The sequence below is a fragment of the Schistocerca cancellata genome, chromosome 2, assembly GCF_023864275.1.
Source record: "Schistocerca cancellata isolate TAMUIC-IGC-003103 chromosome 2, iqSchCanc2.1, whole genome shotgun sequence".
NCBI lineage: Eukaryota > Metazoa > Arthropoda > Insecta > Orthoptera > Acrididae > Schistocerca > Schistocerca cancellata.
In genome coordinates this window covers 1,152,441,311-1,152,585,489 of record NC_064627.1, presented here as the reverse complement: position 1 = coordinate 1,152,585,489, position 144,179 = coordinate 1,152,441,311, and the positions used below count along the sequence as shown (strand labels likewise).

The 144,179-nt window shown below is 40.2% G+C and overlaps 1 protein-coding gene across 1 annotated transcript; it reads left to right on the top strand.

Moving 5' to 3' along the window:
• Positions 1 to 57,462: 57,462 nt before the first annotated feature.
• On the top strand, positions 57,463 to 124,859 carry LOC126161290 (centromere protein I-like). The gene is made up of 7 exons (XM_049917028.1): positions 57,463 to 57,535; positions 64,892 to 65,017; positions 72,745 to 72,894; positions 110,159 to 110,244; positions 114,153 to 114,280; positions 118,794 to 118,966; positions 124,108 to 124,859. Exons 1-6 carry the CDS (start codon positions 57,463 to 57,465, stop codon positions 118,933 to 118,935), a joined length of 705 nt encoding a protein of 234 aa, XP_049772985.1. The 3' UTR covers positions 118,936 to 118,966; positions 124,108 to 124,859.
• Positions 124,860 to 144,179: the final 19,320 nt, after the last annotated feature.

Sequence of the window (144,179 nt, the reverse complement as noted above, 5' to 3'; positions counted from 1 at the left end):
CCTCCTTGATGACCATCCCTTTCCTGACAACCTCAGTAAGGCCAACCGCTTTGCCTCCCAACTATCCGATGTATTTTCCATTCCAAATGATCCCCAATTTGATTATTCCCTCTTCCCCAACGTCATCCAACGTACGGATACCTCCACTCCTCCCCTTACTCCTAGTTTCCAGGACAACGGTTCAATCACGTGTCCGGCCATCCTGATTTAGGTTTTCCGTGATATCCCTAAATCGCTTCAGGCAAATGCCGGGATGCTTCCTTAGAAAGGGCACGGCCGATTTCCTTCCCCATCCTTCCCTAATCCTAACTTGTGCTCCATCTCTAATGACCTTGTTGTCGACGGGACGTTAAACAGTAATCTCCTCCTCCTCCTCCTCCTAGCTTCCAGTACTTGGGCGACACACCACCATCAGGACTTAACACTCCCATAACTACACAGGACATCAGCCTCACAATCTGCACTAAACGCAACACTGCACCCAGCCACGACAGCGTTACCATCTCAAACACATCCTTCCCTGTAGTCCTTGCTGCCCTCTACAACATAATCGCTGCCACTGGTTTCTACCCCAAACTGTGGAAAACTTCCTGTATCCTGATGTTCTCCAAACCCAACAAGCCTCCATCTGATGCCTCTTCCTATCGCCCTACACGTCTCATCTCAGTAATCAGCAAGCTCTTGTAATCCATCCTTACCCGGTGCATCCATCACCCCCTTCACCAACACCACCTCCTCCTCAACACCCAGTGAGGCTTTTGACCATCCTTCACTGCTGATGACCAACTCCTACACCTCACTCGTCACCTCTCTCTCCAGCTTAACTCCCGTTGCTCCACCATTTTTGTCTCCCTAGACCTTGAAAAGGCCTACGAACATGTATGACATCCCAGTCTCCTGTGTAAACTCTAGACCTATGCCCTTCCTATCAACTATGTCCCTCTGATTGCCTTCCTCTCCCACTGCTTTTTCTACATTACCATTCATAATGCCAATTCCCACACCTTCTACCCCTCTGCAGGTGTGCCCCAGGGCTCTGTCCCCTCCCCTCGCTTCTATTTCTTGTACCTGCAGATATGCCCCAACCCCCCCCCCCGCCTCCGGTCCACCTCCTGCAGTATGCCGATAGCACCACCTTCCTTGCCCTCGCTCCTACCCTTAGATGGTCCTAACTCCCTATCCAGACTCACCTTGACCATTTCGCCACATGCTGTAACCAGTGGTGACTCCCAAAAATCAATCCTTCCAAGACCCAGGCAATCATCGTAGGTTGTACCACTCACTCCTTCCTTGATTTTCCCCTTACCATCTGCACTCATCCTGTCCGCCTCTCCCCCACCCTCATCTACCTTGGACTCACCATTGACCGTCATCTCACCTGGATCCCTCATCTCTCCTCTGTCCAATCCAAAGCCCACAACTGCCTCTGTCTCCTTAAACTCCTCTCTGTCCGGACATGAGGGTTGAACTCCTCTACCATCCTCCACACCTACAAATCCTTAATCTGTCCAATCCTCTGTTACGCCACTCCTGCCTGGATATTCGCCCTCCCCCAAATTATATAAGTCTCTCCAGATCCTCGAGTGCCATGCACTCCGCATCGCCCTCCATATATGCCTCCCGTCCAACACGCAGATCCTCTATGACCTGATTCCTTTCCCCCATCTGCTCCTTTTCCATGAATATGTCCGCGTCCTCTACACCTCCCGCCGACTTGATGTGCCCACCCCTGGTTGCTCCTCTCCTCTAACTCCCACCCACGGCTGCACCTTCACTATTGTGTCCCCCCTACCCTCCACCTCTGCACCCTTCATCTCCTTTCCTGAGGTGGCTTCCATCAACTCCCCCTCCTGGATGATGCCCTCTCTCCCTCCATTTATCCCTCCTATCAACTATGATCCTAACTTCCCCCTCTCTCCCTCTGTTCTTTTCCTGGGCTCCCTCTTCCCCCTTACATCCTCTTTTCTCTCCACCATACCCACTCCTTGACTCCATTCTCTTCCCCCCCCCCCCCGAGTCCTTTTTCTTTTCCCTCCATTGTCTTCCCCACTCCTTTCTCACATCCACCCCGCTTCCCCCCCTTTTTCTGTGCCCTCTCACTCTATCAGCTCCCCCCTTGCCCACCCTCATCTGTCCGGGTCCTCCCCCCCCCCCTCATACCCATATGCTGTCATACTCTATAGTACAGTGTTTTCTGTGAGTGTTCAGTGTTGTGCATCCCCTTAAGGGGAGCCGGAATGATGAAAATGACAAAATTAACGTTTTTTGTTTTTTTCATTATAAAATTATTTGGAGTTTTGCGAATAAAACAAATCTAGTTTCACCTTTCTAAGTGAATTCTAAGTGTGTTTTTTATCGCTGCAAAGTTGACGTGACACGTAAACAGTTGTAGCGACTTGGTGTGTCACCTCTGATAGCGGTGCTCGCTGGTTGCAAACAGGGTATCTTTGCAGAATTAGACAGTGTTTTGTTTTCCAACGTTGTATGGCTTTATCTCTGTGACAAGTGACTGTTCATGTCAGTAAACATAAACGCTATACCGTGTGTGCTGCCTTGTTGAGTTTGCTTTGTGTTGTTTAGCTGTTCAATTTTGCATATTTGATGAATTTTGCTTGTACCTGTTTTATGTATTTGGTTTGTGGATATCAATATGCCCCATTTCACCAATCAAGTATTCAAGAAAGGACAACATGAGTGGAAGAAGAAATCTTTTGTTGTTTCGAAGCGAGATGCTGCTCAGACTGCTACGCTGACTACTCCAAATGAATGTAATAGAACTTCTTCCAGCAAGAAACTTTGTGACAGCAAAGAGAAATTTGGAAACTATGAAAGTTACAGTAATGATGTGAATGGAATAATTAACATTTCCTTGCTCTCTTATATTTTGAAACAAAACATATTACGCCAAGTTTGCAAAGAGAGAGGACTGGAATTGAAAATAACTTCACACATTGGTTTGGCATGTAAAATGTTATTGAAATGTAACAAATGTGCTGCAAAAGTTTCTTTTTCTAATTCTAACAGTAGTGGTAATAGTGGAAAGAAGGTGTATGATATAAATGTTAGGCTAGTGTATGGCTTGCGTTGCATTGGCAAGGGCAGTGCTGCAGGGACAGTGTTATGTGGAATTATGAACTTGCCAAAACCACAAACCAAGTTTGGATTTTACAATGAATTGGTGGGATCTTCTGCTGAAGATATTGCTCAAGCAACAATGAAGAAAGTAGCAGAAGAAGCTGTGACAGATAATGGGAACTGTACAGATTTAACTGTTACTTTAGATGGATCATGGTAATGTAGAGGTCATAAATCTTTAAATGGAGTTGTGACGGTTACCAGTGGAGACAGTTGCAAAGTAATTGATGTTGTTATTCTCTCAAAACATTGTAGATGTAAGGGCAGTACCAAGGACGAACATAGTGAAAGTTGTGAAGCAAATTTTCACGGCACGAGTGGAGCGATGGAAGTAGAGGGCGTGAAAGTAATTCTTGCCCGATCACAGGAGTGGTATAATGTACAATACACTAACTATGTAGAAGATGGTGATTCTAAAGGATATAAAGCTGTAGAGGAACTCAACCTTGATGATGATGAGGTCCCATACTCTGAGGAGTGTTGGTGTCAATGTGAGAGACCTGCACTGCCGACTAGGCAAGGTCCTAACGGAGGTGGTTTGCCATTGCCTTCCTCTGACCGTAATGGAGATGAATGATGATGATGAACACAACAACACCCAGTCATCTCGAGGCAGGGAAAATCCCTGACCCTGCCGGGAATCGAAACTGGGACCCCGTGCGCTGGAAGCGAGAACACTACCGCAAAACCACGAGCTGCGTACTTTATGGAAATGAAATTCACATTAAATAACAGGAGTGCATTGGACATGTGCAGAAGTGCATGGGCACTCGCTTGCACAAACTAAAGCAGACATTAGGATCCCAGAACCTTAGTGATGGTAAGAGCCTTGGAGGAAGAGGAAGATTGACAGATGAAGCAATTGAGAGATTGCAGACCTAATATGGGTGTGCAATTAGGTAAAATACAAGAAGCATTGAGCATATGAGGAGAGCAGTATCGGCGTTATTTTTTCTTACTGCATCAAAAACTGAGCACCCACAACATACACTGTGCACCACAGGTGATGACTCGTGGTGTAAGTACCAGTCAGGAAAAGAATATGCCCATAAAAACAGTTTGCCAAATGCTGTAATTGATGTAAATTAGCCCATATATAGAGATTTATCACATCAAAGTTCATTGGAAAAGTGTTTACATGGGAAAACACAAAATCCAAATGAAAGTGTAAATAATTTAATTTGGATTAGGATTCCCAAAAGAGTGTTTGTACACGTAAAAATATTGTATTTTGCAGTGGCAACATACAATGAAGGAAACATTATCAAATGTGATGTGCTGAAACGTTTAGGTTTCCAACCAGGGCACAACACCATTTCCACAATGTGCCTAATTGATGAAGAAAGACTAAGAGGTGTAGGAAGAAGAGACAAAAGCCTACAACATGCAGCAAAAGGGAAGAAAAGACCAGTGAAAAGGAAACTAACACTGGAGAAAGAAGAGGATGCTGATAATCCATCATATTTAGCAGGAATGTATTAAAAAAACTTTGGAAGCCCTTTCCTGTAACTTTAAAATTTTCATCTTTGAGGAACATTTTCTCAAAAACATTATATCAATGAAATTTATACACAATATTTTTTACTTCTTTTCCTTCATTTTTTACAACAAATTGTAAAAAATATTGTATAATTCAAGAGTTATAGAAGAAAAAGTGCAAAATTTTAGAGAAAATATAAGCATCTGTTTAAAAAAATTGTAAAACAAAAACCAATAAATATTTCTTAACATGGCATTATAACTTTGTAGAGAAATATTCACTGGACCTGTAGTCCAAGTTACAGAGCAATATGTTTAATGGATTTAGAAAATATGTTCCTTCTATTTGCTAAAATTAACATGGAGAAGATGGATCCTTCCAGCTCCCCTTAAAGTGTTGCAAACAGAAACCAGACTGTCACCATATTTTTTAATTGTGCCTATTTCCTAAGTGTTTTTATTCAGCATCACTGACCCCTTTGTTTTTCGTTTTCTTCACAACTTTTCGCCATGTACCAGTTTTAAACAGTCACCGTTTTATGACCTGTTTTTATTGTCATACACACCTGGAAATTGAAATAAGAACACCGTGAATTCATTGTCCCAGGAAGGGGAAACTTTATTGACACATTCCTGGGGTCAGATACATCACATGATCACACTGACAGAACCACAGGCACATAGACACAGGCAACAGAGCATGCACAATGTCGGCACTAGTACAGTGTATATCCACCTTTTGCAGCAATGCAGGCTGCTATTCTCCCATGGAGACGATCGTAGAGATGCTGGATGTAGTCCTGTGGAACGGCTTGCCATGCCATTTCCACCTGGCGCCTCAGTTGGACCAGCGTTCGTGCTGGACGTGCAGACCGCGTGAGACAACGCTTCATCCAGTCCCAAACATGCTCAATGGGGGACAGATCCGGAGATCTTGCTGGCCAGGGTAGTTGACTTACACCTTCTAGAGCACGTTGGGTGGCACGGGATACATGCGGACGTGCATTGTCCTGTTGGAACAGCAAGTTCCCTTGCCGGTCTAGGAATGGTAGAACGATGGGTTCGATGACGGTTTGGATGTACCGTGCACTATTCAGTGTCCCCTCGACGATCACCAGTGGTGTACGGCCAGTGTAGGAGATCGCTCCCCACACCATGATGCCGGGTGTTGGCCCTGTGTGCCTCGGTCGTATGCAGTCCTGATTGTGGCGCTCACCTGCACGGCGCCAAACACGCATACGACCATCATTGGCACCAAGGCAGAAGCGACTCTCATCGCTGAAGACGACACGTCTCCATTCGTCCCTCCATTCACGCCTGTCGCGACACCACTGGAGGCGGGCTGCACGATGTTGGGGCGTGAGCGGAAGACGGCCTAACGGTGTGCGGGACCGTAGCCCAGCTTCATGGAGACGGTTGCTAATGGTCCTCGCCGATACCCCAGGAGCAACAGTGTCCCTAATTTGCTGGGATGTGGCGGTGCGGTCTCCTACGGCACTGCGTACGATCCTACGGTCTTGGCGTGCATCCGTGCGTCGCTGCGGTCCGGTCCCAGGTCGACGGGCACGTGCACCTTCCGCCGACCAATGGCGACAACATCGATGTACTGTGGAGACCTCACGCCCCACGTGTTGAGCAATTCAGCGGTACGTCCACCCGGCCTCCCGCATGCCCACTATACGCCCTCGTTCAAAGTCCGTCAACTGCACATACGGTTCACGTCCACGCTGTCGCGGCATGCTGCCGGTGTTAAAGACTGCGATGGAGCTCCGTATGCCACGGCAAACTGGCTGACACTGACGGCGGCGGTGCACAAATGCTGCGCAGCTAGCGCCATTCGACGGCCAACACCGCGGTTCCTGGTGTGTCCGCTGTGCCGTGCGTGTGATTATTGCTTGTACAGCCCTCTCGCAGTGTCCGGAGCAAGTATGGTGGGTCTGACACACCGGTGTCAATGTGTTCTTTTTCCATTTCCAGGAGTGTATTTTCTCATTATGTATTTTTTAACTTTATCTGTAGGTTGCAGAGCGGCGTATTACTCAGCTGGCAAAAAAACGTGGGAACACCAGGTGGCAAAAGTTGAAAAAAGAATAACATTTTTGGCGTTGCTTGTGCGAGGCATGAGACAATGATAGCACAGTCTGTAATTAGGGAATGGCTCCTCAGTAGAAAGAAAACGGAAGGATAAATCAAGAATCGTAATTACGAGTCCGTCTGTACAAACTATTTCATCATTCATATTTTAAATTTTTACGTCGTTTACACTACAAAATAAACAGAAGTAATGTTTAATGTATTGTATTTATTAATACTTTCATAAAAGGCATGCAAATGGAAAGGCAAAAAAATTTGTGATTGCATACAATTTTTCAGTAAGCGATTTTAAACTGTATATGAGAGCTTTGTATATAAAATTAGATACTTTCATTATTTTGCAATGGATCATTAACAACTGTTGGGGAGATATTTACTGTAAAAACTGGGAAAGTAGTAATTTTCTCGGCTTGTAGCACGCTTTATAAATGTCGTTTTTATACCATTACATGGTTGTTTTAACATTTCTATAAATACACAAACTTCAATTACATTCGTAAAAGTCCCTTTCTCATTGTATTGCTTAGCAGCAAACCACACAGGGTCGATTCTAGAAGTCGGTCAAGGGTAACGGCTAAGGGCGAGGAAGGGGGGGTGGTTTGGGGGAATGGAATGTCGCTTACAAAAGGAGAGCTGGGTTCCTTCACCGACAAATTGGTAAAATTTGGTGTTGCTTAAAGTAGTTTTTGGTAACTGTTTTGGAGTTCAGGGTAAAAGCGTGTCTACAGAACATGTGTGCCCAGGAAAATAATACAATTTGACCCAAACGTCCTGCGATTTCGAAGTTTTTGACTGGGGTCAGCAATTTAAGTGTTGGTAGGCATCCCCGGCATATTTAGCTTTCTTAATTATCGTAAGTGGTACTCGTACATTAACATACATCCAATGTATATTAATAAATAATATGACGCCCATTTTAAGTTTAATGAAATTTAATGGTTTAGGTAGTAAGCTTTTTGCCGCTCTTATCCTTTTGTTAAAATGTATTTGAAATACATTGATACCTATATTGCTACATAATTATTTAAAAAATGATTAAATCTGTTGAAGTAATATATTCGCTAATTTCTGAAGTCATTTTATCCAGTGTAATATGATACTCCATTTGGGGGGGGGGGGGGGCCTATAGCCCCCCCTCCCCCCATTGCCACCGCCCCTGAAACCGCATGAATGCATCACGTCACCAAACATTGGCAGTGATGTACAGTAGAGAGTATTGTGCTGTAGTGTACTCGGGATGGGATTTCCCATTTTTTATCGATGACAAGAGCAGTTTTCGAGGTTCCTAATCAACTTATACACCTGGCAATAAAAAAGGAACTCGCACATTTGCACTAGTGTGGTGCCTTTGGTAGAATCACTTTAACACTGCACGATCTTGAAAAATTTCGTCGTATAAGTGTAGATTTGTTTGTCCTTCCCACGTATGCAGGACTTCGATACATCAGTCAAAATTTTTATATGTAGGGCTGATATGAGAGTCCCAAATTTTGATGTAATGACAACATCTCTGAATTTTGCTTTCATCTTTCCTTTTCACGCCTTTTATGAAAATATTAATGTATTCAACATATTGAGCATGATTCTGGTTTATTTTCAATGTAAGTAATGTAAAAATTGAAAAGAAAAAAAGTGAAATAGTTTCCCCATGGCGTTTCGACGCCGCCACCGTCGGAATTCCGTCCCGCACTCTTTCTGTTGCGCCAACCGCAACCTAGAAACTGCCTCATCCGACCCGCGCCATAAATGCTATTTTTTCTAAACGCTAGGCCATCTGGACTCCCCCTTCTGTTATTTTCATTTGTACGCAAGCCCTGCGTATACCATAAACTGGGAGGAAATCGGTAGAGACGGTCCACTTGTTAGTTGTGAAAAGTTCGCTGAACTAAATGCACGTTTCTCAAACTAGTGCTGGCGATTTATTGTAGCACTTAACGCTAGAAGAAAATTATGAAGAAGACGACATTCTTCGCTAACTGTTACATAATGGAAAACGTGAACACATCTCATGTTTAGGCCAACATTAGACAAAGTTTCTAAGGGACACTTACCAATTGTCATTTATTTAACGAATATGATTCATATTACGTAATATATTAGAGTGAACTTTTTAAAGCTAGGACTAATTCAATACATTTGTGTAAATTCATTTAAAGTAATAATATATTCTACTGGCCTTTAAAATTACTACACCACGAAGATGACGTGCTACAGACGCGAAATTTAACCGACAGGAAGAAGGTGCTGTGATATGCAAATCATTAGCTTTTCAGAGCATTCATACAAGGTTGGCGTCGGTGGCGACACCTACAACGTGGTGACATGAGGAAAGTTTCCAACCGATTTCTCATACACAAACAGCAGTTGACCGGTGTTGCCTGATGAAACGTTGTTGCGATGTCTCGTGTAAGGAGGAGAAATGAGTACCATAACGTTTCCGACTTCGATAAAGGTCGGATTGTAGACTATCGCGATTGCGGTTTGTAGTATCGCGACATTGCTGCTCTCGTTGGTCGAGATCCAATGACTGTTAGCAGAATATGGAATCGGTGTGTTCAGGAGGATAATACAGAACGCCGTGCTGGATCCCAACGGCCTCGTGTCACTAGCAGTCGAGATAACAGGCATCTTATCCGCATGGCTGTAACGGATCGTGCAGCCACGTCTCGATCCCTCAGTCAACAGATGGGGACGTTTACAAGACAACAACCACCTGCACGAACAGTTCGACGATGTTTGCAGCGGCATGGACTATCGGCTCGGAGAGCATGGCTGCGGTTACCACCGACGCTGCATCACAGACAGGAGCGCCTGCGATGGTGTACTCAATGACGAACCTGGGTGCACGAATGGCAAAACATCATTTTTTCGGGAAAATCCAAGTTCTGTTTGCAGCATCATGATGGTCGCATCCGTGTTTGGCGACATCGCCGTGAATGCACATTGGAGCCGGTCGAGGTGGCCGAGCGGTTCTAGGCACTACAGTCTGGAACCACGCGACCGCTACGGTCGCAGGTTCGAATCCTGAATCGGGCATGGATGTGTGTGATGTCCTTAGGTTAGTTAGGTTTAAGTTGTTCTAAGTTCTAGGGGACTGATGACCTTAGAAGTTAAGTCCCACAGTGCTTAGAGCCATTTGAACCATTTGAGCCATTGCACATTGGAAGCTTGTATTCGTCATCGCCATACCGGCGTATCACCTGGCGTGATGGTATGGGGTGCCACCTCTTATTCACAATGTTGGCACTTTGAACAGTGGAAGTTACATTTCAGATGTGTTTCGACCCGTGGCTCTATCCTTCATTCCTCCCTGCGAAACCCTACATTTCAGCAGGATAATGCACTACCGAATGTTGCAGGTCCTATACGGGCCTTTCTGGATACTGAAAATGTTCGACTGCTGTCCTGGCCAGCACATTCTCCAGATCTCTCACCAATTGAAAACGTCTGGTCAATGGTGGCCGAGCAACTGACTCGTCCAAATAAGCCAGTCACTACTCTTGATGAACTGTGGTTTCGTGTTGAAGCTGCATGGGCAGCCATCCAAGCTCTGAAAATCTTTTCGGGTTTGCTGCCGGATCCTAAAATCAACTTGACTCGATATTTCGGCGATCCAACTGTTCGCCATCTTCAGGAATGCTGCTTCTGCTGTGAGTCCCGCTGAGAACTGACGCAAGATTGCAATTCAACGTCCTATATAGGCCACCGTTCAGTACACGGCCCATGCGCCGCCCATCACGGTTTCTACCTTTCAAAACAGGGAGGTGGCGCCGCCCTTGGTGAAACATTGCTGGCAGCGATATATCGCAATCCATGCCGAACCGAAGAACGTTCAGTTTTGATGCGAGATAATACGGGATTCCACGTTTTGCTAAGAGGAAACCCATTGTCTCTGTTGATTAAATTATCAGCTAACCTAATTTCAATCGCCTCTTTATAGACACTATCCCAAAATCCGGAAATGTTGGCAATCACAACAGTTTCCTCAAATTTCATTTTGTGTCCCTCATTTAGGCAGTGTTCTGCTACGGCCGATTTTTCCGGCTGTTGTAGCCTCGTGTGACGGCGATGTTCCACACACCTGTCATGCACTGTGCGAATAGAACGGCCAACGTAAGCTTTCCCACATTGACACGGGATTTTATACACTCCGCGTTTCCTAAGTCCCAAATCATCCTTCACAGAGCCGAGAAGAGCCCTAATCTTAGAAGGTGGACGAAACACACTCTTAATGTTAAAATTCCTTAAAATTCGTCCAATCTTAAACGATAAGCCTCCAGCATAAGGAAGAAAGGCCACAGACCTATGTTCCTCTTCGTACGCCTCCGGAGATGGTCCAAATTCCATAGCCCGACGAATCTGTTTCTCTGTATATCCATTTTCCTTAAAAACAGTCATCAAATGCTCAAGTTCTTGGGTTAAGCTGTCTGTGTCGGAAATGGCATAGGCTCTCCGTACCAAAGTCCTAAGGACGCCACTACGTTGGTGTGGTGGATGAAAACTCTTAGGGTGCAGATACCAATCTGTATGTGTCGGCTTTCGGTGAACACTGTGTCCCAAAGTTCCATCTGGTTTTTTATAAACCATTACGTCTAAAAATGGAAGCATCCCATCATTTTCAATCTCCATAGTAAATTTGATATGGGGATGAAGACAATTGAAGTGGTCCAAAAATCTGTTAAGAGCATCACGTCCATGCGGCCAGACGAAGAATGTATCGTCCACGTATCTCCAAAAGCACGTTGGTTGCAAAGCTGAAGTCCTCAGTGCCATGGCCTCGAAGTCCTCCATAAATAAATTGGCGACTATGGGTGACAAAGGACTACCCATAGCCACTCCGTCATTCTGTTCAAAAATGTTACCGTTAAATAAAAAATACGTGGAGGTCAGCACATGACGACAAAGCTTCACCAGCTCTTCATCCAGTCTTTCACTAATCAAGCTAAGGGACTCTTCCAGAGGAACTCGTGTAAATAGAGAGACCACATCGAAACTCACTAACAGATCTGAAGGACTCAACTTCAAAGATCCCAATCGTCGAATAAAATCCACGGAACTAGATATATGGTGCTCACACTTGCCAACAAATGGTCTGAGGACAGATGATAAGTACTTTGCCAGGTTATAAGTTGGTGCACCCAAATTACTAACAATAGGGCGTAGAGGAACCCCTTCCTTATGCAACTTAGGCAGGCCATACAACCTAGGTGGAACGGCAGCACCAGGATGAAGTTTTTTACGTAAATCATCTGACAACGAACTCTTTTTCAACAGTGAAAGTGTCTTACGTTTGATCCTTTCTGTGGGGTCATTAGATAGTCTTCTGTACGCCGTGTCGTTGAGAAGTGAATCCATTTTTAGGACATAATCATCCCGCGTCATTACGACTGTGGCATTCCCCTTGTCAGCTGGTGCTCTTAACAGATTTTTGGACCACTTCAATTGTCTTCATCCCCATATCAAATTTACTATGGAGATTGAAAATGATGGGATGCTTCCATTTTTAGACGTAATGGTTTATAAAAAACCAGATGGAACTTTGGGACACAGTGTTCACCGAAAGCCGACACATACAGATTGGTATCTGCACCCTAAGAGTTTTCATCCACCACACCAACGTAGTGGCGTCCTTAGGACTTTGGTACGGAGAGCCTATGCCATTTCCGACACAGACAGCTTAACCCAAGAACTTGAGCATTTGATGACTGTTTTTAAGGAAAATGGATATACAGAGAAACAGATTCGTCGGGCTACGGAATTTGGACCATCTCCGGAGGCGTACGAAGAGGAACATAGGTCTGTGGCCTTTCTTCCTTATGCTGGAGGCTTATCGTTTAAGATTGGACGAATTTTAAGGAATTTTAACATTAAGAGTGTGTTTCGTCCACCTTCTAAGATTAGGGCTCTTCTCGGCTCTGTGAAGGATGATTTGGGACTTAGGAAACGCGGAGTGTATAAAATCCCGTGTCAATGTGGGAAAGCTTACGTTGTCCGTTCTATTCGCACAGTGCATGACAGGTGTGTGGAACATCGCCGTCACACGAGGCTACAACAGCCGGAAAAATCGGCCGTAGCAGAACACTGCCTAAATGAGGGACACAAAATGAAATTTGAGGAAACTGTTGTGATTGCCAACATTTCCGGATTTTGGGATAGTGTCTATAAAGAGGCGATTGAAGTTAGGTTAGCTGATAATTTAATCAACAGAGACAATGGGTTTCCTCTTAGCAAAACGTGGAATCCCGTATTATCTCGCATCAAAACTGAACGTTCTTCGGTTCGGCATGGATTGCGATATATCGCTGCCAGCAATGTTTCACCAAGGGCGGCGCCACCTCCCTGTTTTGAAAGGTAGAAACCGTGATGGGCGGCGCATGCGCCGTGTACTGAACGGTGGCCTATATAGGACGTTGAATTGCAATCTTGCGTCAGTTCTCAGCGGGACTCATCAGCAGAAGCAGCATTCCTGAAGATGGCGAACAGTTGGATCGCCGAAATATCGAGTCAAGTTGATTTTAGGATCCGGCAGCAAACCCGAAAAGATTTTCAAGACTTATTACGCCGGGAAAGCTTACGTAATCACATCCAAGCTCTGTCTGATTCAATGCCCAGGCATATCAAGGCCGTTATTACGAGCAGAGGTGGTTGTTCTGGCTACTGATTTCTCAGGATCTATGCACCCAAATTGCGTGAAAATGTTATGACATGTCAGTTCTAGTATAATATATTTGTCGAATGAATACCCGTTTATCATCTGCATTTCTTCTTGGTGCAGCAATTTTAATGGCCAGTAGTGTGACTTAGATTGAAAACATGAATGAAAAATTAAGCAATGATACAAACACTGATACGCCAGCGGAGTGTTCAATAACAACGATTTCTCTTGGAAGTGAAGTTGATTTATCAGTTCACAGTCTCAGAAAAGAAAAATTAAGGAGTAAAATAAAACTGCTGCAAAGAAAGAAAAAAAACGATATTTACAAAACAAAGTAGCTCCATTGTCATCTGAAGCTACGAGGGTTGCCCACAAAGTAACACCGCATTTTTACTTCGACAGTTTTGTATTGAACATAATGATAATTACGCACACGAAAGAATGGTGTTTTAGATACACACCCTGCTTTTCCACGTAATCTACATCTCGTTCTATGGCCTTCCTCCAGCGCGAAACAAGGGCGTGTATGCCATATCGGCACCAATCGTTGTCCTAGTGGCGAAGCCAGTGCTTCGTGTGAATCTCCTCCTCATCGTCCTCAAATTGGCTTCCACGAATGGCATATGTCCTCGGGAATGACATCATCAGCTCGCTGCAACATGTCAGGTGATACAGCCGTGAATGGTCTCCCCGACCGCTGCAAATCGTGGAGCTTTGCCGAACCACCTTCTGGTGACCTCAGCCACCGTGCCCGGCGACTGAATGTTGTTCTGTCGCCAGAATTTGCTTCGTAGACTTTGCACAAGCGTTTGTGAATATTTCCCACAGTTTCTTTCTCTTCAGTGAGAAATTCAATGTCGGCACTTTACTTGTAACCTACATCACTTACAGACGCCGTTTTGAAATGTATTGCAGCTACGCTATCTGTCGAAAGTGACGGAAACTTGGCGCGCTCACTCAGAAGACTTCAAATAGTAGACACGTAACGTTTGGCACTCCTAGCATTGTTTATGGATGAGAAAAAAAATTTGGTGCAGTACTTTCTGGGCAACCCTCGTAAAGGCAGTGGCAGTTCGCAGATTGCACACGTGAACAGAAATCAATTTAAAGCTCATGTGATAAGCTTTTAACTAAAAAATTATTACACCTTGTTTCATTACCGTTTCCTTTCGTAAAAGTATTCATTTAGTCGGTTACATTAGTTCTGCTTCGTTAGAAAGTCCATTTCGAGCCGTAGTAGTAAGCAGCTATCGATTCGCGTTTACTCGGTTTCAGTATGCCGACGACGAGCACAACGCTTGGCTTCATACAAATCAAAGGAGCCACCCTCTACTTTCCTTTCTGTATACTGTCTGCTCTTTGACCCGGGAAAGTATGAGCACTGCATCTGCAGTAAGGCGAGCTGTGGAGGCTCGGTATAAGTCGACGAAACAGCCTGAAGTTGGCTTCTTGTGACTGGAGATGGACAAACTCGTTCATGCTTGGTAACTAGTCCACCGGTGATCGCTCTTTTTTGGGAACCGTTCATTTTCACACGTTCACCGTTCATTTGTGCATAGTATAGGGTTCTTATAAAAAATTGAAAATTAGTAGCATAGATGACTGAAGATGGAAGGCGCCAAAAGCGAGGGGGCACTTGCCTCCCCCCTGGAGTTTTTATTAATTACAGAATTCTCACACACTTGTAGAAGTAATTTTTGTGATCCTGAAAAACCTCTCGTTTAGCCATTTGTAGCGATATGTGGCCTATCGCAGTGAAGTAAAATAAGGCGGCTCACAAAAAACCGGCCACGAGTACAGATTGCTCGCCAATTACGCACGATTTGGTGACCGCTAGGAGCAGAGTAGATAAACATGTAATAATTAGCCAGTAAAGAAATAACAAATAGCCTAATGCAAACAACAACTTCGAAACAATAGATGACGATTGGCGGGCGGCAATGGGCAGTCTAGTACTTGGGCCGATTTTTCGTGCGCCACCCTGTACCACTGAAATTATATTGTAGAAGTTATCATATTCTCATTACAAAATGGGACACCAGACACTCTAATCCGGAGCGCAGGCTTCATTCGGTTGTAAGTCGGACTGCCTTCCACAACAATGAACACGCTGTTTTACTTTGGATCAAAAAAAGACGGAAAATGGCCACTCGTGTGTGCCGTGCCGACTTCTTTTGTATGTGTAATAACAAAAAAAAGCTTGCCTATTTTATAAATATGTCTTCTGCTTTTTATCGAAATAATGAAGTAAGCTGATGTGCCCTTTTGTTACCTGAAAAGATGTACGTATTACATACCACGTAATTTTATGTAATTTACAGAATACATTTTAATTACCGGTAGTGGACGCTGAATAGAATACGAAAAGAACCAGAAGTCCAGAGTTCAAGAAAGGTTTAAAATAGATTTAGAATGGGCGTGCGCAGCGAACGAAACGAACAACTCGGTACCGAGCTAACAAGGAGCAGTCGGCAGTGAACATGCGATGAATGGCCACGCGAAGGAGGACGAGTCCGGCCGAGGGAGAGCCGAACAGAGGCGGGAACGCGACCGAGGCTGGAACGAGGCCGGGCGACGTGCCGCTGGGGAAACGAGAACGACTGTTTCCCGTTCCCGGGAACTATAAGTAGAAAGCCGCGACCGGGGTGAACTGTGAAAGACCTTTCCTTAGAATTCGTTCTTTGCTCCTCCCGTTCATTTTGGTGAACCGTTCCTTTGGATCCGTTAGTTCGCTCTACTTGTGACGTATATAGAGTGGGAAATCACCTGCTCGATTGTCGGTTTGCAAGCGCATGAAAGTTGAAAGTAGATGCACACAGTCCGGCGACCTACCTTCCCTTGTGCTTCTACTTTGACTTGGTACATACACTTAATATTTGTTTTTTTACATGCTTCATTTAAATATAAATATTAATTTTATACCGTTAAAACAATATTTTTAATAATTTGCGATTTTTTTCATCACTTTCAAAGCTTGAACTATTAGCCAAGAAAAAAAATTTAATAGGACCATTTTTGTAGCAAACTAAATGTAATTTTTATATTTTGACTAAAGTTCAGTCTTGATCACTCATGTATGTTTTAATGATATAGGTAACCGGTTTCGGTTCTTTCTACAGAACCATCATCAGACCTGTGGATAAATTTTAAGAAATACTAGATACCAATCTTTAAATAAAATGAAAGTGTCTAATGATGCCAAAATTTAACAAGATAAGATAAAATTAATTATACCCATGGCTCCCTTAGGATTGTAGGCAGAGCTCTCCTCGCTGCTACGCAGTCAACTGATGGTTTGAGTGCTGAGCGCGAGCTTAAATATGCAGAGGCTCCGCCTACTTCCTGTCACACTACTTCACAACTGCCAATCAGCGTTCATAATATGACGCCATCGTCAAAGTATAAAAGTAGGAAATACACTAATAACATAAAATTGATTCATTTAAATATCTGATTAAAAGATAGTTAGTATGTCTACAGCTTATTTATATTTTGGATAAAAATAGTGAACTACGATGTGTGATAGTTGTGCCCTCTATGGGCAACCTTAGTACTATTACAGTGCCGGTTACATCAAAGATGTGAAAGTCTTTGGCATTGTGGTATATATCGATTATACCGAGTCGCCTGCATCATAATTGCATCTTTGTTGGATGCTGCATAATCGTCTTACTTTAACTGCAGTTTTTATTGCAATATTCTTTATAGTTGTAGGGTAGCAGCCAAGAGTACGTTCCACATTATGTATATCTGAATAACTGATGAGACTGCTGATTAAATTTTTTTAATCATCGATCTAAAAGTTCTTGTAATAATCAATGTCAATTTAATATTTTTTTTATGTTGTGCTGTATATTTTACATACATTGCTTTTGCCATGGGTATAACTAGTCTTATATTTTATAAAAAACAAAAGAGTAGATGCTTTTACTATAAAATTTCGTCAAAAAGATCGTAATAATATTTTTCGCGAAAATCTAATTGTTCATTGTGCAGCACTGATGATTTGGTTTTCAAATGAGCATATATCTCGATTTCTTCTAGGATATTCATAAGTAAGCCTTTATTTGCATAATGCAGAACTTGTAAATTCTGTTCTACTGTCCCCTCAGCATGATTATTGAATGCTATATGATGGCCAAATACAGACTTTGTTCGTGAGGTACCCGACGTATGTTCTTTGTACCTTACTGCAAAATTTCGACCTGTTTGGCCGATATATATTTTCTCACAGTCTCTACATTGGATCTTGTACACTCCTGATCTGGTAGATTTTCCATTGTCTTTACTTACTGTATGTCTTAATTTTTGTTGTAAAGTATTGTCAGTTGTAAATGCTATTGTTATTCCAGAATTTTTGAATAAATTAGTAATTCTATCTGATATGTTTCCCATATATGTCATCTTCATATATTTTGGATTACCTATTAGTGGAGTGCTTTGTGATTGTTGTACTTTATTAAAAATGATATCTACCTGTCGTGTGTCGAAAGAGTTGGTTTTTGCAATTTGTTTTAAGATGGTCATTTCCTTTTTGATTTCATTAGCTTCTAGCGGTAATTTTAGTATTCGGTGTATCATAGACTTAAAAAATGCTTTTTTATACTTGTCAGGATGACATGATGTGGTATTAATAATAACATCAGTGGTTGTAGGTTTCCTGTATATGGCAAATAAATGTTTCCCATTGTTATTAGTTATAGTGAGATCTAGGTAGTTGATAGATTTTCGATTTTCATGCTCAACTGTAAATTGTAACTTTGGATGCGTAGAGTTTAATTTTATAGTAAGTTTCTCAATTTCATCTTTTGAGCCATTATAAAGCAATAATGTATCGTCTACATATCGCTTGTAATATATGATTTTATTTGCGATATCAGGGTTATTTTTCAGGAATTGCATCTCAATGTGGTTCACGAAAATGTCTGCAACTGTCCCAGCCAAAGAATTTCCCATTGCTAAGCCATCTTTCTGACAATAGATTTTAGTATTAAAAGAGAAATAATTGTAATCTAAAGTGCATTCAAGCAGTTCTATAAATTCGATTATTTCGTCTTTAGTCATATTTTTGTATTGTATTAAGTTATCCCTAATTATATTAATTGTCTCATTAATGGGTATATTTGTATATAAATTTTTAATATCTAATGAGGCGAAACTTGCACTAGTTGGAATGTCTATATTGTGGATTTGTTGTGCTAGTTCATAACCGTTTTTGATACTGAAATTGCTGTCATATGTATAGAATGCTTTCAAAATCTTATTGTTTCATATTTAGTTTATATGAAGGACTGCTTTTGTAGTTGACAATAGGTCGTATAGATTTCTCTTTTTTATGCAGTTTAATCTGTGATCTTAATTTAGGTATTTGGGGATTCATATTTTTCATCATATTCTTTTCTTCAGGGGTCAAGAGGTGATTATTTTCATCGACTAATTTCTTGATCTTTAACTGGAACTTTGGAGTGGGGTCTTTAGTTACTTCAACAATCCCATTTTCATTAAAAAATGAGAGTGTTTTAAATATATAATCGTCTTCTTTAATAATAACAAGGGTATTTCCTTTATCGGCCTTTACCACAATTGCTTTCTCTGCTAGTAGTTTATTATTGATATTTTTAAGTGTTTTATCTTCAGTTTTTCTATGCAGTTTATTTTTCTCTTTTAAAATTAAATCCTTCGTTTTTAGGGCTATCTTACATGCTTCGGGTTTATTTATTTTCGATATTTTGCTTGTTGCTATAACATCAGCAATTATGTGTTTAACATTCGTATTATTTAGTGGGGGAGTTAAGTTATATTTTAAGCCTTTGTCAAGTAGCGACATTTCGGACTTTGTGAACTGAATATCTGTAAGATTCATTGTCCTTGGATAAAATTGATGTATATTGTTGACCTTTTCTAAACGCTTATTTCGTTGTTTAGCTACGAGTAAATCGATTTTTCTCTGATGTCTTTGGGTAATCGCTTTACGTAAAAAGTATTTTCTCATCAATGCTGCTTAGTAAAATAGAAAAAAATCAAAGCTGAGAGTTCATTACTTAGCAATAAATGCAGACTATACATTTCGACATTTAAAAGATCTTTTATCTTAAAAGCTTCTCTAATTTCAGATTTAATCCATAAAATACTACTCTTTTGTTGTACATATGTTACATTACTAGATTTGGATTGGATATTGATTAAGCATATTTTGGTATGATATGTTCCATGAGGCAAGTTTTATTAAATTTAATTTTCATACCAAGTTTCATAATTTTGGTTCTAATATTTCTAAACCTTTTGTAATTTCCAATTGCCTGACTAGACAAACTTTGCACAATTTTGGTAAACATTTTTGGAAAGCAGTGATCAATTAATTGTTATATTTTGACTAAAGTTCAGTCTTGATCACTTTTTACGTAAAGCGATTACCCAAAGACATCAGAGAAAAATCGATTTACTCGTAGCTAAACAACGAAATAAGCGTTTAGAAAAGGTCAACAATATACATCAATTTTATCCAAGGACAATGAATCTTACAGATATTCAGTTCACAAAGTCCGAAATGTCGCTACTTGACAAAGGCTTAAAATATAACTTAACTCCCCCACTAAATAATACGAATGTTAAACACATAATTGCTGATGTTATAGCAACAAGCAAAATATCGAAAATAAATAAACCCGAAGCATGTAAGATAGCCCTAAAAACGAAGGATTTAATTTTAAAAGAGAAAAATAAACTGCATAGAAAAACTGAAGATAAAACACTTAAAAATATCAATAATAAACTACTAGCAGAGAAAGCAATTGTGGTAAAGGCCGATAAAGGAAATACCCTTGTTATTATTAAAGAAGACGATTATATATTTAAAACACTCTCATTTTTTAATGAAAATGGGATTGTTGAAGTAACTAAAGACCCCACTCCAAAGTTCCAGTTAAAGATCAAGAAATTAGTCGATGAAAATAATCACCTCTTGACCCCTGAAGAAAAGAATATGATGAAAAATATGAATCCCCAAATACCTAAATTAAGATCACAGATTAAACTGCATAAAAAAGAGAAATCTATACGACCTATTGTCAACTACAAAAGCAGTCCTTCATATAAACTAAATATGAAACAATAAGATTTTGAAAGCATTCTATACATATGACAGCAATTTCAGTATCAAAAACGGTTATGAACTAGCACAACAAATCCACAATATAGACATTCCAACTAGTGCAAGTTTCGCCTCATTAGATATTAAAAATTTATATACAAATATACCCATTAATGAGACAATTAATATAATTAGGGATAACTTAATACAATACAAAAATATGACTAAAGACGAAATAATCGAATTTATAGAACTGCTTGAATGCACTTTAGATTACAATTATTTCTCTTTTAATACTAAAATCTATTGTCAGAAAGATGGCTTAGCAATGGGAAATTCTTTGGCTGGGACAGTTGCAGACATTTTCGTGAACCACATTGAGATGCAATTCCTGAAAAATAACCCTGATATCGCAAATAAAATCATATATTACAAGCGATATGTAGACGATACATTATTGCTTTATAATGGCTCAAAAGATGAAATTGAGAAACTTACTATAAAATTAAACTCTACGCATCCAAAGTTACAATTTACAGTTGAGCATGAAAATCGAAAATCTATCAACTACCTAGATCTCACTATAACTAATAACAATGGGAAACATTTATTTGCCATATACAGGAAACCTACAACCACTGATGTTATTATTAATACCACATCATGTCATCCTGACAAGTATAAAAAAGCATTTTTTAAGTCTATGATACACCGAATACTAAAATTACCGCTAGAAGCTAATGAAATCAAAAAGGAAATGACCATCTTAAAACAAATTGCAAAAACCAACTCTTTCGACACACGACAGGTAGATATCATTTTTAATAAAGTACAACAATCACAAAGCACTCCACTAATAGGTAATCCAAAATATATGAAGATGACATATATGGGAAACATATCAGATAGAATTACTAATTTATTCAAAAATTCTGGAATAACAATAGCATTTACAACTGACAATACTTTACAACAAAAATTAAGACATACAGTAAGTAAAGACAATGGAAAATCTACCAGATCAGGAGTGTACAAGATCCAATGTAGAGACTGTGAGAAAATATATATCGGCCAAACAGGTCGAAATTTTGCAGTAAGGTACAAAGAACATACGTCGGGTACCTCACGAACAAAGTCTGTATTTGGCCATCATATAGCATTCAATAATCATGCTGAGGGGACAGTAGAACAGAATTTATAAGTTCTGCATTATGCAAATAAAGGCTTACTTATGAATATCCTAGAAGAAATCGAGATATATGCTCATTTGAAAACCAAATCATCAGTGCTGTACAATGAACAATTAGATTTTCGCGAAAAATATTATTACGACCTTTTTGACGAAATTTTATAGTAAAAGCATCTATTCTTTTGTTTTTTATAAAATATAAGACTAGTTATACCCATGGCAAAAGCAATGTATGTAAAATATACAGCACAACATAAAAAAAATATTAAATTGACATTGATTATTACAAGAACTTTTAGATCGATGATTAAAAAAATTTAATCAGCAGTCTCATCAGTTATTCAGATATACATAATGTGGAACGTACTCTTGGCTGCTACCCTACAACTATAAAGAATATTGCTATAAAAACTGCAGTTAAAGTAAGACGATTATGCAGCATCCAACAAAGATGCAATTATGATGCAGGCGACTCGGTATAATCGATATATACCACAATGCCAAAGACTTTCACATCTTTGATGTAACCGGCACTGTAATAGTACTAAGGTTGCCCATAGAGGGCACAACTATCACACATCGTAGTTCACTGTTTTTATCCAAAATATAAATAAGCTGTAGACATACTAACTATCTTTTAATCAGACATTTAAATGAATCAATTTTATGTTATTAGTGTATTTCCTACTTTTATACTTTGACGATGGCGTCATATTATGAACGCTGATTGGCAGTTGTGAAGTAGTGTGACAGGAAGTAGGCGGAGCCTCTGCATATTTAAACTCGCGCTCAGCACTCAAACCATCAGTTGACTGCGTAGCAGCGAGGAGAGCTCCGCCTACAATCCTAAGGGAGCTATGGGTATAATTAATTTTATCTTATCTTGTTAAATTTTGGCATCATTAGACACTTTCATTTTATTTAAAGATTGGTATCTAGTATTTCTTAAAATTTATCCACAGGTCTGATGATGGTTCTGTAGAAAGAACCGAAACTGGTTACCTATATCATTAAAACATACATGAGTGATCAAGACTGAACTTTAGTCAAAATATAACAATTAATTGATCATTGCTTTCCAAAAATGTTTACCAAATAAATGTAATTTAATTTTGTACTGGCACACATTTCCGCCAGAATCCGCAGTTGTCGTTTTATTCAAGAAAAACCTAAAATTGACCTTTAAGCTCACTCCCCCCCCCCCCCCCCCCCCCCCCCCCCCCCCCTAGGGACAATGTTCACATCCCATCGGTCAGGATTTTTAGTATGTCGCTCATGACACTTCGTCGTACCGTAGTACAAAAGCTTGCGACTCGAATTTTTTCCACCTTTTTTTTTTTTTGTTTTTTTTTTTTTTTTTTTTTTGTTTGTTGACAATAAGCTAGTACACCTCGCCGGTAGAACAACATTTGCGATAACGTCTTACGCGTTAACCAATAGCAATATGACACCCTGCCCCCCCCCCCCCCCCCCCCCCCTTTCCAACGGAATGACACCCAATTGTTTATAGTTGTCATGGTAGACACCTTTGATAAAGTTCTTACTGTCGGGTCACTCATACCGCCTAATGACGGAGTCCTTTGTATAATAGAAAAGACTGTTAATATGAAAGAATTTATTTTCACGCCGCAAGAAATTTTTCAGGTAATAAGGAACAGTGACAAAAAAATAGAATTTCTTATGTACAGAAATCAAGCATTCTGATTTCTTAGCACTGAATGAGTGGCAAAATAGGACAAATGTGGGCAGTAGTGAATGTGAATGAGGATGAGATGTGAAAGACAGATGGTGTGCAAAATGCTGGACAGAGAAACACTGAATGCGGATATTAAATCCCAAGTGCTAAACTTTACCCGAAAACCATATTGTATGATTGTTCCTCTTCGGTACCCTATTCTATGGCTGTATCCGCAAACAAGAAGTGCAAACGAAGAAGAATGATAGTATGTTTGGTTTGCTCGCTTTCAATTCTGCTGTCAATAATAGTTATTTCTACGGCCTACAAACAGTAGGAAACGTCCAAGGAGATAAATAACATTAATGATTGATGGGCATTAGTTAAGTGTTGTACAGATTGATACCATAATGTCTTCTAAATAAACTACTCTACCAGTAACGTGTATTCCACAGATTTAATAATTTAAAAGAATAATCATGTTTATCTCCAATGTTACATTTATTTTATTTGATTGACGGTACACCTTCTTTGCATCACTTTTGGATCTACAGCCCGTGAAAGTAAATGAACTAAACACATTGCGATAAACGGTAATTCATTGCAAGATGCGATGGATTGTAATATTTCAGTTATTATTAATACAGAATTGACGTCACTCAATTACGTTTCAGCCTCAGTATCTCGAAATGAACGAAACTGGAAGTGTACCACAGTTGAAATACGACCTGCAACAAAAGCAAACTACCAGGAATACGCCCCCAAAACAAAGCTAAGGCTGGTATTACACTATCAAATTTGTTTGTCCAATATCTTTGTCAAAGATATTTGATAGTGTAATAGGGACTTTGTCAAATGTCGTCCAATATTTCATCAAATCTACGGCCTCACTGTATATTTGATCAAAGAAACCGCTTGTCTTCTGTTCACTGCAACGTGACATGTTACCTACCACATGGAGCGCTAGCATCGCTGCACCGTTCTGTCGTCTGTAGTGTTTTTATATCCATTGCCGGTAAATACAATTGGTGTGTGCCGACAACTACAAAATTAATAGAGATGTCTGAAGCTGACGAGGTGCTTTACAATGTGAGGCACCCTGAATACAAAAATAGATTAAGAAGATTGGAGACCTGACCTAACCTAACATGACCGTCTCCTGTAGCAAGGAATCGGAGTGTTACAGTGAGCCTGTGTTTTGAAGATGTAGCAGTTCTTAAGTGAATATTGTGCTTTGTGATATGAGGATACACTTCATTGAGCACATACACAAATGTATGCTCATCCATTCTTAAGTAATTGATGTACAACTTGACGTCTTCCACTGTAAGCTCACGTAACAAGTTTTGTTGAATGCTTTTATCGTGTCATCGTAAAACCCACAGCTTCACCCAGATTAGATTAGTTTTTTGTTCCATAGATCCGTGCTGAGGAGATCCTCGTGGATGTGGAACATGTCAGTTTTTTTAAGCTGAAATAACAATACTAATAGTATGAATAAATACATCATTTGTTTCTATTAAAAATTTCGCCAATGGAGTAGAAAGAGTTGGCCAGTAGTAAGTCTTTCAGGCTCCTTTTAAACTGATTTTTATTTCTAACTAAATTTTTTGTTTCCTGGCAAATTATTGAAGATGAGTGTTCCTGAGTAGTGGACCCCTTTTTGAACTAAAGTAAGTGCTTCTAAGTCCTTGTGCAGATCATTTTTGTTCCTGGTATTGTATGTATGAACTGAGTTGTTTGTTGGAAAAAGAGATATATTATTTACGACAAAATTACATTAAGAAGTAAATATACTGAGGCAGTAGCTAGTACATCCCATTTCTTTGAAGAGGTTTCTGCAGGACGTCTGTGAATTTACTCCACAAATAATATGTATTACACGCTTTTGGACTCTGAAAACTTTTGTTTGACTTCAAGATTTACCCCAAAATATTATCCCTTATGACATTATGGGATGAAAGTATGCAAGCTTTTTCATTTTTATGTTCCCTATGTCTGCTAACACTCTAATTGCAAATACAGATTTGTGAAGACCTTTCTGCAGTTCTGTGGTGTGCTCCTCCCAACTGAATTTATTATCAAGTTGTGATCCCAGGACTTTTAAGACTGTCAACCTTGTACATATGGTTTCATTTTTTTCCCCCACTTCTTTCCGCATGTGCACACAATGCAATTGGGGTACGTACAACTGCTGTGGTTTATAACAAGTTGTTGTCAGCCATCTTGAGCTTTGACGAAAAATTTAATGACAGTGTAATACCCAACGAGTTAAAATTTCATAGAGTGGCTATAGGTCCGCCATGTTTGAAGCAAATTTAAGTTCTGTCCGCCATGTTTCCTTTAGTCAAGGCATTCGTCTGCTGTGTCCCGCCCCCTTGTAAGCCGTTTGACTTACTTGAAATAGCCCATACTAGCTTTATTTTTTCTAAAACAAGCAATAGACAGCAGTGATTTCAGTGTACACTGACAGCAAAAAGGGATGTTTTTGTCGAAATATGGCTCTACTTTTCGATGTAGATAACACTACAAGACAACTCAAATAAGTCTGTCCATCCACTATAAAGTTACTTGTTGCCCACAAATTAATGCAATTAGAGCAGGTACCACCAGAATATTACAGTGAAACTTCTAAACATGCTGTGGTTAACTATTAGAAACAGTAACAGGCGCAGAAATGCGATATTTTTGTCGCTATTTCAAAGTAAACACTCAAAGCCTCAAAAACCAGTACACTGTGAACGAGAATGAGGCCCGGGAAAAGAATAGGCCTCCGGTATGTTCTGCCAGTCGTAAAAGGCGACGAAAAGAACAAACCACTGATAGGGCTAAACCCCCCCTTTTAGTGTGATTAGTTGGTTCAGGACAGAACTAAAGAAGCCTCGGACAAGTGCCGTCATGGTCGGGGACGACGCTTGAACCCTATGCCCGCCCACAATGGTAACGACACTGCTAGCCAACTGGAAAAGGATTTATATCCGAATAGAGGTGTTTTGCAGGGTATGCTTCCTGCAACCACCCTAGAAGGAAAACAAATACAGAGGATGAGATGGTCAAATGAAGTTAATCGACACCTCATATTCTGTTATTACCAAGCAACAAACCTAGGAACCAACACAACTGGATACAGATCACAAGTATACACAACATTTATTACCAGATACCCGGAATTAAAATTTTTAACAGAACAACGACTAGCTGATCAGATCCGTGTAATAATAAAAGATAACAGGATACCCCAGTCAGAATTAGAAAACATCAAACAAGTACAACAAATACTGGAACAAAATAATGTGCAATCACAAGAGGAAGAAAACACAGTAATGGACTCAAACATCCCACAGCAAACAAACAAAGACCAACACGCATCAATTAAACAATAAGAGGAAAACGAAATCTTAAGACAGCCACCAGAACAAGCACAAATAGAACACGAAGAGAGACACGTGTTAGATATAGAAGAGAAATTTCAGCTGACATATATAGAATACAAAGACACAAATACAGACATTAGACCATTCTTGCATAGACCGCCAAATAACCCACAAGTCGAAACAACAATAAAAACTATCAACACAATCATACACAACAAAATAAATGAAAACACAACTATGGAAGAGTTACAACTACTGGTTTATATAGGAGCACTCACTACACTAAATATACACACTAGGCAAAGATCAGAACAAACCAACACACAGAAGAAACCCACAAAACCGGCATGGCAACACAGGTTACAGATCAGAATAGGAAAAACTGAGAAAAGACATCGGACAGTTAACACAATTTATAAGAAATGAAATATCAGACAAAAAACGAAAAAGGTTAGGTAAAATCTCACAAGAAGCAATAGAGCAATTAGATGAAAAAAAGCAGAAATTGCAAGCATTGGCCAAACGACTTAGAAGATACAAAAAAAGTGAAAATAGAAGGAAACAAAACCAAACATTCAACACAAACCAAGAGATTTTACCAAACAATGGATAACACACACATTAAAATAGACAATCCACCAAACATAACAGACATGGAACACTTCTGGAGCAGCATATGGTCAAACCCGGTACAACATAACAGGCATGCACGGTGGATACAAGCAGAAACAGACACATACAAGATGATACCACAAATGCCTGAAGTGATAATTTTGCAACATGAAGTCACCCGAGCAACTAATTCTACACACAATTGGAAAGCCCCTGGAAATGATAAAATAGCAAGTTACTGGCTAAAGTAGTTCACCTCAACACATTCACATCTAACTAAATTATTTAACAGTTACATTGCAGACCCATACACATTCCCTGATACACTTGCACATGGAATAACATATCTGAAACCTAAAGATCAAGCAGACACAGCAAACCAGCTAAATATCACCCCATAACATGCCTACCAACAATATACAAAATATTAACTTCAGTCATCACACAGAAATTAATGACACATAAAACACAGAACAAAATTATAAATGAAGAACAAAAAGGCTGCTGCAAAGGAGCGCGAGGATGTAAAGAGCAACTGATAATAGATACAGAGGTGACATATCAAGCTAAAACTAAACAAAGGTCCCTACACTACGCATACATTGATTACCAAAAAGCCTTTGATAGTGTACCCCACTCATGGTTACTACAGATTTTGGAAATATACAAAGTAGATCCTAAATTGATACAGTTTCTAAACACAGTAATGAAAAATTGGAAAACCACACTTAATATCCAAACAAATTCAGATAACATCACATCACAGCCAATACAGATTAAGCGTGGAATATACCAAGGAGACTCATTAAGTCCTTTCTGGTTCTGTCTTGCTCTGAACCCACTATCCAACATGCTAAATAATACAAATTATGGATACAATATTACTGGAACATACCCACACAAAATCACACATTTGCTATACATGGATGATCTAAAACTACTGGCAGCAACAAATCAACAACTCAACCAATTACTAAAGATAACAGAAGTATTCAGCAATGATATAAATATGGCTTTTGGAACAGACAAATGTAAGAAAAATAGCATAGTCAAGGGCAAACACACTAAACAAGAAGATTACATATTGGATAACCACAGCGACTGCATAGAAGCGATGGAAAAAACAGATGCCTATAAATACCTAGGATACAGACAAAAAATAGGAATAGATAATACAAATATTAAAGAAGAACTAAAAGAAAAATATAGACGAAGACTAACAAAAATACTGAAAACAGAATTGACAGCAAGAAACAAGACAAAAGCTATAAATACTTACGCTATACCAGTATTGACCTACTCATTTGGAGTAGTGAAATGGAGTGACACAGACCTAGAAGCACTCAATACACTTACACGATCACAATGCCACAAATATAGAATACATCACATACATTCAGCAACAGAAAGATTCACATTAAGCAGAAAGGAAGGTGGAAGGGGATTTATAGATATAAAAAACCTACATTATGGACAGGTAGACAATTTAAGAAAATTCTTTCTAGAACGAGCAGAAACTAGCAAAATACACAAAGCAATCGCTCATATAAATACATCAGCTACACCATTGCAATTTCATAACCACTTCTACAACCCTTTAGATCACGTAACATCAACAGATACAAAGAAAGTAAATTGGAAAAAGAAAACACTACACGGCAAGCACCCGTATCATCTAACACAGCCACACATAGATCAAGACGCATCCAACACATGGCTAAGAAACGGCAATATATACAGTGAGACGGAAGGATTCATGATCGCAATACAGGATCAAACAATAAACACCAGATATTACAGCAAGCATATTATTAAAGATCCCAATACCACAACAGATAAATGCAGACTTTGCAAACAACAAATAGAAACAGTAGATCACATCACAAGCGGGTGTACAATACTAGCAAATACAGAATACCCCAGAAGACATGACAATGTAGCAAAAATAATACATCAACAACTTGCCATAAAACATAAACTAATAAAACAACACGTTCCCACATACAAGTACACACCACAAAATACTGGAGAATGATGAATACAAATTATACTGGAACAGAACGATTATAACAGATAAAACAACACCACATAACAAACCTGACATCATACTCACCAATAAAAAGAAGAAATTAACACAACTAATTGAAATATCCATACCCAACACAACAAATATACAGAAGAAAACAGGGGAAAAAATTGAAAAATACATCCAACTGGCTGAGGAAGTCAAGGACATGTGGCATCAGGATAAAGTCGACATTATCCCAATTATACTATCAACTACAGGAGTCATACCTCACAATATTCACCAGTACATCAATGCAATACAGCTACATCCAAACATATATATACAATTACAAAAATCTGTAATTATTGATACTTGTTCAATTACCCGAAAGTTCCTAAATGCAATATAACATATACCATACAGTTACAAGGAAGTCATGCTTGACCGAGGTCCGCGTCACGTTCCATTTTTAACCAGACTTAAGTCTGAGAAAAAAAAGTCAATAATAATCTACAAAAAAAGTAAAATAATTTATTTACATTTAATTTTTACACTGTTTTAACTGACATTCGTATTTTTTCAGTCTTTTCACTCACCTTTAAATAAAATAAGCTTCGTGTATAGTTGTCTCACAACTTTACCTCTCTGCTCAGATGATTTTGATTTGCATAAGTGATTTATTTGACATACAAAATAATGTTTGAGCAGCAGTTTTATCAGTGTAACATAATGGGTTTCTTCACCAAATTCAGTTTCTGTAAAAAGATGTTCATTGTTTATAAATGAGCCTCTCACCAATTGCAACACTTCTGTCTGGAACCTCAACAAAATGTTTTTCTGACATTTCAGGATTATGTCCTCATTATTTCTGAAAACCTTCTCAGCAACATTACAAAGTTTAACAACATCATTAGCTGGATTGATTAAACTGGTTTTCACAATTTTCACTGCAATCAATCCAGTTCTTTTAGCCTCAATACAAGCAAAAATAACTTCTAAGCAGTCAGTACAGTTAATTTTGTTTGTCACCTGTCTCACTATACTTCCCGCTATGTAGTCAATGACATATTCAGAGTACATACTCAGTGAGGCATAATCTGGCACATAATCATGGTCTACAGCTGCAGGGCTTACCTTAGCAAAAGGAAGTGATGGAATGGTAGCAGGAGGTAGCATACTAGTATTTGATTCTTGGCAATTGCCATTTTGAGAACCTTTTATCTGTGCAATTAAGCATTTCCTGTATGCTGATCTAAACTGCACAGCATTTGGGTTATTTCTGTTTCCTCCTCTACTGCGAATGCTGGAGAAAAGTAATTCCAAGTTATCTTGACTTGTTCTATGGGTCAAAATATAATTGAGCTCTGCATTTTCTTTCCAAATATACAATTCTGCAATTTGCCTTATGCTCATTAAATTCAGCATAAGTCCATACAACGGCATTTTTCTGTTGGACAGAATAACAGGACTTCCATCAGAAAGCTTTAAAGACTTGAAATACTTGATGTATTCATTGATCCTTTTACAGACTGTGTCTCTGTTCCCTCTGAAAATTGGTGCCTTAGTGCCCTTGCTCATTGTGCGACAAGAATTTAATAAATCAAAGGCACTGTCTAACATTTTGATATATTTAACTGTTGCCTCACACCCATAAAATTCTTTAATGCCTAAATCTTTGCAGAACAACATGGCATTTGCAACAGAATTGCTAAGGGTTTGTGTTGCCAAAGCCACTTTCATTTTTTGAGTACGGTACAGAATGTGCTGCCTCCTAAGTTTGTTTGCAGCATGCAAACCTTACCTTTCATGCAAGTCCACAAACTTATTAAAATATTCCCATTTAATTATTTTATCACTGCCTGAAATGGTACCATCTAACAAATTCTTTTCTGCAAGTAAATTACGTGCCAGCTTTAGCATGTGAGCTGTGTCAAACATGCAAAATACCCTCATATCATTATTTGAAGGGTGGGGAAACCAACACTGTGCTCCCTGTTCATCACATCTGATCCCTAAATTTGCCATTAAAGATCTATTTGTGGCAGTACCATCGCAGACCACAGCTACTATAGTAACACCAGTGCCTTCAAGTTTTCGGAGATACTGTTGTACCAAATTTAGCTTTACAGTAGAAGATAGGGAGTGAACTAAACAATAACCCACAGGAATTTTCCAATTTCTGTTTAGCGCTGTGACCATGAACACAAGAGGCTCTTTAGCTGCCTCGCTATCATCACTTTCTATGCCACCCTCCCCAAAATCAACATAGCCTCTTATTTTTTCCCCATCCCAAACAATGTCCTTCTTAATAGCCATCTCATCAAACATCAATGTTGCAAAAATTTGGGTTGTGCTACTCTCAACTTCAGAGGCAATTTTAGTGAAACCCTCCTCAGTAAAACATGGATGGCCACCCACTGACATTGCCCAACGGCGAAGCGTTCTTGGATGGGGTAACTTCACAAATTTTCGTAAGTAGCTGTATGCCTTGGCAGAATAAAAGTGTAGGGTCAGGAAAAATTTCCTTATTTGCTGAGAATAATCGCATACTTTAGCACTGCACTGAAGTTCCAATAGCTCCTTCAACAAACCAATTACATGTTCACTGTTTAACATATCAGAAACTGAACTACATACTTCTTCTCAAACCAGCAACTAAAGTCTGTAACTGCACTATTCTTTCTTTTGTGTCGTACACTAAGTTGCTTCATTTGCTTTATCCGCTTCTTTAGTCGCACATTCTCTGCTTGTAATCTGTTATATTGTGTTTCCAACTTCTTAGGGCTTGGTAGACAGTAATTGCGGTCAGCAGAACCAGATGTGGATCCGACAGGCTCTGAAAGAATGCAGTTACATCATAAGTTTATAACAGTTACACCATAAGATTATAATAGAAAGTATGTAATTCAAAGTAATAGGAACACGGAGTAAAATTAAATTATTGACTTACTTTGTGCTAATGATGTCACTGTAACAGCACTATCTTGCAAATTGTCGAAAGATCGCTTTCTGGGTTGTCGTCGTAATACTTTATCTTGCTTTTGTAAATGTGGTGGAAAGTTAGATAGTAGGTACTGCTTTTGACAAAAGGTGCCTCTGGACATTTGTGTGGTACAATATTTCTCTTCAAGATGAGCTGAACAGAGGTAACGGGCTGTAGTAGGAAACCAGTTTTCTCGCTTCGTATTTATAACCCATCTCTTTTGTAATTTCCTTATCTTTTAAAGGAAATCTGTAATCAACGATAAAAAAATCACTTTCCTGCATTTGTCTTAAGCATAATTACAGTTCCAATGCAAATGACTCTTTAATAAACATTTAAAAACGTGTGTCGTATTTTGGTACTAATATACTTACTTATATTATGAAATATTGTTTTATCGCTGCGATTTGTGCAGTTGAGCGCTGAACACACTGCAGGCATGTTGACTTTATATTTTGTAACAAAAAAGTCAACTAGGAAAGTTAAATATTGCAGTAATATCACAACAGCTGACACTTCCAACACAAACAACAGTAACGCTATCCTAATGTTTTGACTAAGGAGAACATGGCGGCCGAGTTAGCGTTGGTTGCCGCTACGAGCGCTGTAACCAGTATCTCAGCCACTCTATGAAATTTTAACTCGTTGGACGGAATATTGGATCACATCTTTGATCAAATCTTTGACAAAGAAATTCGATAGTGTAATACCGGCCTAACCTATATAAGGTTGGCCGCGCTGCGGTGATTTCATTTCCCTTGACCTCCAAAAATGCCTATGACCGTGTATGGCATCCCGGTCTCCTCTTTAAACTCCAAAACTACGCCCTGCCTATCACTTTTGTCCGTCTGGTCGCTTCCTTCCTCTCGCACCTTCCTTCCTATGTCACCCTCCACAACACCAATTCCTGTATCTTTTATCCCACGGCTGGCGTCGCCCAGGGTTCTGTCCTCTCCCCTCTCCTTTATCTCTTGTATACAGCTGATATGCCCAAGCCACCCCCACCAGTCCACCTTCTCCAGTATGCTGATGACACCACCTTCCTTGCTCTCTATCCTACCCTTCAACGGTCTCAACGTACCCTCCAAACCCACCTTAACCAGTTCACCACTTGGTGTAACCAGTGGTTCCTCCGTCTCAACGCCTCCAAAACCCAGGCAATCGTCATAGGCTGCACCACTCGCTCCTTTCGCCTCCATGATTTCTACCTCACCCTTTATGGTCGTCCTATCCAACTCACCCCCACCCTGAAATACCTTGGCCTCACCCTTGACCGACACCTCACCTGGACCCCTCATCTCCTGACCATCCAGCAGAAAGCCCATTCCCGCCTCCGCCTTCTGAAACTCCTGTCTGGCCGGACCTGGGGATTGCATCCTTCTACCATCCTCCACACCTACAAATCCCTCATCCGTCCTATCCTCTGTTATGCCAGCGTTGCCTGGATCTCCGCCCCCACCCGCTTTTACAAGGCCCTCCAAATCCTTGAACGCCATGCGCTCCGCCTTGCCTTCCGTATCTGCCTTCCTTCCCCCACACGGCTCCTGTATGAACTGATCCCCTTCCCCCACCTCCTCCTGTTCCTCCAACATCTCCGCATCCTTTACATTGTTCGCAGGCTTGATCCCCCCCCACCCTCTGGTTTCCTCCTTCCTCTCCACCCCCCGCCCGTTGCCGCGCCTCTATCGCTGTATCCCTCCCTCTCTCCACCTCCACACCCTCCATCTCCTTCATCAGGGCAATTTCCAACGCCTCCCCCTCCCAGATGACGAACTTTGCCGTGACATCTACCCTTCCTTCCAACTATAACCTGGCCTTGTCCCCCCCCCCCTTCCCCAGGGCCCCCTTTCCTCTTTCCTCCTTCTCCCAGAGCGGATTTCCCTCCGTCCCCCCTCCCCTGAGACCCTGCACCCCATACTTGCCTCTCTCCTTCCCACCCTACCTGGCCCTCTCCTGTGCGCCCCCTGCTCACCTCCCCCATCTCTTCCACTCCCTCCCTTCTTCAGGTCTCCCTCATCTCCTAGCGCCTGGCAGATCCTCTGTATTGCTCATCATCAGTGTGCCACATCAGTGTTGTGTTTAGTGCTGTTACTCGTGTGCGTCAAGAGATGTGATTTTAATTGTGTCCTGTCTTGAGGTTCGCCGTCAGTGTTAAGTTATGTGCTATGCCATCCGTCGCTACTTTTATGCTCCAGTCATACTGTGCCTTGTGTTCTTTTAACCGTCGCAGTGTGTGGCTTTTTATGTGTGCTACTTTTAAACAGTTTTTTATCTCCATTTTACAGTCACCCCGTTTTTGTTTTGTCTTCCATGCTGTTCCCCCTTTTTTATATCTAAGTTCACCTTATTCTCTCCTTTGCTGTTTTTAAATGTCTTCTATTGTTTTGTTCTGTCTTTCGGCTGAAGAGCAGCGCCTATGCTGCTGCCAGCCCGCCCCGATGGGGAATTGAAACACAATAAAGGAAAAAAAAAAAAGCGGTGATTTCAGTAAACATTTTTTCAATCAACATTAAACGAACCGAATGCGATTAACCAGTGCGTTAATTGCGTTCGGTTCGTTTAATGTCAACATGGAAACTGTATGCTCTGCAGCTAAGTATTTTTCAGGACTTTCAGGTAAACTCTGTTACTGCTTGCAGTGATTTTTTTACGTTGATACAGTAAGCTCAGCAGTTGCGTTGTGTTGTTGCCTTTTGTCTATCAAGTCGCCCAGCCGAATGGGAATGCCTGTCTGATAGTGACATTGGATCTGCTGTGTTCATGGGTGCCTGCAGAAATTTATCCGGGGCCATTTGAGATAGAAAAGAGTTGTTCAAATTATTTGCGTACGGTGTGCCAGTTTGTTGCTATACCTACATTCTTTAACAACATTTGTGAAAATGGGACTTGCAGGGAATCACGTATCTTGCGTTTAAGAACAACCAATGTCACGGATTATAAGGCAATTTTCATCGGCGTTTAAGAGATCGATGATGGTAATTCATATTAAGTTTGGATTAAATCGAAGTTAATGTTCTTCGCTCTCGTGATTGTCATCATGTTTACACTAATTCCAAACTTTTACAACCATTCGTTTTGGTATACCGTGCACGATTTTGTTGCCGAGTCATGTTAAAAAGAATGACACTCATTAGGGCTTATGTGGAATATTTAAACCGTTCAAAGTATACGCTAATGATACTCTGCTTCAAACAAAACTATCAAAAGAAGCTTTGTTTTGTGTCGAAGTTAATGATTTTTATTTGGGTATTACAAAAGTAGAATGTGTACTGAGTATAGCGAAAGTTCCGAGGGTACCAAGGCCTACATCGTATAAATAGCAGCTATAGTTTCATTTGTTATAAACTATTTTCATAAGGAACCCCCCTCCCCCAAGCACATAAATTATCAACATGGAAAAGCAATGCGTACATAAGAACATGAGAACTAATACTCAGTACCAAAATATTAAATTGTACAGATATGACCAAAAGTGTATGAACACCATTTTACACCTAAGCTGTACTACAGTAACACTAGAAGAAGCTTTTGTGTCAACAAACAGGTGCATTAAATCAGCACCAAATACAAGACCCTTCTTTTCTCAAACTATGTTGTTAAACAAATTGACTCTTATGAGAGGTTTTCTGTCTGTTCTGAATTGGTTCACAATATTAGGACTGGAAAAAAGAGAACCAGAAGAAAAATCCTTAGATAGAAACACTGTATGAAGAGTAACTTTTATTTGTGAACTGAACTTTTGCAACCTTGTATTGTGGAGGTATTTGTTAATAGTAATCGGACAAAATGTACAGAAATTACATTTCAAATTACTTCAGCAGAGTGAAGTCTTTTCTATAGTTTTTATGCTGCATAAAGGTCTTGTGTAAAATCCAACTAGCATTTATATAGAGATCTGATCAGTTAAAGGAAGCTATTTTCTGTGTACATGAGAAACTTTCTTAGAGCTTGCTTTATATTTATGTTGGCTATGTTCCTGTTCAGCTAAGCAGCACCATTAATTTTTACATGCGATATTATTTCATACAGGTATAGTGAGGAAACTAGTTCTGTGTTTCAACTTCTGAGGGTTGAGATAGTCATATGTTGCATAAATGGTGTAAAGTTGTTTTGGTGTGTACATTTGTTTTTTAGACCTCTGTTTGTTGCAATTATGATACTTTGTGTATTTCTCATGGGCAGTGGCTTATATCAAATTGTTTACTAGACATATGTAGGTCTAGTGGAGATGCTGCTGGAGTACTGTTTGTTCTGTGTTTTACTGTTACTGTTCATACATATTGATAAAATGATTTTCGCACTATTTGGGGGTGCTGTATTGAATGGGCATGGAAAATTCTGCTTTAAAATAATATTCTTTGCAGTGTGGAAATAAATTGACTCACTCCATCAGTACTGGTTGTTGTATGAGAGACTTGATGAGCTGTATTTTTTGTTTGGGCTGACTCCAGCTACACATTGGAGGAGGGGGGGGGGGGGGGGGTCAGAATTGCAGATTTTTACTGAAACATCACCTGCTGAGTCTTGGGAGGGACACCCAGTGTAGTTTAATGTCCTGAAGTTGGGTCAAGGCCCCACTTACGCCCACTATGATGTAATTTATGTACTTTTAATCTTCCTTTGAGTACCTGCCAATCTTTTTATTTGTTTTGATCCTCTGAATCATACATTGTACAGAAATGCACATCATGATATAGGACATGTCATTTGATACATATTAGGCATTTATAAGATGAGTTACATGTCTATGAATCTATAAAATGATTACATACTTTTAAAAATGGTTCAAATGGCTCTGAGCGCTATGGGACTTAACATCTGTGGTCATCAATCCCCTAGAACTTAGAACTACTTAAACCTAACTAACCTAAGGACATCACACACATCCATGCCCAAGGCAGGATTCGAACCTGTGACCGTAGCAGTCGCGCAGTTCCGGACCGAGCGCCTAGAACCGCTAGACCATCACAGCCGGCTTACATACTTATATCACATGTGTAATGTACTTAGGTCTTATATTTATTCTGTACTGGTACTTAGCATTTACAACAATAAAACTTACTTTCAGTTATGTTACATGATGTCAATAGTTTAGGATCAATTAGCCTATGTCTATGAATCTATAAAATTATTACATATTTATATCACATGTGTAATGTACTTAGGTCTTATATTAATTCTGTAGCAGAATTTAGCATTTATACCAATAAAACTTACATTCAGGTATGTTACGTAAGGTCAATAGTTTGTGATCCATTATCTGATGGTTTTTGTTGAGCAGCTCCTCATAGTAGTTCCTTGTAGCAGGTTGTTTTCATGGAATTCCTGTATGCTGTAGAGGCAGTGTTTAATTAGGAGTGACAGTAGTTTTACTTTAAAATCATTCACTTGTGTAATGTTCTTCACTGCTATTGGGAGATTATTGTAGAGTTTTATTCCCATATATTTGACACCTTTACTGTATAGTTTTGTTGAATCGGGAATTACTCGTAGAGTGTTCTTTGACCTTGTATCATGTTGGTGCTAGTTTGAGTTTATATCTAAGTTGTTATTATTTTTCTTGGTGGAAACATAGTAGGTCCAGTATGTGCGGAAATGGGAGGGGTAATATCTTCAGATTCTGGAACAGTGGTTTACAAGATTCTTTCTTCTGTTAGAATAATATTATTCTAACTACTTTTTTGAACAGCCTCACTGCCTCTGCACTGTGGCCCCAAAAGATAATTGTGTAGCGTAATATAGAGTGGAAAAGAGCATAGTACATTGATGTGAGGGTGCTGGTATTAACAATATTCCTTATTTGTCTAATCATGAAACATACTTTACTCAATTTGGTGCAGGTTATATCAATATGACTTTGAAGAGCCCTCTTTTTCTTTTTGCCGAGGCGATAATACCTGAGGATATCCACTTGGGGGATTTACTGTTACTGAAAATATTTTTTGTTTTTAAGTGGAGATGGTAATTGAAATAATAACTAAAAGTATTTAGAATAGTCTCAAATTTGTCATCTACATTTTAAGACTGACCTATATCCTGCCAGTTTTCTGTTTGCATGTGGAACAGAAAGGTGTGGATATTGCTTTGACAGAAATTTCTAGCTTGTTGAAAACAACTTGAAATGTGCTGCTCAATTAAATATAGAAAGATTTGTTTGTTCTTGTTTGGAGTCATAGTTTTGTGAAAGGATTGGTGCTGAAAAGCTGAATTTTGTAGAGTTTTTCTTTAAGCAGTCGTGAAGCCTTCAGTGGTCACCATAATAGAATATTGTCAAATGATCTTTCACAAAACCCAAAGAAATTCTGGTTGTATGTGAAGGCTGTTAGTGACATCAGGGTTAGTGTCCATTCCCCAGCGAATGAAACAAGAGCTGAAGCTGAGGGTAGCACAGTAAAAAATGAAATGCTTAACTCTGTTTTCAAATGTTCCTTTACAAAGGAAAATCCAGGAGAAGTGCCCCAATTCAATCTTTGTTCCATTGAAATGATAAGTGAAATAACTTTTATTGTCAGTAGTGTTGAGAAACAGCTGAAATACTTGAAAGTGATCAAAGCTCCAGGGTCTAACTATAGTCTATCGTAGATCCTTTGAACAAAAAAAAAAATTTGCCCAGTAGTTGGAGCAAAGGACAGATCACTCCCAACTTCAAGAAGAGCAGTAGAAGTGATCCACAAAAATGTCATGTAGTGTCTTTGACTTAGATTTGTTTTATAATTTTAGAATGTATTCTGAACTCGTATATTGAACATGTGACTCAACTCACACTTTTGTCATATGACATACCTAAAGCTTTATATCAAGGCAGCTAGGTAGATGCTGTATTTCTTGAATTCCGAAAAGCATTTGTTTTAGTACCACACCTATGCTTATTGTCAAAAGTATGTTCACATGGGGTATCAAGTGAAATTTGTGATTTGATTGAGGACTTTTGGCAGGAAGGACGCAGCTTTTTATCTTGGGCGGAGAGTCATTGCCAGATGTAATAGTATCCTAGAATGTGTTCCTGGGAAATGTGTTGGAACCCTTACTGTTCATGTTGTATATTAGTTACCTTGCAGACAATATTAATCACAACCTCACACTTTTTACAGATGGTGCAGTTATCCATAATGAAGCACTGTCGTAAAGAAGCTGCCTAAATATTCAGTGAAATCTTGATAAGATCTCAAAGATTGGCAACTTGCTATAAACATTCAGAAATTTAAAATAACTTCACAAAGTTAAAAAACGTAGTATCCTACGGCTGTAATGTCAGTGAGTCACAGTTGAAATCGCCCAACTCAAAAAAATACCTGGGTGTGAAATTTTGTAGGGATATGAAATTGAATGGTCACATAGGCTCAGTTGTGGATGAAGCAGGTGGTAGGCTTTATTTTGTTACTGGGGAAGCGCAAACAGTATATGAAGGTGATTTCTTACAAGTCGCCTGTGTGGCCAGTTCTAGAGTGTTGCTCAAGTGTGGGATATTGAATGTATGCAGAGAAGGGCAGCACAAATGGTCACAGGTTTGTTTGACCCGTGGGAGAGTGTCACAGAGACGCTGAAGAATCTGAACTGGCAGACTCTTGACGATAGAGGTAAACTATCCTGAGAAAATCTACTAAGAGTTTCAAGAACGGGCATTAAATGATGACTAGGAATAGACTAAAAACCCCTATGTACTGCTCATATAGGCACCATGGAATAATTAGAGCACACACAGAGGCATTAAAACAGACATTCTTCGTGTGCTCCATATGTGAATTAATGGAACTGAAAGGGACTCTGATAACTGGTATTATCTGCCATGCACTTGACAGTGATTTGGATAGTGCAGATGTAGATGAAGATAACTGGTTTTCATATTCTATCCATTTAAATAGAATATTGGAAGAAACTTAATCTGTTAGGAGGTAAAGTAAGTAGTATTGTTTCATTTATTAGAAGTTTAAAGTAGTACCCCCTAAAAATGTATCATTAAACTTCTGTGACCATTAACAGATCCATACTTAGCTTTAATTCCCTGTTGTGGCCTTGCTTGGGGCTCTAAGTAGAGACATAAATGTGTCTGTTTTGGCCACTTTTAAAAACTTATATAAAACCTCTCTAATATACAGTTGGTCTGCATCCTAACCACACTAATTTTGTTTAAGTCAGTTTATTTAGTCTTGCCTGAGCATCACACCTTAATTTATCTATCATTGTAACATAGTAAAATATTTTTGAGGGAATGAGGGTTGCTAGTGCAAGCAAGATGTACAATGGTCCAAGAACATTAAGAAATAAAATTTCTGATCTATCTCCAAGTTCAATCTACATCTACATACATACTCCGCAATCCACCATATGGTATGTGGCGGAGGGTACCTCGTACCACAACTAGCATCTGCTCTCCCTGTTCCACTCCCAAACAGAACGAGGGAAAAATGACTGCCTATATGCCTCTGTACGAGCCTTAATCTCTCTTATCTTATCTTTTTTTGTCTTTCCAAGAAATGTAAGTTGGCGGCAGTAAAATTGTATTGCAGTCAGCCTCAAATGCTGGTTCTCTAAATTTCCTCAGTAGTGATTCATGAAAAGAACACCTCCTTTCCTCTAGAGACTCCCACCCGAATTCCTGAAGCATTCCTGTAACACTCGCGTGGTGATCAAACCTACCAGTAACAAATCTAGCAGCCCGCCTCTGAATTGCTTCTATGTCCTCCTTCAATCCGACCTGATAGGGATCCCAAACGCTCGAGCAGTACTCAAGAATAGGTCGTATTAGTGTTTTATAAGCGGTCTCCTTTACAGATGAACCACATCTTCCCAAAATTCTACCAATGAACCGAAGATGACTATCCACCTTCCCCACAACTGCCATTACATGCTTGTCCCGCTTCATATCCCTCTGCAATGTTACGCCGAAATATTTAATCGATGTGGCTGTGTCGAGCACTACACTACTAATGGAGTATTCAAACATTACGGGATTCTTTTTCCTTTTCATCTGCATTAATTTCCATTTATCTATATTTAGAGTTAGCTGCCATTCTTTACACCAATCACAAAACCTGTCCAAGTCACCTTGTATCCTCCTACAGTCACTCAACGACGACACCTTCCCTTACACCACAGCATCATCAGCAAACAGCCGCACATTGCTATCCACCCTGTCCAAAAGATCATTTATGTAGATAGAAAACAGTGGACCTACCACACTTCCCTGGCGCACTTCAGATGATACCCTCACCTCCAATGAACACTCACCATTGAGGACAACATAATGGTTTCTATTACTTAAGAAGTCTTCGAGCCACTCACATACTTGGGAACCAATCCCATATGCTCGTACCTTAGTTATGAGTCTGCAGTGGGGCACAGTCAAATGCTTTCCGGAAGTCAAGGAATATGGCATCCGTCTGATACCCTTCATGCATGGTTTGCAAGATATCATGTGAACAAAGGGCGAGTTGCCTTTCGCAGGAGCGATGCTTTCTAAAGTTGTGCTGATGCATGGACAGCAACTTCTCTGTCTCAAGGAAATTCATTATATTCGAACTGAGAATATGTTTGAGAATCCTGCAACAAACCGATGTTAAGGATATTGGTCTGTAATTTTGAGGATCCGTCTTTCTACCCTTCTTATATACAGTCATCACCTGCGCTTTTTTCCAGTCGCTCGGGACTTTGCGTTGGGCAAGAGATTCGTGATAAATGCAAGCTAAGTAAGGAGCCAATGCAGTAGAGTGCTCTCTGTAAAACCGAATCAGACTCCCATCAGGACCTGGTGATTTATTTATTTTCAATCCATTCAGCTGCTTCACAACCACAGGAATGTCTATCACTATGTCCTCCATACGGTAATCTGTGCAAGACTCAAACGGCGGTATTTTTGTACGGTCCTCCTGTGTGAAAGATTTCTTAAATGATAAATTTAAAATTTCAGCTTTTGTTTTGCTGTCTTCCGTTGCCAGGCCAGACTGATCAGTGGGGAACAAAAAGAATGTTGATGGACTTGTTTATGGGCTGTTCCAACATGGGATTTCCAGTGACTAAGGAAAGCCTCTGCGTGTCTCTGCATAATAAACTTATTGATAAGATAGATTAGTGAAGTCTTACGGCAGCATTGCAGATTATCAACATGGAAAGAAAGCCATATTATTTCTTTAAGAGAGACAATGTTTTGTTGCAAAAAGATGCTGAATGTTAATTGGGCTAGAGGTCTGTTACAGAGGAGAAAAATAAGAAATTGGTTCCAGGAAGTATCAGAAACTTTGAGTGATATGGATATGTGAAATGACTTAACAGTTTTTAATATGGGTGAAATCTCTTTTCTTGGCTGCTAAAGAGAAATTGTCATAGATAGTTCCTACATCGATCATTATAATAGTTTTTGTTAATAGTTTCTCTGTTCCACTGAATTGCTGTAGGCTTAACTTTTCTTTAGTTTATGCATGTTTGTTTTGTTATAAGCTTGTATAAAGAACAAATTACTTCTTAGTGAATTGATTGTATAATTATTTAAAGCCTCCGTTATATTATACAGTACAGTGACCAAAATAGGGCAATGACTGGCTATAGGTAGAGTTAATATGGCCAAAACTGGGGAAATACGCCATTTCATGTTTAATATATATATATATATATATATATATATATATATATATAATAGAGGGAAACATTCCACATGGGAAAAATATATTTAAAAAGAATATATTTAAAAAGAAAGATGATGAGACTTACCAAACAAAAGCGCTGGCAGGTCGATAGACACACAAACAAACACAAACATACACACAAAAATCTAGCTTTCGCAACCAACGGTTGCCTCGTCAGGAAAGAGGGAAGGAGAAGGAAAGACAAAAGGATTGGGTTTTAAGGGAGAGGGTAAGGAGTCATTCCAATCCCGGGAGCGGAAAGACTTACCTTAGGGGGAAAAAAGGACAGGTTTACACTCGCGCACACACACACATATCCATCCACACATACACAGACACAAGCAGACATTTGTAAAGGCAAAGAGTTTGGGCAGAGATGTCAGTCGGGACGGAAATACAGAGGCAAAGATGATGTTGAAAGACAGGTGAGGTATGAGCGGCGGCAGATTGAAATTAGCGGAGATTGAGGCCTGGCGGATAGCGAGAAGAGAGGATATGCTGAAGGGCAAGTTCCCATCTCCGGAGTTCTGACAGGTTGGTGTTAGTGGGAAGTATCCAGATAACCCGGACGGTATAACACTGTGCCAAGATGTGCTGGCCATGCACCAAGGCATGTTTAGCCACAGGGTGATCCTCATTACCAACAAACACTGTCTGCCTGTGTCCATTCATGCGAATGGACAGTTTGTTGCTGGTCATTCCCACATAGAACGCTTCACAGTGTAGGCAGGTCAGTTGGTAAATCACGTGGGTGCTTTCACACGTGGCTCTGCCTTTGATCGTGTACACCTTCCGGGTTACAGGACTGGAATAGGTGGTGGTGGGAGGGTGCATGGGACAGGTTTTACACCGGGGGCGGTTACAGGGGTAGGAGCCAGAGGGTAGGGAAGGTGGTTTGGGAATTTCATAGGGATGAACTAAGAGGTTACGAAGGTTAGGTGGACGGCGGAAAGACACTCTAGGTGGAGTGGGGAGGATTTCATGAAGGATGGATCTCATTTCAGGGCAGGATTTGAGGAAGTCGTATCCCTGCTGGAGAGCCACATTCAGAATCTGATCCAGTCCCGGAAAGTATCCTGTCACAAGTGGGGCACTTTTGGGGTTCTTCTGTGGAAGGTTCCGGGTTTGAGGAGATGAGGAAGTGGCTCTGGTTATTTGCTTCTGTACCAGGTCGGGAGGGTAGTTACGGGATGCAAAAGCTGTTTTCAGGTTGTTGGTGTAATGGTTCAAGGATTCCGGACTGGAGCAGATTCGTTTGCCACGAAGACCTAGGCTGTAGGGAAGGGACCGTTTGATGTGGAATGGGTGGCAGCTGTCATAATGGAGGTACTGTTGCTTGTTGGTGGGTTTGATGTGGACGGACGTGTGAAGCTGGCCATTGGACAGGTGGAGGTCAACGTCAAGGAATGTGGCATGGGATTTAGAGTAGGACCAGGTGAATCTGATGGAACCAAAGGAGTTGAGGTTGGAGAGGAAATTCTGGAGTTCTTCTTCACTGTGAGTCCAGATCATGAAAATGTCATCAATAAATCTGTACCAAACTGGGTTGGCAGGCCTGGGTAACCAAGAAGGCTTCCTCTAAGCGACCCATGAATAGGTTGGCGTACGAGGGGGCCATCCTGGTACCCATGGCTGTTCCCTTTAATTGTTGGTATGTCTGGCCTTCAAAAGTGAAGAAGTTGTGGGTCAGGATGAAGCTGGCTAAGGTAATGAGGAAAGAGGTTTTAGGTAGGGCGGCAGGTGATCGGCGTGAAAGGAAGTGCTCCATCGCAGCGAGGCCCTGGACATGCGGAATATTTGTGTATAAGGAAGTGGCATCGATGGTTACAAGGATGGTTTCCGGGGGTAAGAGACTGGGTAGGGATTCCAGGCGTTCGAGAAAGTGGTTGGTGTCTTTGATGAAGGATGGGAGACTGCATGTAATGGGTTGAAGGTGTTGATCTACGTAGGCAGAGATGCGTTCTGTGGGGGCTTGGTAACCAGCTACAATGGGACGGCCAGGATGATTGGGTTTGTGAATTTTGGGAAGAAGGTAGAAGGTAGGGGTGCGGGGTGTTGGTGGGGTCAGGAGGTTGATGGAGTCAGGTGAAAGGTTTTGTAGGGGGCCTAAGGTTCTGAGGATTCCTTGAAGCTCCGCCTGGACATCAGGAATGGGATTACCATGGCAAGCCAATCCTTTTGTCTTTCCTTCTCCTTCCCTCTTTCCTGACGAGGCAACCGTTGGTTGCGAAAGCTAGATTTTTGTGTGTATGTTTGTGTTTGTTTGTGTGTCTATCGACCTGCCAGCGCTTTTGTTTGGTAAGTCTCATCATCTTTCTTTTTAAATATATTCTTTTTAAATATATTTTTCCCATGTGGAATGTTTCCCTCTATTATATTCATATCATTAATTTGAACCCAACAATCACGTTTGTTATTGTTATTGTTATTGTCACTGTTACATTTCGTAGTCTTTTCTGTCTTCTTATTTCCTCCTTCTGTTTTTGCCATCAGTTTTACTTTCTATTCACCTTCTCCTTTTTTACCGTAATCCAGTATACAATTTTATCCCGCCGATATATACTCAATAATACGTAATAATACGTAACCCACTTCCAAACCATAACCAAAAATTTTTTTTTTCCGCTTTCAACACTACCGCTGCTATAAAATCCGCCGTTTCCAGTTCACAAACAGTTCCTTTCAGCTATTAAACAACCTTTTCGGCCAGTTTTAATATCTTTTGCTTTATTTCCATTTCCGTTTTTCTCAAATCATCGATCATTTTTAGCCGCTTCCCACAGGTTTTAACGTCATTATTTCTTCATCAGACAATTTTTAGCTTCATTTCCATAATCTGCCACCACCAAACCACCATTTTAATACATCCTCACGTAGTTTTTTCGAAATTTTCCCGTATTTCTCCACCCTTTAACGTGTTTTGGCGGCAACACAGCCACCTAACCTTTATGCACATCATTATCTACCTACACAAGTTCACCATAGGATCAACATAGCCCAGCTCTAACCAACCCTTTTTCGCCTTTTTTCACACCAGATCTCCATTTGATTTCTAGTTTTACCTTTATCTCCCCCCATATATTTTTATATTTATTTTCTTTTTCATTTCAGCCTCGTGTTCCACTTTCCACCTTCTAGTACCATGTCACCCTCACAACACCTCCACAACGACCCCATTAAGTTTTATTTACATTCCCTCCGCAAACATGCCTTCGCCCTAGCCAGATTACACTCCCATATTTTATTTTCTCAGGCTTGTCTGACATTTGGCATCACCCCCAAAGGCCTCACACTTAAAGTTCCCATCTCTGGCTGCAACCCTTCTTTCCATCAGTCCCTATACCAGTTCCAAACCGAACAATCCATTGCCCTCACCCACCTAATCCTTCACCTACACATCCACTCAGCCAAGCAACACACCCATCAACTCCTGTCCCTAATAAAAGTCCTCAATCTTTCCTCTCCCACATCCACACCGGTTGTTCAGAGCATCCTCCTACAGGCCAACCGCAAATTAGAACAGCATGCCACCCTCCACCTTAAAAAACTATCCAATCTCCTGGTTTCCCACCTCCGGAAAGGCAACTCACTCACCCTTCACAACCATTCCAGCAAACCTCAACCTCCTCTCATTGCACACAAACCTAGTCTCTCCCATCTACTCAATCTCCCACTTCCAGCTCCACTCCCTCCAAAGCCTCAAAATTCCAATCAACACAATCTGGAACCACAACACCCCAATTCAGTAGTTAACCTCTCCTCCAAACCTCTCTCCCAATCCGAAACCTCTGTCCTATCCAAAGGCCTCACCTTCAGCCCCACTCCCAGATTTAACCAAACAGCCCTTGTCAAAGATTTACTGTCCTACACCCGTACTCTCTGCTGGAAATATCACTTTGCCACGAAGAAAAATGATCCTAATCCTACTCCTAATGATCCAACTCCCCAAGATACTACCCAAATTGAACCATGCCTGGAACAGTTCCGTCCTCCGTCACAGCGGGACCCACCTCCTCTTCCTCAAAATCACCCTCTCCTAACCTTCCAGGAATTTCTGACTTCCAGCCTTGCCTCTCAATCCTTCCTAAAAAACCTTAATCCTACTCCCAACATCACCACTGCTGAAGCCCAGGCTATCCGTGATCTGAAGGCTGACCAATCCATCGTCATTCTTCCGGCGGACAAGGGTTCCACGACTGTGGTACTTGATCGTCGGGAGTACGTGGCTGAGGGACTGTGTCAGCTTTCAGACAACACCACTTACAAAGCTTGCCATGGTAATCCCATTCCTGATGTCCAGGCGGAGCTTCAAGGAATCCTCAGAACCTTAGGCCCCCTACAAAACCTTTCACCTGACTCCATCAACCTCCTGACCCCACCAACACCCCGCACCCCTACCTTCTACCTTCTTCCCAAAATTCACAAACCCAATCATCCTGGCTGTCCCATTGTAGCTGGTTACCAAGCCCCCACAGAACGCATCTCTGCCTACGTAGATCAACACCTTCAACCCATTACATGCAGTCTCCCATCCTTCATCAAAGACACCAACCACTTTCTCGAACGCCTGGAATCCCTACCCAGTCTCTTACCCCCGGAAACCATCCTTGTAACCATCGATGCCACTTCCTTATACACAAATATTCCGCATGTCCAGGGCCTCGCTGCGATGGAGCACTTCCTTTCACGCCGATCACCTGCCGCCCTACCTAAAACCTCTTTCCTCATTACCTTAGCCAGCTTCATCCTGACCCACAACTTCTTCACTTTTGAAGGCCAGACATACCAACAATTAAAGGGAACAGCCATGGGTACCAGGATGGCCCCCTCGTACGCCAACCTATTCATGGGTCGCTTAGAGGAAGCCTTCTTGGTTACCCAGGCCTGCCAACCCAAAGTTTGGTACAGATTTATTGATGACATTTTCATGATCTGGACTCACAGTGAAGAAGAACTCCAGAATTTCCTCTCCAACCTCAACTCCTTTGGTTCCATCAGATTCACCTGGTCCTACTCTAAATCCCATGCCACATTCCTTGACGTTGACCTCCACCTGTCCAATGGCCAGCTTCACACGTCCGTCCACATCAAACCCACCAACAAGCAACAGTACCTCCATTATGACAGCTGCCACCCATTCCACATCAAACGGTCCCTTCCCTACAGCCTAGGTCTTCGTGGCAAACGAATCTGCTCCAGTCCGGAATCCTTGAACCATTACACCAACAACCTGAAAACAGCTTTTGCATCCCGTAACTACCCTCCCGACCTGGTACAGAAGCAAATAACCAGAGCCACTTCCTCATCTCCTCAAACCCGGAACCTTCCACAGAAGAACCCCAAAAGTGCCCCACTTGTGACAGGATACTTTCCGGGACTGGATCAGATTCTGAATGTGGCTCTCCAGCAGGGATACGACTTCCTCAAATCCTGCCCTGAAATGAGATCCATCCTTCATGAAATCCTCCCCACTCCACCTAGAGTGTCTTTCCGCCGTCCACCTAACCTTCGTAACCTCTTAGTTCATCCCTATGAAATTCCCAAACCACCTTCCCTACCCTCTGGCTCCTACCCCTGTAACCGCCCCCGGTGTAAAACCTGTCCCATGCACCCTCCCACCACCACCTATTCCAGTCCTGTAACCCGGAAGGTGTACACGATCAAAGGCAGAGCCACGTATGAAAGCACCCACGTGATTTACCAACTGACCTGCCTACACTGTGAAGCGTTCTATGTGGGAATGACCAGCAACAAACTGTCCATTCGCATGAATGGACACAGGCAGACAGTGTTTGTTGGTAATGAGGATCACCCTGTGGCTAAACATGCCTTGGTGCATGGCCAGCACATCTTGGCACAGTGTTATACCGTCCGGGTTATCTGGATACTTCCCACTAACACCAACCTGTCAGAACTCCGGAGATGGGAACTTGCCCTTCAGCATATCCTCTCTTCTCGCTATCCGCCAGGCCTCAATCTCCGCTAATTTCAATCTGCCGCCGCTCATACCTCACCTGTCTTTCAACATCATCTTTGCCTCTGTATTTCCGTCCCGACTGACATCTCTGCCCAAACTCTTTGCCTTTACAAATGTCTGCTTGTGTCTGTGTATGTGTGGATGGATATGTGTGTGTGTGCGCGAGTGTAAACCTGTCCTTTTTTCCCCCTAAGGTAAGTCTTTCCGCTCCCGGGATTGGAATGACTCCTTACCCTCTCCCTTAAAACCCAATCCTTTTGTCTTTCCTTCTCCTTCCCTCTTTCCTGACGAGGCAACCGTTGGTTGCGAAAGCTAGATTTTTGTGTGTATGTTTGTGTTTGTTTGTGTGTCTATCGACCTGCCAGCGCTTTTGTTTGGTAAGTCTCATCATCTTTCTTTTTAAATATATTCTTTTTAAATATATATATATATATATATATATATATATATATATATATATATATATATATATATATATATATATATATATATATATATATATATATATAGTTTGTTTCCAAGCTGGTTTCAGACCAAACAGATCATGTCCAGAACAAATTTTAAACTTGAAATTGATTACAAGGATGAGACAAATGCGAAGGAAGCCTACAGTATATGTCTTTGTCGACTTTAAAAAGGCATATGATTCAATTCACAGACCCACACTATTTAAAATTCTTGAAGAACAAGGACTGGATAAGAAGACACGGAACATCATAGAGCAGACATTAACAAATACAAAATGCAAAGTGAAATTCATGGGAAAACTTTCAAAATCATTTGAGATAAAAACTGGGGTTAGACAAGGTGATGGATTATCACCTCTGTTATTTAACTTAGTTCTGGATAGAGTCATGGCAGAATGGGAAAAAGAACTCAAAAAAGAAAAGTACTGGAAACCAATATCACTGGGAACCAAAAAAGATGACCTACAAATCCCCTACTTAGCCTACGCAGACGATCTTGCAATAATGGCAGATTCTAGTGAAATGGCAGTCAAACAGATAGAAACCTTAAAAGAGTGTGCAGGAAAAGTTGGCCTACAAATATCTTTTGAGAAAACGGTGTTTACAACAACAAATCTAGAAATTTCTAAGTTACAAACCAAATATGGAGAAATTAAGAGGGTACCATACTTTAAATATTTAGGAGAGCTAATTTCTGAAAAATACAACAAGAAAGAATATTAAAAGCTCGTAGGGGTCTAGGGCTGGTCCAAAACATTTACAATAAAAAATTTCTATCTATAAATACAAAAATTAAACATTATAAGTCGGTAATTAAACCAATAATGCTATATGCCAGCGAAACCTTGACACTTAAAAGAAAAACAGATATGGAAAACCTGAAGAAAGAGGAAAGGAAAATCATTAGGAAAATTCTGGGACCAAGATGGACCAAAGAGGGGTATAGATTACAGAAAAATTCTAAAATTGAAGAATATTCTAACATAGAGATAGACATGAGGAAGAGGCGTCTAAAATTCTATGGCCACATAATGAGACTTCCCGATCACAGACTTACAAAAAGAATAGTAAGATACGTAGCATCCCTTGTTAATGGAGGAGAATGGATCAAAAATGTAAAGAAAGATCTGGAATTAGCCAACATTACTACTGAAGACATGAACAAAAGAAACAATTTCAAACTTAAAGTTGACAAATGGGAGGTCAAACCAGAGACAAAAGCGCCGAGAACTGGAACAAAATGGAGCGAAGAAAGAAAAGCTGAATTCTCGCAAAGAATGAAGACCTGGTGGGCAAACAAGAAGAATAAGAAGCCCCAGAAGTGAACCATCTTTACTTAGCGTCTTCCATGTTGGAATAATAATAATAATAATAATAAAAATAAAAAATAATAATAATAATAATAATAATAATAATAATAATAATAATAATAATAATAATAATAATAATAATAATAATAATAATAATAATAATAACAACAACACAGTAATGGACTCAAACATCCCAGAGCAAACAAACAAAGACCAACACGCATCAATTAAACAATCAGAGGAAAACGAAATCTTAAGACAGCCACCAGAACAAGCACAAATAGAACACGAAGAGACACATGTGTTCGACATAGAAGAGAAATTTCAGCTGACATATATAGAATACAAAGACACAAATACAGACATTAGACCATTCCTGCATAGACCACCAAATAACCCACAAGTCGAAACAACAATAAAAACTATCAACACAATCATACACAGCAAGATAAATGAAAACACAACTATGGAAGAGTTACAACTACTGGTTTATATAGGAGCACTCACTACACTATATATACACACTAGGCAGAGATCAGAACAAACCAACACACAGAAGAAACCCACAAAACCAGCATGGCAACACAGGCTACAGATCAGAATAGAAAAACTGAGAAAAGACATCGGACAGCTAACACAATTTATAAGAAATGAAATATCAGACAAAAAACGAAAAAGGTTAGGTAAAATCTCACAACAAGAAGCAATAGAGCAATTAGATGAAAAAAAGCAGAAATTGCAAGCATTGGCCAAGCGACTTAGAAGATACAAAAAAAGTGAAAATAGAAGGAAACAAAACCAAACATTCAACACAAACCAAAAGAGATTTTACCAAACAATGGATAACACACACATTAAAATAGACAATCCACCAAACATAACAGACATGGAACACTTCTGGAGCAGCATATGGTCAAACCCGGTACAACATAACAGGCATGCACGGTGGATACAAGCAGAAACAGACACATACAAGATGATACCACAAATGCCTGAAGTGATAATTTTGCAACATGAAGTCACCCGAGCAATTAATTCTACACACAATTGGAAAGCCCCTGGAAATGATAAAATAGCAAATTACTGGCTAAAGAAGTTCACCTCAACACATTCACATCTAACTAAATTATTTAACAGTTACATTACAGACCCATACACATTCCCTGATACACTTGCACATGGAATAACCTATCTGAAACCTAAAGATCAAGCAGACACAGCAAACCCAGCTAAATATCGCCCCATAACATGCCTACCAACAATATACAAAATATTAACTTCAGTCATCACACAGAAATTAATGACACATACAACACAGAACAAAATTATAAACGAAGAACAAAAAGGCTGCTGCAAAGGAGCACGAGGATGTAAAGAGCAACTGATAATAGATACAGAGGTGACATATCAAGCGAAAACTAAACAAAGGTCCCTACACTACGCATACATTGATTACCAAAAAGCCTTTGATAGTGTACCCCACTCATGGTTACTACAGATATTGGAAATATACAAAGTAGATCCTAAATTGATACAGTTTCTAAACACAGTAATGAAAAACTGGAAAACCACACTTAATATCCAAACAAATTCAGATAACATCACATCACAGCCAATACAGATTAAGCGTGGAATATACCAAGGAGACTCATTAAGTCCTTTCTGGTTCTGTCTTGCTCTGAACCCACTATCCAACATGCTAAATAATACAAATTATGGATACAATATTACTGGAACATACCCACACAAAATCACACATTTGCTATACATGGATGATCTAAAACTACTGGCAGCAACAAATCAACAACTCAACCAATTACTAAAGATAACAGAAGTATACAGCAATGATATAAATATGGCTTTTGGAACAGACAAATGTAAGAAAAACAGCATAGTCAAGGGCAAACACACTAAACAAGAAGATTACATATTGGATAACCACAGCGACTGCATAGAAGCGATGGAAAAAACAGATGCCTATAAATACCTAGGATACAGACAAAAAATAGGAATAGATAATACAAATGTTAAAGAAGAACTAAAAGAAAAATATAGACAAAGACTAACAAAAATACTGAAAACAGAATTGACAGCAAGAAACAAGACAAAAGCTATAAATACTTATGCTATACCAGTATTGACCTACTCATTTGGAATAGTGAAATGGAGTGACACAGACCTAGAAGCACTCAATACACTTACACGATCACAATGCCACAAATATAGAATACATCACATACATTCAGCAACAGAAAGATTCACATTAAGCAGAAAGGAAGGTGGAAGGGGATTTATAGATATAAAAAACCTACATTATGGACAGGTAGACAATTTAAGAAAATTCTTTCTAGAACGAGCAGAAACTAGCAAAATACACAAAGCAATCACTCATATAAATACATCAGCTACACCATTGCAATTTCATAACCACTTCTACAACCCTTTAGATCACATAATATCAACAGATACAAAGAAAGTAAATTGGAAAAAGAAAACACTACACGGCAAGCACCCGTATCATCTGACACAGCCACACATCGATCAAGACGCATCCAACACATGGCTAAGGAAAGGCAATATATACAGTGAGACGGAAGGATTCATGATCGCAATACAGGATCAAACAATAAACACCAGATATTACAGCAAGCATATTATTAAAGATCCCAACACCACAACAGATAAATGCAGACTTTGCAAACAACAAATAGAAACAGTAGATCACATCACAAGCGGATGTACAATACTAGCAAATACAGAATACCCCAGAAGACATGACAATGTAGCAAAAATAATACATCAACAACTTGCCATAAAACATAAACTAATAAAACAACACGTTCCCACATACAAGTACACACCACAAAATGTACTGGAGAATGATGAATACAAATTATACTGGAACAGAACGATTATAACAGATAAAACAACACCACATAACAAACCTGACATCATACTCACCAATAAAAAGAAGAAATTAACACAACTAATTGAAATATCCATACCCAACACAACAAATATACAGAAGAAAACAGGGGAAAAAATTGAAAAATACATCCAACTGGCTGAGGAAGTCAAGGACATGTGGCATCAGGATAAAGTCGACATTATCCCAATTATACTATCAACTACAGGAGTCATACCTCACAATATTCACCAGTACATCAATGCAATACAGCTACATCCAAACATATATATACAATTACAAAAATCTGTAATTATTGATACTTGTTCAATTACCCGAAAGTTCCTAAATGCAATATAACATATACCATACAGTTACAAGGAAGTCACGATTGACCGAGGTCCGCGTCACGTTCCATTTTTAACCAGACTTAAGTCTGAGGAAAAAAGTCATAATAATAATAATAATAATAATAATAAAAATAATAAAAATAATAAAAATAATAAAAATAATAAAAATAATAAAAATAATAAAAATAATAAAAATAAAAATAATAAAAATAAAAATAATAAAAATATATTGTTTGCTTCTATTATAGAAATTTGAAAATTTGTTTCTACGTAGTTGTAATGTACAGACTTTGAAACAATAGATACGATGTGTTGAAGTAATTAGTAAACTTTTATCCTATTCAAGTTCTAAGGCCTCAGATTTTATTTTTTTTATTTTTATATATATATACTACTCACCCGAAGTCGATGAAACTGGCGTTACTTCTTGACGTAATCGCCCTGCAGACGTACACATTTTTCACAACACTGACGCCATGATTCTATGGCAGCGGCGAAGGCTTCTTTAGAAGTCTGTTTTGACCACTGGAAAATCGCTGAGGCAATAGCAGCACGGCTGGTGAATGTGCGGCCACGGAGTGTGTCTTTCATTGTTGGAAAAAGCCAAAAGTCACTAGGAGCCAGGTCAGGTGAGTAGGGAGCATGAGAAATCACTTCAAAGTTGTTATCACGAAGGAACTGTTGTGTAACGTTAGCTCGATGTGCGGGTGCATTGTCTTGGTGAAACAGCACATGCGTAGCCCTTACCGGATGTTTTTGTTGCAGTGCAGGAAGGAATTTGTTCTTCAAAACATTTTTGTAGGAGGCACCTGTTACCGTAGTGCCCTTTGGAACGCAATGGGTAAGGATTATGCCCTCGCTGTCCCAGAACATGGACACCATTTTTTCAGCACTGGCGGTTACCCGAAATTTTTTTGGTGGCGGTGAATCTGTGTGCTTCCATTGAGCTGACTGGCACTTTGTTTCTGGATTGAAAAAATGGCATCCACGTCTCATCCATTGTCACAACTGACGAAATGAAAGTCCCATTCGTGCTGTCGTTGCGCGTCAACATTGCTTGGCAACATGCCACACGGGCAGCCATGTGGTAGTCTGTCAGCATTCATGGCACCCACCTGGATGACACTTTTCGCATTTTCAGGTCATCGTGCAGGATTGTGTGCACAGAACCCACAGAAATGCCAACTCCGGAGGTGATCTGTTCAACAGTCACCCGGCGATCCCCCAAAACAATTCTCTCCACTTTCTCGATCATGTTGTCAGACCAGCTTGTGCGAGCCCGAGGTTGTTTCGGTTTGTTGTCACATGATGTTCTGCTTTCATTAAACCGTTGCACCCACGAACACACTTTCGACACATTCATAACTCCATCACCACACGTCTCCTTCAACTGTCGATGAATTTCAATTGGTTTCACACCACGCAAATTCAGAAAACTAATGATTGCACACTGTTCAAGTAAGGAAAACGTCGCCATTTTAAGTATTTAAAACAGTTCTCATTCTCGCCGCTGGCGGTAAAATTCCATCTGCCGTACGGTGCTGCCATCTCTGGGACGTATTGACAATGAACGCGGCCTCATTTTAAAACAATGCGCATGTTTCTATCTTAGAACTTGAATGCACCTCGTATAACCTATCCTGAATTGTCCTAAAGAAGCCATAAGTGGTGTCTCAACCCTAGCACTGGCAGACTGAACGGTAGCGCAGACTGAGGCCTAAGTTTGTGATGAGTCGACAAAGGCATAAAAAGTGTTATGGTCTTTTTTTTTTTTTTTTTTTTTTTTTTTAAATACACGTTGTGCACTCTGTAGTTACATTTTAGTCCCTGATGAAACCCCCATTTGCCACTTTGATCTGGTGTTGTCAAGCTCATAATAAGTTTCATTGCATTAATGACAAGAACATCCCCATCCAAACCCCCTCGTCTCGTTAATTAGCCATTTTTTATTTTCTCGATATTTTCCTATTGTTGTTGATGTTGTCCATAGCTTGTTTTGTGAAGTCTTTATATCTGCCACATTAATGACTTCATTGGTCTATGTATGTGGTATCATGTTGTTAACTAATCCTATTGTATCAGTCATTGTGTATTTGGGTTTGCAACATTTTCGCATGTTAGGTACTGTGTGATAATTGTGGGTAGTTATGTAGTTACTGATCTTGGTTTACTCAAGTTTGAGTTATAGTAACATTGGAATGTTTCCAAAAGTCTGCAGCTGAATGATGCTGGATTGTTTAACATCCAATAAGCATAATGCTCTTTTTATAGAAACATTGGTAAATGAAAAGAATCCCACACACAGAGAGCCGAACCTCTGACTGGGCCAGATTAAGGGGAATTAATAGCTGCCTTTCCACAGGAGTAGAAGGGACTGCATACCACCATGTGCTTGTCTTAATTGAACTACTGCAGAGGACAGAACAGGAAGTCGTTCCTATTGTGCATTCATAATAGTCTCTGCCAACAAAGAGACAGAGATTAACATATCTGAGTAGAAGGACAAGAATTGTAATATGCTTGTATCAGAGAGTAGTGTGTCTCCAGGAATCCAATATTCTGTTACAGAGAGAGACTATGAACAGAAAACTGTCTTTAACACAGAATTGTTCAGGCCACAGCAGGTAAAATGGGATCTACATTTGTTCAGCTTTTGGTAGATCTTTAAGGCAAACCTATCAGTTTCAGCTTGGACGGATCAAAACACATAGTTTTGTCAATGCTTACATGAGATGACAGAAGTACGACTCTTGGCTGGAATCGAGCAGCAAAATTTTTACTAGGCTAGGTCCACGTAGATGATAAATGTTGCAGAACATTGTAGACTAAGAACAAATCTGGAATGTTTATATTTCAAATTTAACACTTCCCCATTCACATAACAGAAGATTGGGTGGGTGGAAGGTATTGGTAAAACTTAAACCTAAAAAGGACCAGACCCTGAAGGTATTCACCCTGAAGTTTTGCTTGAAGCAATACCACAGATAGTTTTCTCTCTTAAGGAACTATTCAATGATTGTTTAAGACTGGAAAGGGTTCTGTAGTGTTGAAAGCTTGTGGGGATGATTAAGAAATCTGAAGACATGGATGTAGTGAATTGTAGGTCTCATAGGCCTATTTACCTCATCAAATGCTGGCTAAAGTTCAAGAGTACCTCCTATGTGATTGATTGGAAGGATGCAGAGAGCTTTAGGGCCTTAACTGATTCCAGTTTAGTTTTAGGAATGGATATTTCATTGATGACTAGCAGTCGGACACCTCATTTAGTTTGTAATTTATTCTGGAATTATACGGTTGCATTAGTGATCGACATTTTGAGCTTCTTTGACAACCTGTGGTGACCTGCAATGGTTACCTGCTTGAGACCTCCAGATTCCTGACACATGATACATTAGTCTCTGAGATTATTTTGTGGGAGGGTAGTAAAATTCAATACTAGAAAATATAAGGCTGTCGAATGCATTATCAAGAGTTGACATGTGGCTTGATTATCCATTGAAACCCTCCTTAAGATTATAATGGGGTTGAATTAACTAAGCCATGGTGGCATATGCAGGCAACTTGTTAGTAGTTGATTCAGATGAATCCAGGGCAGCTTTGGAGGAGGGTGCAGGTAAAGTCTTAGGTCAAATGCATCAATGGTACAGAGGTAATAAATTGTCATCTTCTCTCTGTTTCCTGCTGAGCTGTCAAGATGGAAACATAGTACCACTTTTAAGCAGGGTTAAACATCACATCGACTCCAGAGTGGTGAGCAAGATAAAACGTTGGGCGAGCTTGGCCCTTGTGAGAGAGAGGATTCAGATATGCGCAATAGGCTTATGTGGTACATGAGACGCTTTTATACCTTCATTTGTACATGGCAGTCTCCTTAGCAGCTGAAGATTGGGACACGGTAAATAGTGCCTCTTGGTCTCTAGCAGAGTGCACGAAGAAGAACGCCTAAGCATACCAGTCTGTGAAGTTTCAGAGTAGGAAAGCACAGCAGGCAGTTTGATGACATTGCTTTGAAGGTGCTCAGCAGGGTTTTCAACTTCACAACTACTTCCAGTAATGTGTCCATTGCAGGTCTCAGCAGTGCAATGGAGCAAGTAGGAAGCACAGTTCCACCAAATGTGGCAGAAGAAATTTGATGAGTGACCTGCAGGGTGCTCAGCAAGACACCCTCCAAAATCAAACAACATCAAGTGACAAGAAGCTCGCATTTTAGAGGACCCAGGAAGACAGCAATGTCGCCGTGTCGCTAACAGACGGGGAACTCCGTAGTTGTTCTGCAACAGACTGATTACGATGAAGAAGTGTGTCAAAATCTGGAGGGGCCCTGCATAAAAGCTTTTCAGGCTTTTGGATTGTTACCCTACAGACAAAGTGTGCAAGATGACCACAAAGTGCACAAGATGACCAGGACTCTTCTGAAGGAAACCGGTATGCCAGACGAGATTGTTGAACAACTGTGACTGAATGCACCGTTTCCACTTAGACTGTATGGGCTGCCGAAAGTTCACAGAGAGTGTGTACCAGTGCACTCAATTGTCAGTAACACTGGCACATCAAAGTACACAACAGCCAAGTACTGAAAGAAACTGTTGTTCCCATATGTGGGGAACTGTATTTACCATATCCATTTATCAGAGGACTTCTTGCAATATCTCAAACAAGTGCATGTTGCAGAACCTGATATAGTGGTCAGTTTTGAGGTGGTATCCTTGATAACTTGGGTATCACTGAAAATCTCATTGGAACTGATTGCAGAGAAATTTGGCAATGCTCTTTTGGACATGTTCAGGCACATACTCTCAGTGTATTTTCTGTATGGGGGGGCCAATATTATGAGCAGACAGAAGGTATAGAAATGGGCAGCCGTCTGTCTCCAGTGGTTGCTGGATTATGTTCATGGAGAGGGTTTGAAGTGGAGACATTAGAGATGGCTAGATACAAATCCATATGCTTCTTCAGGTATACAGATGGTGCCTCTGTGATCTGGCCTCATGGTAGGGATAGCCCCAATGAGTTTCTGGTACATCTTAACTCATGCTACTCAAATATTAATTTCACTATGAAACTGGTACAGGATGGCCATTTTTGTCTGTAACTGTCAAAAGGAGAGAAGATAGTTTGTTTGGCTACAATGTGTGTCACAAATCTACACACACTGATATATACATACAAGCCAGCAGCTTTCACAATTCAGTGCAGAAGAATGGAGTTTTGAAGACATTGGTCCACATGATACACACCTTGTCAGACTCTGGAAGTTTGGTAATAAGAATAGAGCCTCTACGATCAGTGTTCTGCAAGGACGGTGATTCTGATAAGGTAAAAATTCCACAAGCAAAAACCGACCTACAAGGTTAGGAGGCAGTTCGTTTTCTAGACAGGTTGTGTGCAGATATCTAGGGGTACATCTACATGAAAAATCAAACTTCAACTGCACATCACCAATGCAGTCTCAAAAGCATCTGAAGTCATTGTATAACTTTGTAAAACAGGAACTACCACCTATAGACTCCCACTGCTGGCAGTCAGACCCTACAGCAATGTGACGCTTTTGCCATTACCAGCTTCAGGGCCAATATGTTGACATTACAGCAGCGCTACATACCACATAAGAATGTCTTGCAGATGGCGCAATGAGGCATGCTTATAATGCTTACCAGAGTGTTTGGTGCCACTGTAGTAGTCACTGCTTGTTATTTTAGGTGTACACCTAGTGGAGATTACTGCCAGTCATCTTGTTGTCTCATACTGGGTCAAGGAGGGGTGAGCTGTACAAGATCCAGATGTTAACCACTAATGGAATCTGAAATACACTCCAGTTAACATACTGACAGATGAATATCTGACAAAACTACTGGGACTCATCTGTTAATAGTTGATGGATCTAGAAAATGTTCCCAAACATACAGAAAAGGCTAATACTTCACCATGTTGTGTGGTTAAGTGTAATTGTTAGAGACCTAGAGTAGTGGTAGATTGGGAAGAGTATGGCAGATTCCACTCCCTTCAATTGTTCAGGGGATACTTCTGCAGGTCTTGTCAAAATCTGCATAAAAGGCTTAGAACTCACAACACACAGTTCAAGTGTCACTGAACGTGAAAGGAGGAGTGATAAACTATCAGCGAAGTACTAAGTGAAGCGGACTCAGTGCATCGAAGCAGACATTACCTTTGCCTGCTTCATCCACATTCCAGTGACTATTTCCTAGAGCCACTGTTGATTTGAACAGCTGCATACAGTGTAGTGGATGGCACATGAAAGTTTACCTAAATAATAATCAGTGGTTGAATAATAGCATTTTTAATGTTGCAATACCATTAATGTGTTCTAGTGATTCATTTATTTGAAAAATATAAGCAGATTACAGTATGTGGCATTTAAAATTGTAGTTTTCCATAGAAACCATTTTGGGAATTCCACAAATGTGGGCACTATACCAGTTGCAGTAGATTGAGATGTACAAACGATAGGCATAGTCACTGCTACAAACATTTGGAGGACACCCCTGCTGGCTTGTGAGCAGACCTGAAGTTATTTCTGGGACACTGACGTAATCAGTGAGCTGGTGACAGGATTCAGTATATAGTTTTTCTGATTATATTTTTAAATCTTTTCATTAATGAGTGTATAGTACCTCCAGCTACAAAAATTGTAAAAAAGTGTAGTAACTTGTATCGTAATTTTTTCAATGGTTATTGGAGAAGGAATGCCATGAAGTTGACTTGTTCATACTTAGTAGAAAGTGTTAATCTGTAAATACTCCGCTTGAAGAAAGATAGCTGCCATCAACTATCCAGCTATTTAAGATACAGAGTACATGTATGGCTCTAAATGGGTACTTGCACTGACCTTTACCAAGGTATTAGGTTTAATATTAATTCACTCTATGTATCATGTTTATGACGTTTTATCCTGTTTTTCATAATTTAATATTTTACACTCTATGTACACTTTTCACGAATCAGGTGATGATACCACTATTTTCCTCCACTTCTCTATCAGTATTTCTCTGCCCTTCATCTCACCGATACAGCAGGCTTCTCAAGGTTCAGACTGTCCAAATGATAAAATTTTGTAATATCTGGTGAGATATTAATTTTTATTCATTCATTCATTCATTCAGCTGTTTGAATGATACTAAATTTGTTATCATAATATAACGAAAATAAAGAGCTCAAGAAATATACATACATACATAATACATAAGTATGCTTTATGAAGATAGGCCAGTAGTTGGCCCTGGCCCTGATGAACGAACTATCGCTGCATTTGTGTAAAATTATTTAGTACAACCTAAATCAGGATGGCCAGACAGAGCAAACATCTCCTTCTGAATATGGAATCAGCATCTTAACAACTGAATCACTTCATTTGGTTGGTCCCTAATGTACAATGTTCTTTGATGCACAGCTTTTCTCTTCATTGGTGCACACATCGAGGACACCTGCTGTTGACTCTAGAACCATGAGTTTGCTACAATGTCCCTTGCACTAACCACAGTCCATTTGGAATGCCTTTAAACATGCCACTATTCCCCACGCACATCTTCATGTTCTCCCCTCAATGCACCTGAAAAACTGAATCAAAATCACACCCATGATGATGAGTGAAATGCTGAAGTCAAGAGAATGACAAGACATTACTGTCATCCTAGCACATGATTTCCTTGCAAAATCGTTACAATATTGAAATGTGACAAGGTGGTTAATTATCCCCTTTCATTATTAACCAATACTGTGAGTCCTCTAAGTAATCTTGTATTTTGTAGTACGCATTACTTATAAACATTTTAGCTGCCATTTTAAACAGATGTACTTTAGTATTTTCATCTTCTTGGGCAATTTATTATGCAATTTTATTCCCTGAGAGGAAATGCTGTTTAGAGTTTTTTTTTGTTTATTTTTACTTGGTAACTTTTTGTCCAAATTAGGGCTGTAATTTTACCCAACCCATAAAAACCCAAGTGTTTCTTTTGTACCCTGCCAAAATCCCTATAAAACCCAACTATATTTAATTACAAAAATTTAATTAATGTACAAAATGTTCTATAGTTAGCCTTACATATATTAAACAGAACCATTATATTTATTGAAGTCAACTGTCTACTGTGTTCAGTAATATCATGTTTTAACTTTTCTTGCAATATAAGAAACTCATCTAAGTAACATTTTCACTTCCAGAAAAAACTTAAGCCTGATGTACAGTCATAGTGACTGTAAAGTACTATTTACTACTTTTTGAAAGCTTGCACAAATTTGTAGATCTTCATTAATTTCTTGGCTCTTTTCTATCTTAAATTAATTCTTAATTTTGATCAAACAAGCTCATAGATGGTGTAGATTATCTCTATGGATGCAGTGCTGGCAGGGCAAGGAAAGAGGCACTAATAAAGTAGTTCTAAGGAAGAATGAGTGCTTTGAATAAATTAATCATAGGAATTTAAATTTAACAAAAAAGACGGGTTTTATTCATTTTTTTAAATATCTGGGCTTTCCTCAACCCTGGTCCAGATTGGCCCCTTTTTCATGTGTTCAATATGTGAAGAAAAGCTCCAATTTTTACACACTTAAGTTCTTCTTTTATTGAATTTCTTTATTCTAGTCCCTAGATATCTTTGGAATCAACTTCAAAAAAGTAATTAGACTTCTATGGATCAAATGAAAGTTTGATTTTCTTCTAACACTACATCATTTTACTTGGCTCTCTTAGCATAGTACCTTTTACCAACAGAAAATGAGGAAAAAATCTGATGTTGTGATACGTTGGACTATTTGACCTTGTATGGAATTGCAGTAGCATGCCCCCACAGCTAATTAAGATGTCAAAAATAAGCATATGCATGTGTTGCAGCAAATTTTGAAGGAAGTGGAGCCACACCCATCTTCCAGCAGTTGAGACTCTTAATCTTATCTGTAGAAAATTATATTGGGGACTGATGACCATAGATGTTAAGTCCCATAGTGCTCAGCGCCATTTCAAAATTATATTTCTGATTTCATTTCATCTACGTAGAACTCGGGCAGCACAATCCCACATTAATACCGACGCTATTAAGTGTGCAAACGGGGGGCGAGTAACTTGGTATATTACTGCTCTTTATGGGGTAGCAGTACTCAGAATTTTCTTACGTACCTAATTTCCTTTGAGAATGTTATTCTGGAATAAATGTAGAGATTCACTGAAGCCTCAAAAATACAGAATCGTGAAGATGTTTGAAGTGACTGTATAATGAAAATATATTTTATGTATAAAGTGACAGTTTTTTCTCCAGTCACTTCAGTATAGTTTTAACACAAATACGGTGAGGAAAAATTGAAAAATCTGCAACAAAATGACTCTGTTGCCTAGTGGCCTTTTAATTGTTTCACAATGTGAACTGAGAAGGAAAGGTCCTAGCTTAAGAAAAATCCCTTGTGGTTCTAAGGAGTCACAAACTCCATAAAAAGCACTTCACACAACTGTGAATAGTGAACTTTTTTGCTGGTAATAGTTATCACGTAAGCAACCTTCTCAGTGATTTGGGAGTGCAGCAAGTGATAAGAGCAGAAATAAAAGATGAAAGTTTGCATGCATTTCTGACTGCTTCACAATACCCTGGTACTGATATTTTTTCCCTGTTTGTGTGGAGACAAAAAAAAATTTTGTAAAAATTTGCATGGATACAAGAGACTGCAAAAAGTCCCTCTGCTACTGTATTCTTTTCCCTGTTAATATAGATGTAAAGCTTTCTTTCCAAATTGATTACCTCTTTTTGAGGCTGCATATTACTCCGATGTGAGAGCAAATAAAATGTTGTTCTTTTGTGAACTTTCTTGTCTATTCTGGTACAGAGTGTTCATAAAACCATTCATAATATGTACCCACCAGAGAATGATGGCTAGATCATTCAAAACTCCCTTATCCTCATACAAATTAGGGATTTTATCATGCAAAGTACGAGGACAAATTTGAATTCAGGGAAATGAAGCAGTGTATGTCGTAGCTAAATGTTTGTATCTTGTCTTCAGAGGCCTGTATGCTAACTCCGTTAAGACTCCCCAGTGCACATTAGCTTTGCTATAATAATTATATTGTCTGATTACAAGAATGACATGCCAGTTCTTGCAGCCCTCTATCTCTGATAACCTCACTATTAGTGGGATGATTTACCTTAAACTTTATTCCTTTGTGCACTCCCCTCCTATCTCCCTGTACTACTTGTAAAACTGACCTAGCATATTTATCTTAATGAATACATGGCCAATAGATACTATGACTATTAAGAATCACACATATTTTCATTCAACATGTTTGTCATGCTTAGTCATAAGTTAAGTTCACATTTAAATTATGTGTGAATTCTGTTAATGTTTCTTATCTTATTTACTCATGAGAAGAAAGCCACCAGTTCTGAAAGTCAGTGATTCATTGTGTTTTCATTTTCTCTGCTAGAGTTTGTGTTTCATTCTTTAAGAAGTGATTCTTCTTCTATCTTGTGTTCGAATTCACTTTTTTCTTTTCTATTCAGCTTATAGATAGTAATTTCCTTTGTGTGTTGGCACTGGTTGCCATATTTTAACATCAGGGGAAGTGTTTTATTAATGTTATCATAGTCAGTTATGTGAGAAAGGGGTATGGGGGGTGGGGGCAATGGTTAAGGTTTTGGACCCATACTGTGCAAGAATGAGACACAGATCCCCATCTGACCTCCCAGATCTAGGGTTAATCAATCTTTCCCTGAATCGTGTAGCTCAAATGCTGAGATGGTTACCTTGGAGTGGCCATGGTTGCTTTTTGTTTTCTGTCCTTATCCACCAAAGGTGTCTCTAAGCGTCTCGATAATTAGTTGCTAAAATGTAACATTATCATATTCCTTCCTGCTATATTTTCTTTGACCTTTGAAATATTCTCAGAGGACCTAAATTGTTTCTTTCCTTTATCGACATCAGTATACTTTATATGACTATTAATGCAATAAACATTGTTTTGCAGGTGCAGGATACAAGTACGTGGCAACAGAATTTGACAAGAAACTTGAAGAACTATCAGAAAGAGAGACTGGTCTGAGTGATGTTGAAATTACTATCCTCCTCCGTGTTTTAACAAGAGCCACACTTTGTAAGTGCTATTTTAATTTTCCATCTTCTGTATGTGCCAAAATCATTTTTAATTGATTTTCATATATTTTAGTCTGGTTTCCAAAAATAAATGGTGTTAACTTAGTGACTGTTCAAGTGTTGAAGTATTGCACAATGTAGAGGTGGGGAAGTGACTATTCACAGGTACCCACCTTATCCTCGAGGTAGGATGTTTCACTTACATAGCAAGAATTGACAACATGGGGGTGAGAATGGAAAAGACATGAAGCAATTCCTTGCATACTGAAGACAAGTTGCAAGTTTCACATCCACGTTAAAATAAGATTACCAAGTAGGTAGGGCATCAGACTGCAATCGGATGATGCAGTCCCATCTCAAACATTGAATGAAAGCTCATCAGAGGTCAGTGCACTTAAGGCAAAGTTAGAATGTAGATGGCACCATGGTAATAGGCTTTTTACTTTGTCAGACCTACAAATTCATCACCAGTAGCAAATTCATTGTCGTTGTCCTCGTCTATCACCACCACCTCCTCCTCCTCCTCCTCCTCCTCCTCCTCCTCCTCCTCCTCTCCATTGCATTGCCTTCTTGGCAGTATGTTCCTTCATCCATTTACCAACCACTGATCTGATTATGTGTTCCATCCATCGCTATTTCATTCTCTTTGTGCTCGTGGCTGTCTTCTGTTCCAGTGTGTCCCCTGAACTATTTGTTTGTTTTCTTATCTCTGTAATGGAGAATTATTTGCTCTTCTGAAGGCACTTGAACAGCGGCACAGTTCAGTAAGGCACATTCCTCCATTAGTGACACACCAGTAATCTAGCAGGTTACATATTTAGTTTTGTAGTTAATTCTGAGGTTAGTAATATTAGGGTGGATAGGATGTGTGCAATGCTGCTTGCATACGCAGAAGGAGCTGGCTGCAGTTCATGAACAGCTGAAGACGCTTCTGGCCATGGTCAGTCATCTTCATGCTGTTGCCCCAGGGTGTAGCAGTTATGGATAATATGGCGCATCACATGGAACATCTCAGGTGTCTCTCATTTCGTCCATGGACTGATCCAGACCCACCTCGCAGTGAGGCATGAGGGATCCACCCCCACCACAAGGTGTGTGGTGGGTTGTAACGTGTTCGCATCACTCGAGGCAGAGTGTCAGTATGAAGGCTGGCCTTCTGGCCTTACCCACTCACACTGTGAGTGAACAGGTGGCCGCTCCTGCAGAAGGGTTCGAGCAGGCATACAGGGACAGGTGTTTGCTAGTTATGGAGGTCCAATGTTAAGCACGTTATGGAGCAGAATAGAGGTGAGGGAAATAGGGATAGGGTCCAGGGCTAGAAAGAAGTCTGATATTTACTCGGTATGTCTCATCCGAGGTGCGGAGAAGGCCCTGTCGAGGGTGCGTGGTACCGTCGTCTGAAAGTTGTGGCTCACATCTGCACCAATGACATCTGTCGTTTGGGATTTGAGGCCATCTGTAGTTTATACTGGCAACTGGCACAAGTGGTGAAGACTGGTGCCCTCCGTTGCAGGGTGTAACCAGCTCAGTTTTTCGGCGTAGTACCTGGAGTTGATGGGTGTGCTTTAGTTTGGAACTGAGTAGAGGATCTCGACCAAAGACTCCGTCGATTCCGTGCCAGTCTTGGTTGCAGATTTTTGGACCTGCATTAAGGGAGTAGAGAGTTGTCAAACTCCTTGTGACAGATCAGCTGTGCACTGCACGAAAGAAACAGCTGCTCAGGCAGGAGAGTACTTGTGGAGTGCACGTAGGGGATTTTTTAGGTGATATTTTGAGATTCTCTGAACGCTCACCATTTGATACACGGAGAGTGAAATCAGACTGTGTACAAATTAAAGACACTGTGACAGTCAAACTTTTAACGGTAAATTGCTGAAGCATTTGTAACACAGTTCCTGAATTTGCTGCCCTCCAGGAAAGTTTGTAACACTTACATCAGTTAGGAATAGGTTTGTTTTAAGTAACTGTGTATCTGCAATTTATGAAGTGTGCATTCTGTGTTGTTTGAACTCCTTGATGTATGGCAAGAAAACTAGAGTTATGATATGTATATATGAAAAAAAAACAAAAGAATATGTTGTAATTTTAAATTATTGTAATATGAATATGTTTATGAAAGTTTTGTTTGTTAAAAGCTGATCCACACTTAGGGCACTTGTATTTGTAACATGTAAATGCTGTAGGGAAGTCCCTCTGCAACGAAAGTGGCACGGCGTGATGTAAAAGGTAAGTTTGGTGGTCGAACTGAGTGGCTCCTTTGTGTGAATGACACGCAATGTGTGGCTAGCCTTAGCACGATACACTTCGATCGTGCTAAGAGAGGCAATTGGAAGCTGCATTATAAGGGATTTGCCTTTGATGTGGGTCTGGCTATTACTTGGTATTCACAGAATAATGTAATGGCTCTAATATGTTGAAAATCCGATGCCAAGAAGAGATTTTATAGAGCATTCGCGCATCAAGAGCCGTGAGTACAGTCAGCCGCCATTTCGCCTGCCACTAATCTTCGCCACTGCCTCACAGACTTCATACATTCAGTTAAGTAATATATATTGGCGTGGACCAGTTAATTTTTGTGTTTCAATAATAATCACATAAAACGTCAATTCGTGTTTCAAACCGTAACTTCAGTCCTAATCACGAACCTATGCGGGGTCCTCGCCAAAGTGCTACTAAAACTGAGTAGCTTATCCTGATTTAAATGAACAATTCTGGCATTCATGTGTTTAAAAGTGATGTTTGGTCTAAAGTAAAAGGAGTAGAAAAAGTTAAAGTAAGAGTAAAATTTGGATGCTTTGTGTATGGACTACTCCAAGTGAAATTGTTAAGGTAGCAAGTTTAAATACAAAAAAGCTAAAACCATAAAAGTGATGTTGGATAGGTTTTTGCTAAAGTATCCTTAGTTTATCATAAAATATAGTTTTGTAGTATTACAGTGCAAGAGTGTGTTAATACTATTGCCAAGAACACCTGCTTCACAGGTGATTAAAATAAAAGTACATATAAATCTTTAATGATCTGAACTGATTTGCGGTAGTACTGTTAGAAGTGAAGTTATGAACATTTTCAAAGACAGTGTAGTTTTTTACTTTTGCAATAATCAAAGAACCTTGGCTAATGGAACTATACCAGTCCCCATCATATTGTCCTCCTATTAAGAAAAAAATGAACTATTATTGTTATTAAGCAAAACTGCTATAAGCAGAGGAGCTTAATCAGTGCATTTAAGATGTTATTCATCTTTATTTGTGTTATTCATGTCAGTCAAGATAGAAGTCCCTCATGTCCAAAATTAGTTCTGCACTTCATGCAGTGATGTTTCAGTATTTTGATTAAGTAATGCTATTGATCGTGGCTGTCATTAGTATGAACTCGGTGCAGTTTTGGTCCCCATAATTTACTGGTGCGTGTGTTATTGGTAACTGCTACTACACACAGTGCAGAGTGCACTGTGTCTGTTTGTATCCTGTTTGCTATTCAAAGGGAAGTCTCAAAAAAGTAAATTCAGTAACTAATAAACATATTTTCTCAAATATGTATTTCCAAATTAAGGTGTCTAATTAGGCTGGCGGCTGTTTATGTTTTTTCATTCACTTATAGTTCTACCACTTCTGTTAACTGCCAAGGTCAAGGCCTGTTTAGTTTTATTGTCAACTGCACAAAATTTGAAATTATAGACAGATACCCTTTTCCATTAGACACATGCTCTGTCAAACTTTGAAATCCTCTCAGAGGGTAACATTAACATGTTTCACGGCACATTAGTGTTATAAGTTGTCACATTTAAGTTCTTCGAACCAAAAGGTGACTGAACCCAAAGTAGAAGTCTGTGAAATATTTAGCAAGACATGGAATTTATATAAAAAACCATGGGTTAGATGACATGCTAGGATAGATTGTTGTTGCAGTCGACAAAAATATAGTTTCTATTGAGGTAGAATTTGGGTCTAACTGCAAAGTTATCTGGATGTGAGGAACAGGTGTAGGTGGACCCAAGTTAATTATTGTATTTTTATTTTTATTTTTTTATTTTATTTATCGGCTACCTGAATGTGTTGCGACAGTCTTAGATCATCCGAGGAAAGTCTAAGTTCAATAGCACGGAAATTACTAATTCGATCATTGTTAGATCGATGTGATGTTAACCTGCTGAATGTAGACTGGGGCGTCTGTGGATTCATTGCTGGTGGTACGGACAGACAATCTTGTGAAATACTCTTGCACTGGTTTTCCGAAAACTGACTTGAGCAGCTAGCTTGGCAGCCCATGTGCAATGGAAATGATTCAGGCCTTGTAAGTACAAACAGACATGACCTTATTGACAGTGTCAATATAGATGCAGGGATTAGTGATCATGATGTCATCATAGCAGCAAAGGTCACTGAAGTTAATAATTTCATAAAGAAAGCTAGAAGAGTATTTTTGCTTGAAAGAGCAGATATGTAGTTGTTATCATCCTATTTAGACAATGAATGGACATCGTTTAGTTCCAATATGGTGGACATAGAGGAATTATGGGCAAAGTTGAAACTGATTGCAACTCATGGTGTGGAGAAGCACGTGTCAAAGATGTGGATTAAGGATGGAAAAGATCCATCATTATTTAATAACGAAATTATGAAAATGCTGAGGAAGCACAGACTGTTGCATTCTCGGTTCAAATGATGAGTGGTAAAAATTTATAGAAATGTGTCCATCTGTAAAAAGATCCAAATGCAGAGCATATAGCAATTTCCATTATTACCCTGTAAAATAAGGTCACAGCGAGAAGTGTAAAGCAACTTCCACTTTCATACCTTAACGAAAGATGTTGCCATGAAGCCAGGAAAATTCTTATCCTGTGTAAAATCGCTAAGCGGGTTGAAGGCCGCTATCCAGTCTGATGTAGCAGTAAAAGAAGGCATAAGGAAAGCTGAAGTTTTAAATTTCGTATTTAATAAGTCATCCATGCAGGAGGATTGTGCAAACAAATTTTCATTTGACTGTCATATAGGCTCATAGTAGGACATAGTAATGGGTATACCATGCATAGAGAAGCAACTGAATAGGTTGAATCTCTAGGACCAGATATAATCCCAGTTCAGTTTTACAGATCATACTCTACAGCATTGGCCACTTTACTTAGCTTGTATTTATTGCGAATCTCTGGCCTGGTGCAAAGGTGCAAATGACTGGAAAAATGTACAGGTGACTGTATGTAAGTAGACTAAAAGAATAAACTCCCAAAATTACAGACAAATGTACTTAATATTGGTTTTCTGCTGAATTCTTGAACATATTCTGAGTTGGAGAATAATACATTTCCTTGAGTCTGAAAAGCTCCTTTCCACAAGCCAGCATGGGTTTAGAAAGCATCTCACATATGAAACTCAGTTTGCCCTTTTCTCACATGATATACTGTGGACCCTGGATGATGAGCAACAAGTAGATTCTGTATTTCTAGATTTCTGGAAAGCATTTGATATTGTGTCCCACTGGAGACAGACTATTAATAAAGGTATAAGCATACAGAATAGGTTCTCAAATATGTGAGTGGCTCAAGACTTCCTAAGTTGTAGACCCAGTACACTGTCCTCAGTGGAAAGTGTCCATCAGAGACAGAGGAGTACTCCAGGGAAATGTGGTAGAACTACTCTTATTCTCTAAATACATAAATGATCTACCTAAAAACAAAGATGATGTGACTTACCAAATGAAAGTGCTGGCAGGTCGACAGACACACAAACACACACAAAATTCAAGCTTTCGCAACAAACTGTTGCCTCATCAGGAAAGAGGGAAGGAGTGGGAAAGACGAAAGGATGTGGGTTTTAAGAGAGGGTAAGGAGTCATTCCAGTCCCGGGAGCGGAAAGACTTACCTTAGGGGGAAAAAAAGGACGGGTATACACTCGCTCGCACACGCACACGCACACGCACATCCATCCACACATATACAGACACAAGCAGACATATTTAAAGACCAAAATGACATAAATGATCTGGCGGACAGGGCTAGCAAGAATCTGCAACTGTGTGCAAATGACACTGTGGTGCACAGGAAGGTGTCATTGTTGAGTAACTCTAGCGGGGTACAAGATGACTTGGATGAATTTCTAGTAGGTGTGCTAAATTTCTAGTAGATGTGCTAAATGACAGTTTGCTTTCTATATGTAGAAAAATGTAAATTAATACAGGTGAGTAGCAGAAAAAGAACTCTTAATGTTCAAATGCTGCATTAGTAGTGTCGTATTTGACACACATGTTGATTAAATATATAGGTGTAGTGCTGCAAAGTGATATGAAATAGGATCAGCATGTGAGGACAGTAGTGAAGGCGAATGGTCTGCTGTGGTTTATTGGGAGAATTTTGAGAAAGTGTAACTCATCTATAAATGAGACTGTGTATAGAATACTGGGGTGACCCATTCTTGAGTACTACTTGAATGTTTAGGATCTGCACCAGGGTTGATTAAAGGAAGACATCAATGGAATTCAGAGGCTTGCTGCTAGAATTGTTACAGGTAGGTTCAATCAACACACAAATATTACTGAGATGCTTTGTGAACTCAAGTGGGAATCCCTGGAAGGAAGACAACTTTCTTTTCACAAAACACTGTTGATAAAATTTAGAGAAGCAGCATTAGAAGCTGCCTGCAGAGCTATCATACTACTGCCAATGTACAGTTTGCATAAGATTCACAAAGATAAGAGAAATTAGGGTTCTTATGGAGGCAAATATGCAGTCATATTTCCCTCACTCTATTTTCATGTGGAACAGAAAAGGGAATAACTAGTAGTGGCACAAAGACTGGCGGAGTGTAGGTGTAGATGCAGATGCTGTCAGTGTCCTACCTACAGCCCTCTGCCTACTCCTGGTATACCATGTCCCATTCCTCCATATCTGCTATTCCAATGTATCTTCATTTCATTAATGGCTAGTTGTAGTGCTTACTTTTCAGCAATAATCAAGTGTTCTTGATATTTGACAATGATCCTCTTTTTTTTTCATTTTCTTTTTCCTTTTTATTTTTTATTTTAATTTATATATATATATGCAGTCTAATGATAGCTTCCTCTTTCTGTGTTAGATGAAAGAATTTGAAATTTGGGCCACTGACGTAATCAAAGTTGCCATTTCTTATCCCTAACATTTGTCACTTCTTTCATGCACCTTAGTAGAATAGTTGTAGTAATGCACAGAGATGAAAAAGATAAACTTGAATAAGAAACAAAATTATTAGTGAATTAGTCAGTTGCCACTGTTAGCCCATTTCATCTGCCTGTCTGGAATGTTTATTGGTTTTCAGCTACTGGTAGAATGTATTTTTTTGTAGTACAGTTGTTGTTACAGTTTTATTTTTAGCTACAATAACACACAAGCTGACAGCGGGAACCTTGTGTTTTCATGATAGAATAAAATGCTTATGTAACTATTGAAACAGCAGCAGCAAACAAAATAAGTGTTTTAACATGTCTAATGTTATAGCAAACAAGAAAACGGAATCGAAAGCCTTGACAGGCTGTGTAAAGTATGGTACATATAAAACTAACAGCAGGAAAATACTCTCGACAATACTAGAGATAGAATAATGAGTAAAAACCTACTAAAGGTAGCACATGAATGTTGCAGCATGTATGGTTAAAACACAAATAAAGACACTGTTTTTTGTACAATAATGATATGAAATTGTTATAATGTTATGTTAGAGAAGTACATTCTTAGTAACTGTACTGTTTCCTATGCACAGCTATAAAGCGTTTCCAGAAACTTCTGCATTGTGTTGTGCCAGAGACAATTGTGCAGAAAGAACACATACAAACTGTTGTCATCTTGATGCTTGTGAGACACGTGTATGAACCACCTGAAAAGAGTATTGCTGTCCTCCAGTGGCTCATTGGTGAGTTTTTAAGGGGTAAATAGTATAATTTGTAGTTAATGATCTAAAAAGATTTAATTATGAAACAGTTGGCTGATTTTATATAAACACTGGTGATGGGGGTTCACTTTTGGCCTTAGTTCATAAATTGAACTTACGTTCAGGAATCCACTCTGTTGTGGAACTCTAAACTTGGATCAACTGAACAAGATGATCTAAATTAGCATGAAACGCACTTTGCAACACCATTAAAATTAGCTATCAAAACAGTTATGGAGCTTTGGCTGCAGTTACTAACTGTGCATTTTAGTTTCACAGTATATATTATTGACATTGTCTTGGTGTAAAGATGGAGGAAAATAAGCAGAAACTAATCTACAGTTGAAAATGACTTATTCCTGGAAACTGTATTGAAACCATACAAAGTCAGCCAAAAAAAAAAAAAAAAAGACTGAAGTTACTATGGCCAACAAAGGAAAGATGTGCTAAGAAGTTGCCATTAACTTTAACTCACAGGACATAGGGACAAATCACAACTAGAAAAATTTGAAAACTTGTTATGACAATGTAGAGAAAAGAACCAAGAAAGCATTCACACATGACAAGATATAATTGCAACCCTTTACAATTATAAGTGGCATTCAAAAAGAAACAAGCTGGAGGCATAATTACACAAACCAGTACTTGTATCTTAGAAGTATTGACGCTGGTTGTTGACACTTGTCCCACTGTGACACAAGGTGGTGAATGGCTGTCTCATAAAATTCCCAGGGCTGTGATGTTAACCAGTTCCGTATGTAAAGCTGGACGTCGTTGTCCGAGGTGAATCGTTTGCCCCTCAGAGCCTTTTTTAAGGTGACCAAAAAATGGCCCCCTTCTGATTCACTTCCTGCAGCACGGGACAACGGTGAATGCCCAGCATTACTCTTAAACATTGACTACCCTTCGCCAAGCAATCAAATCGAAACAACTAGGCAGTCTCACCTGTGGGGTTATTCTGCTCCACGACAATGCAAAGCCTCATGTGGCCAACACAGTCGCGGCACTCCTGCAGAAATTCAAATGGGAGGCTCCTGGCCACCCTCCACACAGTCTGGGCCTTTCTCCCTGAAATTAAGCCATTTTTGGTCTGCTTACAAAGGCTCTGAGGGGCAAACAATTCACCTTGGATGACAATGTCCAGCTGTATGTGTGGAACTGCTTAACATTGCAGCTCCAGGAATTTTATGAGACACCCACTCACTGCCTTGTGTCACAATAGCAAGGGTCAATACTTCTAACATGTTTCTGTAATTATGCCTCTAACTTCATTCTTTTTGAATGCCCCTTATATTACATTCAATCTTTAAGTAATTACATGTAGTGTGTAAAATCACACAAAAACACTTGTCAAAACTTTTCAAGTCTGAATTCCATGAAACTAGAGGCAGTAATTTGTCAGGCCTGCTGTTAAAGTAAGTGGACAGTAGCTGATTGCAGCCCTGAAGCAACAATTTTTTCTTATTTCCAACTGTTGTGGTACCGATGTGGATTTTCATTCCGAATCTACACATGATGGCTTATATACATATTAATATGCTCGGATTAATTTTTTGAGACAAATTTGCTGTTTAACAGATAGTGTATAATGTTACTCATTATGTCGTTGTTCATTCCATGTTCTGAAAAAATTGAAATAACTCTGAAGGTTGCATTTCATTGTCAATATCAGTAAATGAGTAGACAATTGTAACTTCAAACGAAAATGTTGTTGTCCTTGTTGATGACAGTGAAAATTAAGATGAAGGAGAGTGTGTTCACATTGAGCTGGTAAGAATGGTAATGTAAGATAGCTGTGACAGCAGTACTTCATGTGTTTTGAACTGAATGTAACCTCTATTGATAGGCAAATGAGCAACATGCAAGCTGGGATTCTGTGATAGGGCCTATGCCCCCCCCCCCCCCCCCCCACCCACCCACCCACACACACACAATTGTTCTCAATGTGAAATACCAGTTTTAGAAAAGGAGATTAGAGTGCCTTGAATACAAACATTAAATAAAAGCAAGTGCTTGTTTGCAAAACATGGAGATTGATAATATTTAAAGTACATAGTGAAGAACTAGAGCTAAAAATATGAAAAGAAAATTGGATTTCAGACCCTTCATAAATCTTTTTCAATTTTTCAACTGTTTTTATGCAAATATGTAGTTAATAAACACTGCCCTCATTGCAACGTGACTTCTGATTCATTTTGTGGTGGCATTGAAATTTCTTCGTAAACTCTTCTCCTAACTAATACTGTTTCATATTTTTAATTTTAATCGAACTTCAACAACTCAGCATTTTGCAAATTAACAAACATTGCCAGATGTGAAAGGAGTGGCAAGTGGGGAAAAAACAGTTCCAAGGACTCAGGATCCTCTGGACTGTAGTACAGGATGCAGCCATTGAGCCACTGAACCAGTCTTCATGCGATCACTGATTGATAAGTATCACTTTGCTAATTGAATTACATATGAATCATCCAATGTTCATTTACAAACAATCATTTTCTCATCTACCATCATAGATTTGCATGAAACTTTGCGAATTTGTTCTCTTCATGGAGATAAGTAACCATAGCAAATTATAACACTTAGTTTCCCCTCTGTTTCCATTTTATGGCATGTCAAAGTTTGAAAGTTCTGTCATTTTTAACAATGTGATGGCGTGAAACATGTGCTAATATTTTGGAGATAAAGGACCATTTCTTTATTTATCATCCAAACTATGTGATGTTTTGTGTTTATCTGCTCAGTAGCATAAGAATTGTTAAAATAATAAATAAGTAAATAAAAAATATGTCATAGCTTTACGTAAAACCATTTGGACAGGACAAAAAGTATACTTGCATCTTTGTTGTTTATATTGTAATAAAAAAAAATAATAATAAAAACACAACCGTTATATCGAATATCACATGAAGGAAAAGGAATAGCTTTTATTTCCAAAATAATCCTCAAAGCATGGATTCTCTCTTCAACAGATAATAATTTTTAATTTTTTCATGAGGACCTAAAATAACCCACAACCATATCAAAGGTGCTGAGCAGCATATTTTTGGAAGAGAAATTGTAAGATTCAACTTACGGAAGAACCTTGCTGAAACAGTCAAGTTACTTAAATTTTTCAAACAACATAACATATAGTAGATTAATATGTAGCAGTAATATTATTTTTTTCAGAATAGAAAGAACACAAAGGAAGCAACTAGTCTGGTAGCAGAGTACTTGTGGAGTGCACATGAATGTTTTTTAGGCTAACGGTAGTCTGATGCACTCAGATGAACACTCGCTAATCGATATGTAGCAAAGGAAGTCAGACCATGTTTAGAGTAGACACTTCAACTGTCAAACTTTTTTCAGAATAACCGTCAAAGTATTCGTAAAAAAAGTTCCCGAGATTACTGCTCCCCAGGAAAGCTCACGTGCTAAAATTATTCTTGGGACCCAGAGCTGGCTGAAACCTGAAGTGGAAAGCTCTGAGATACTTAGCCGGTTATGGAACGTATATCGGAAAGACAGATTAGAGGCCACAGGAGGGGAAGTGTTCATTGCAGTTGACAAAAATATTCTCTCTATTCAGGTTGAAGTGGAGTACAACAGTGAAGCTATCTGGTCACCTATAACAGGTGTAGGTGAAACTAAGTTAATTGCTGGATGTTTTTACTAGCCACCTGAATCTGCCGTGACATTTCTGAGTCTTTCAAAGAAAGTCTGTGGTTGATAGTGCGCAAGTACCAAGATCATGCAGTACTAACTAGAGGTGACTTAACCTACCAGTTATAGACTCGGATGCCTATGGATTCATTGTGGGGAGGGGGGGGGGGGGGGGGGGGGGGGGGGCGGGGGAGGGAGAGTAATGCGAAATACTTTTGAACACTTTTTCTGAAAACTGTCGTGAGCAGCTAGCATGACACTCGTTACGTAGCTGATAATTTCCTTAACCTAACTTTATAGATCGAGAAGATTATTTTGAACTTCAGCAGTGTGGGAGTAGGCTTATTTACATATGTTTTGCATTAATGACAAGTTCTTTAGTATTTGCTTCTTTTCAACATGTATGTGGTTAGAACAAAACTGTAGGTTTGTAATGTCACTAGGTTTTGAACTGATGATTGCAGTTGAACTTGCCTTGATCCATGAAATTTCGTGTCATAGATGATTCTAGTTCACAGCAATAAAATTTGAAATTAAATTTTATGCGATGCAAGATTTCAGAGTTCATCTTGATAAGAGTACTTGTGGGGTGGCGGGTGGAAATAATTGTGATAAATATTTTGTATTTATGCCGTTGTTTGCTGTTCTCAACACTGGCTCTCTAACTACAATAATGGCAACCAGAAAGTGATTAGCAAAACGTGAAGACTGTAATTAGAATTCCTAGTGCCCACTTCATCTGAGAAATACATTTATAGCTCTGAGGAATTAGGAGATTGTCTGGGATTCATAATCAAAAACTATTCTTTCTAAAATGTTAACTATATTCTGAAAGTCACAGACCAAAAAGAATCCACACAATCCAACTACCAGAGCAGTTTAGAGTCTAATGCGCTGATGCAACTATAACTGTTCAAATTAAATGTTTAAGTGAATGCTCGCCATAATTTGACAATAATGTTCATCAAACGCCACGCTAAATAATGGTAGAATGTCTGACCCGCGGCGGCATGTGAAAATACGACATACTCAAACTGAATATAGATCATTAAAGTCACCCCAGAATTAACACTTTACTCGAAAACAATTTCATGGTTACACGTATCCCGATTAACTTATTACGGCATCCAAGGCTGTTCATAGCAATGATACTGATGCGACGTGACTCCCGGCACAGGTGGTGCGCTAATCAGTGTCTGGAGAGAACTGGGGCCTTCCTTTCTCGCGCAGCGTTCTTACATATGAAGCTGCGGTGCGGACGGCTAAGGGAACGTCTGATCAAATCCGCTCTCCCAACTAGCCGCTGGGCTAGTAATGCACCACTTTAAGTTATTGAATTAATCATTGCTTCCTTTGCTGATGGCCAATGAAGCTCTCAATTTAAATGTGCAATCAGCACACAGGTAAGTAATCATAATAAAAGTCTGACGTGGCGAAGTCAAATATTTTGGGCGAGAGAATTAATTTAATTACACTACACGCAGTAGACGAGCTCTGAACTTGCCCTTTGGAGATACGCTATCGCTATAGTTTTATAGTTATTCAGTTGAAACTTCTCACATCTTTATGATTATAGCGGATCTCCCTTCTACTTAAATTTAAACATCCTAGCTTTATTTATTCGCCTACTTAATCTATCTTGCTTCCTTAATTTCTAAGACAAAAACCAGAAATCCATGAATTTCAACTAAAATTTTAATTTGTGAGATCCAGAATACTGTTTCTACTAAATTATTATGAAAAAGGAATCTAAATATAAATTTGTAAGTTTCTACCTCTTTTCTGTTGCGCCAATGATTTTTACAGAAAAACATCCAAATTTCGAAAATGGTTAAAGTTATTGAACTGATATTCAACACATATTGATTTAGTATTACTCCTGACATGCTAGAAACGTTTCAGGTTATTTACTTGATTTTTAAAGTATTGCGCAACATTTTTGACGTCGGAGCTAGTTACAGTGGAGTGGCTGGCACACAATGGAAAGACTGATGTGAATTTTATATGGCGTGAGTAGGCTGCTTCCCTACATACTTTCTCTGTGCTAGTCTTAAGATCAGGTGCTTTATACAATTGACCCTTAACAGTCATGCCCTTTCTTTCTTTTGTTAAAAGTGAAGTTTCTGGACATAACATAACATACTGTTATTTAAATTTGCTGAATGTAACCATCAGGCCAAATGTAAAGTAGTACTTTAATTGTTGTACTTTCTTCTGCTCTCCCCCCTGCAGATCCGGGGGTTAGAATAGGCCCGAGGTATTTCTGTCTATCGTAAGAGGCGACTAAAAGGAGTCTCACACTTTTCAGCCTTATCAGTTCAGGTCCCACTTTATGGTTTGACCTACCACTTTCCAAATTATACAGAAGTGCGGGCCATATGGGGAAGGATGCCTTGCATGGTGCACGAGTTATCCATAGTGCCCTCAGATTCAATCTCCTGAACCTCTTGTCGTCATGGCTTTGCATCTCCACCTGCAATTCAACTATATGGGCAAGGACACTTTCCGGCATATGTCACCGTCTTCCTTTGTCTCCTGTCCTCTTTTGCTCCCATAACAATATTGGATTTCTCTGTGCCCAATATCCAGCACGGAAGCCAGTCCATTGTAGTGCAGCCGTCATGTAACCATTTGGTGGTAGCCCCCTGTCAACGCAGGGCTGGCACTGCTGATACCTGAGCTGTAAACTCCCCACATATGCCAAGGAGTAGATGCCTGTCTTCCTGGGGCATCAGGACTCCCGCCAATGGCCATCGTGCCATATGGCCTTCGCTGTGGCTATGTGGTGCCCATGGGGAGAGCCCCTGATCAGAGTGGGTGGTGGCATAGGGTGGATGACCCGCAATGTAGCGGACTAAGTCATCTCTTGCTGGTGACCGTACAGTGCCAGCAGTCTCTAAAAAGGGCAAAATTGATTACAATGCTGACAGGTATGACCCTAAATCATTTCCCTCCCTTGCTACACCATGGGAGGAACGTAGGGCTACAGAAAGTAGAGAGCCATTTTCGCCTCAGTATTTAGTCTGTTGCAGAATGTGTGGGGGACTCCTTTCTACCTACGAAGCCTCAATTTTTTGTCGAACGTCTCGAGGATAAGTTTGGGAAAGTGACAGCGCTGTCAGAGATGAGAAGTGGTGCAGTCTTGATTCAGACAGCATCCCCAGCCCAGTCCCGGGTGTTACTCACTTGTAACCGGCTGAGTGATATTTCTGTTTCTGTCAATCCCCTTAAAATCCTCAACACGGTCCAGGGGATTATTTTCCCTCATGACCTCCTGTTACAGTTTGACTACGAGCTCCACGCCGATCTAGAACAGTGGGGTGTACATTTCATCTGGTGTTTACAGGTGATCCAGAGACAACAGGGTTGCTACTGGTGCCTTCATCTTGGCCTTTGAGGGTGATTTAATGAAAAGGCCGAGGTGACTGTTTACTGTTATGACGTTAAACCGTACGTCCCTCCCCCTATGTGGTGCTTTAAGTGCTGGAAATTTGGGCACACGTCTTCCGCTGCACTTGCAGTGCCACATGCCGAGACTGCGGACATCCACTGCATTCGGATACTCGGTGTGCACCTCCTTTCGCTTGTATTAACTGTGGAGAGAAGCACTCCCTGCTCACCAGACTGCACAGTACTCCAAAAGGAGTGGAAAATCGTGGAGTAAAAGACCCTGAACTGGTTGACTTACCAAGAGCTTAACTTAAGTTTGAACGATTACACTCTGTTCGGTTGACATCTACATATGCTGCAGCTACATTACTGTTGCTGTCACACAAATACCAGTCGTGCCACATTCTGTGCCACAAACAGTGGGCCGTCGGGGCCACCAGAATACGTCTGCCCCTCGTGGTAGGGGGAAAATCTCCTCCTGTTCTCGCAGGGTACCTACTTCGGGAGCGAGGCCGCCCCCCTCTCTCCCCCAAATGCAGGGGACATCGGTCTCCTGCCCCCAGCCGGAGAAGTGACAGCCTCCTCCGGCTCCTCTCGTGTGGGACCCTCTCTGCCGAGGTCTCCACTAACGCCACAGCAGATACTCGCCAGTGGCAGCCGAAAGCTGCTAGTAGAAGAGCTTCACGATCTTCCTCCGTGCCTGAAGCTACTTCGAAGAAGTGCTCCCGGTAGGCCCGTAAAGAGAAGTGAGAGGGTAAGCAAACAAAGAAGTCTGCTGAGAAAAAGGACCCTCCGGTGCCCCCAGCAGCACCACCACTCCCTATCAGTTCTGCATCTGAGGATGAGGTGGAGATCTTAGCGTCCCTTGAGGACCTGCATCTCACTGATGCCTTGTCCACAATAGGAATGGATACAAATACTCAGTCGGTGGCAGGAGATGACCCTGAGGCGTAACCTCCCTCCTTGCATGCTTCGTGCCTTACCAGACTCGTGATAGCGTCATCCTCCAGTGGAATTGCTGTGGTTTTTTCCACCGTCTGGCTGAGCTACTGCAAATGTTGAGCTTTACACCTGCTTTCTGCATTGCCCTCCAGGAAACCCGGTTCCCGGCAATGCAAACCGCTGCCGTCCGCGGCTATAGGGGATATCGCGAGAGCTAGCGAATATAATAGTGTCGGGTAGAGTTCATGTCTGTCCTGAACACAGTATGCAGTGAACCCGTGCCCCTTCAAATCCTTCTCGAAGCTGTGGCTGTCGGGATAAGGGCGACACAGGAAATAACTGTCTTCAATGTATACCTTCCTCCAGATGGTGCAGTCCACCTGAACACATTGGCTGCTCTGATTCATCAACTCCCTAAACCTTTCCTACTTTTGGGAGATTTTGATGTCCATAACCCCTCGTGGGGTGGCACCGTGCTTACTGGCCGAGGTAGAGATGTCGAAACCTTAGTGTCTCGACTCGACCTCTGCCTCTTAAATATTGGAGCCACTGTACATTTGGTGTGGTTCGTGGCACTTACTCGGCCTTCGATTTATTCCTCTGCAGCCCAGGACTTCTCCCATCTGTCCACTGGAGAGCCCGTGATGATTTTCCCATCTTCCTATCACTCCCCCAGCACCATCCCCCTGGACATCTTCCAAGATGGGCTTTAAGCGAGGCAGACTGGGAAGTTTTCACCTCTGCTGTCACCGCTGAATCTCCCCCACGTGGTACCGTCGATGTGGTTACTAGAATGGTTGTTTCTGTGACAGGAAACACGATCCCTCATTCTTTCAGGGGCCCGTGGCGAATTTCAGTACCTCGGTGGTTTCTGCAGATTGCCGAGGCCGTGAAAGAGTGTCGGTGAGCTCTATGGCGACATAAATGACACCCTTTCCTCGAGGACCTAGTAGCTTTTAAACGGCTCCGTGCCCGCGTACATCAGCTTATATAAACAGGGAAACAAGAGTGTCGGGAGAGGTATGTCTCAACTGTTGGGTGCTACACGTCACCTTCCCATGTCTGGACAAAGATCAGACGTGTTTGTGGGTACCAGAAACTGGAGCTGTCACTGGGATTAATATCGACGGCGTGTTATCTACCGACGCAAACGAAATTGCCGAACACTTTGCTGAGCACTGTGCTCGGGCCTCTGCGTCAGAGAATTATCCCCCAGCCTTTTGCACTCTCAAACGGTAAAGGTCACAGTGAACTTTATAATGCTCCATTTACAGAGTGAGGGCTCCTCAGTGCCCTTGCACATTACTCTGACACAGCTCCTGGGCCAGATCGGATCCACAGTCAGATCGTCATATATCTCTCGTCAGACTACCAGCGACATCTCCTCGTCATTTTCAATCTGGTGCAGTGGTGTCTTTCCATCACAGTGGCAGGAGAGCACCATCATTCCAGTGCTCAGACCCAGCAGATACCCACTTGACGTGGATAGCTATCGGCCCATCGGCCTCGCCAATGTTCTTTGTAAGCTGTTAGAATGTATGGGTCTTGGAGTCGTGTGGCCTACTGGCTCCGTGCCGGGGCAGTTTCCGCCAGGAGCACTCCGCCACCGATAACCTAGTTTCCCTCAAGTCTGCCATCTGAACAGCCTTTTCCAGACGCCAACACCTGGTTGCCGTGTTTTTTTATTTACGAAAAGCTTACATAACCTCGTGACATCATATCTTTGCCACATTATATGATTGGGGTCTTCAGGGCCTGCTCCTGATTTTTACCCAAAATTTCCTATTGCTCCATACCTTCTGTGTCCAAGTTGGTGCCTCCCATAGTTCCCCCCATATACAGGAGAATGGGGTCCCGCAGGGCTCTGTATTGAGTGTATCTCTACTTTTAGTGGCTATTAATGGTCTAGCAGCAGCTGTCGAGCCGTCCGTCTCACCTTCTCTGTATGTAGATGTACTGCTCCTCCAGGACTGATGTTGCTGAGTGGCCCCTACAGGGAGCCATCCACAAGGTGCTGTCATGGCCTCTAGCTCGCAGCTTCCAGTTTTCAGCCGCGAAGTTGTGTGTCGTGCACTTCTGTCGGTGTCGTACCATTCGTCCGGAACCAGAACTTTACCTTAATGATGATCCCTCACTGTAGTGGAGACATTTTGATTCTTAGGACTGGTTTTTGGCGTCCAATTGACGTGGATTCCTCATCTTCATCAGCTGAAGCGGAAGTACTGGCAGCACCTGAATGCCCTCCACTGCCTGAGCAGCACAAACTGGGAAGCAGATCGCTCTATGCTGCTGCAGCTCTACAGAGCCCTTGTTCAATCCCGCCTTCACCACGGGAGTCTGGTTTATGGTGCGGCAGTGCCCTCAGCGTTGCATTTATTCGATCCAGTGCACCACTGTGGTGTTCGACTGGCAGTGGGAGCTTTTCAGGCGAGTCCTGTGACCAGCGTCCTGGTAGAGGCCGGAGTCCCTTCATTGATGGTTAGGCATGCACAACTGCTCACCTGTTATGTTGCACACATTTGCAATTCTCCTGAGCATCCGAATTACCGTCCCCTTTTCCCACCCATGGCTGTTCATCTCCCGCATCGCTGGCCCAGGTCAGGGCTTACACTTGTGGTTCACATCCCATATCTTCTGTTGGATGTGCAGTCCTTGCATTTACCACCTATATTTGAAGTCCATTCATGTACACCTCCATGGTGTACACCTAGGCCGAAGCTTCACCTGGACCTTTCATATCATCCTAAGGACTCAGTTAACTCCGCGGCTCTCCACTGTCACTTCCTCTCGTTTCTTGACATGTACCGGGGCCATAGCTCGATGGCTGATGGTCGTGTTGGCTTTGCGTATGTTCATGGAGGACATATTGAACAGCACTCCTTGCCAGATGACTGCAGTGTTTTCACAGCAGAGCTGACAGCCATTTCTTGTGCTCTCGAGTGCATCCTCTCGTGCCCTGGCGAGTCGTTCATTCTCTGTACTGACTTCTTGAGCAGCCTGCAAGCTATTGACCAGTGGTACCCCAGCCATCCTTTGGTAGCAACCATCCAGCAGTCCATCTAAGCCCTGGAACAATCCAGTCGTTCTGTCGTGTTTGTGTGAGCCCAGCCATGTCGGAATCCCAAGAAATAAACTTGCCGACAGACTGGCCAAACAGGCTACATGGAAACGGCTCCTGGAGATCGGCATCCCCACAACTGACCTGCGATCATTATTACGCCGCAAGGTTTTTCAGCTGTGGGAGACGGAATGGCATAATCTCAGTATGCATAACAAACTGCGTACCATTAGAGACTACAAATGTGCGGAAGTCCTCTATGCGGGCATCTTGTAGGGCCTCTGTGCTTTTCTGCCACCTCCGCAATGGCCATACGTGGTTGATGCACGGTTACCTTCTCGGTCACGAGGACCCACCTCGATGTCATTAAGAGTGGGCATTTAGTCTTCTCTCCGAGGCCACTCCGCTCCCTCTATTTTAACTGTCGCCCTTTCTTTGCATTTGTTTGTCTTGGTGGTTGTCTTTTCACTACACATGTTCATCTTGCCTTGTCTTTTTGGGGTGAACATTTTAATGTGTTGGAGTGGCTGGCTAATCCTCTTTTATTCTTGTGATCGGTCAGCACAGACCATCTGCTCTATGGTTTTAATACCTTCTTCTACTTTTCCTTGTGGTATATGTTTTACCAGTTTCTTTTTCTTTTTTTTCTTTCCATTCCATTCGTTTTCTTTGTAGGTGTGGTTCCCCATTCCTTTTCCCCCCTTTTACTTTCTCAAACATACTTATGGGTGTTTTTGTATGTTTAGCATTGCTTGCATCAGGAAAAGGGACTGATGACCTTGTAGTTCAGTCCCTTTATACCCCAAACCAACCAACTTTTTGCCCTCTACTGCACAGTATTGTCAGTGATGGTTTTTTTTTTTTTTTTTTTTTTTTTTTTTTTTTTTTTTTTTTTTTTTGTTTGTGTGTGTGTGTGTGTGTGTGTGTGTGTGTGTGTGTGTGTGTAAAATGGCGTAAAGTGTTTTCAGCACAAGTCAAACACAAGCACCACACCACACACACACACACACACACACACACACACACACACACACACACACACATACACACACAGAGTCTAGCAGCTGAAGCCATACTGCGAGCAGCTGGGCATTATGGGAGAGGCAACCGGGTGGGGGCAAGGAGGAAGCTGAGGTGGGGAGGAAGATAGATAGCAGGGTAGGGGTGGGAGATGGTAAAGTGCTGCTGGGAGCATGCAGGGATGATGTGGAGAGGGGGGCAGGTAGGTGCTTTCAGGAAGTTAGATGGAGGGTGGGGGGGTTAGTGCAAAAGGAGAGAAGTAAAAAGACTGGGTGCATTGGTGGAACAGAAACGTGTAGTGCTGGAATGGGAACAGGGAAGGAGCTGGATGGGTAAGGGCAATGACTAACAAAGGTAGAGACCAGGAGGTTTATGCAAACATAGGATATAATGCATGGAGAGTTCCCACCTACGCAGTTCAGAAAAGCTGGTATTGGTGGGAAGGATCCAGATGGCACAGGCTGTGAAACAGTGTGGCGTCATGTTGGGCAGTGTGTTCAGCAACAGGATGGTCCAGTTGTTTCGTGTCCACAGTTTGTGGTGGCCATTCATGTGGACAGACAGTTTTTTGTTTGTTGTGCACACATGGAACCAACAGGCTTTCTGTCCACATGAATGGCCACCGGCAAACTGTAGCAAAGAAACAACTAGATCATCCTGCTACTGAGTACGCCACCCAACATGATGTCCTTCATTTCAATGAGTGCTTCACAGCCTGTGCCAGCTGGATCCTTCCCACCACTACCAGCTTTTCTGAATTGCGCAGCTGGGAACTCTCCCTGCAATATACCCTATGTTTCCTTAACCCTCCTGGTCTCAACCTTCGTTAGTCATTGTCCTTAACAATCTAGCCCCTTCCGTGTTCCCATTCCAACACTACACAGCCCTCTATTCCACCAACACATCCAGTCTTTTTATTTCTCTCCTTTCCCCTAACTCTCCCCTGCCCTCCGTCTAGCCTCTCGACAGCACCTAGTTGCTCCACTCTCCACCTCCTCCCAGCAGCACTTTATCATCCCCCATCCTTAACCTATTTTTATTAGGTGGAGAAAGGCCACTGCTTAATTTTACAAAACGATAAACTTTCTTCGAAAACAAAAGGCTTCATCTCCTACAAAAATTTTATAACAAGCCAAAGAATATGCCACCTTATGGAATTGAAATATTAACAACTGAAATGAATTTATGTTCCTTTGTTGGGTTTCCTCTCGCTGCTTTCCGGCGGATGTCGAGGAAGTAGACAGGCGCAGATTCCAGGGTCGATGGCCGGCATTGCGAAGACTTGGCACCTGGACGTTGTGGCTGCATTGAAGTATCTTCCGGGCAGCAGTCCGCGGCATGTCGAAAGATGCCCATTTCCCTTTCTTCTGGCTATTTAACACAGCAGCTCCAGTCTTCCTTCGCTGATTCTGGAGTGACGATTGGCGGCCATTGGCGATCCCTGACTGGTGGATGGTGATATCATAGTGACCATTCACGCCGGAAAAAGGCTTGTACGCATGCATAGTTCCCAGCTGATTGAATGTTTGGTGGGAACGCCTCTAGCACCGGCTGGCGGAACGCGCCGGCACTAAGTTGCCGCCGCCGCTTAACTCTGCCACGGTAGCCGACCGTTGCGTTTGTGTGACTGTGCGTGCCACAGCACTCCCCACCTTAGGCTCCTCCTTATCTCCACCTGGTGTAAATGGGTGGATGGGTGCATGCATGTGTTGCATTTGCATGAGTGTGTGCTTGTGTGTTGTCGTTATTGTTGTTGTTGTGGTCTTCAGTCCTGAGTATGGTTTGATGCAGCTCTCCAAGCTAATCTATCCTGTGCAAGCTCCTTCATCTCCCAGTACCTACTGCAACCTACATCCTTCTGAGTCTGCTTAGTGTATTCATCTCTTGGTCTCCCTCTACGATTTTTACCCTCCACGGTGCCCTCCAATGCTAAATTTGTGATCCCTTGATGCCTCAGGACATGTCCTACCAACCAATCCCTTCTTCTAGTCACGTTGTGCCACAAACTTCTCTTCTCCCCAATTTTGTTCACTACCTCCTCATTAGTTACATGATCTACCCACCTGATCTTAAACATTCTTCTGTAGCACCACATTTCGAAAGCTTCTATTCTCTTCTTGTCCAAACTATTTATCGTCAATGTTTCACTTCCATACATTGCTACACCCCATAGAAATACTTTCAGAAATGACTTCCTGACACTTAAATCTATACTCGATGTTAACAAATTTCTCTTCTTCAGAAACGCTTTCCTTGCCATTGCCAGTCTACATTTTATATCCTCTCTACTTCGACCATCATCAGTTATTTTGCTCCCCAAATAGCAAAACTCCTTCACTACTTTAAGTGTCTCCATTTCCTAAACTAGTACCCTCAGCATCACCCAACTTAATTCGACTACATTCCATTATCCTCGGTTTGCTTTTGTTGATGTTCAGCTTATATTCTCCTTTCAAGACACTGTCCATTCCGTTCAACTGCTCTTCCAAGTCCTTTGATGTTTCTGACAGAATTACAATGTCATCGGCGAATCAAAAAGTTTTTATTTCTTCTCCATGGATTTTAATGCCTACTCCAAATTTTTCTTTTGTTTCCTTTACGGCGTGCTCAAGATGGAGATTGAATAACATTGGGGAGAGGCTACAACCCTGTCTCACTCCCTTCCCCATCGCTGCTTCCCTTTCACGTCCCTTGACTCTTACAATTGCCATCTGGTTTCTGTACAAATTGTAAATACCTTTCGCTCCCTGTATTTTACCCCTGCCACCTTTAGAATTTGAAAGAGAATATTCCAGTCAACATTGTCAAAAGCATTTCTCTAAGTCTACAAATGCTAGAAACGTAGGTTTGCCTTTCCTTAATCTTTCTTCTAAGATAAGTCGTAAGGTCAGTATTGCCTCACATGTTCCAATATTTCTACGAAATCCAAACTGATCTTCTCCGAGGTCGGCTTCTACCAGTTTTTCCATTCGTCTGTAAAGAATTCGCGTTAGTATTTTGCATCCGTGACTTATTAAACTGATAGTTCTAATGGAATGTTGTCTACTCCCGGGGCCTTGTTTCTACATCTACATCCATACTCCGCAAGCCACCTGACGGTGCGTGGCAGAGTGTACCCTGAGTACCTCTATCGGTTCTCCCTTCTATTCCAGTCTCGTATTGTTCGTGGAAAGAAGGATTGTCGGTATGCATCGGTGTGGGCTCTAATCTCTCTGATTTTATCCTCATGGTTTCTTCGCAAGATATACGTAGGAGGGAGCAATATACTGCTTGACTCTTCGGTGTAGGTATGTTCTCGAAACTTTGACAAAAGCCCGTACCAAGCTACTGAGCGTCTCTCCTGCAGAGTCTTCCACTGGAGTTTATCTATCATCTCCGTAACGCTTTCACAATTACTAAATGATCCTGTAACGAAGCCCGCTGCTCTCCGTTGGATCTTCTCTATCTCTTCTATCAACCCTATCCGGTACGGATCCCACACTGCTGAGCAGTTTTCAAGCAGTGGGCAAACAAGCGTACTGTAACCTACTTCCTTTGTTTTCGGATTGCATTTCCTTAGGATTCTTCCAATGAATCTGTCTGGCATCTGCTTTACCGACGATCAACTTTATATGGTCATTCCATTTTAAATCACTCCTAATGCGTACTCCCAGATAATTCATGAAATTAACTGCTTCCAGTTGCTGACCTGCTATTTTGTAGCTAAATGATAAGGGATCTATCTTTCTATGTATTCACAGCACATTACACTTGTCTACATTGAGATTCAGTTGCCATTCCCTGCACCATGTGTCAATTCGCTGCAGATCCTCCTGCATTTCAGTACAATTTTCCATTGTTACAACCTCTCGATACACCACAGCATCATCTGCAAAAAGCCTCAGTGAACTTCCGATGTCATCCACCAGGTCATTTATGTATATTGTGAATAGCAACGGTTCTATGACACTCCACTGCGGCACACCTGAAATCACTCTTACTTCGGAAGACTTCTCTCCATTGAGAATGACGTGCTGCATTCTGTTATCTAGGAACTCCTGAATCCAATCACACAATTGGTCTGATAGTCTATATGCTCTTACTTTGTTCATTAAACAACTGTGGGGAACCTTATTGAACGCCTTGCGGAAGTCAAGAAACACGGCATCTACCTGTGAACCGGTGTCTATGGCCCTCTGAGTCTCGTGGACCAATAGCGCGAGCTGGGTTTCACACGACCGTCTTTTTCGAAACCCATGCTGATTCCTACAGAGTAGATTTTTAGTCTCCAGAAAAGTCATTATACTCGAACATAATACATGTTCCAAAATTCTACAACTGATCGACGTTGGAGATATGGGTCTATAGTTCTGCACATCTGTTCGATGTCCTTTCTTGAAAACGGGGATGACCTGTGCCCTTTTCCAATCCTTTGGAACGCTACGCTCTCTAGAGACCTACGGTACACCGCTGCAAGAAGGGGGGGCAAGTTCCTTCGCGTACTCTGTGTAAAATCGAACTGGTATCCCATCAGGTGCTCGTGGTCTCGCGGTAGCGTTCTCGCTTCCCGAGCACGGGGTCCCGGGTTCGATTCCCGGCGGGGTCAGGGATTTTCACCTGCCTCGAGATGACTGGGTGTTTGTGTTGTCATCATCATTTCATCATCATCCATGAAAGTGGCGAAATTGGACTGAGCAAAGGTTGGGAAATTCTACGGGCGCTGATAACCACGCAGTTTAGCGCCCCACAAACCAAACATCATCATCATCATCATATCCCATCAGGTCCAGTGGCCGTTACTCTTTTGAGGGATTTTAATTGTTTCTCTATCCCTCGGTCGTCAATTTCGATATCTACCATTTTGTCATCTGTGCGACTATCTAGAGAAGGAACTACAGTGCAATCTTCCTCTGTGAAACAACTTTGGAAAAGACATTTAGTACTTCGGCCTTTAATCTGTCATCCTCTGTTTCAGTACCATTTTGGTCACAGAGTGTCTGGACATTTTGTTTTGATCCACCTACCACTTTGACATAAGGCCAAAATTTCTTAGGATTTTCTGCCAAGTCCGTACATAGAACTTTACTTTCGAATTCATTGAACGCCTCTCGCATAGCCCTCCTCACACTAAATTTCGCTTCGCATAATTTTTGTTTGTCTGCAAGGCTTTGGCTATGTTTATGTTTGCTGTGAAGTTCCCTTTGCTTCCGCAGCAGTTTCCTAACTCGGTTGTTGTACCACGGTGGCTCTTTCCCATCTCTTACGATCTTGCTTGGCACATACTCATCTAACGCATAATGTACGACGGTTTTGAACTTTGTCCACTGATCCTCAACACTATCTGTACTTGAGACAAAACTTTTGTGTTGATCCGTCAGGTCTCTGTAATCTGCTTTTTGTCACTTTTGCTAAACAGAAAAATCTTCCTACCTTTTTTAATATTTCTATTTACGGCTGAAGTCATTGATGCCGTAACAGCTTTATGATCGCTGATTCCCTGTTCTGCGTTAACTGTTTCAAATAGTTCGGGACTGTTTGTCACCAGAAGGTCTAATGTTATCGCCACGAGTCGGTTCTTTGTGTAACTGCTCAAGGTAGTTTTCAGATAAAGCACTTAAAAAAATTTCACTGGATTCTTTGTCCCTGCCACCCGTTATGAACGTTTGAGTCTCCCAGTCTATATCCGGCAAATTAAAATCTCCACCCAGAACTATAACATGGTGGGGAAATCTACTCGAAATATTTTCCAAATTATCCTTCAGGTGCTCAGCCACAACAGCTGCTGAGCCAGGGGGCCTATAGAGACATCCAATTACCATGTCTGAGCCTGCTTTAACCGTGACCTTCACCCAAATCATTTCACATTTCGGATCTCCACCAGTTTCCTTCCATACTATTGCATTTCTTATTGCTATAAACACGCCTCCCCCTTCACTGTCCAGCCTGTCTCTGCGATATACATTCCAATCTGAGTTTAGGATTTCATTACTGTTTACGTCTGGTTTCAGCCAACTTTCTGTCCATAGTACTATATGGGCATTGTGACCGTTTATTAATGAGAGCAGTTCTGGGACCTTTCTATAGACGCTCCTGCAGTTTACTGTTAGCACATTAATATTGTTATTCCCTGTTGCGTTTTGCCTACTCCTACCTTGCCGCGTCTCGGGAGGCGTCTTGTCGGGCCTAGGGAGGGAATTATCTAAACTAAAAAACCCCCATGTGCACTCGACATGTACTCCGCTACCCTTGTAGCCACTTCCGGCGTGTAGTACACGCCTGACCTATTCAGGAGGACCCTACATTTCTCCACCAGATAGCGGAGGTCGAGAAATTTGCACCCGAGATCTCCACAGAATCGTCTGAGCCTCTGTTTTAAGCCTTCCACTCGGCTCCAAACCAGAGGACCGCGATCGGTTCTGGGAACGATACTACAAATAGTTAGCTCTGATTCCACCCCGCGAGTGAGGCTTTCCGCCTTCACCAATTCCGCCAACCGCCTGTACGAACTGAGGATGAACTCTGAACCCAGACGGCAGGAGTCATTGGTGGCCCAACCGCGCCCGGTACCCGCGAAGATGTCTCAGCAGCAGGGACAGTGGGTGAAGCATGTAACACCTGGAGTGTACCTTGCGACACACCAGGCTCCCCACTGCCGCTACACTCCGAGGCGTCAGCCTGAAGACGACTGACCGTGGCCATCAACACGTTCAGCTGTTCGCGAACAGTGGCCAGCTCCTCCTGCGTTCGTGCACAGCAGTCGCACATCCTATCCATCCTAAGGAATCAATTTACTGAAGAGAGTTAATCAACTTTTAACTAGACTGCTAATTCACTAAAGGCGGCTGATTATTGACTAAACTGCAATTGCTAGCGACTTGTAGAAAACAATGAAAATAGCACTACCTGTCTCTGGACTGTATTGAAAACACACTAGCACTACTGGCACTATGGTTGACTAAAGGGACTCTCTCTGACTGTATTCAAAACAAACACTTGCGCACTGCTGACACACTGCTCGGCAGCGGAAGGAGACTACGCCATTTTACACTATTCAGGTACTAAAATGCGATGCTACAACTCTCAAATACTATAATACGTCCGAAATTTATGAATTAAACAATCCAAATACCAAAAGCATGCAAAGAAATTAAGAATTAAACTCTGTAACAAATAAGTAAGCTAGGGGTGTAAGACTTGCTGCTGCAGCTGCTTATCAAACGGCGACAGGGAGGTCAGGACTCAGGTCTTTCAGTGCTCTGTCGAGCTCTTCACGCAGTATCGTATCTCCCATTTCATCTTCATCTACATCCACTTCCATTTCCATAATATTGTCCTCAAGTACATCGCCGTTGTATAGATCCTCTATATACTCCTTCCACCTTTCTGCTTTCCCCTCTTTGCTTAGAACTGGGTTTCCATCTGAGCTCTTGATACTCATACAAGTGCCTCTCTTTTTCTCCAAAGGTAGGCAGTATCTATCTTACCCCTAGTGAGATAAGCCTCTACATCCTTACATTTGTCCACTAGCCATCCCTGCTTAGCCATTTTGCACTTTCTGTTGATCTCATTTTTGAGACGTTTGTATTCCTTTTTGCCTGCTTCATTTACTGCATTTTTATATTTTCTCCTTTCATCAATTAAATTCAATATTTCTTCTGTTACCCAAGGATTTCTACTAGCCCTCGTCTTTTTACCTACTTGATCCTCTGCTGCCCTCACTACTTCATCCCCCAGAGCTACCCATTCTTCTTCTACTGTATTTCTTTCCCCCATTCCTGTCAATTGTTCCCTTATGCTCTCCCTGAGACTTTCCACAACCTCTGGTTTAGTCAGTTTATCCAGGTCCCATTTCCTTAAATTCCCACCTTTTTGCAACTTCTTCAGTTTCAATCTACAGTTCATAACCAATAGATTGTGGTCAGAGTCCACATCTGCCCCTGGAAATGTCTCACAATTTAAAACCTGGTTCCTAAATTTCTGTCTGACCATTATATAATCTACCTGATACTAAAAGGTATCTCCAGGATTCTTCCATGTATACAACCTTCTTTTATGATTCTTGAACCAAGTGGTAGCTATGATTAAGTTATGCTCTGTGCAAAATCCTAACAGACGGCTTCCTCTTTCATTTCTTAGCCCCAATCCATATTCACCTACTATGTTTCATTCTCTCCTTTTTCCTACTCTCAAATTCCAGTCACCTACGACTATTAAATTTTTGTCTCCCTTCACTACCTGAATAATTTATTTTATCTCGTCATACATTTCTTCAATTTCTTCGTCATCTGCAGAGCTAGTTGGCATATAAACTTGTACTACTGGAGTAGGCATGGGCTTCGTGTCTATCTTGGCCACTATAATACGTTCACTATGCTGTTTGTAGTAGCTTACCCGCAATCCTATTTTTTTATTCATTATTAAACCTACGCCTGCATTACCCCAATTTGATTTTGTATTTATAACCCTGTATTCACCTGACCAGAAGTCTTGTTCCTCCTGCCACCGAACTTCACTAATTCCCACTATATCTAACTTGAACATATCCATTTCCCTTTTTAAATTTTCTAACCGACCTGGCCAATTAAGGGATCTGACATTCCACGCTCCGATCCGCAGAATGCCAGTTTTCTTCCTTCTGATAACGACGTCCTCTTGAGTAGTCCCCGCCCGGAGATCCGAATGGGGGACTATTTTACCTCCGGAATATTTTACCCAAGAGGACACCATCATTTAACCATACATTAAAGCTGCATGCCCTCGGGGAAAAATTACGGCTGTAGTTTCCCCTCGCTTTCAGCCGTTCGCAGTACCACAACAGCAAGGCCAATTTGGTTAATGTTACAAGGCCAGATCAGTCACTCATCTAGACTGTTGCCCCTGCAACTACTAAAAAGGCTGCTGCCCCTCATCAGGAACCACACGTTTGTTCGGCCTCTCAACAGATACCCCTCCGTTGTGGTTGCACCTACAGTACGGCTATCTGTATTGTTGAGGCACGTAAACCTCCCCACCAACGGCAAGGTCTATGGTCTATGGGGGGAGGCTTGTGTGTATGTTGTCTAATTTTGACAAAAGCCTTCTTGGCCAATAGCTGATTGTGTTTGAGTTTTTTTGTTGTGCTTTTCTGCAACTCATCATCTTTGGTATATGGTGAGTAGCAATTATCCTTTTAATTATGTTGTTCATTCCATCCTGGATTTTCCATTGTTTGTTTATTGGTTGGTTTGGTGTCGTCAGAGGATCATTGAAGAGTCTCAACAGGATGGAATTAAACATCCATAAGGGTGTCTGTGATGTGGAGAAGGGCTACATTTCAATTCAGTTGGGAAAAGTGCTTCAGTTGTTGAAGGAAGATGAAGATTCCTTATTCGCCTTAAATTCAGACTGCAGAGATCTCCTCGAAACCCTATATCAAGCCAAGGGGTGCATTTGGGAGTTAAGGAAAATTATCTGGCATGGAGCCTTTACGATGTGATCTCGGCACAAACTCGAGAATTCTACCAGTTAAGGAATACAACCTTCATGCAGCCTTTAAGAAATTGATATTGCGTTGGTTCATTCGGGTTTATGAGCCCATCCACCTAATTTTTTGTAGGTTTAGGCCTCAAAAGTTAAAAGGTTAGGGCTGAAATCACCTAATCCAATTAGGAATGAAATTTTTGGGAGACATTCTGATAGGCTCTGGGAGTATGGTTAAGGGCAAAGAGGCCATGTGTGTGTTGGATGTTTGTGTACACAGATGTCACATTGATGATAACAGGAAAGATTTGTGATGGTAGGAGATGGGAATACATTGGAGACATATCAATTTTATGTAGGATGGTGCACTTTAGATGAGTGCTTGGATACGATAGCCCTCCAGAGCTGATGTGATTTTCGTTTCAGCTGTGAAGTCTGTGACACTGGTATGTGCAATGTAGTTAGTAAGGCAGGAATAAGCAGATCTGTGGAAGTAAGGTTATGTAAAGAGGCTAGTTGCTCTCCTTTCAACCACAGGACTCATGTGGACCCTTCCATTCAGCACTAGGTTTGGGGAGCAGTGAAAGGCAACTCTCTGAAACCACACCGAAGCAGTCTTTCATTGCACATTTCTCTTGGAGTCAAACTCAACCTGGCCCCCTTCTTCCTCCCAATTATCTTACCCTTTTCTTTTCTTCTTAGGGCTCAATTTCTACTCCATTTATTTGTTCTACTTTTTATTGTTTACTTTTATTTTTTCCCCTCGCCATCTTCTTCTTAGTCTTCCTTCTTCTTCTACTACTATAATACCTTTGCTTTTTCCGCTGTGGCACCCTCACTTCGTATTTGAGTTGGCACTGGCATAATGCTCTCTGCTGTAATATATTTCTCCTCCCAACCCATTTGATGTATTGTGTTTTACTTTTCTCTTCCAATTTTTCCTTATACCACATGTATTGCATTTAACTTAGGTTGTGGTGGGGCTAGCTCTCTCCTTTTCCTGTGTCCCTCATTGTACCTCGGGCGCTGATAACCTCGCTGTTGTGTGCCCTAAACCACTAATCATCATCATCATCATCATCATCATCATCATCATCATCATCATCGTACCTCACTCTGAAAAATAACCTGTTGTGAAAGCTAGACATACTCATTTTTTTATTGTTGTGCTTACGGGAATAAAGACTGATTTGGCCATCTGGCTATCACCTAATTTAACAAAAGAACATATTTTGCATGTGAAAGTTATTGCAATATGTCAATGCTATAAAATATTCACATATTACTAATCTTGTCATTCCACAGTGTATTTGGGACAATGGGGTACTGAAGGCAGCACTTCTAGAAAACTGGAGAAAATAGCTATGTTGTTGCTGCCTCGTCACCAGCACTTATTCAGACTCCTGACATCATTCATATTGGATTGGGAATTGCACTGAACCTATCAGAAGGCCACAGATATCGGTAATGAGCAGTGTGATAAGTTTCAGGAATTAATCCAGTGCTGCTTTGCTCAAAGAGGTCATTATTTTTGAGAACTGTTGTGACCTTCACTAACCGAGAAATGAAGTAACAAGAAATTTGGGTCCTCTTTGTGAAACATACAGCAACTGTGCCATGAGCACATGTAGGTCATTCCATACAATCTGTCTGAAACTCAGTGCAGTTTTTTTTTATGTAGTTTCAGTGGTTGCAAGAATTTTTCTCCTTGTGTCACTCTCTAAGCCAGAGCAATATTTTGAACATCATTTGTTAAACTTGCTTCATCACAACTTGAAAGCAAGTACCTCCTGCATGATAGTATGTGATGTAAACATTGGATTCCACTGGGCACAACTCTATCTCCTATAGTGGCAAGCTTCTACATGAAGAATATTCCATGAAGCGGTTTTTGAACCTTTTCAGGTTCATCTTCAGGTGGTTTCTGGATGTGTGTTCCATCTTCTTGTCACAGAGCCAGCACCCAGCATTATGCTAGAAATAGTGGTGTAACTTCCAGAAACCATCTGAATATGAACCTGAAAAGGTTCGAAAACCAGTTCATGGAATAATAAATAATTATTAAAAAAGTGACTGGTTGCAGTTTTATGTATTTAAATTCAATTGAGTCATGGGTTCTAAAATATTCATAATGGATAAGCTTAATTTTAACAGTTATTTAGGTGATACGTGTAACTGCATTGTTGGCATAGTCCATATCATTTCAGACAGACCTTGGAAAAGTCTTACCTTCAGAGTCCCAGGTATTATTGAATTTAACATACGTTAAAATTCAGGACAAAGTAAGAAATCTGTTAATTCCTGTCTCCACTTCCACTCCGAAGAAAATTCCCAGCCTGAGCTACAAGCTGCCAAGGAGGATGCCTTGCCCCCCTTTCTTTCTTTTCTTCCTTCCCCCTTCTTCCTCCTCCCCCTCTCTCTTTTCTTCTTCTTCTTCATTTTTTTAAGATAATAGCTTTGTGATGCAATGATGTCCTCTGTTTGGAAATGTGTGGGATTTTTATTTAAGAAAAAAATTTTCTCAACAAATGTCAATCCCAAAAATTTTGAATTTTTTTCTGTTGATTAGTACCATATAGTACATTCCCTAAAAAAAGAGAACATCCACTTTTCAATTGAAAAAGTTTTATAAACAATGTTCATATTTTAACTTGCATGGCTAATTTCTTTACTGTAGTTTCTTTGTTACCAATTGCTTTGTTGCAGTTTTTTTTCTCCTTTTTCATAGCTAATTTCTAAAGTGCAGAGCCTTTTACGAATTCTGAAATCATCCAGGTAATTCTTGATCTGTGAGGATTCTGCTGACCAATGGAGTTCTAGGGTGTATGGAAGGAACTGTGTTTAAAAAGCCTGCTGACTGGTGACACAGAAGAGAAGTGTGCAGACTATTTGCATATCCATAAAAGTGATATGTAATACTAGCAAAAAGACTTTCTTCAGAATGGTAATGTCTGTACTCACTTCAAGAGTCCATTTTGAAGTCAAGATGTTTCCAGTGATGACTTTCTGTGTTCTAAATGCTTTGACGAGCTGTTAAATCGTGTGTGTCTTAAAATTCCAAGTTCTAACTATTATCCCAGAGTCATTTTCAAAGAAAACAGTTTTGCACCACATCCCAACTGCATTACAGCGCATGGTGGACGAAACAGTAAATGCAACTGCTGTAAAAAGTGTCTGGAAAACCACATCGCTACTCTAGTCATCCAGTAAAAGAAACACATGTCTAAATAGTCAGATATCACAATAATTTTATCTGGAAAATAAATGGGACTGTTCTCATCAGAGTTTCAACAAAAAAGATACTATAACAATTGAAGGACAAAAATGGTGAAAAGTGAAATGATAGGGATTTGTAGTATTAAAGAAATTGTTGCCTAATAAAAGAAGGAAATACATTATTACACATTAAACAATGAACAGTCTAGGTTGGAATATCAACAATATTATGAAAAGAATATATTGCTCCTCACCATAAAGATGAGATGTTGATTTGCAGACAGCCACATCAGAAAGGCTGTTGCACACTGAGCTTTCTGACAGTGTCCCTCAGAATGGAAAGGATATTGATACTATCAAGCACATGTCATACACACAGCACATGTGACGGCTCTCTTTCATGCAAGACCGCAACTGTGTCGCATCAAACAGCAACAGCAATCCTGAGTGAGGTGGGAGGGATAACAGGATGTGTGTGTGTGTGTGTGTGTGTGTGTGTGTGTGTGTGTGTGTGTGTATTTAAAAAGAAAGATGATGAGACTTACCAAACAAAAGCACTGGCAGGTCGATAGACACACAAACATACACACAAAATTCTAGCTTTCGCAACCAACGGTTGCCTCGTCAGGAAAGAGGGAAGGAGAAGGAAAGACAAAAGGATATGGGTTTTAAGGGAGAGGGTAAGGAGTCATTCCAATCCCGGGAGCGGAAAGACTTACCTTAGGGGGAAAAAAGGACAGGTATACACTCTCTCTCTCTCTCTCTCTCTCTCTCTCTCTCTCTCTCTCTCTCTCTCTCTCGCTCGCGCGCGCGCGCGCACACACATATCCATCCACACATACACAGACACAAGCAGACATTTGTAAAGGCAAAGAGTTTGGGCAGAGATGTCAGTCGGGACTGAGAGATATATATATATATATATATATAGATGATGAGACTTACCCAACAAAAGCGCTGGCAGGTCGACAGACACACAAATAAACACAAACATACACACAAAACTCTAGCTTTCGCAACCAATGGTTGCCTCGTCAGGAAAGAGGGAAGGAGAAGGAAAGACAAAAGGATTGGGTTTTAAGGGAGAGGGTAAGGAGTCATTCCAATCCCGGGAGCGGAAAGACTTACCTTAGGGGGAAAAAAGGACAGGTTTACACTCGCACACACACACATATCCATCCACACATACACACACAGCCAGCTTCATCCTGACCCACAACTTCTTCACTTTTGAAGGCCAGACATACCAACAATTAAAGGGAACAGCCATGGGTACCAGGATGGCCCCCTCGTATGCCAACCTATTCATGGGTCGCTTAGAGGAAGCTTTCTTGGTTACCCAGGCCTGCCAACCCAAAGTTTGGTACAGATTTATTGATGACATTTTCATGATCTGGACTCACAGTGAAGAAGAACTCCAGAATTTCCTCTCCAACCTCAACTCCTTTGGTTCCATCAGATTCACCTGGTCCTACTCGAAATCCCATGCCACTTTCCTTGACGTTGACCTCCACCTGTCCAATGGCCAGCTTCACACGTCCGTCCACATCAAACCCACCAACAAGCAACAGTACCTCCATTATGACAGCTGCCACCCATTCCACATCAAACGGTCCCTTCCCTACAGCCTAGGTCTTCGTGGCAAACGAATCTGCTCCAGTCCGGAATCCTTGAACCATTACACCAACAACCTGAAAACAGCTTTTGCATCCCGTAACTACCCTCCCGACCTGGTACAGAAGCAAATAACCAGAGCCACTTCCTCATCTCCTCAAACCCGGAACCTTCCACAGAAGAACCCCAAAAGTGCCCCACTTGTGACAGGATACTTTCCGGGACTGGATCAGATTCTGAATGTGGCTCTCCAGCAGGGATACGACTTCCTCAAATCCTGCCCTGAAATGAGATCCATCCTTCATGAAATCCTCCCCACTCCACCAAGAGTGTCTTTCCGCCGTCCACCTAACCTTCGTAACCTCTTAGTTCATCCCATGAAATCCCCAAACCACCTTCCCTACCCTCTGGCTCCTACCCCTGTAACCGCCCCCGGTGTAAAACCTGTCCCATGCACCCTCCCACCACCACCTATTCCAGTCCTGTAACCCGGAAGGTGTACACGATCAAAGGCAGAGCCACGTGTGAAAGCACCCACGTGATTTACCAACTGACCTGCCTACACTGTGAAGCGTTCTATGTGGGAATGACCAGCAACAAACTGTCCATTCGCATGAATGGACACAGGCAGACAGTGTTTGTTGGTAATGAGGATCACCCTGTGGCTAAACATGCCTTGGTGCACGGCCAGCACATCTTGGCACAGTGTTACACCGTCCGGGTTATCTGGATACTTCCCACTAACACCAACCTGTCAGAACTCCGGAGATGGGAACTTGCTCTTCAGCATATCCTCTCTTCTCGCTATCCGCCAGGCCTCAATCTCCGCTAATTTCAATCTGCCGCCGCTCATACCTCACCTGTCTTTCAACATCATCTGAATTCTTTGCCTTTACAAATGTCTGCTTGTGTCTGTGTATGTGTGGATGGATATGTGTGTGTGTGCGAGTGTAAACCTGTCCTTTTTTCCCCCTAAGGTAAGTCTTTCCGCTCCCGGGATTGGAATGACTCCTTACCCTCTCCCTTAAAACCCAATCCTTTTGTCTTTCCTTCTCCTTCCCTCTTTCCTGACGAGGCAACCATTGGTTGCGAAAGCTAGAGTTTTGTGTGTATGTTTGTGTTTATTTGTGTGTCTGTCGACCTGCCAGCGCTTTTGTTGGGTAAGTCTCATCATCTTTCTTTTTAAATATATTTTTCCCACGTGGAATGTTTCCCTCTATTATATATATATATATATATATATATATATATATATAATAGAGGGAAACATTCCACGTGGGAAAAATATATTTAAAAAGAAAGATGATGAGACTTACCAAACAAAAGCGCTGGCAGGTCGATAGACACACAAACAAACACAAACATACACACAAAATCAAGCTTTCGCAACAAACTGTTGCCTCATCAGGAAAGAGGGAAGGAGAGGGAAAGACGAAAGGATGTGGGTTTTAAGGGACAGGGTAAGGAGTCATTCCAGTCCCGGGAGCGGAAAGACTTACCTTAGGGGGAAAAAAGGACAGGTGTACACTCGCACACACACACATATCCATCCATACATACAAGACACAAGCAGACATTTGTAAAGGCCTTTACAAATGTCTGCTTGTGTCTTGTATGTATGGATGGATATGTGTGTGTGTGCGAGTGTACACCTGTCCTTTTTTCCCCCTAAGGTAAGTCTTTCCGCTCCCGGGACTGGAATGACTCCTTACCCTGTCCCTTAAAACCCACATCCTTTCGTCTTTCCCTCTCCTTCCCTCTTTCCTGATGAGGCAACAGTTTGTTGCGAAAGCTTGATTTTGTGTGTATGTTTGTGTTTGTTTGTGTGTCTATCGACCTGCCAGCGCTTTTGTTTGGTAAGTCTCATCATCTTTCTTTTTAAATATATATATATATATATATATATATATATATATATATATATATATATATATATATATATATATATATATATATATATAATGTGGGGGCGGGGGGTCAGTGCTGCATGGTGAGGGTGTGGTGTGCAGGGACTATATGGTAGCAGGACAAAGCTGCCATAGGCAGTTTCAGGAAGCTGTGGGAGAGGGAGGGGGATGGGGGGGGGGGGGGAGGAATAGGGAGTGCAGAAGGGAGGTACCTTCAAGGGAAAAACACTGTTGAGTGCATTGGCATAGAGTAGCACACAATAAGGGTAAGGGGACATGAAGTGGGAGGAGATAATAGAATAGAGGGCGCAGAAACTGTTGGATGGAGGGTGTGGGGATTGTAGGTTGAGGCTGGGATGATTTTGGGAGCGGGGAATACGTTATCCTTAACTCCCAACTCTGCAGTTCAGAAAAGCTATTGGTGAAGGGCAGGATCCAGATGGCATGGATTGTATAGCACCCATTGGAATCAAGCTTGTTATATTCAGCTGCATGTTGTACCACAGGGTGGGCCACATTTCTCGTGACCACAGTTTGATGGTGGTTGTTCATCTTAATTGGCAGCTGGTTGATAGTCATACCAATATAAGAAATTGTGCAATGATTGCGCCCAAGCCGGTATACGACAAGGTTCTCTGAAGTTGTCCTGGCCTCTGATTGTGCAGGTTAAGCCTATGACGGGACTATAATAGGAAACGCTGAGTGGGTAGATTGAGCAGGTATTGCAACTATATCTTCCACAGGGTGTCATCCCTGTGGCAAGGAGCTGGGATAAAAGCTGGTGTAGGGATGGACGAGAATGTTCTAGAGGTCGGACAGGTGATCGAACACTACTTTAGGAGAGGTGGGAAGGGTCTTAGGTAGGATGTCCCACATTTCAGGGCATGATGATAGATGATCAAAGCCCTGATGATAGGTGTGATGCAGTTGTTTCAGTCCGAGGTTGTATAGGATTACGAAGGGGATGCTACTTCACAGCTGGTTATTGGGCGTGATGAGAGGATTAGGGGGTGTGGGGATGTGCCACAGGAAATCTGTTTGCAGACTAGGTCTGGGGGATAGTGCCTATCAAGGAGGACTGTCGCGAGACCTTCAACATACTGGGCAAAGGAGTTTTGTCACTGCAGATATGCTGTCCATGGATGGCCAGGGTGTATGGGAGGCAGTTATTGGTGTGGAAGGGAAGTCGGCTATCAAAATGCAGATACTCTTGATTTTTGGTGGGTTTAGTGTGGATGAAGCTATCAGAGGTGGAGGTCACCACACAGGAAGGTGGCACTCTGGTTTGAGGAGGATCAGATGAAGTGTATGGGAGAGAAGGTGTTGAAGTTGTGAAAAATGAGGATAGGGTGTCGTGGCCCTGAGTGTAGATCATGAATATATCATCAGTGAACCTGAACCGCACTAGGTGTTTTGGGAGGCCGTGAACGTTACTGCAAGATGGCCCATAAACAGGTGACAGGAGGGTGCCATGCAGATGCCCATGACTATGCCACAGATTTATTTGTATAGCTTTGCTTCAAAGAAGACGTAGTTGTGTGTTGTGATAAAAGACCTGCACAATCCACCCACCTAGCCCTTCCTATTCCAGTCCTGTCACAGGCTTATCCTACCCCATCAGAGTTCAGTCCACCTGTGAAATTGTAGTCGTCATATACCAGCTCTGCTGCAATCATTAGGCAGCTTTTTTTATTGGTATGGCTACCAACCAGTTGTCCTCTAGGATGAGTGGCCACCACCAAACTGTGGCCAAGAACAAACTGGACCACCCTATGGCACAACATGCAGCTGAACAAAACATGCTTGATTTCAATGGCTGCTTCACAACCCAGGCCATCTGGATCCTGCCCTTCAACCCGATCTTTTTTGAACTGCTAAAATGGGAGTTATCCTTATGACACATTCTTCACACTCAGAATCATCCTGACCTCAACCTATGGTAACTTACTGTTCCATACCCTCCATCCAACAGTTACTGGCCCCTCTGTCCTATCACCTCCTACCAGTTCATGTCCCCTCAAGCTCAATGTGCACCGTTCTCTGCCAATGCACCTGCCAGTGCAAAATTTTGAACTTTGTGTGCTAACTGAAGAACGTACTTGAACATGTGACAGTGACCACTTGGTTGGACTTGTGAACTTTAAAGAAAAAGCTTTGCATCACCTCTGTTCCGAGTGTTTTGGAACCTGTACAGAAGATTGGAATAGAGATCAACATAAACATTATTTCTCCCGTTTTTATTGCTCACGAAAACTAAACATTGGATGTTGTACCTCCATACAGCAAGACCTTCAGAGGTAATTGTCTAGATTGCTGTACACACAGGTACCTCTAATACCCAGTAGCACGTCCTCTTGCATTGATGCACACCTGTATTCGTCATGGCCTACTGTCCACAAGTTCATCAAGGCACTGTTAGTCCAGATTGTCCCACTCCTCAACGGCTCAGAGTAGTTGTTGGGTCACGTCGTCAATAAACAGCCCTTTTCGATCTATCCCAGGCATTTTCGATAGGGTTCATGTCTGGAGAACATGCTGGGCACTCTAGCCAAGCGATGTCGTTATCCTGAAGAGTCATTCACAAGACGTGCACGATGGGGGTGCGAATTGTTGGCCATGAAGACGAATGCCTCGCCAATATGCTGCCAATACGGTTGCACTATTGGTTGGAGGATGTCATTAACGTATCGTACAGCCGTTATGGCGCCTTCCACGACCAGCAGCGGCATACGTTGGCCCCACATAATGTCACCCCAAAACAGGGAACCTCCACCTTGCTGAACTCCCTGGACAGTGTGTCTAAGGCATTCAGCCTGACTGGGTTGCCAAACACATCTCTGACGATTGTCAGGTTGAAGGCATATGCAACACTCATCAGTGTGCCAATCCTGAGCGGTCCATTCGGCATGTTGTTGGTCCCATCTGTACCGCACTACATGGTGTCGTGGTTGCAAAGATGGGCATCAGGAGTTAAGTTGCACACCATGCAGCCTATTGTGCACAGTTTGAGTCGTGGTGTGACGTCCTGTGGGTGCACGAAAATCATTGTTCAACATGATGGCGTTGCTGTCAGGGTTCCTCCGAGCCATAATCCATAGGTAGCAATCGTCCACTGCCCTTGGACAGCCTGAGCAAGGCATATCCTCGACTGTTCCTGTTTTCCTATATCTCCTCCATGTCCAAACAACATCGCTTTGGTTCTCTGAGATGCCCGGACACTTCCCTTTCTGAGAGCCCTTCCTGGCACAAAGTAACAATGCGAATGTGATCAAAGCACAGTATTGATTGTCTAGGCATGGTTGAACTACAGACAACACGAGCCATGTACCTCCTTCCTGGTGGAATGACTGGAACTGATCAGCTGTTGGACACCCTTCTGTCTAATAGGCACTGCTCTTGCATGGTTATTTACATATTTGGGCGGGTTTAGTGACATCTTTGAACAGTCAAAGGGACTGTGTCTGTGATACAATATCCACACTCAGTGTCTATCTTCAAGAGTTCTGGGAACTGGGGTGATACAAAACTTTTTATGATTTGTGTAGTTTGAGATGTAAAGCAAGAGACCTTTCGGTTTCATAAATGTGGTGATGATTAATGCCATGGAAATGGAGGACTTTGTTTACAGACACAACTAATGACTCTTCGGAATTTACATATGCAATGTGAGAGGAAAATAAACTAATTAAGAAAACTGTCATTCACAATTAAATTGACAAACTGAAGAATTCTGCCGGCAGAAAAGAGAAGAATGGTCCAAACATACTACCCTTGTGAAAGGATTAATTAAAAGAATTTAAAAAGGCTGTGTGGTTGCTTAAAAACAGCCACTGGTTTTCTCTGAATTTGTTTATTAACTGTCATAGTGCATTTCTGTTTTAACGCATCATCTGATGACCTACTACGAACAGACAAAAGTAACATGTTATGTTACATATTTTACAGAAACACACATTTCTTATCAAAGTCAGTTGCAAATGAACAATATTGAAGAGCAAAATGCTTTTGACACAGAAATACATACCATTTTGGATACAAATATGTGAGACTTTGATGTAGACAGCAAATACTGACATTACTAGTATGTAGAATAACAGGTAGCACCATTAGTTGCAAAGTTCAACCACAACTGTTGAAATACCACACAAACAATGACGAACACCACTGTGTGTGCTGGGATGAAGGCTCGGTCACTCTAGATGTCGTAACCATGTCGGTGCACATTTAAAGAGCACCACTTAGATTGTGGCCAATGTATATACTACATTTAAATTTTTGAGGAACAATTGCCAAAAGTGTGTGTCAGTATATAGAACATGTAAAAAATTACTCACCTACACAGGGTGCAAATCTTATCTTCGTTATAAAAATTCAAATGACGTCTTACATAAAACCAACAGATTAAAATCTTTGCAAGGTTTTTTGTTTATATACATATGTGAAATTGTCAAAATATGACCAATTGAAATTTATTACAGTGCAAATTGGCCAGCATAAAAATACATTTTCTTTTTTATTACAAAGTAAAAGTTCTTGCGTCATTGGTCACCCAACCAAGTGCAGATATGTACAACATTATCTAAAAACAAAGATGATGTGACTTACCGAACGAAAGTGCTGGCAGGTCGATAGACACACAAACATACACACGAAATTCAAGCTTTCGCAACAAATGGTTGCTTCATCAGGAAAGAGGGAAGGAGAGGGAAAGACAAAAGGATGTGGGTTTTAAGGGAGATTTTCGTCTTTCCCTCTTTCCTGATGAAGCAACCGTTTGTTGCGAAAGCTTGAATTTTGTGTGTATGTTTGTGTTTGTTTGTGTGTTTATCGACCTGCCAGCACTTTCGTTCGGTAAGTCACATCATCTTTGTTTTTAGATATATTTTTCCCACGTGGAATGTTTCCCTCTATTATTCATATGTACAACATTAGGTAGAGTTAAAACTTCACAAATGAATTTACAACTTCAGTTTCACAACGGAACAAAGACTCGTGGGTTGTCTCTCATTTGACCTAGTGCAAAATAGGTGTGACATTAGATGAAGCTGTAATTTCACTAACAAAATGTTATCAATAGCTCAGATAATGGGCTAAGCAGGAACGGGATAGTACATTATTTTAGTAGAGGAACAGTTCATTTAAAAAGCTAAAAAACCAAGTATAGTTGATCGCTGTGTGCTCATTGATCAAAAGGGTCTTGTTCGACGGGTTACTGATGTAAATTTGCATTTCATTGATTATATCCAAATTATTATCCTTATTTTCAATGTGCAATATTTATAAACAATTCTCAGTTTGAACTAAATGATGACTCTGTTCCCTTACGCGGTATTCAAGAACACTACCATTACGAGTGTATCCATGCTCCCTGAAACATATTTTGAATTGTCTTCCCATTTGTCCAATGTAGCAACATTCACAGAATCCACATTTGATCCTGTACACATCGGCATTACAATACTTCACTGATACCTCCTAATATTGTGTCGACCTCCTTTTGCCCGGTATATTGCAGCAACACACTGTTGCATGGACTCGACAAGTTAGTGGAAGTCTCCTGCCTCTATAGCTGTCCATAATTGCGAAAGTGTTCATGATGTTGTGAATGAACTGATCTCTTGATTATCTCCCATAAATATTTGATGGGTGGCCAAATCATCACTCGAATTGCCCAAAATGTTCTCCTAACCAGATGCAAGTAGTTATGGCCCAATGACATAGTCTAGAGTCATCCATAAAAACTCTATTGTTTGGGAACATGAAGTCCATGAATGGCTGCAAATGGTCTCCAAGAAGCCAAACGTTACCATTTCAGACAGTGATAATTTCAGTTGGACTAGAGGATCCAGTCCATTTATGTAAACACGACCAACACCATTATAGAGCCATCACCTGCTTGCACAGTGCTTTGTTGACAATTTTGGTCCATGGCTTCATGGGTTTGCATCCCACTCGAACCCTATCAACAGCTCTTACCAGCTGAAATCTGAACTTATCTGACCAGGCTACTGTTTTCCAGTCGTCTAGAGTCCAACCAATGTTGTCACGATCCCAGGAGAGGCCTGCATGCAAAGTTATGCTGTTAGCAAAGGCGTTCATGTCGGTTATCTGCTTCTATAGTCCATTAATGCCAGATTTTACCTTATTTAATGCAGAGTTGCTTGTCTGTTAGCACTGTCAACTCTTGGTCATTAAGTGAAGGCTGTCGACCACTGCGTTCTCTGTGGTGAGAGGTAATGCCTGATGAAATTTGGTGTTCTTGGCATATTTTGACACTGTGGATCTTGGAATATTGAATTCCCTAATGATTTAAAAAATGGAATGTCCCATGTGCCTTGTTCAGCTACCATTCCATGTTCAAAGTCTATTAATTCCCGGTCATAATCATGTCAAAAATCTTGTCACGTGAGTTACTTGAGTACAAATGTCGCTGCACCAATGCACTAAGCACTGGCCCTTTATATTTTGAGTATGTGATAATGCTGCCATCTGTGTGCGTGTGCGTGCGCACATATCACTATCCCATGGCTTTTGTCACCTCAGTGGATTTTTGGGGATTCCAAACAATGTTTCACAATGTGTCCTAGTTTGTTATTGATTTGGAATCCAAACCATATATTGATTTCTTAAACATATTTGCAATTTTGTCTGATAGTAGATCATGGTAAGACAAGTCTCATGTTTTTCTTATTTGTTGTTTTCAATTTTCCTGATCGTTTTGTTACCTATATTCCTAATATCTTTTTCATTGAAACCATTTGCCAAACATAACTAACAGTTGTTTCTATTTCTTTACTACTTGTGTCACAGCGCAATTGAAATTTGGCTAGCTTGTGGAACATGGAGTATGGCATGAGTTGGTGGGAATAATAAAGTCCGTAGTTGTTGCTTTATGAAATGTATAGTACCTATTTTTATAAGTAAGATAGGATTTTGGCCCGTGTGGAGCAAGCAATTTTTAAAATTTTTGTGTTTATTGACATGCACGTTTGGCAGTTGTCCCTTAAAAATTTAAATGTAATACTTGAGTCCCAAATCTGTATGGCCCTCTTTAAATGTGCATCAATACATTTATGCCACTTAGCATGACAGTCTTCCTCCCAGCACACACAGTAGTGGTAGTCAGTGCTTGTATGGTATCTCAACAGTTGGGGTCAATCTGTGCAACTAATGGTGCTACCTGTTATTCTACATATTAGTAATGACAGTATTTGGCATCTACATTGAATTTTTGTGTATTAGTATCTACAGTGATATGTATTTCTGTATCAAAAAGTATTTTCCCCCTGAATATTGTTCGTTTGGATCTGATTTGGATAAGAATGTTTGTTTCTGTAAAATTTGTAACATATGTTTCTTTTGTCGGTTTGTAGTATATCAGTCAATCGGGTTAAATCAGAAACACGCTATGGCAGTTGATAAATTCAGAGAAAACCAGCAATTGTCCTTAAGCAATCCCACAATCTTTTACGTTCTTTCCATTAATTATAGTCATAGTAATTGCATGCCTCTACAAGGACGTTGTCTGATTTGGAATTTTTGTGAAAGGAATTCAGAAGACTCATTTTTGAACTCAAAGCGATGGGTGAACTTTAAGGGCAAGAAGAAGAAATTTCATTTGTCCAACCAAGACCTCAGAAACAGCAGAATATTCAGATTCACAACCTGCAAAGAGGGATGTTTGTGTCCCTCATGTATGACTGTGACTGGTGGATTGCAGAGATAATAGATATCAGTTATGACTTAAACGAAACAGTTTTGAACTTTATGCTACCAAATGGACCAGCTGCTGGATATAGGTTTCCAGCTGCAAGACAGGAACACCACCATCAGTGCTCACTTCTAGTTCACAATGTTTTAATAATTGCGGGTGTCTCAGTTTCCAATGTTCAACAGGAAGGCATCACTTAATGTCAAAGGAAGATAATGATGCAGTCGAACACCCTTTTTAGTTCATTAAATAACTAATTTCAGTTCTAAGCAGACTGCACAGAAGTTGTATGCTTTGGAACCTGTGTGTGTCTGAGTCTTTCACATTGGAATCATTTGGAAAATGTCCCTCGTACTCATCTTTCAGAAGAAATAAAACTAACCCTTTACTTCATGGAACCAATATGAGATAATGTGGTAATGGAAACTAGTTTAATGTGTGGCAAAATTTTCACTTCAAATTTTCACTTGTTAATAAAACATGTTTAACTGAAAAGTGGAAGTACTCCGTTTCAGGGAATGTAGTATTATATGGTACTAATCGGCAGTAAACTGTCTGAGTAACAGTACACTGTCTGAGGAAACACACTCCTGTTGCTGCCAGTGGAAAGAAAGAAGGAAGGAAGTCTTTTACAAAACAACATGGATAACTTGCAGATTGACAGTATGCAGTGTCTTTGGAAATCTTTGCATCAAACGTCTTGGGGTAATACATCACACTGTGAGGAACAATTTTCGTTAGCCAAAATGTTTGTTGGCACTTTCCAGTCACATTAGGTGTCATTTTATATTGGTTTTGTCCCAGAGAGGCAGCAGGACAATAGCTTACTTCTACATTCATATTCATTGTGTTTTGCCTGTCGTCCAGTCATCTATTCTTCACAAGAGGGGATAGGCCCAGCAAAATTAAAGTTCCTGATTCACTTCTAAAATATCTTTCTCCACTTGGAGGTACTCATTCTTATTGGTTTCTTGTTGAAAATCACGCTGTCAGATCACTGTGGTAGATAGTATGTTTCACACCTGATTAGAAGACTCTGCTAGTTCGTGAAATCTCATCGTCTCAGGACCGACGTATACTAAAGAGTGCCTAGTGTTGTCTGGAAGTAACAGCAAACATTTTGCCTCTAACAAAAGTTGTTGTACGTGGCTTGATCTGTCATTCCTAGATGTTTGAAACAATGATTTTGAAATACACTGTGTGTATATATTTTGCGGAAAAAAGTCTGTAGAGGATATTTTGTTTACCTTCAACCTTTCCAGAAGTGTTGTTAGATGCTATTTGACATATTCTTTTTGTTTTTTCTAGCTTTGCTGGAGAATGAGCTCGCAGACAGACAAGCGATTGACAGCTTTTATCATCAAATTTATTTTCTATTATTTGTTGAAAGTCTGGTAAGTTTGCCAATAATTGTTGGAGTGTGCATTTTGTTTGTTTTTTCTCTTAGCAACAAATGTTTTAACTACATTCCAGTATTATTTTTTCTTCATGTTGTCCTCCCTCAATTCCTTTCTCTCTTCTTTTCCAACTTAAACCACTAAATATGCTGTTTTTCTGTACTGGAAACAAAATCTGATAAACTTTACACTACAGATATGAAATTCGGTGGTCAATATCATTGTACTTCTGTCAGACTAATGTTTACACCTACAGAGACATGAAATTATCTCAAGATTACTCAGATACTACAAATTCCTTCTGTTTTCCACAATCTACACACATTCTGTGAGGTATATTCTGTGTAGGGCTTTTAATATTATTACTTAAATAGGTTTTGGCCACTTGTCTTTATCCCCAGAAATACCAACAGGGGGGTACTTTATGCCCACCTTTTGAAAATGCTTCAATCTGTTCATGTTGTTTATATTTTAAAATATGAAAAAAATTATTGAACATTCTTAGTTAATTCCTCTACAAAAATCAGTAACATTTAAATTTTTTTAGGTAAACTTCAACAAAAAAAAATTTAGTAGTAGTAGTAGTAGTAGTAGTAGTAGTAGTAGTAGTAGCAGCAGCAGCAGATGCAACTTTTCACAGCGAATATCATATTAGGCCAGTAGTGTAAGACCAAATAGGTAGACAAAATAGAAATAATGGCTAGAACAGGTTCTATTGTTTTACTGGCTTCATTTGTGGTCCAATAGGACTATCCTGTTTTTCACCTCACAGCGGAGTTGTGGTGTTGGTGGAGTTCGTATTTTCTCTTTCAACTGAAAAATGTGAATGATGGTTTGGAGCATTATCAACCAACATAAAAATATTCCTAGTATTGCCAGTTGCAAATTGATGACATTTAACTGCAATTGCAAATGGTACAACAGTACAATCTGTCACAGACGAAGGTTCAGACATCAACACCAGGCAATAACAATGACAGTTTGCAGGGTGGGGGAATGTGCCAGACTGGTAAGCCCAGTGTCAGTGGACCTTCTGCACGCATGTTTGCAAATGTCAATTTTCCAACTGGAATGTTTTCAGTTAAATGATAAAAAATAAAAGCATTAGCAAATATAGAAATTACAGCACCTATAAATAACAAAAGATGTATCAAATATTAAATGTAACTACTGTCCTGAAATGTTTGGCAGTAGTATTTTCAGTCTCATTGTGTAAACCTTGTCTGGATGACCTCCAGAACATGTAAACTTTTCTAGTAAAAAATCACCTGCTCTTTCTAGTGATAGAAAAATAAAGTAAGTAGGAGGTAATAATGTTTTACATCAAACTATGCACAAATTTGATGCGAAATTTTTTTTAGGGGTTCTATATATTAATACAAGGGCTGTTCAATAAAGAACGATCATAATTTTTTTTATGGTCATAATTGCTTGTGCTAATATTTAATCTTATGATATTCTGTTAGCTTAATGTGCAATAAACACGCTGTAATAGTTTCATTGTTGGGACTTCTGGCTCCCGCCTGTCAGTGGCGGCCAAGGTGAGACATGTTCAGTATCGCCTACCGCTGCGTGGAGGTAACAAGTGAGGAACAACATGCGGCTTTGAAATTCTGCTTTTGTCTCAACAAATCTTCAGCTGAGGCCTGTACAATGTTACGGGAGGCCTATGGAGAGTCTGTTCTTCCCTACAGCACAGGTTGAAGGTGGTTTAAAATGTATGAAGAGAGGTGACAATCAATTTCAAAGGAAGGTGGACCTGGTGATCAAGTTACTGCTGTTACGGAAGAAAACATCAAAACTGCTGCTGTCATTGTGAGAGAGGATCCACAAATTACCTTAACATTACTTTCTAAAATATTGAACATTTCATTGGGTGCCACCCACATGTCGGTGACAGAAACATTACACGACACGTGTTTATGCGTGATGGATTCCAAACAAAAGGACATTAGCGTGCCCGTCTGCGTGCAGTTAAAGTTGATCTTAGAGGAAGATCCAAAGTTTCTTTCAAATGTAATCACTGCTGATAAAACTTCGGTACATCATTTGGATCCTGAGAGCAAACAGCAAAGCTCAGTGTGAAGTCTCCTTCATCACCAACCCCAAAAAAGCAAAAGTGGTTGCTTCTGCTGGGAAAGTTGTGGTTATCTCTTTCTTTGATATTCATGGAATGGTTTATCAGCATGTTGTACATGCACACACATCACTAACTGGACAATACTACAGGGATGTCCTGAAACCATTGCAAGTCCATATCAGGTGCAAAAGACTTTTCCATGAAGCAGGATGGATGCTACACCACGATATTGCGCTGCCGCATATTGCCAATGTTGTTGCTGAATATCTTACAAAAATCAACTTGAAGGGCATCCCTCACCCTCCCTATAATCCGGATTTAGCTCCATGTGACTTTTTTCTATTTTCTAACGTGAAGAAACGCCTTTGTGGAAGACATTATCAATCATCAGAAGCAGCGGTGAAGGCCTCGGAGGCAATTTTGAAGGACCTCTCAAAAATATTTTTCCAGCATGTTTTTGATAACTGACAGAAACGCTGGGAGGACAAGTGCATCACACTCATGGGAGACTACTTTCAGAGGGACCATCAAAATTATGAGGATGAGTAAAGGTATGTTTTATTTTTTTTTCTTTATTGAACAGCCCTCGTAACTTATAGAACACCTACAAGTAATGGTTCATATAATTAGAATTGGTAACATGTAACGTCTTTATGGAACTGCTAAAGACCAGTCGACACACTTTGTTTGATCATAAATTATTGCAGTCACAAAATGATTGCTAGATTTTGCAACTGGTTTTTCCCCAATGTTGATGCCATGTAGCACTAAAATGGTGACTGATACAACCTTCAAATATTAATAATGTGCAGAGCATAAAAATATGTGCATCTGATCCAAATATCTCTTTTGAAGTGCTACTGGTTTCACTTTTAAGCCCTCTTAAATTTGGCGAAAACTGTTGTGTAGTTCAAAGACTTTTTTTATTTTTTGTAAGCTGTAGCTTGGATTTTGCACAGATTAATTTTATTCTGCATGCTTCATATGTGCAGAATTTCATTGTAGTTGGAGCTTTTCTTGTTGGGATTATTCCTATGATTGGTCCACTTCATATGGAAAATGCATCTTGAATTTTGAAGCTAACCTCGCGCACAGTGTCTTGCATAAAGGAATAACTGGAAGGTGGCTTGTATATGTAAATAAACACACAAAATGCACTGATTTTACACTTAGCTTATTTAGTGACACATTCTACACTAACATGCAGATGAACAGTATAGCATCGGTTTATTCCATTCTAAACTACTAATATAGTAGAGGTCCAATAAAACACATTTGCCATTTGGAGTGGTTGACACTTGTTTAAAAGGAAGGAGCAGACTTAGGAATAGACTTCAAATCATAAACATTAACATACTTTCAGTGAATTTCGATTGAAAATAAGTCATCCATGATGGTAAAGTATTACTGTTTATCTATTTGATCAAAACTACTTTAAAATGGTGTACAAACGGAACTCTTCCACGTGTGTAATTTATACTTCACGTCCTTCTTGTGCAACATTTACCAACATAATGAAAACTATATTAGGAACATAAAACACTCTCTCTGTGGCAATCAAAGTGTGTGTTGTGTAACATCAGTGGCTTTTACACATTTATTCTTGCTTCAGTCCGTGCTGTCCTCTCTCAAAATATTAAACTGCTTTATTCTAACATCTTGAGACTATTTCTAGAGACTTTCTTTGTGAAAGTATGCTGACTGTGATGGCTAGTTAATCATAGACATTAGTAATCTTTTTTTCCTTTTTTGGGGTTAGCATTATTATTACTAGCTAATTATTAATATTAAATAAAGTATAAACTGCACAAATTATTTTTACCAGGCACGGTGGGCTTCTAAAATTGTATATATGTTGACTACACCAGATGACGTTAAAAGAGCGAGGGTTGTAACATTATTTCGCTGCAACCTCAAACAGTCAGGAGCACATCACATCGAAGCATTACTGGGGTAAGCTACTTTGGTGTAAAAATTAAAGCTACCGTTAATAATATGTGACAATAATTTGTTGCCTGAGTAATGAAGCTTCTGTACAGAAAGGTATGCTTTAGCTTCTTCAGCCTAGAAGTTAGTTATCTATCTACAGTCTTTGTTTTTTTGTCCTAGCTTTCTAATCCAGTTTTGTACAAGTTTCAAACCGTTGATACCTAGAAAAATGTGTGCCATGTTAGATAATACTGATAGGCAGAGCATATAGATGTCAGAGCCAATGTGGAACACAGCAATAATCTGCTGTTAATATAGACTTCTTTATTATCAATCAGACCTTCACCACTGGATGAAGGTCTCCTCCATGCACTGTTTTAAACATCAGTTTTGCTCCTGGTGTTTCCATAGGTTATTGATTTGGTCCTTTCTTATCTCTTGGCATTTGGAAAATAGCTTCATTGGTGTGTCTACCATCTGTTTACTTGACTGTGTCCTATGCATCTGTTATGTTTTCAATACAGTTGTAATTAATTCATCCTCTCCAGTGTGGTCCCAGAGCCATTTGCTTATTTTAGTAATGCATCTTTTAACTGAATGCTCACTGACCCTCAGCCTTTAAGTGGGCTCCGTTTTTAAATAAAAACTGATAATACACACTGACTATAACCTTTACTTTTCAGGATCATCAGAAGTTTAGTTTTGAAACCTATATTTAATTTTCCAAAAGGCCTCCGGCCATTTTTACTTTTCTGTTTATTTATGTTAGTATCCACCTTATCTCCCATTGCTCTAAAAACAAGAACTCAACTGTTTTGGAACTTCATTGTTAATTTCTATCATTTTCCATTCTGTGTTGTATATGTGGGTTATTCATCATTTTAGTATTATAATTTATTTCAAAGATTATTCTATCCCAGGATGTCTCTATTATGTTCTTTCATCAGTAGTTGAAGTTTGTCTGTACTACTACACACTTATTCTGTGAAAAACTGTGAGGCAAATGCAATCTTCCAGGCTAGACTTATCTCACTTGTGATTTCCTCACTATCCTGATGAAGACTCACTTAAGGTTTGGCATTGAGATATTTATTCCTCAATACCTTGAGGCAGGTTGAATTGGTATCTTGTTTCTCTAAGGCTGTTAATATGAATTTATTTGAAACCTTGGCTAAAACTTTCTCAGTATCTATGAATCTCAGATGAAGTGGTAACTTTTATTTTGTGCTCCAATCTGTTTAGTTCATGACTTAAAAATTGATACATTGTGCTGTATCCACTTAAATATCCAGTTTTATTTAATTTAGCAAATTTGGCCATATTCCTTTAGCAGTTTTCTTGAAACTCATCTGTTAATCAGTTGATTCGGACTATTTGAGATTTGCTTTTCTTCCACCTTTTTTTATGCCTGCAACATCTTTTTCTATTTGTCTAAGTTCCTATGTTAAATAATTATCCCTGTTTTCTATGTCCAAATAACCTCCCTTTTCCATGGTGCTGAACTGGTGCTTAATTTGATCTGGTATTCCTGCCCAAACTTTAAAGAATAAAAAATCCTAATGTGTATTTGTGATGTCCTGCCTGATGCATTTCCTCCTAGCTTTGTATCTAGCACCACACGTATTTTTAAAGTCATTAAAAATTGTTGAATTCTCTAAAATTTCTGTTTCGTTTGATCAAATATAGTCATTTCATGTCCATATCCATACTCTCCCTTTAGAACTCTCTTTAAAATTCCGAAGGCAGCAGGAGTAAAATGCAGGGAACTTAACACTATTTACAATTTGTACAAAAACCAAATGAGAGTTATGAGTCAAGGGGCATGAAAGGCAAGCAGTGGTTGAGAAGGGAGTAAGACAGGGTTGTAGCCTATCCACGACGTTGTTCAGTCTGCATATTGAGCAAGCAGCAAAGGAAACAAAAGAAAAATTTGGAGTAGGAATTAAAATCCACGGAGAAGAAATAAAAACCTTGAGGATTGCCGATGGCATTGTAATTGTATCAGAGACAGCAAAGGACCTGGAAGAGTAGTTGAATGGAATGGACAGTGTCTTGAAAGGAGAATATAAGATGAACATCAACAAAAGCTAAACAAGGATGATGGAATGTAATTGAATTAATCAGGTGATGCTGAGGGAATTAGATTAGGAAATCGGGCACTTAAAGTAGTAGACAAGTTTTGTTATTTGGAGAGCAAAATAACTGATGATTTTTGAAGTAGAGAGGATATAAAATTTAGAGTGGCTATGTCAAGGAAAGCATTTTGAAGATGAGAAATTTGTTAAGATTGCATATAGATTTAAGTGTCGGGAAGTCTTTTCTGAAAGTATTTGTATGGAAGTGAAAGTAGGACAATAAGTAGTTTAGACAAGAAGAGAATAGCAGCTTTCAAAATGTGCTACAGAAGAATGCTGAAGATTAGATGGGTAGATCATGTAACTAATGAGGAGGTACTGAATAGAATTGGGGAGAAGAGGAATTTGTGGCACAACTGGACTAGAAGAAGGGATCGATTGGTAGAACACGTTCTGAGACATCAAGGGATCACCAATTTAGTATTGGAGGGAAGCACGGAGTGTAAGAGTCGTAGAGGGAGACCAAGAGATGAATATGCTAGGCAGATTCAGAAGAATATAGGTTGAAGTAGTTACTCAGAGATGAAGAAGCTTGTGCAGGGTAGAGTAGCTTGGAGAGCTGCATCAAACCAGTCTATGGACTGAAGACCACAACAACATCCATTTAGTAATTGTCATCTGTTTTCATTTTACTTTTTTTTCTGAGTGTGTTAAGAAACAACACCTAATGCTTGACTTGTGTTGTCTCTGCTATAATATCCAACATTCTCCACTGAATTATTTTTCTTTGGTATTGTTCTACTTGTGAATTAGAATACCCTTTTGCCATCTTTTAGTGTGATTTGTTTTTGTTTATCAGCTTCTGCAACCCTTCGTAAAGGGTTTCTGCCTCAGTGTGATGTAGACCTGTTGATGCAAACACATGCATGAATTGATTTCTTTCTGTCTTTCTTTATAGTGGCTGGCGGTAGAAGATTTTTAGTTCTGAAATATTGTGGTTTGATGTTTAGTGTTATATTTTATGAGAGAGTAGTTAAATTTTCACTATAGGGTGTGTGTGTGTGGAGGGGGGGGGGGGAATGGGAAGAAATTACATGTGGTGTCCCACAAGGATCCATCTTAGGGCCATTGCTTTTTTTTGTGTACATTAATGATCTCTCATCAGTTACACTGCCAGAAGGAGAGTTCATTTTGTTTGCAGATGACACAAGTATTGCAATAAATAGTATGTCGAGTGTAGTTCTAGAAAGATCTGCTGGTGGTATTTTCATGGATATTAATAAATGGTTTAAAGCCAACTCACTGACATTAAACTTCGAAAAGACTCACTATATGCAATTCAGAACCTGTAAGAGGTTTCCACCCAACATATGCATAAAGTATGAAGAAGAGCAGATAGAAGAGGTTGACAGTCTTAAATTCCTTGGGTTACAACTTGATAATAAATTCAGTTGGGAGGAGCACACCACAGAACTGCAGAAATGCGTTAACAAATCTGTATTTGCAATTCGGGTGTTAACAGACATAGCCAACATAAAAATGAAAAAGCTTGCATACTTTGCCTACTTTCATTCCATAATGTCATATGGTATAATATTTTGGGGTAACTCTTCAAATCAAACAAAAGTTTTTAGAGTCTAAAAGCATGTAATACATATTATTTGTGGAGTACATTCACAGACGTCCTGTAGAAACCTCTTCAAAGAACTGGGTATACTAACTACTGCCTCTCAGTGTATTTACTCTTTCATGAAATTTGTCCTAAATAATATCTCTCTTTTTTTTCCAACAAACAGCTCAGTTCATAAATACAATACCAGGAACAAAAATGATCTACACAAGGACTTAAAAGCACTTACTTCAGTTCAAAAAGGGATCCGCTACTCAGGAACACTCATCTTCAATAATTTGCCAGCAAACACAAAAAAATAGCTACAAATAAAAATTACTTTAAAAGGAGCCTGAAAGACTTACTAGTGGCCAACTCCTCCTACTCCATTGACAAATTTTTTAATAGAAACAAATGATGTATTGTATATACTCATACAAGTAGTATTGTTATTTCAGCTTAAAAAATGATGTATTGTATATACTCATGCTATTGGTATCGTTATTTCAGCTTTAAAAAAACAAAAGTTGACATGTTCCACACCCACAAGGATCTCTTCTGCATGGCTCTATGGAACAAAATACTAAGCTAATCTAATCTCCCTTTGCTCTCTTCAATCCTCCACCATCACCTCCATCCCCTTGCCCCATTTTGGGATCACCCATCCCACCTCTCTCCTACCTTAAACAACCTGTCTGTCCTTCACGCTTCTTGCACTTCCTTTCCCCCCCTCACACCTCCACCTCTGCTGCTATCTCCCCCCCCCCCCCACCCCACCCCACCCCCTACTCCACCCTCTGTGTATCTTATTGTATTTGGGTCTGTCTGCCTAATTCAGTGTCGTTGTTTACAGCTTATTTAAGTCTCTTCGTCCAGAACTTGTACCAGAAGATGTTTCAACTGTAAATACACATACAGCCTTTGGAAGAATACCTGCTACGCTGTCAGAGGCTGTAAATAAGAGCAGGTGTTGCAGACCCAAGGCAAGAAGTTAATCATCAAACAGATGCAGAACATGTCACACTGGTATCTTTGGCTTTTAATATCAGTTTTTAGAATTATTTGACCATCGGTTTTACTAGTAGTATTAGGAATAACGATGACGACGACTTGTTCAGCGTCAAATGGTTTTTGCGTATACCCAAAAGTGGCAAATGGTACAATTTTTAGATACGTTGCAAATTCATTTTTCCGACTGTGCAATGAATTTAGGATTACTTTTCTCTTTACATACATAATATTTCCCTGATTGTTAAATATTGGAAGTGTGTTACATATTTTTGGTTATAAACACAATGTAAAAGGGAGAATTTCTACTTAATATTCCACAGAAAATATAAAAGATATAAAAAGAGGGTGAAACGTTACATTAGTATTGTGCAGTTTATCTTCTATTTACATGACCCCTTTGTTGCATTAAATAATATTCTTCAGTAATGTAAAAAGAATTACTGATAAGTAGTTTTTTGTGGTAATTTTTTTCCTAAGTTGGGACCACAAATTACTGTAACCAGTCACAATGTATTATTATTTCCACTTCTACTGCATTAGTCTCTTGGTATGAAGTTCTTTTCAACCTGGTGTTGCTCCTCTCCTAACCTTATTTCATTGCAACTACCATTTTAATGGTTAATAAACTCACTCATGTTCATACATTTTTTTATCAATCATCACCTTGTTCTGGCTTTTACTACTGCATAACAAGGCTTAAAGTTTGTCCTTTACTTCTTTCTTCCATGCCTTTTCACATCCTAAAATATGTGGCATCTTCTTTTCTTTCTTAGACATTTGAACATTTCTGAGATGAAAGGGCATCTTTTGTCTCATTCTGCCTTCCCATTATGTTCTTGTTTCACCCCTCTTGCAACACTGTGCATTCTCTATGCATTCTCTCTCTCTCTCTCTCTCTCTCTCTCTCTCTCTCTCTCTCTCTCTCTCTCTCTCTCTCTCTCTCTCTCTCTCTGGTATTTTGGATAACTTGCTAGCATCAGCATTATTTCAATCTGTTTATCTTCTGACCATGCATCTTCTATGAATGCCACCTCAAAATCTGCACAGCTTTCAACTGTTGTTCCTATGTGCATGCACCACCAAACTATGTCTCCCATAGCTTCCTTGCTTCAAAACTGATCTCCCATCCATCCAGTAGGTCACCCTCCTTAGAAGTTCTCCAAAAATGGTACAAAGTGGATTGATCCTTTCAAATTAGATTTGTTTATCCCACTTAAACATTAGTTATGACACTCTGACTGTTAATCCATTGTGCACACTATGTGATTCTGCCTTTAATTCCTTTTTTATACATTCTTGTATGTCTGCTTCAGTCTTATTATTCTTGGCAGTTTCTCATTTGTTTCCACTGCAGTCTTCTTGGTTCTGGTGACATATCTATGAACCCTTGTACATTGAATTCTGCTTCCACATTTTCTTTCTTATATGACTCTGTGCTTTCCCAGATTTCCTCCCTCTTTCTCTCTTATTATTAAATACATTGATGCTTTGATTTTATCTTGTAGTTCCAGTTCACTGCTGGTCATTTCTTCCTTTTGTTGATCTTTGCATAACCCTGAACATGACGTACTACTGTATGTGAGATTTTCTCGCATTCTGATTTTGCTGCTATCCAAAAATTCTGAAGTCTTACACTCAAGTACTTGCTCCATTTTGTTGTCTTATAGTCTATATTTATCCCTCTAAAAATGTCTGCTAGTTTGGCAATATGATAATTTGTAATCTTACAAGCTTAACAATTGCCATGTAATTTGGATAAAAATGTAAGGTACATTTTCAACACAGTTAGCTTAAATCTTGATGTGCTATTTCACACCCAAAAATACAGCTGTAACCACCAAAATATTAAACTGTGTTGATGCTAGACAGTCTATGATGTTGCTTCTTGTGACTTTTGCTTCTAGTTGTCTTGAATGAATGTGGCTACATAGCATAGGATGCTCTGCAATGTGTGGAACTATTCCAAGGCATTCTTGTGACTATTGTGGTTGTTAAACACATCGACAATTACTTCTTTTCCATACCAAAATTCATTCAACACCTTAATCTGCCTGCACAGTTCTACATTAATTCCTACTTGTCGTTCAACAGTATGAGCACTCCTTTCTATTGTCAACTCTTTTGTTCGCCCATAATGCTAATCTCTTTGTAACGTGCGCGTGGGGCACACAATACTCATTAAAGCCTGTACTATGGTAAGTGAGCGGGGTTCACCTTACGAGACAGGATTTTCGTATAGATATTGACCACGTGTACCTGAATGGTGGCAAAATCGGACTTACACCCACTCTGTAATAACAATGATCCGTCAAGTAAGTTCAAAATGAAATTACACATCAGTATGTACCAAACGCAACACTGAAGATGCTACCAATTTGATAATAATATGGTCGCCAGCCTAATTAGGCATTAACTGAGTTTCTTCCCTGTACAAGTTGATGTATATTCATGCAAAACAACACGTAGTAACACTGCATAATATAGTAAAATTTTAGAACCAGAAAATCTATTGAACTGATAGTTTCACGTTGCGTACTGATATGGGAAAACCATAAATACATAACGCTGCACTATAATGTATACTACAAAGCTTCATACTGTCTATAGATCTGATTAAAATCGGGCATAGGTTACCCTAGAAATAGCACTTTCGAGCCACACACAAAATTTCAATTTTGATAAAGATAAAACATTGATAAATTTTGACTTATATATGGACTTTAACTTTTGCTGGTCAAACCAATGTGGAACACTTCAGAATTCAAATGAATAAAAGGGGGGGGGGGGGGGGCGGCCTGAAACTGTTATGATCACTATATTAAAAAAATTGATTACTGAAATTATCATGCGTTCGATTTCCAGTATATGAGTTACTATTCTTTTTATCTTATTTACTTCTCATTTAAATACTTTTATATCTGTCTCGAAATAATTAAACTTCATTACTATATCAATATTAAAGTTATCTTTCAACTTCGTTAGACCTTTGTTATTCATTTACTGGTTCATTAACAAAACAGTTCTTTAAACACCATTCTAACATAACTAGGTCTGCAAGTAATTATTATTGACACAAAATTTAATTTTTCATTTCGGGACACTCGGATTGCACAACATTTGGAAAGGACCCTGTCTAGGTTAGTTGTGAGGATAATTAAATGAGGGGAAAGTTCTGGTAAAATTTAGGTTATTATTGAACAGTTCACTCTATGGTCCATACGCATACAGTACTAAAAGTTTCAACCTGCTTGTATCGATGCGGCGGTTGGCAAGCGGCAAGATAGCGAGGCACAGAGCACACATACAACCACAGCTATGGCTCTTGACGTATCGGCACTTTCATTCTTCTTAGCGTCGCAATACTTTTCCATTTAGTGCCTATGGAATGTTGCCATGCTGTGTGGGCGTTTGAACAGCATACCCGAGGCTCAGTGAAACTACGTCTTCCAGGAGAGCCTCCTCGCTCCAGAACATGTTGCTCAGACCAATGCCAAACTCCAACTACTATTGCTGAGCCCGTTGTGCCATACAGTGCCCATGCGCATTTTCCCGCGCTCGCCTGCCATCCACCTTTTACCGCTCCCTTACAGACAGGGTATTCACCTGAGGTTTTGCATTCTACATATCCTAACACATTGCCTACGTATGCACCAGACGCACAGTTACAATTTTAAACATCTTACAACAGTCTCCACATTTGTTACATTTCATTTCTATTACAATATTGCTTGACATTTGACATAAACATTAATATTCAGATTGAAACTTGTTTACAGTTTTCTTAACACAATGATATGAAACAAAAAAGAAATGAAATCAGAACATCAATTACACTAATTTAATGAAAAATCAGATGGAAAAAATTTACTTATATGTACAACAGTACAGCGTCATTGTTGTTACATCTTCACCATCACTTTCACTTTTTATATTACAGTTTCAGTTTGTTCTCCCCACATTCTTCTTCACTGAAGCTTGTACTGATCACTCATTGCCTCTTGTAACATACCAGTGTGCTGGAGCAAGAATCATCATATGCTGTATCACTCATTACTACTTTAAAGATCAGAATGATAGCACTTATGGATGACAACAGTTAATTTAAAACTTTTTATTTCACTGAACAATGTTTTCTGATGAGAAATAATTTATACACACACCTGTTTTCCTCCTCTGTTGTCAGCAGTCTGACTACTTTCCTCATCTCAAACAATCACACCTTGCTCAAACTGCCATGCTAGCTCCAACCCCACTAAAAAAAATAAAAAAATTGCAGAGACACAGTAATCTTACTATCATAACTTTACACAATGCCAGGTCTCATTTAAATGGTGTAAAATAAAATATTAAATTGTATTTTTTCTAAACATAATAAGCAAACAAAAATAAGAAGTAAGTCTCTGGCCCTATATGTTGGTGACTATTATGTTGAGCAGTTATGCTACAATACCAGAGCTGCAAACATAAGCTAATAATGCTAACAATGTCTGGGGAGTCAATAAATCTTCCTCTCTGCAGAGGAACACACAGTTTCTAAACTGTAAGAGACACAGTATTAAATTTGAAAAATAGTCTTTCACAGAAAATGCTTTAAAGATGAAGGCATTTTGACCCAGCATACTGTTTGAATGTACAAGGAAATTCTTAAAAAAAATATTAATACAGACATGTAAAATTAACTGAAGTCTCATTATCATGTAAGCTTTCATGGTTGATATTAGTGATGTTGCTGACATTTTATTTATAGGCAGAAAGCTATGGTCCAAGGCATAATTCCCTGCCAAATTTTTCATCTTCTACCACTGGTGATTTCATCAGAGGCTTTAATGACTAACAAAGCTATTACAGGCTCAAAACAAGCTCAGCAAGCCAAACTGTTTGTAAGTATACATACAATGGTTGGTTCATGACATCATCAGACCACTGCCAAAGGAGTCATTCCAACATACGCTATGGAGCCCGTAGAGGGAAAAGCTGATGCTGTTTGTTTTATTTAGCACTAGGGCCCACAACTTGTCTAATTTCAATACTTCTTTTCTGCAGAAACTGTTTTTGTGCTTGGGAGTTTCTATGACCTCCCTGTGCATCCTTGTGTAGTAATTATTAGATCTTACTGAAACCAAAATGTGAAATTAATGAATTTGATGGTTTTCCAGTGCTCCTGCATGATCTGCTACTGCCAATTTCACCATCTTGCCAAGGTGACAGTTGCTCAGGTGTTTATGTGCTGTACTGGATTTTCCTTAAAGAGGATGGAAAGATGTAGAACAAGAGCCACTTACAACTTGCTTTTAGCCACAATTACCTTCAGTGATTTCCTTTTAAAGGCAGTAGTTATTGTTTTAAATTATAAAGTAATGCACTAATTAAGTTTTTTTGTGTGTAGTATAAACTCGTTTCACGGCTTTTTTCTCATTTTTAAGTACCTTGGGAGTTTACGTAGATACTGAATGTGATGTCTGAGGGTGAGATGTTATGCCTGTCTTTCCCTGTAGACATTGGTTTATGTTCTCAGTGCAATAAGAAAACCAGGAAATAAGAATTATGATGATTTAGGTGATGTTGTTATGGGACAGTATCTTTTTACAGATACCGTGCCTCATCCATCATTCATAAATTCACACGCATACAACATACCATTTACTGCATTTGTTTACATTAAATAATAACATAGAATAAAGGTATTGTGATAGTATTTCTTACCAAATACTTTGGATACAGTCAAATATGTTTTATTTTATAACAATAACAATTACATCTGTACTTACATTAATCTATTCTATAGCTGCTTTCAGTAACACAGTTACTATTTTACGTAACAATTATGCCTTCCATTGTATTTTTATAATATTTTTTCACTCTGTAGCTGTAGCTGCTGAACATGAGAAATGTATGAATAAATTTAACATTTTTGGAATTTACTATAGTTATTATTTGAAAGAGTATTATTACAAGAAAAATAATTAACTATCTAGCTTGTCATAATAGATCATTTTTCTCCTGACTTTTTCTGGTGTACAATCTCACCCCTCTGTAGGATCATTGTATGTGCTTTCTGAATTGCATGTGCATTTAAATATGAAGTTATGGGGATGTTAATTAATAAACACAGACTCACAACATATGGGCAATTTATTCCTAATATATCACTAAAACAGTTCAACATATATACATCATCATCATGACATTAAGATAGTTCTTGATAACTCTCATTGTATTCCTGTGTGATATACTTCACATGGGTTTGCAACATAGTCCATGCTGTCAACCTAACCTAACCGTAACTTGACTGTAACTGAAATTTCACTAATTGTAACTGATATGCAGCTTACTTACAAATGGATCATGTCCAGCTATATATGTTTTCACCCCTTGGCAGGAATGCCTCACTTAATGGTTTTTAGCCATTTAAAAGTGGGTGCTACAATAACTGACGATACAAAAAAGAGAAATTGTTAAGGTAACCAGCTTGGATTTTTAACACTAAATACTTCATGTACATGATGTTTTGTGTCCTTGTGTATTACACAAACACAAGACAATACTTCTTCATATTGTAATGATAGATTCAATAAAAATTCCCTGGTGTCTAAGAGACTTATCATTTATAATTTATTTGACAAAAGATTAAACTTTCATGATTTCCTTTATAAAATATAATATGGGAAATCTAAGAACAGCACTGTGTTCTGTTCATGCTTTGGTGTTATCAGAACAGAATTGTGAAATATTACAAGGTATAAAAGTGGTTGGTGTCTTGAAACTGTTCCTTAATTAATTAATAACTTTTGAATTATAGACACTTAAACTAAGCTAACCAAGTTCTCAGAATCATAAACAATTTGTCTACAATCTAAATTGTTGGTTTGTAGGTTCATTTTTGACACTTGTATTTTTGTATGGGAATGACATTATGTTGCCTTCAAATCCTGATATATTCTGAATTAATTAATTTTAAGTGAAAACAATTACATCACAATGTTTCTGGTTGGGTATAATGTATCTGTAAGAATAGGAATATGAAATCATTTACCAAATGTGAAAGTTGATAAATTTCTGTACACCTGTAGCAGGGGCAGATACGTATTTGGGGCACGTGCCCCCCTCCCCCCCAACCCCCTTTCCAGTGCCACCCGTGCTGCCCCGCCAGTCAGCCCGCATGCATTTTCAATACAAATGAACGAGCATAAATGCCCTTAATGATTGTGATTCTGTTATGTAAGCATTGTCTGTTTGTCCTGGAACTGGCTATCCTACATTGTACACACTGTACAAAATATTTGCTTGTCTAACTGCATCTATTGCTACAGTAGAAAATTTTTTTTTTCAACATTGTAGTGTAGAAAGACATGGCTGAGGTTGACAATGAAGAAGGATCAACGTAATGGCTTAGCTCTGTTGAACACTCACCCTGACATTGATTGTCCTGTTGATGATGTAATTAACCAATTTTCCAGCAAGAAAAGTTGCATAGAATTCATCATTTAAGGAAGAGAACCACAATCATTACTTTTTTACATCATAATATGTAGTTGCCTTGTATATGTGTATAATCAGTTTAAATAAAATTTTCTTAAACCTTGCATGTGACTTGATTATTTTTTATTACAGTAAACGTAAAGGTAGCTCACCCCCTCCTTAAGGTTTTTCTGCACCCACCACAGACCTGTGGTGACCATTGACCAATAGAACACCATTGTTCATTTTGATGTTGTGGTCTTTGACTCTGCTTTCTTTGTCTTTGTGTCTGCATGCCATTACAAATTGTTCAATTGTATTGTGTTTTTACATTCCATTAAATTTTTTGATAATGAATTGTTGATGATTCTATCCTCTACCATACCATCACTAGGACTGGAATCGACACTCTTGGTGTAGTCATGATTATACATTTGTGATAACGAGACAGTAAAGGTGTCTGTAACATGTTAAATGGTTGGATTAAAAATACTTTGTTTCAATACACCTTTGGGAAATGGGGTACTGAAAGCGTAAAACCAGAATAGTGACACAGCCTAGAGATCTGATTTTAACACTATTTATTAGTAAGCACATATATGTAACACATACAAGTGTTACGAGCATACAGAGTGTTGTTGTTGTTGTTTTCAGTCCTGAGACTGGTTTGATGCAGCTCTCCATGCTATTCTATCCTGTGTAAACTCCTTCATCTCCCACTACCTACTGCAACCTACATCCTCCTGAATCTGCTTAGTGTATTCATCTCTTGGACTCCCTCTAAGATTTTTACTCTCCACGCTGCTCTCCAATGCTAAATTTGTGATCCCTTGATGCCTCAGAACATGTCCTACCAACCAGTTCCTTCTTGTCAAGTTGTGCCACAAACTCCTCTTCTCCCCAATTCTATTCAATACTTCCTCATTAGTTATGTGATATACCCATCTAATTTTCAGCAGTCTTCTGTAGCACCACATTTCAAAAGCTTCTATTTTCTTCTTGTCCAAACTATTTATCGTCCATGTTTCACTTCCATACATGGCTACACTCCATACAAATACATTCAGAAACGACTTCCTCACACTTAAATCTATACCCGATGTTAACAAATTTCTCTTCTTCAGAAACGCTTTCCTTGCCATTGCCAGTCTACATTTTATATCCTCTCTACTTCGACCATCATCAGTTATTTTGCTCCCCAAATAGCAAAACTCCTTTACTACTTTAAGTGTCTCATTTCCTAATCTAATACCCTCAGCATCACCCGACTTAATTCGACTGCATTCCATTATCCTCTTTTTTGCTTTTGTTGATGTTCATCTTATATCCTCTTTTCAAGACACTGTCCATTCCATGCAACAGCTCTTCCAAGTCCTTTGCTGTCTGACAGAATTACAATGTCATCGGCGAACCTCAAAGTTTTTATTTCTTCTCCATGGACTTTAATACCTACTCCCAATTTTTCTTTTGTTTCCTTTACTGCTTGCTCAATATACAGATTGAATAACATCAGGGACAGGCTACAACCCTGTCTCACTCCCTTCCCAACCGCTGCTTCCCTTTCATGCCCCTCCACTCATTTCCATACTATTGTCCTCAAGTACATTGCCCTTGTATAGACCCTCTATATACTCCTACCTTTTTGCTTTCCCTTCTTTGCTTAGAATGGGGTTTCCATCTGAGCTTTTGATGTTCATACAAGTGGATCTCTTTTCTCCAAAGGGCTCTTTAATTTTCCTGTAGGCTGTATCTATCTTACCCCTAATGAGATAAGCCTCTATATCCTTACATTTGTCCACTAGCCATCCCTGCTTAGCCATTTTACATTTCCTGTCGATCTCATTTTTGAGACATTTGTATTCCTTTTTGCCTGCTTCATTTACTGCGTTTTTATATTTTCTCCTTTCATCAATTAAATTCAATATTTCTTCTGTTACCCAAGGATGTCTACTAGCCCTCGTCTTTTTACCTACTTGATCCTCTGCTGCCCTCACTACTTCATCCCCCAGAGCTACCCATTCTTCTTCTACTGTATTTCTTTCCCCAATTCCTGTCAATTGTTCCCTTATGCTCTCCCTGAAACTCTGTACAACCTCTGGTTTAGTCAGTTTATCCAGGTCCCATCTCCTTAAATTCCCACCTTTTTGCAGTTTCTTTGGTTTTAATCTACAGTTCATAACCAATAGATTGTGGTCAGAGTCCACATCTGCCCCTGGAAATGTCTTACAATTTAAAACCTGGTTCCTAAATCTGTCTTACCATTATATAATCTATCTGATACCTTCTAGTATCTCCAGGATTCTTCCATGTATACAACCTTCTTTTATGATTCTTGAACCAAGTGTTAGCTATGATTAAGTTATGCTCTGTGCAAAATTCTACCAGACAGCTTCCTTTTTCATTTCCTTCCCCCAGTCCATATTCATCCACTATGTTTCCTTCTCTCCCTTTTCCTACTACTGAATTCCAGTCACCCATGACTATTAAATTTTCGTCTCCCTTCACTACCTGAATAATTTCTTTTATCTCATCATACGTTTCATCAATTTCTTCATCATCTGCAGAGCTAGTTGGCATATAAACTTCTACTACTGTAGTAGGCATGGGCTTCGTGTCTATCTTGGCCACAATAATGCGTTCACTATGCTGTTGGTAGTAGCTTACCCGGACTACTATATTTTTATTCATTATTAAACCTACTCTTGCATTACCCCTATTTGATTTTGTATTTATAACCCTGTATTCACCTGACCAGAAGTCTTGTTCCTCCTGCCACCGAACTTCACTATTTCCCACTACATCTAACTTCATCCTATCCTATCCATTTCCCTTTTTAAATTTTCTAACCGACCTGGCCAATTAAGGGATCTGACATTCCATACTCCGATCCGTAGAACGCCAGTTTTCTTTCTCCTGATAACAACGTCCTTTTGAGTAGTCCCCGCCCGGAGATTCGAATGAGGGACTATTTTACCTCCAGAATATTTTACCCAAGAGTACGCCATCATCATTTAACCATACAGTAAAGCTGCATGCCCTTGGGAAAAATTACAGCTGTAGTTTCCCCTTGCTTTCAGCCGTTCGCAGTACCAGCACAGCAAGGCCGTTTTGGTTAGTGTTGCAAGGCCAGATCAGTCAATCATCCAGACTGTTGCCCCTGCAACTACTGAAAAGGCTGCTGCCCCTCTTCAGGAACCACATGTTTGTCTGGCCTCTCAACAGATACCCCTTCGTTGTGGTTGCACCTACGGTCGGCCATCTGTATCGCTGAGGCACGCAAGCCTCTCCACCAATGGCAAGGTCCATGGTTCATGGGAGTAGGATACAGAGTGTACAAATTCCTAATGCCTCATGGGGCAGCAATCCTGATTTACATAGTCAGAGATGCTACGTCACCACACCTCCACTGGTTAATTCAGAATATTATGTTAATAATTCACTATGTGATCAAAAGTATCCCAACACCTGGCTGAAAGTGACTTATGAGTTTGTGGTAACCTCCCTCGGTAATGCTGGAATTCAGTATCGTGTTGGCCCACCCTTAGACTTGATGACAGCTTCCACTCTTGCAGGCATATGTTTAACCAGGTGCTGGAAGGTTTCTTGGGGAATGGCAGTCCATTCTTCTTGGAGTGCTGCACTGAGGATAGGTATCGATGTCAGTCAGTGAGGCCTGGCATGAAGTCGGCCTTCCCAAACATCCCAGAGGTGTTCTATAGGATTCAGGTCAGGATTCTATGCAGGTCAGTCCATTACTGGGATTTTATTGTTGTGTAATCACTCCAACACATGCTGTGCAATGAACAGGTGCTCAGTCCTGTTGAAAGATGCAATCGCCCTCCTCAAATTACTTTTCTACAGTGGGAAGCAAGAAGGTGCTTAAAACATCAATGTTTGCCTGTGCAGTCATAGTACCATGCAAAACGAGGGGTGCAAGCCCCCTCCATGAAAAATGCAACCACACCATAACACCACCACCTCCAAATTTTTATTGTTGACACTACACATGCTGGCAGACGATGTTCACCAGGCATTCGCTATACCTATACCCTGTCATATCGCCACATTGTGTACTGTGATTTTTCACTCCACCCAACATTTTTCCACTGTTCAATAGTCCAATGTTTACACACGTTACACCTAGTGAGGCATCATTTGGCTTTTACCAGCATGATGTGTGGCTTATAAGCAGCTGCTCAACCATGAAATCCAAGTTTTCTCACCTCTCACCTAACTGTTTAGATTAGATTAGATTAATACTAGTTCCATGGATCATGAACACAATATTTTGTAATGATGTGGAACGAGTCAAATTTTCCAATACATGACATAATTAAGTTAATTTAACAACATAATTAAGTTAATATAACCAACTTTTTTATTTTTTGTTTTTTTAATTTTTTTAATTTTGGTTTTTTTTTCTTTTTTTTCTTAATTTATATCTAAAAATTCCTCTATGGAGTAGAAGGAGATGTCATTCAGAAATTCTTTTAATTTCTTCTTAAATACTTGTTGATTATCTGTCAGACTTTTGATACTATTTGGTAAGTGACCAAAGACTTTAGTGGCAGCATAATTCACCCCTTTCTGTGCCAAAGTTAGATTTAATCTTGAATAGTGAAGATCATCCTTTCTCCTAGTATTGTAGTTATGCACACTGCTATTACTTTTGAATTGGGTTTGGTTGTTAATAACATATTTCATAAGAGAGTATATATACTGGGAAGCTACTGTGAATATCCCTAGATCCTTAAATAAATGTCTGCAGGATGATCTTGGGTGGACTCCAGCTATTATTCTGATTACACGCTTTTGTGCAATAAATACTTTATTCCTCAGTGATGAATTGCCCCAAACTATGATGCCATATGCAAGCAATGAGTGAAAATAGGCGTAGTAAGCTAATTTACTAAGATGTTTATCACCAAAATTTGCAATGACCCTTATTGCATAAGTAGCTGAACTCAAACGTTTCAGCAGATCATCAATGTGTTTCTTCCAATTTAATCTCTCATCAATGGACACACCTAAAAATTTGGAATATTCTACCTTAGCTATATGCTTCTGATTAAGGTCTATATTTATTAATGGCGTCATACCATTTACCGTACGGAACTGTATGTACTGTGTCTTATCAAAATTCAGTGAGAGTCCGTTTACAAGGAACCACTTAGTAATTTTCTGAAAGACATTATTGACAATTTCATCAGTTAATTCTTGTTTTTCAGGTGTGATTACTATACTTCTATCATCAGCAAAGAGAACTAACTTTGCCTGTTCATGAATATAGAATGGCAAGTCATTAATATATATTAAGAACAACAAAGGACCCAAGACTGACCCTTGTGGAACCCCATTCTTGATAGTTCCCCAGTTTGAGGAATGTGCTGATCTTTGCATATTATGAGAACTGCTTATTTCAACTTTCTGCACTCTTCCAGTTAGGTACGAATTAAACCATTTGTGCACTTTGCCACTATGCCACAATACTTGAGCTTGTCTAGCAGAAATTCATGATTTACACAATCAAAAGGCTTTGAGAGATCACAAAAAATTCCAATGGGTGGTGTTCGGTTATTCAGATCATTCAAAATTTGATTGGTGAAAGCATATATGGCATTTTCTGTTGAAAAACCTTTCTGGAAACCAAACTGACATTTTGTTAGTACTTCATTTTTACAGATATGTGAAGCTACTCTTGAATACATTACTTTCTCAAACATTTTGGATAAAGCTGTTGGAAGGGAGATTGGACAGTAATTGTTGACATCAGATCTATCCCCTTTTTTATGCAAAGCTATAACAATAGCATATTTCAGTCTATCAGGGAAAATGCCCTGTTCCAGAGCTATTACACAGGTGGCTGAGAATCTTACTTATCTGTTGAGAACAAGCTTTTAGTATTTTGCTGGAAATTCCATCAATTCCATGTGAGTTTTTGCTTTGAAGCAAGTTTATTATTCTCCTAATTTCAGAGGGAGAAATGGGTGAGATTTCAATGTATGAAATTGCATAGGTATGGCCTCTTCCATTAACAGCCTAGCATCTTCTAATGAACACCTGGATCCTACTATATCCACAACATTTAGAAAATGATTATTAAAAATATTTTCAACTTCTGACTTTTTGTTCGTAAAGTTTTCATTCAATTTGATGGTAATACTGTCTTCCTGTGCTCTTGGTTGACCTGTTTCCCTTTTAATAACATTCCAAATTGTTTTAATTTTATTATCAGAGTTGCTGATTTCAGACATTATACACATACTTCTGGATTTTTAATAACTTTTCTTAATATAGCACAGTAGTTTTTATAATGTTTGATAGTTTCTGGGTCACTACTCTTTCTTGCTGTCAGATACATTTCACTTTTCCAGTTACAAGATATTTTTATACCCTTAGTAAGCCGTGGTTTGTTACATGGTTTCTCACGAGTATATTTAACTATTTTCTTGAGGAAGCAGTTTTCAAATGCATTTACAAAAGCGTTATGAAATAAATTATATTTTAAATTGGCATCAGGTTCATGGTACACCTCATCCCAGTCTAACTGCTGTAGGCTTTCCCTGAAATTTGCAATTTTTAAATCGTTGACTGAACGTACTACTTTGGAGGACTGTTTAGTACTGCTGAATGGAGCTATGTCATATATTGTAACTAGCAGTGGATCCTGATGCAGTTTGGAATTCCTGTGTGATGGTCTGGATAGATGTCTGCCTATTACACATTACGATCATCTTCAACTGTCGGCAGTCTGTCAGTCAATAGAAGAGGTTGACCTGTATGCTTTTGTGCTGTATGTGTCCCTTCACATTTCCACTTCACTATCATGTCAGAAACAGTGGACCTGGGGATGTTTAGGAGTGTAGAAATCTTTTGTACAGGCGTACGACATAAGTGACACCCAACCACCTGACCAATTTCGAAGTCTGTGAGTTCCACGGAGTACCCATTCTGCTCTCTCACGATGTCTAATGACTACTGAGCTCACTGATATGGAGTACCTGGCAGTAGGTGGCAGCACAATGCACCTAATATGAAAAACATGTTTTTGGGGGTGTCCAGACACTTGTGATCACATAGTGTATATTGGGTCACCCAATGTAAAATGTAGCAGCAGTGATGATTTTGAACAGGCTGATGTAAATACCGTATTTACTCGAATCTAAGCCGCACTTTTTTTCCGGCTTTTGTAATCCAAAAAACCACCTGCGGCTTAGAATCGAGTGCAAAGTAAGCAGAAGTTCTGAAAAATGTTGGTAGGTGCCGCCACAACTAACTTCTGCCGTCGAATATATGTAATGCTACATAGGCATGCTTTGCAGGCACAAAGATAAATACTGGCGTCAAAACTTCTGCGTCAGTAAATAAATTTAAAAAAATGGTGGAAGGCGAGCTTTTTTCTCCGCCTCAAGTTTCGACCACTGAATTTTCATACATTATCCAACGAAGTAAATACAAATTCCGTATTGTTCATCTTCGAATGTAGCAGCATTTCAATTTACTACGAAAATCCGACTGGCAAGACTATTCGGGATGTTTGTCAATATGGCCAACTCTACGTTCTGAATTTTTTCCAACCTATGAGAAGAGATGGTTGCTAATAGGAACTTTTATGAATTGTCAGTCACATGCAGTATTCTCTTCACCATAAGAATAATACGAATATACACATTTTGCCATGTATTGTTTCGTGTTTGCTGCTATATCATTTAAATCCTGTCTGCCTAATAAACTATGAAACTAGAGTGACACAACAGCAAATGCGGAAGAATATACGTATCGTGTCATGTTTATATTCGTATTATTCTTATGCCTAATAGTGATACAGTCAGAAATGAAGCACGGCAATTGACTAGATTTTTAAATCTAAGATGACTCTAATTTCTGTGCAGAATGTAATGTACTGAAGAGGCGTCTGCAAAGATTTTCAAACGGAGAAAATTTTTCCCTAAACTCTCGTTCAGACTATCTTCTATCATACACAGTCTATTACTGGGATCTTGTTGATCATTATCAAAGAAAGCAGCAGTGTGAGTAACAAAAGATAACAGTCTCTTGCCATTGTACTCCTCTCTCTCTCTCTCCCCTCTCTCTCTCTCCTCTCCTCTCCTCTCCTCTCCTCTCCTCTCCTCTCCTCTCTCTCTCTCTCTCTCTCTCTCTCTCTCTCTCTCTCTCTCTCTCTCTCTCTCTCTCTCTCTCTCTCTCTCTCTCTCTTTTTCTTCTCATTGTAAGCGGCAGTAGCGCGCACAAAAGCAAGCCATGCCGCGAGCGGTGACAGACCGAAACACTCGTTATCAGAATGCGACAAACAATGTATCATACAGTACAGTAATGCATTTTCAGCCTAGAGTGACGTAAACACCTATAACAAAGAGAACGGCACTTATCAGATCAAAGAAAAATAAGCAATCAAATCAAACCAGACGAAGCACATGAAAAAGGAAGGGCACCCGTATAAATACGGACGGAGCGCCTGACGCATAACAATGGCTACCTGGTAAAGCTTAACTGCTAAGCTTACGACTCGAACCAAACTACTGCAGCTGTGTCGTCATTCATTCGACCTAAATTGTGTCTCATATTACAATGGACCAACTTTGTTTCGATCTGGAGGTGCGGCCTAAAACTTTTCTCTCCCCTTGAATTTCGAGTCTCAAATTTCAGGTGCGGCTTAGATTCGGGAAAATTTTTTTTCCTTGATTTCGAGTCTCATTTTTCAGGTGCGGCTTAGATTCGAGTGCGGCTTAGATTCGAGTAAATACGGTATGCAAAAATTTGGATCACTAATAATTCTTAATTTTACTGTGTAAACATCCTGAATTTTTTTGTACTGTTTGGCATAAACACTTAACATCGTGGAGTATAGATAATAATAATTTTACAGTCCTGCACTTACACTAATCTGGCTTCACCCTCAAAATATAAATACATGACTTTCTTCAAAGCATTCAGAATTTAAATCCTTGTATTAGAAGAGTAAAGCAAACCATTAAGTACCTTTACCATCACATTTTAAGCAAACTGTTCACAACATTAAAAAAAATAAGAAAGAACTATCTTGCATAATATCAAAACCTCATTGAGGGACATTCATGAAACTAATCTTTAAGAATCAAGGATCATTTATGTGTAAATTTTCACACACCAGAAGCTGATCTGTATGATGCTCTTTGAAACTTATTCATGTTGAAGTACCTGAGATCCATTGTGCAGAAACCATTGGTTTTCAGACAGCAAGAGCAGCTCTTAGTCACAAACAATCTGAATTTTACTGTGGTTGGTTACAACTATAGAATAGTCATCATCACTGCTAAAGATGGTACAAAGGACAAATACCAGTAAAGTAACAGTGGTTGCAACCAGTGTCTCACAGCCATACAAGATATGTATAAATGCCAACATAGCAAAAAACACATGGACATGAAGTTCAGAGGCATGGAGCCCGCAATTTGAATTCAGGAATTCATACAGAAATCATTATGAAAGATACAGCCAGTGGAATAAAAGTTGTCGAAGTCTAATACAAAACGGAAAGCTACTGCTTACAAAACCTTGCAGTGGTTTCTCTTTGTTTCAGATCCAAATATTCACACCCTTTATGTGGACATACCATTAATTATGTCAAGCAAAATCATTTAATTGCAAATAAATTACAAAAATCAGTGGATATTTATTACATCTAAGAGTAGGCATATAATATTGTGAAAATTTCTTAAGATACATGAAATGAGCAAACAATTAAAACTGAAAATATTTAACAATTAAAACATACTGGAGTAAAAAATGGATAGATCAAACACGTATCACCTTTATATGGGCAAACTATTAGTTATGTCAGGCCCAGCTATTTTATAATATACAAATTACATCTACATCTACATTTATACTCCGCAAGCCACCCAATGGTGTGTGGCAGAGGGCACTTTACGTGCCACTGTCATTATCTCCCTTTCCTGTTCCAGTCGCGTATGGTTCGCGGGAAGAACGACTGTCTGAAAGCCTCTGTGCGCACTCTAATCTCTCTAATTTTACATTCGTGATCTCCTCGGGAGGTATAAGTAGGGGGAAGCAATATATTCGATACCTCATCCAGAAACGCACCCTCTCAAAACCTGGCGAGCAAGCTACACCGCGATGCAGAGCGCCTCTCTTGCAGGGTCTGCCACTTGAGTTTGTTAAACATCTCCGTAACGCTATCACGGTTACCAAACAACCCTGTGACGAAACGCGCCGCTCTTCTTTGGATCTTCTCTATCTCCTCCGTCAACCCGATCTGGTACGGATCCCACACTGATGAGCAATACTCAAGTATAGGTCGAACGAGTGTTTTGTAAGCCACCTCCTTTGTTGATGGACTACATTTTCTAAGGACTCTCCCAATGAATCTCAACCTGGTACCCGCCTTACCAACAATTAATTTTATATGATCATTCCACTTCAAATCGTTCCGCACGCATACTCCCAGATATTTTACAGAAGTAACTGCTACCAGTGTTTGTTCCGCTATCATATAATCATACAATAAAGGATCCTTCTTTCTATGTATTCGCAATACATTACATTTGTCTATGTTAAGGGTCAGTTGCCACTCCCTGCACCAAGTGCCTATCCGCTGCAGATCTTCCTGCATTTCGCTACAATTTTCTAATGCTGCAACTTCTCTGTATACTACAGCATCATCCGCGAAAAGCCGCATGGAACTTCCGACACTATCTACTAGGTCATTTATATATACTGTGAAAAGCAATGGTCCCATAACACTCCCCTGTGGCACGCCAGAGGTTACTTTAACGTCTGTAGATGTCTCTCCATTGAGAACAACATGCTGTGTTCTGTTTGCTAAAAACTCTTCAATCCACAATTACACAAATCATTGGGCATTTATTACATCGTAGAATAGGTGTATCGTACCGTAAAACTTTTTTATCTATAAAATGGGTAAACAATTAGAACTGAATGTATACAAAGGCATAGTGTCCAAGTGGGCTCACTTCATAGCAAATGCCCGTGAATGTAAGGAACTAAAATGCCATATACATAAGAATAACAGCTAAAGTACACTGGAGTAAAACTGCACAGAGCACACCCAGATGTAAAAATTACCATATGTTCTAGGTGCTCTAGAACAGCAGAAAATGGTGATCTTCTCAAAGAGATCCATGAATATGCTCTTCTCAGGGTGGTGCAGTAACTTCACATGTGAATCAACAGTTGGCACACAATGTCTACTCTGAATAAGGTGAGCAGCAAGGTTGGACATTACTGAATCTTTCTTATCAATGGCCACATGTTCATCAAAGTGGACCTCCATTCTATGCCCCATCTGTACAATGTAGCAGGTGTCATAATCAGTAGAAGAAGGAGATTTTATGCCATTCTAGAGCATCTGATTTTCACCTGCTCAGTGAACAGGTGTTGCCCAGAACACCATGTTTGAGAGTTATTCAAGAACCCACTGTTGGATAGAGGCAGGCGTGACAGCTCATAAGACATACAGATCCTGAATTTCATATCCCTTTATTATTTTATGGCCTTCATTGGACAACTCTAGCCAACTTTATACAAAGAAATTTTCAGTTTCCTGTCAGCCCAGTACCTCTTCATTCTCTCAGATCTCATCCTTCTTTCTTCATCAGAAATCACCCTTCCTATTGTCTATCTGTTGAGTCTCATTTGCAGCCTGGTTTGTTTGTCTGTAAGTTTGTTGATTTTGTCAGTTTTGTTTCTTAAGTCTTCCAATGTAATCTGTAGCTCACCCATATCTTCCTCGATTTCTGTAATCCACTCAATATTGCTCTTACTATTTCAAAATTTTTCTATTATTCTCCTTATGATGCTGTTCTCTGTTGTTCTGATTAGATGTCCGAAAAATGAAATGCGTTTCTTCTCGATTGTACTTGTGGCGCAGATGAGGTCGACACCAGTATCGATCTGAGTATCGTCTTTGAACTAAGCTAAACATTATCTTTGTGCAGTTCTGCCATGTTAGTTCTGTGTAAGCCTTGCTTGTGTAAAGAGGTGAATAAACGAACTACCGCAAAATGGGAGTGTTGTTTGGTGTAACCGACCCAAACTTCCTCCTCATACTCACTACTAGTTCAGTTTCCTTGTAGACTGTTTCATTTGTAGCTACTCTCAAGTGTCCATCTTTCTGGTACGATTTGTTGATGCACATTCTGATGATTCTTCTCTCTGTTGTGAGTATTTTGTCTATTTGTGCAGTGTTAGTTGTTTTGAAGATGGTTTCACTTGCGTATGTTATTTCTGGTTGTGTGACTGTTTTGTAGTGTTTTAATTTTGTTGCTATTGACAGGCTCATTTTGTTGTAGGTGTTCTCGGTGATTTATTGTTTATTCTGTTATGCCATATTGGTTTTTCATTGAGGTTATATGTTATGATTTCTCTGAGATATTTAAATTTATCTACAATTTTGATTTCTTGGTTTCCTATGGTAATTTTGTTTATGAGTGGTGGGTTGGTTAACATGATGACTGTTTTTGATAATTCTTCCGGGTTATATGGCCATGGCCATGGAATTCTTCTGTTCCTAACGTTTCGTCCAATACTACGTTGGACATCCTCAGAGGTATGGCTGGTCCTGCTGAGTCCTACCGACTGACGAGTCGGGCATCAGAGAGCGGCCTAAATACAGAGGAACGTGGGCATGGTCTAGCTTGCACATAGTAGCAGAAAGAAAACTAGTCAAAGATAAAATGTAACTATTGATAATAGTCCGTCATAGATAAAAATCACTTATCGATTCTGTAACGCCACTGTCCATATCTCGCTTAATTTCAAAGCTTTTCTTTTCTATTAAAATTATCTTCATGTTTATAAATTTCAATAGCCTCCCTATACAGTCGTGGATAATAGTTTGTGGTAAAACTTAAAATTGTAGTTTCAGAAAACTTAACTACATGGTCACCTGACTGAAGTGCATCTTCTGCAACAGCCAATTCATCTATTTTTCCCAGTTGCCAAAGACTTTTATGTTCCTTTACCCTCGTATTCACACTTCTTTTCATAGTACCAACATAGACCTTGCCACAAGTACATGGCATTTTATACACACCACTAGATGATAATGGTGGCCTTCTATCTTTAACAGAATGAAGTACTTGTCCTATTTTTCTGGTAGGTTTGAATACCGGTTTCACTTTATGTTGAAGCAAAATTTTGCCGATTCGATCTGTAACCTTACTAATGAAAGGTAAAGACACCATGTTCTTCCATTGTTGTGTACCATCCTTGTCCTTTGGCCTGCTGTAATTAGGTGTATAAGGGAGGCTATTGAAATTTATAAACATGAAGATAATTTTAATAGAAAAGAAGAAGCCCTGAAATGAAGCGAGATATGGACAGTGGCATTACAGAATCAATAAGTGATTTTTATCAATGACGGCCTATTATCAATAGTTACATTTTATCATTGACTAGTTTTCTCTCTGCTACTATGTGCAAGCTAGACCATGCTCACTTTCCTCGGAATTTAGGCCGCTCTCCGACGCCCGACTCGTCAGTCAGTAGGACTCAGCAGGACCAGCCATACCTCTGAGGATGTCAAACATAGTATTCGACGAAACATTAGGAATAGAAGAATTCCATGGACCACGGCCATATAACCCAGAAGAATTATCAACAACAGTAGCATCTGGTTGTGAAAGACTTCATTGAATAACATGATTGTTTTTTCAAAGGACATTCCAAGACCAATTTTCTGTGCTTTTTCCTGTAGTGAGATAACTTGTTGTTTGGTTTCCTGAATACTGTTGGACAAGAGAGCAAGGTGAACAGCAAATCCTAGACAATTTAAACTTACGTTGTCTTTGGGTCTTCCAATTTGGATGTTCTTTGGGTTATTCTTGTACCATTACCTCATTATGTCTAAAGCACAGTTGAACAGCTGGGGTGTTAAGCAATCTCCTTGTCTTAAAACTGTTTTTATGATGAATGGCTCAGAGTGTTTTCCCCTGCACTTGACTTTTGATAGAGTGTTGGTTAAGTGAGTTCTATCAATTTGATTAATTCTGTTTAGAGTCCAAAATTTCTTAAGATTTTTAACATTGAAGGTCTATGGACACAGTCATATGCTTTTTTAAAGTCTGCAAAGGTTATTACAAGAGGTTTATTTCGTTTTGTGTAATATGCTATGGTTTATTGTAAAGTGATGATCTGTTCTGCACAGCTTCTCCAAGCTCTGAAGCCTCCTTGGTATTCACCTAATTCTTCCTCTAGTTGCTCTTTGATCCTCTTGTATAAGATTGTGGAGAAAAATCTTGTATGTGCAGTCTAAGAGAGAGATACCTCTGTAATTATCTGGCTTGCTTTTATCTCCTTTTTTGTGGAGTGTGTGGATTATGGCTGTGGTCCAATGTTTGGGAAACTTTTCTGTTCTGCAGATTTTTGTTAGGGCTATGTGCAAGGATGTTTGAACAGTACCACTGGCATATTTCCACATTTCTGCAAAAACTTGGTCTTCTCTGCATGCCTTATAATTTTTCATCTCTCCCATAGTGCTCAGATTCAATTTTTCATCTTTCTGAGTGCCATTTCCACCTCTTGGATTGTTGGAGGATTTATGAGATCAGATGGAGTCCTGATGGGTGTGTCTGTATTAATTGCTAAAAGTTCCTGTGGTTCTTCAGAATTCGAAAGTTTACTAAATACTTTTGCCATGATTTCAGCAGTTTCCTTGTCATTATGTGCCATTTTTCCACCTTCCCTTTTCAGCATTAATGTGGGATGGGCAAATTTTTGTGACTGTCTTCTAAACATTTTGTTAAAGCCTCTGGAATTGGTTTTATGGTAATTTTCTTCTATTGAGTCAGTAGATCTTTCTGTGACTGTCTCTTTTTTACCTGATAATTTGCATGAACTTTTACCTGATTTTCTGAGGGTGGTTGCATTTACTTCTGTTTTGTGTGTTTGAAATTTTAACCATGCATGATGTCTTTCTTCAAGAATTTTGTCACATTCTGAGTTCCACCAGACATGTCGTTTATGTGGGTTCAATGGGGCTAAATTTTCTGCTTGGTGCTTGAGAATTTGAACCAGTTCTTGTAAATTATCTGTCAGTTTTATGTTTTGTGTGACTTCTGTATATTTATCATTTCTAATTAATTGGTGGGGATCGAAGTTCCTCTTTCATTTATTGCACTTTGGCTTCTTTTTTTAGTGGTGTGAACTTAATTATGATTTTGACAATGTAATGATCTGAACCTGTATCTACCCCTCTTAATACTTTAACATTGTAGATTTCTCTGTGGATCCAACGACATGTTGTTGTTGTTGTGGTCTTCAGTCCAGAGACAGGTTTGATGCAGCTCTCCATGCTATTCTATCCTGTGCAAGCTTCTTCATCTCCCAGTACATACTGCAACCTAAATTCTTCTGAATCTGTTTAGTGTATTCATCTTTTAATCCCCCTCTACGATTTTTACCCTCCTCAATGCCCTCCAATACTAAATTGGTGATCCTGTGATGCCTCAGAATATGCCCTATCAACCACTCCCTTCTTCTAGTCAAGTTGTGCCACAAATTTCTCTTCTCTCAAATAATGCACTCACAATGTAAAAGAATTATCTAAGACTTTCTTCTTCTAATCAGCACAAATGCCATTGTAATTAATTGCAGCAAGAGACACGATTTACCTGAGTGGTTGTGCGTGAACAAGGAAATTGATAAAATTAATAATGAGCTTAAAAGATTTTGTACAAAGTTCTCTAATGTTAAATTAGTTGATGTAAGGATGTTTGATAGGTCACGTTTTACAACCCACACTCTTCACATGAACAAAAAGGGAAGATCAAAATTATCACACGTAGTAAATGAACAAATTAGCCCTCAGTCTCACACCCCAGCCAAAGAACTAGTATGGAACAAATGGAATAATGTGCTTGTTACTGAAGACAAGGTTTCTCATGAGAGCCAAACTGGTCCGAACAATATAGTAGTGTAGCAGATAGGAAACAAGCCCTGAAACTAATGCACATAAATATTCAGTGCCTCAGCAATAAACTAGAAGTTTTACAAGTTTTTGTGACAGAACATGCCCCCCATATCATTGTGATTACTGAACAGGGTTTAGGTTAGCATCTCACTTTTGTAGAGCAGAAATGGAGAAAGGAGGAGTTGCCACATTCATCAGGAACTGTCATAAATTTAACAAAAGGTGCCCCCCTGCGGGTCCGGGGTAAGAATAGGCCCGAGGTATTCCTGCCTGACGTACGTGGCGACTAAAAGGAGTTTCAACCGTTTCGGCCTTCCATGTGATGGTCCCCCTTGGGGTTTGACCTCCATTTTTCTAAATTTCTACAGAAGTACGAGCCTTTTGGGGAAGGACACCTTACGTGGTGTACCACTGGTCCTAAGTGCACTCAGACCTTGGCACTCAGCATTGCACCGGCGTTGTAACCATACCCACTATTACTCAAATTGGGCCTAAACGCCTTTTGGGTTGTCCCAGTTACGCCCATAGTGCGTCTCCATCTGCACCAGCGATCATGATGGACTTTCCATGGCACCAGAAATCCAGCACGGTAGCCAGCCCGTTGTGGTGGGGTCGTCATGTACCCTCTAGGTTGTAGCCCCCTGACAACACAGGGATCGTACTGCCGATACCTGAGCTGCACCCTCCCCACGTCGACCAAGGAGTAGATGCCCGTCTCCTTGGGGCATCAGGACTCCCGGCAATGGTCATCCTGCCAGGTGGCCCTTGCTGCGGCTGGGTGGCGCCCGTGGGGAGAGCCCCTGGTCGGAGTGCGTGGTATCGGGGCGGACGTTTCGCAGATGAAACGTCACCACGTATCGGGTCGCTCTGCGGCCGAGTCTTTCAAAAGAAAAGGTACCGTTTCTAGTTCTGGTTCTCTTGCCCCTTCCCCCTTGGCCACTCCATGGGAGGAGGGACAGGCCCGCCGGCTTGGAGCGAAGTACTTCCCCCGCTATTTGGTCTGTTCTCGAACCGATGGGGGGACATTCGCCACCTCCAAGCCCATGTTCTTTGTTCAGCACATTGAGGACATCTTCGGGGAAATCGAGGCTCTCAGCAAGATGCGTTCAGGGTCCGTTCTTATCAAGACCACGTCCGCCACACAGTCGGCGGCGCTCAAGGCGTGCGACCGCCTAGGGGACATCCCAGTCTCCATTGTCCCACATCTGGCACTCAATAGGATGCAGGGGGTTATTTTTCATCGTGACCTCCTGCTACAATCTGATGAGGAGCTCAGGGCCAACCTGGAGCGCCGAGGCGTGCATTTCGTCCGGCGAGTCCAGCGCGGCCCCAAAGACCGTCGCATCGACACTGGGGCCTTTATCCTCGCCTTCGAGGGGGACGTTCTCCCGGAGAAGGTAAAGGTAATGTGCTACCGGTGTGACATGCGACCCTACGTTCCGCCTCCTATGCGCTGTTTTAGGTGTTTGCGCTTTGGGCACATGTCGTCACAGTGTGAGGCTGAGCCCCTCTGTGGCGATTGTGGACGTCCTCTTCGTGAGGAACATACATGCACCCCACCACCTCGGTGCGTTAATTGTCCTGGCGTCCACTCGCCTAGATCCTCAGACTGCCCCGCATATCAGAAGGAGAAGAAGATACAAGAAATCAAAACTTTGGATCGGCTGTCTTATTCTGAGGCCAGGAAGAAGTACGACCGCCTCCATCCCGTGCCATTGACCACTTCGTTTGCCTCAGTTGTGTCCACTCCTTCCGCGGTATCCTCACCCCTCTCCTGTCCCCCCTCCGCCTCCTCCGCCCATCAGGGGGCTCTACCTCCGC

What these genes read in the sequence shown, in the direction of transcription:
- LOC126161290 (XM_049917028.1), top strand. Translation starts at nt 57,463, where the DNA reads ATGGTGGCATATGCAGGCAACTTGTTAGTAGTTGATTCAGATGAATCC. An exon ending in TGTCCTCCAGTGGCTCATTG is followed by an intron (nt 72,895 to 110,158) that starts GTGAGTTTTTAA and finishes TGTTTTTTCTAG; the next exon opens with CTTTGCTGGAGAATGAGCTC. An exon ending in TATTATTTGTTGAAAGTCTG is followed by an intron (nt 110,245 to 114,152) that starts GTAAGTTTGCCA and finishes TATTTTTACCAG; the next exon opens with GCACGGTGGGCTTCTAAAAT.